The sequence below is a fragment of the Tachypleus tridentatus genome, chromosome 12 (genome assembly GCF_004210375.1).
Source record: "Tachypleus tridentatus isolate NWPU-2018 chromosome 12, ASM421037v1, whole genome shotgun sequence".
Classification (NCBI taxonomy): domain Eukaryota; kingdom Metazoa; phylum Arthropoda; class Merostomata; order Xiphosura; family Limulidae; genus Tachypleus; species Tachypleus tridentatus.
Genome location: NC_134836.1, coordinates 57,189,988 through 57,334,166, shown reverse-complemented (window position 1 = coordinate 57,334,166; position 144,179 = coordinate 57,189,988). Strand labels below are relative to the sequence as shown.

The 144,179-nt window shown below is 34.5% G+C and overlaps 1 protein-coding gene across 1 annotated transcript; it reads right to left on the bottom strand.

Moving 5' to 3' along the window:
* Positions 1-28,883: 28,883 nt before the first annotated feature.
* Positions 28,884-106,207, bottom strand: LOC143235628 (protein turtle-like). The gene is made up of 16 exons (XM_076473861.1): positions 106,081-106,207; positions 99,422-99,709; positions 88,500-88,615; positions 84,802-84,955; positions 73,509-73,796; positions 66,271-66,555; positions 65,273-65,388; positions 64,378-64,531; positions 62,693-62,804; positions 49,318-49,496; positions 48,979-49,056; positions 45,047-45,226; positions 39,534-39,632; positions 38,655-38,795; positions 37,503-37,584; positions 28,884-31,487 (listed from the first exon to the last, which is right to left on the bottom strand). The coding sequence occupies exons 1-16, from the start codon at positions 106,205-106,207 to the stop codon at positions 31,388-31,390; spliced, it is 2,499 nt and encodes an 832-aa protein (XP_076329976.1). The 3' UTR covers positions 28,884-31,387.
* Positions 106,208-144,179: the final 37,972 nt, after the last annotated feature.

The following is a 144,179-nucleotide window of genomic DNA, read 5'->3' as shown; positions in this document are numbered from 1 at the left end:
CTTCAATGAATTAAAATGACATGTTTAAATTGATATACGCCCGGCACTGCTAGGTGGTTGAGGCACTCGACTCGTAAACTGAGGGTCGCGGGTTCGAATCCCTGGCACACTAAACATGCTCGCCCTTTCATCCGTGAAGGCGTTATAATGTGACGGTCAATCCCACTATTCGTTGGTAAAAGGGTAGCCAAGAATTGGCGGTGGATGGTGATGACCAGCTTCCCTCCCTCTAGTCTTACACTGCTAAATTAGGGACGGCTAGCACCGAGAATTTAAAGCCCAGATTTAGATATCCGCGTCATATCAACACAGAGATGCCCAATGTGTTATTTGGGCTGATACAGCCAAGTTATAAATATATATATATTTAATAAATTATTGAACTGAAATACGTTTTTCTTAAATTAAAACGAAGGGAAAAAATGTTAATTTTGAAAATCGAATAATTTGATAAAATAATAAGGTTTTCGTTAAATTATTAGATTATTAGATAAATGTGGGGTAAATTTGACTGTCTCAATGTTACAGAATTAATGGCTGAACGTTAATGAAACAATAGAATCAACTGGAGTATTTTTGTAGCCAACAATGCAAATTTCTTCTCTTTTGTATTTTTTTAGCCAGTTCATTTGAAACTTTCAATTCAAAGTTGTGCAAAAATAGAATTTCAGATCTGTATGCTGTCTAAAACCAGTGATTGAATTTGTATTCAGACTTTTAAAGTCTAATTTAAAGGTCCAATAATTGTTCTATAAAGAAAACATCAACTGTGAACCAACTCGCGGATGCCATGATATCTGAATCATATGAATGTCCATGTTGAAAACCATGACAGTTTTTTAAGTCGATCATTATTTTCTCTCATGTCTTGAGCATTATTGTACATAAACTTGAAGCTTTCATTGTAAGATTGATAAAACTGAGATTCTAAAACGCTGTGTTAACAACTTTGTGAGTTGTATCTAAAAAATACCATATTTTGAAAGATTTCTATGGACATACTACGTGATCGTCCGATCTTTTCTGTTAATGCGAACTTCTGAATAAAAATAGAGTGCATAACAATGTTTCAACAACACAACATCCAGTGTCAAAGATACATTTGCCTACAAACATCTTCTTTCCTGACCGTCTGGGTTACGACAGACAGAGTAGAGGTTGTGAAGCTATTTATATTTCCAGTTCCCTTAGCAACAGTTCGCTTTAGTTAGAAGAGTGTGGTTTTAACTATGTTATTAATGTCACAACATGTCATGACTTGGATAGGAATTTTAAAAAAACTTAATAGTTAAATATTACTTCATTTTAACATATAATATTAATTATTACTTTGTAGAATTATTCTGACCATTATTCAGAAATATTGACTGACCAGAAAGCTAGTCTTCATGATTGCCGAAGGGGGTCAAGTGACCACTGTGTCAAGACTAATTAGTAAAAGTAATTTCTGAAATAAACTAAAAACGAGTATAAAAACAATACATCAGCCACACAATAGTTCTTTCATCCAGTACCAAAAAGGCTAATCCGAGGGTCGGGGGTTCGAATACCGGTCGCATCAAACATGCTCGCCTTTTCAGACGTGAAGGCATTATAATGTGACGGTCAATCCCAGTATTCGTTGGTAACAGAGCAGCCCAAGAGTTGGCGATGAGTGATGATGACTAACTAGCTGCCTTCCCTCTAGTTTTACACTGCTAAATTAGGGACGGCTAGCGCAGATAGTCCTTGAGTAGTTTTGCGTGAAATTCAAAACAAACCAAATCAAACATAATGGCGCATGTTCGTGAATGGAATTCCTGAGTTTTCTGGTGTTGTTGTTATTGTTAAACATTGAATACTCGCCCTCTTTTAAACAATAACTCAAATAAACTGGTTCATATACTGGAGAATAGAATCAATTACCAACAAAAATAATGCACTATACTTATTATTGTCGAATAGGGATAACCATCACATAATAAGACTTTCTCATTTTAAAATGATGTTATAATAAGTACAAGTTGTTTTCTTTTCTAATGGAAATAAGCAATTTTCAGTATGGACAGATTAGTTTTCTATTAGGTGATTTCTATAACGTAATGTTTAGAGACAACAAGGTATCTATTGGTCCATCTAGGCTGTCCCATTCTAAACTAAACTAAAACCATTAAATATATAAAAAATAAAACCTTAGACTCTGCCTTTATCATTCATACACTTATCAATATTTCTCTGAAATTCGCTTAAATGTCTTTCTTCCATAACGTCTGAAGGCATCCAGTTCCAAAGGATAAATACAACTGTCAAGTGACTCCTACCCTGTCGGGATCTCTAATTGTGTCACTAGTTCTACAATTTTCAAGTGTGATGTATCAACCCTATCGATTCCCTTAAACAACTCGATCTCGTCTCCATTAGCTCTTCTTTCTTCAAGAGAAAACAGCTACAGAGACGTTAACCATTCTCGTATGACAATCTCTTCATCAAAGACAGAATTTTAGCAGCTCACCTCTGAACCATTTGAATCGCTTCTAGCCAAAGAATCATTATTGTTCCTTAAACTTCTAATAATTTTCTTAAGCAGCTCAGAATTATCTGTAATTATCTGTTCAATCTTCTTGTAATCTAATAATCTATGACAATGAGAAATGAGGATTAAAATTTCGTAAATAAAAACTGAAGAAAAAGTAGAAACCTTCTGCCCAATAATTACCAGAAACAATCCCTTCCTTTATTATACCTCAAAGATCCTAACATATTGTTAACTTTTAATATATCCAGAGAAATCCTAACCGTTCATTTTTACATTTTTCTATCAAACGTTTTCTGATGGACCCGTTTTGATATCCTAATTTTCTGTTTAAATTTATTAAGTTTGTGGTGTTTTTCCTTATCCTTAATACCCTTTCTGAACCAATATTTTTCCTACTTGCATTTTCTTTCTGTAAGGCAAATGTTTATTTTGAATATTTAAAAGAAGTCTGGACATCTGACCAATGTCTCCAAATAGCTGCCTCCCAATTTACAATAAAATAAAACTTTTCTGACCTTGAACTTGGATTTTCCCTCGTAAACCTTTATAGTTTCATTTTCTTAATAATTTTTTTTATTTGAAATATTAATTATACACATTACCTGTAACCAAGTTTGTATTTCTTGTGTTATTCTATTTGAAAATAAGGAATGTTTTCGTGAATTAATGAAAATCCGTTAATCATTTTGTAATCAAACTGGTATCTTTATTGCAACAGTACTTCTTTAAATACAGAAACTTTAGAATAACAGAAAATAATTCTCACTGCAGACATCGAAATATAAGTACACTTATTTTAGATCCAACATTAGTTAAGCCTTTATTAAGTATGGGTTGTATTCAGTAAAGATAAATTAATACCGTAACTGCGTACATTTTTCGTTATAGATTAGTTACAGGTAAACTTTATCGTAACAGATAAATTTGTTAGGTTATTCCATGACGTAAATTTAGACAATTTTAAAACTTTATTTTTTTAATTTATTATTGTACAAAATATCTACTAAAGTATATTTACATCCGTATTTCGTTACTATCTGTTGGAAAGCGCATGCGCACTTAGATTGTAAGGCGCGCGCACATTTCCAGGAGAAACAAAAATTGAATATTATTACAATAGATCAACTATTTCCTTTCAGAATAGCCATTGTTATTTTATCTATCTTTTCAGCTACATTATCAAAATTTCTAAACATCCGTACTACTTCGTTGTTTTTCCTGTAATTCAGTTGTACTATTTTATTACAGAATTAAAAGCAAAACGCATCAGTTGAATATTTTTATCAACTTTCAGACAATTTTCAAATCGAAACTTGCAAAATGTTTCTCTTTTGAATTTCGCACAAAGCTACTCGAGGGCTATCTGCGTTAGCTGTCCCTAATTTAGCAGTGTAAGACTAGAGGGAAGACAGGTAGTCATCATCACTCACCTCCAACTCTTGGGTTACTCTGTTACCAACGAATAGTGGGATTGACCGTCACATAAAACGCCCCCACCGTGTTTGGTGCGACCGGGATTCGAACTCGCGACTCTCGGATTACGAGTCGAGTGCCTTAGCCTACTGAACATGCAGGGCATTTTTGTCATTCTAAAATAAAGGAATATGGATCAACATGAAGCTGGGACATATCTATAAAGAAAACTGACTTACGTTGTACTATAGGGTATTAATTATTAAAATTTTAAATCATAAGCATATGCTATGATTAAATAGTGCTTTGTTATAACGCATTTAAATATAAACAGATGAAAACAATTAAAGGTAAAATTTAGTTATTTGGAAATCTGGTAGATGAAGATCTACGATCGTCCTGCCATCTCTTAACAAAGTGAAAATATATCTCCCGATGCGCTATAATGTTTTTAAACATTATTTTTTGCCTATTCAAAAGCGATCCTTAAGTACCCAAAAATTTACTTTGTCGCATATTTTGTACGTTTTTAATTACCATAAATGGGAAATAATCATAAAATAGATCTTTTAAAGCATGTTAAATGTGTGTGTGAGTGTCTTTCATAGAAAAGTCACTGTTTACCTTCTCTATCAAGGGGAATCGAACCACCGATTCTTGGCATTGTAAATACAAAGACTTGCAATAGGGGATAGTGTTTTAAACTCCACGACATATCTCACTCACAGCTTTTCCTTTCTTTGGGGATAGAGAGGATATTTTTTACAAGTTAAACATAGCAGTAAAATATATATGTATAGCAATGTAAAACCTTCTAAACGAAATTCACCTTTCAGAGAAAAACTTAAAACGAAGATTTTGTCCCCCTCTATCAATCTACTATTTTGCATAATTCTTAAATTTACAATCCGTTATAGAAATACGGGGATTATGAAGTTTTATTTCTGTATTGAACCGTTAACCGTTAACAGTTAAACGTTTAAATATTCAACAAATATTTCCTTTCACGAATACGCATTTTGTACATTGTTGTTTGTTCGAGGCAATAGATGGCAGTGTATATTGGACCGATCTTCGATATTTTTTTAACTTCAATACTACCGGCCCGGCATGACCAAGTTGGTTTGGGCGTTCGACCCGTAATCTGAGGGTGGCGAGTTCGTATCTCTGTCGCACCAAACGTACTCGCCCGCTCATCAGTTATAATGTTACGGTCAATCCCACTATTCGTTAGTAAAAGAGTAGCCCAAGAGTTGGCGGTGGGTGGTGATGACTAGCTGTCTTCCCTCTAGTCTTACACTGCTAAATTAGGGAAAGCTTGCTCAGATAGCTCTCGTGTAGCTTTTTGCGAAATAAATAAACTTAGGTACTTCTGCATGTATTTTTTTTTATTTTGCTCAAAGAACCATATATTCGAATAAACTTGTGACAAGTAAAATAAATAGAATTTAAATCTGAAAAAAAAATTGTTCAAATGTTTTTCTTGGATATTCTTGTAAACAGAAACATCATAAGTTTTTAACTTTCTAGTTCCCCGCTGGTTCAGCTGTAAGTTTGCAAATTTATATCGCTAAAATTAGGGGCTCATTTACCCTCAGTGGACTCAGCAGATTGACCGATGTTGTTTTGCTATAATGCAACACACACACGTTAACTTTCGTATTAGTAAGAAAAAATTTTATTTACCTTCACCTTTAAACTTGTTCGTGATGACGAGAATCCCGCTTGAAATAAAAAAAACAACAACATGTATCTCAGAACTGCTGGTATGGGTATTAACACTTTTAGTACCACAGCAGAGAGCAACGTTTTAACCTTCTGAGGTCATTAAAGAGATGTGTTATTAGTAAGTGTTAATACCTATACCAGCCGTTTTGAGATACAATTCTTAAACTTAGCCTATCATTTTTTTATAACACCTGTAATATTTGTTCTAATTGTTTTTCTTAACTCAGTAAGTTAATGTTCTGCAACAGACACCTGAGGAGATTTTACAATTCTCATCTCGAGAGTGGTATTTTATGACGTAATACGTAAGAATGTTTTTCAAACCTTTACTAGTATTTTATCAAGCTGTTCAAGTCTTCTTATTACATTTAACAATTTAAAAATATTTGTTTAATAAATGTTCAATTATTTAAACAATTATCTGCTCTTGGTTTGTTTGAAATTTTGCGCAAAACTACTAGAGGGCTATCTGTGCTATACGTCCCTAATTTAGCAGCGACAGACTAGACAAAAAACAGCTAGTCATCACCACCTACCGCTAACTCTTGGGCTACTCTTCTACGAACGAATAGTGATATTGAACGTTAAATTATAAAGCCCTCACAGTAGAAAGGGCGATCATATTTGGTGTAACGGAGTTTCGAACCCGTGATCCTCTTTACGCTGTATGTAATCAATTCTATGCTTTCCAAAAGAGTCAAATAACAAAAAGCTAAATTAAGGTAATTAGTAACATGTTTATTTCTTTCAAATGTTAATTCTATGCTTCTAAAAAAATAATATTGGTATTTGGAAGATGCAAATTATATCAATAATTGAACTAGAGAGTGTAGCTCATATTATGACGGCATTTTAACTATTTATTTATATATCTCGTCATTTGTTTTTGGATTTTAAAAGAAAAGAAAAATTCAATGTACTGAAGAGAAACTCACTTGTACTTGATACAAGTGCTTTGGATTGTTATGAATTGAAAGAATTTGGTTATTAATTTGTTAATAACGGAGTTTCTTTGATAAATGTTTCGATAATTATTTTAATTGTGTATAAAATGCAGATATAGAATTGTTAGTTCACAAACTCCCATGAAGTCTTTCTGGGCACAGTTTAATTATAAAAAGAGTGAGTCTTATGTTAAAATGATTATAGAATCTAAGAAGCTACTAACATGTGCTCTGGTCATCTTCTGTCAAAAGACTGTGCATCTTGACAATAGTCTTGCACATGAGTTTCTCTACAAAATGTTTTGTCATACGTCTGCCATAACACGGATGTGCACAACCGTCCTCCTGTGGTTTTTTTTATCTATCCAGTACGGGAAGAAGACGGTTTTCCAGAACACTCTTCAATAGTTTTATCAGTGACGTAACGAGTATGTCTTGATATGGAATAGCATCAACACTCGTTTCGTTCTCCATCTGATTGAGGTGCACATCGGTTGAACGTCGTGATAAATACCTTACTTGTATTTCTTTTTCCAGCTGCTTGGACACAAGGAGCTGACCTGTCTTTCCATGGCTTGGATACTGCTTTGTGGAGGTCCTTTTCTGATCAGTCGCAGCCAATGTTGATTCATCTTTGTTTTCCAATGGCAGTAAATACAAGTTATGAGGCAGTCCAATGTATCATCATACAAGCTGTGGTTGTCAATTGTTTGATTTTAATATTCAAAATATTTTTCAATAACGTACTTAAACAGTTGTAGTTGGTTCATACCAGTAGAATAAATTATAAATTGCCCTGTACCATTTGTTTCTGTTATTACGAGTTTCGATAAGAAATATTATATTCGTATGAAAAATCATTACGCTAAAGGTTTATTTAATAAATACAACTCTACAAGTCATAAAGAATGATTTGTGATGAAATAAATTCACTTTACTCTGTGATTTTAGATTTATATTAAAAAGAAATTTTCTACCTAAAATATTACTGTCATATTTAGATATGCTGAAGCCAAACCGAAAACTGTGAAATGTCTACAATACAGCTGGTCCCTAAAATATTCCAGAGAATATAATGAACATGGATAGCAACAGAAAGATAAGTAATCACAAAAGTACACAAAAAAAAAAAACTAACACCTAATTCGTCGAATGATATGTTTGCTAAAACTTTAACTATTATTGACTGGCTTCTATATTCTGTGTTAATGTACTCCAATAAATTGTTGGAGTATATAGAAACAACGTTTGTATAAGAGGATTACTATATACGAACTAATGTTGTTTTTATTGGGTCATATTAGTGTACTACTAAGTGATCCCATTGTTCCTTGATTGCTTGTATTAAGGGTCATATTAGTATACTAGTGGGTGATCCCGTTCTTCGTTTATTACTTGTACCAAGGGTCATATTAGTATACTACTGGTGATCCCATGGTTCGTTCATTACTTGTATCAAGTGTCATATTAGTATACTACTGGGTGATCCCATTGTTCGTTCATTACTTGTATCAAGTGTCATATTAGTATACTACTGGGTGATCCCATTGTTCGTTCATTACTTGTATCAAGGGTCATATTAGTATACTACTGGTGATCCAATGGTTCGTTCATTACTTGTATCAAGTGTCATATTAGAATACTACTGGGTGATCCCATTGTTTGTTCATTACTTGTATCAAGTGTCATATTAGTATACTACTGGGTGATCCCATTGTTCGTTCATTACTTGTATCAAGGGTCATATTAGTATACTACTGGTGATCCAATGGTTCGTTCATTACTTGTATCAAGTGTCATATTAGTATACTACTGGGTGATCCCATTGTTCGTTCATTACTTGTATCAAGTGTCATATTAGTATACTACTGGGTGATCCCATTGTTCGTTTATTACTTGTACCAAGGGTCATATTAGTATACTACTGGGTGATCCCATTGTTCCTTGATTACTTGTACCAAGTGTCATATTAGTATACTACTGGGTGATCCCATTGTTCCTTGATTACTTGTACCAAGGGTCATATTAGTATACTACTGGTGATCCCATGGTTCGTTCATTACTTGTACCAAGGGTCATATTAGTATACTACTGGGTGATCCCATTGTTCCTTGATTACTTGTACCAAGTGTCATATTAGTATACTACTAAGTGATCCCATTGTTCCTTGATTACTTGTACCAAGTGTCATATTAGTATACTACTGGGTGATCCCATTGTTCCTTGATTACTTGTACCAAGGGTCATATTAGTATACTACTGGGTGATCCCATTGTTCCTTGATTACTTGTATCAAGGGTCATATTAGTATACTATTGGGTGATCCCATTGTTCGTTTATTACTTATACCAAGGGTCATATTAGTATACTACTGGGTGATCCCATTGTTCCTTGATCACTTGTACCAAGGGTCATATTAGTATACTATTGGGTGATCCCATTGTTCCTTGATTACTTGTATCAACGAATGTTACTTGCACATACTCACATACTCTAAATTGCATAGTAACTTGTGTAAATTGCTTTACCGTCATTTAAATAAGTTTTTCACTGCGGAATCTCTTGATACAAAGACAGAGCCAAGAAAGTACAAGTTTTATAAAACAATCTTTTTGATATGAAACCTTTCTGAGCTAGAGTGTACTTATTACCTTTCGTGTTCATATTATAAGAATGTGCATAACTACATGCAGAATAATGCATAAGTCTTTATTAGTTGTGGAAAGTTTAAATGTATATAATTTTCAATTACCACTATATGAAAGCCGTAATTCGCCGATGAGATGCTATTTTCATGAGGAATAAACCTATCTTTATCATTAATATAGTATTAAATATGTTATAAAAAGTTGTGGTTATTCCTGAATACCCTTATTGTGTAATACCTCCAACCACAGTAAACATAATAATCTTATCCAGGTTCCAAAATACACCAGAACAGCACTATTGAATTCACATCAGGGATTGTGGCAATCGTCAAGGCAAATTATGGACGTTATCTGGCTGAAACCTGCTGAATATGCGTGCAATGCAGCGTGGTTCATCGTTATGCTGGAAAAGAAAGTATTCTTATTTCTCAATATAATTTCACAAGCATGCAATCCAGCAATTTTCAAATATATAATATTATTAGATACCACTCGTGGCATTGTTTTATTATTGGTAGACTAAATGATAACCATTTAAATTCCACACAAAATATTTTTCACAATTTCACGTCGATTTAAATGCTTAAGATACCTTTAGACCTAACACGTTTAGATCTATTGCAAGCAGTTTATGAATTGTTACCTGTCTGTAAAATCCTACAGCATAAATATTTATGTGCACAGGAGATGAACTTGTCTACAATCATGAAATTATCATGTTCATAAGATCATGAGTATGATCAAATATTTTCTGAAGTATGATTTTTATCTTCAGAATACACTTGACCAGCATGAAGGTGAACAAACAATTTTTGTTCTATTGCCCAACTAATATTCGTAGCAATAGTAGCAGAAAACTAAGGAACAGAGAGTTTGTCCATCAAAATGATTCATCACTGCTTGAAACTACCACTGTATGGTTATAATGACAATTTGATATCAATCAATGATAAATAATCTAGTTTTTCCATAAGGACATCTCAAACTTATGAGCTTGACAGAATGTCTTGGAAGGAGCACAAGATGCGTTTAATTGGTTTTATGTTTAGAAATCAAGTTTATTTCAATTCGAGAATAGTGTAGGTGGACATTCTTATAAATATTGTTATTTTTTTGTACTAGGTCTTTTAAAAGCGATAATTAAAATATTTTTTCTCAAAGAGGGAATGCCAGCTTAATTAGTAAATAACAGTGGTATTGTTTTGTTTTTAACACGCGTATTTTTGTGAAGAAGTAACATGGAGAAAATTTACTACTTACCAGTGAAATTAGTTAAAACATATATTATTTCCACATTTCATATTGGTTTTATTTTTGGTCGCTAGATGGAAGTACAAAATAGTCGTTTTAAGAAAATTTTGGGATATTTCTTTGCACAAACACGATATCCGTAAAATCAATCGCAAATAAATAAATAAAGAATTGTTTAATTTAATAATAAACCTATCAAGCGTAAGAAGTGCCTAAGTTATTGTTGTCCAAGTTTAATAACACCAGTTTTTTGTTTGTTAAAACAATACATATATAAAGTGGCCTTCTTTCTTCAAATCTTCAGTTGTTCCTATATGAGTATGTAAGAATTACAGTAAAACAAAAAAAAACAACAACTCAAATATCATTTTATTAAGGCTCAGTTAAGAAAAAAAAAGTGTTGATTATTCCAGGTATGTTGTTCATAATGATGTCGAAGCTTTATTTCAATTATATTCTGAACATGTTCGTCCTTGTTCACAACGTTTGTTTGTTTGTTTTGAATTTCGCGCAAAGCTACTCGAGGGCTATCTGCTCTAGCCGTCCCTAATTTAGCAGTGTAAGACTAGAGGGAAGGCAGCTAGTCATCACCACCCACCACCGCCAACTCTTGGGCTAGTCTTTTACCAATGAATAGTGGGATTGATCGTGCCATTATAACGCTCCCACGGCTGAAAGGGCGAGCGTATTTCGTGCAACCGTATTGCGAGTCGAACACTTTAACACACTTGGCCGTGCCGGGCCTGTTCACTACGTTACATTATTGTGTTTCCTTTCATTTGAGCTATTACAGATAGTATTAGGTGCATTCAATTGTATATAACTGTGTATTTGATCATTTTACTTGTTTTGTATGTAACATATGTGATTATATGGCCTCTTTAAGAAGTTTGTAAAACAACAAGTAAGAATTACAGTCTATTTTTTATTTCTTGTTATTGTTTTAACTTAAATCTCATGTAATATGTTTAGTCGTGTTCCTTGATCCATTATAATTCTGGAGGTGTTTCATTTTCCCTGTACATTTGGGATGGGAGAGATTAGCACTATGCCTGAGGCAAATAAGCTGAAGATTAGGCCACAGTCTGCATGTTTTGTTGTGTCCTCAACTTTGTTACTTAGTGACATTATCGGTTTCCTGAGGACTGAACTTGCTGATGATTCACTCATCTGTCTACAGCACATAAGGGGGGTTAATACGTAGCTATGTTTTCTAGTGTCCTTTCCTCCACCAGCATGAAGTGGATCATTATTCATTTTCCACCTTATGAATGGTTTAATGACACCATTGTGACATCTCCTCTGGCTCATGAAAGAATCCTCTATACTAAAGACGAACATTATGCGGATCACACAGGCATTTTCACTGCTAACCGTTAAGTTTATATGAACATGTCTGCTCCTATTTCTAATTTTCTTCGTGCAGACCCTTATACAGTGATGATCAGTTACTCCAGTACGTTCCACCTGTGTCTTAGAGGATTGTGTTACACTAAACTGCTCTCGTTGTGTAATATACGGTCATGAAGCTCCCGTGTGTTATTTATAGTTATAATCATGGGGCTGTTACTTTTACCTAATAAACAACAACACACACAAATAAAATCAATCCTGTTTCATCTGCTTTGGAATCGGCTACTCTATAGGCATCGTTTTCTGAATCGGTTGTTCCAATTGTTATTAAGCAGAATACTGTAGACAGTCATCCTCTTTTTTTTTTTTTTTTTTTGGCCAAGTCAGTCATATCGCCTTGCAGCCATGTGGACAACCAGATCCCTGTAGAAGTTCCAGCTGCTGTTAGGTTTCCTGTTGATCATCCCCAGCTTCCTCTCCTCTTTCAGTTGTGCCAATTTTTGCTGTGTGAAGATAAACCACTGCCACTTCTCCAACTTTGGTTCCCAATTCTTCACCCACAGTAGTGAGAATGGCTCACTTGAGCGTACATTCGAATCAGACAGGCCCGGCATGGCCAGGTGGTCAAGGTACTCGACTCGTAAGCTGAGGGTCGCGGGTTTAAATCCACATCACGCGAAACATGATCGTCCTTTCAGCCGCGGGGGCGTTATAATGTGACGGTCAATCCACTGTTCTTTGGAAAAAAGAGTAGCCAAGAGTTGGCGATGAGTCGTGATGAGTAGTTGCATTTCCTCTAATCTTACACTGCTAAATTCTGGAAGGCTAGCGCAGATAGCTCTCGTGTAGCTTTGCGCAAAATTTGAAACAAACCAAAAACCAAATCAGACAAATCAGGAACCACATATACTAGTGGCTGTGTTCCTTCTCCGACCATTCTACTGAGCCTTCTTTCTGCAACATCCCTGAAAGAATCATTCATAAATTTTTCCGTCACCTGTTCCCATTTTCAGTTCCTGACTCAGAAGAGGGTCTTATCTATTCATCACATTCTTTAAGTGAAGTAGACCTTAAAAGTTAGAAGTTTTAACGCTTTATTATTTACTGTTACTGTTCACTGTGGATTAATCTGTGTAGCTTTGAAATTGTAGGGTTAACATAATCTTGCGAAACAAAGTTATGTTATGTAATTTTCTTCCAGATTTGAAGCTTATGTGCTCTTTCTTTAGGAAACACATTCTTGTACCCATGATAACTTTCAGTTTGTGTTCCATTCCCAAGTGTCTGCTTATTGGTGTTTTGGGGGCTTTAATACCAGTCAGATTGGCATAGCTTCCACGCATGAAACAGATGTCACAGTGATGCTCAGTGAAAAGTAATTTTATAGATGTTGTTATTCATGGTACATCTGATTAATATCCATGTTTCAGACGAGCATTCAGAATGTTGGGTTCTCTTGGAATCTTGGATCATTATTTATTGACAGCAACTGATATTATATTGAATGGAGTTTTAATTGTTTCCTAAATCCTCAGTAGCACAAGGCAACCCTTTGGTGGAGGTTACGGAACTCCAGCCTTTGTTTGGCTTTTTGTTTAGCTATAACTTCCATGATTCTTGGCATCTCTTTCTTGACCGTCCTTTTTTCTTGACTTGAGTCATCGTGTCTTATGCCGTCTGGAAAGGTTCTTTTTGTCTACAGCACTGCTCTTTTGTCTGTACAGGACTCGTGTTTACTCAATCAGTAATTTATTGCCTCTGATCACCGAACTTCGGTATCTATTTTTATTATTTTCTGTCTTGTTGTTTTAGGGTGATGATATTTGTTAATTCATCCATCTCTTTGTAAGATCACTTCTCCAAAATATTAGCAAAACTGCTGTTATCAGTCTCTTTTTGTTTAGTCTAACGTTTACACTTCTCTGTGAGATGACGTTACACAGTCCATCCACCCTCTTGATGTGGCTTTGTCCTATCAGCTTAATAAACGTTTTATTTTTGATTAGTGTGAGCAAACATTCCATCTCCTCCCAAAAGGCAACTGTCATCCTTCAAACCTAGGATTCCTATAATATTCTCAATATTAATTGCTGTGATTCTGATATGTAGTTATCAAATGTATGCATGTACAGTTATCCGAGGTGAATAAGAAATGTGTGGGCACTGAAATCATCCAATTAACGTTGTTTCGGTGTTCTGAGATACATGTATTTGTACCATCCAGAAGAAATAATTCTATTTTCACTGATCTTCCTTCTTAACTTAAAAATAGAATTATAGTATTTGTTAGAATTCTTAGAAGTATCTGTTGTTTATATAAAAAAAACATTAGATAAATTTGATTTAAAATTCGTAATTTACAGATATATTTATCTGTCCCTAGATGGCGCATATTTCATTCATAAAATTATTTTCTTATAATTAAAATTTAGTAAGTGGATTTATTTTTCCAAAGACATTACTATTATTTGTTAATTACTTTTATTGGAAAGTAACCAGTGTATTGCATTTTAACGGGTAAAACTATAGAGGATTTATAAAACATACATCTATCAAAGAAAAACAGGAACAAGTTTATGACAGCTAGGGATAACAAACTTCCTCACTCAAATTTTATATTTTGTTTTTTGAATCCAATGTTTATTTCCTAATAATTCAATGTAGTTCTAAATCTTATTATAATTTATTCCATCTTTATGTTGTTTAATTTCAATATTATTCTATCTATCATTATTCACATGTTGGAATTTTGGCCGACTGACCAACGTTATATCTTATAATTTTTACGACACATTCACAGCGATCGCGTTAAACAAAGTGTTCGGAACCTGTATTTGTTATTCAATGATAATAACAAAAATTGTATACAAATAAAATTAGCACGAACACTATAACTTCTTATAACGTGAGTATAAGATTTGCATCTTGTATTTCTTGGTTCTATTACTAGTACTTGAAACTCGAGAACTTGTCTAGCGATTTATTAGAACGTATATGACAAGAATTTTTAAAATGAATAAAAATTGTAAACAATTGGTATAAACATTGAGATTAAGTACTCGCTAATACAAATGTTACCAGTTGATGTCTTAGTCATTGTTTGTTTGTTTGTTTGATTGTTTTGAATTTCTCACAAAGCTACTCGAGGGCTATCTGTGCTAGCCGTCCCTAATTTAGCAGTGTAAGACTAGAGGGAAGGCATCTAGTCGTCACTACCCACCGCCAACTCTTGGGCTACTCTTTTACCAACGAATAGTGGGATTGACCGTTACATTATCACGCCCCCACAGCTGAAAGGGCGAGCATGTTTAGTGCGACTGGGATTCAAACCCGCGTCCCTCGGATTACGAGTCGAACGCCTTAACACGCTTGGCCATGCCGGGCCTTAAATCATTGAATGGTAATAGAATCAGAGGCGTTACAGTCAACTACATGGGTTTGAATTAATTTCGCTAGTTCATGTCAACTTTCTTATAATTAAAAGATAATTCGTGCGTCTATTAATTAACATTTTGGAGAACGAATAAATAAAATAGAATGGAAAATTAATAATTAATTTTAATAAGTAGCGAAACAGTAAACTGTAAATAGTAGTAAAAATTTACCTTAATGTGATTCTTTTAACAAAAACGAACTATAATTTAGAAAACAAATGATAAATTTTCAATATCTACAAAGGAAATATTGATATGAAAAATTAAACATTTATTTCATTTTTTACTGTTTTCATTAAAACGATAGGGGTATTACTAGAAGATTAAGATGCGTAATAATAATATAAATATAATATAATATAATAATAATATAGCTTCTGTTTGTTGTTTGTTTTAAACGTTATTTTGTCAGGTAAACCTCAACAACAAATGATAATAACAATCAAATTCAGTATTATTGCTGCTTGAGAGACTGAGATAAGTTACATGTAACTAAATGTTTTCATGAGCATATAAATCTTTCTTTCAAGAAAATGAACTGTGTGACACTAAGCTCACAATCTGAGGTGACTACACTAGGCCCGGCATGGTCAAGCGTGTTAAGGCGTTTGACTCGTAATCCGAGGGTCGAGAGTTCGAATCTCGGTCGCACCAAACATCCTCGCCCTTTCAGCTGTAGGGGCGTTATAATGTGCCAGTCAGTCCCATGTTTCGTTTGTAAAAGAGTAGTCCAAGAGTTGGCGGTGGATGATGATGACTAGCTGCTTTCCCTCTTGTTTTACACTGCTAAATTAGGGACGGCTAGCGCAGATAGCCCTCAAATATCTTTGTGCGAAATTCAAAACAAACAAACTGAGTACAACAAACGGAAAATCATTCTCACTTGGTGGTACAAATACATACAAAAGTTCAGTTGATATTTAGAGAATTATTATTTATAACTTACTCCTTTGTTGTGACGTTTAATAGCATTTATTTGTTTGCATTTTCGAAAGCAAGTACAATGTTTCTTATATCTTCATGTTCATTTATTGTTATTAAACTAAGTACAATGTAAAAACTGGGAATTCTTTAGAGGTTCGATTATATTAAGTAGATAATAATATATTCAAAATATTTTACTAGGCAGGCACAAAAGCAGCTTAAAAGAGCTTGTGAGTAAATGCAACTCGATGATGTAACGTGAGCAGCGTGTTTCACAAATGATTTACAATGGAGCAAATAGAAGTTTTGACATGGTTCCAAAGTGAACTAAAAGGATAAAGATTGACAATAAATAGAAGTACCGTGTTACGAGTTTAAAGCTACTTATAGTAACAAAAAATGTAGTTCAGTGTTATAATTTAAAGTCATGGCAGAAGAAAGGTAATTTAGATACATTACGAGCTTGTTTAGGTGGATACGAAGTCAGTCAAATTGACCAACTTTGTAGAGAGAGAGGTAGGGTGGAGAAAATGATTGATAAAATATAAAGTTTTACTGAAAACAAACAATTTAAATGCATTTAGAAGGTTTCTACACAAATGATATTTGAGATTGGAATGAAGAATGATATTTAATCACAACACGAAATCCGCTTTTAAAGTCGGAATAGTAATGAAACAAATTCGATTTACTCGTAATCGAATTTTTAGTAAAATAACATGTTTAGTGCAAGCGAGATTCGAACCCGCGACTTTCGAATTATGAGTCGAAAGCTTGGCCATGCCGGGCAATTATATTATTTCCCAACTGAAAATAAATTATATTTTTCTTCCGCACAATAAAAACTCAGTAAAAGATAGAATAACGTTACAAAAAAAGCTAGGGTAACTTTCTATATTTAATAATTTTAATTAAAATTCTTTTTAAAGGCCTTGTATTAACTTTGCTTCCTTGAAAGTACTGTAAAATCGAAGATAACGGATGTTTTAACAACAAATCGTGACCTATACATTGGAAGTTTTGATTAAAAAGTCCCGTCATGAAAAGCGTACGTCAAGGACATCTTTCTTGTCCAATAATATGAAAATAAAATTTTCCCGAAGTTTTTGAAAAATACGGAAGTTCGAATTAATGAAAAAAATACTTTTTTTTTTCCGAAAATGAAAAAGTTCACATTTTAAACCAAAGTTCGGTGTGGGATTTCAGATTCTTTTTACTCTTTAGAAAAACACAAGTACAACTTTTTAAGACTTTAATGAAAAACATATTCTAATTCTTCCAAACCAAACAAAGCAAATTTCTCTTATCCTTAACTGGCGTGACAATTAAGGATATGATTTACTTTCAGAAAACAAACTTATGGAGCCAAGCGTTGAGATAAGACTCTTATCTTGTTTGTTTTGGAATTTCGCACAAAGCTACTCGAGGGCTATCTGTGCTAGCCGTCCCTAATTTAGCAGTGTAAGACTAGAGGGAAGGTAGCTAGTCATCACCATTTACCGCCAACTCTTGGGCTACTCTTTTACCAACGAATAGTGGGATTGACCGTCACATTATACGCCCCCACGGCTGGGAGGGCGAGCGTGCTTAGCGCGACGCGGGCACGAACCCGCGACCCTCGGATTACGAGTCGCACGCCTTACGCGCTTGGCCATGTCAGGCCTAACTCTTATCTTCAAGAGTTAGTATACGACTGAACAATACTGAGAGAATATTACGATTACGTATGGCTCGTGCTATTCGTAACGATAGCGCAGATACAAAATTATAAATGTGTTTGCTTTAAAGGGTCAATAGAGCTTAAATAAGTGAACTTCTCTATACGCATATTGTGACTAAAGATAGATGTACATCAAAAGATTAATGCCGCCAGCATTAATTAAGTAAGAGACAGTAGTTAATTACAACCCAATAAAACTTTTACCAGATAGGTCGATAGTACAAATCTACAAGTAACTTAAATCATAAAAATTGGATACTTCAATTTTCGCATAAATAAAATACAGTTATAAGAATGTGTAGTTTTGTACATAAGATATGATGAAAACACATCAACCAATAACATTTACATTTTCGTGCTATCAGCTCCACCAACCTTATGTTAAGCTACATATTATTGAAAATAAATAGATCTCTACAAATGATTGTTGGTAATAGACCGTTTACTGCTGTTAAGTCAGTAGACAGCTGATATGTCACTTGACGCCTTCTGGGTATAATAAATCTTCCAAGTCTATTTTCCTTAACCATTCAACGACATCTGGTGGTTGCAGATTTCTATTCGTTTATGGGTGTTTTTTTATGACAGAAACATGTAAAATGATTTTAAATAAATAATAATATAAGCAGCCATTTTTAAGAAAACTTGAGCTAAGTGGTCAGTTACTAGCATACCATTATTAAAATCGGATAACTGCTTGCATTGACAAGACAATATTAATAAAGCTCAATTAATTAATAGTCTGATAATATTTTAAACTATTTTAACTTGTCAGTAAACTAGGTTTTCCTACGAAACACTTTTTACGTTTCATTATTTAATTTGTTCGTCAGTTTAACTATAAACCATAAATGAGTCAAACTTCGTTAACGTTTAGCCTACATTCACCCAAAAAAATTATATTTACTTTTATATTTTGTTGTATAAAATAAGTAATTTCAATAATTAAGTGCGTTTTTGCTTATGGTTTGAAAATATATTGGTTTGTGAAAAATTCATAACTTCAATGTTTTCTTTTTTGTTATATGAATGTATGTTAGTTTTAAATTTAACAAATTTAATAAATTTTGTACAATAATTCTCACTTGTGTATTTTTGTTGTTAGCATGTTTTTGATAATACAAAAGCATGATTATTGAATTCAAGTTAAAAAGTAAGTGAGAAATACTGACATGTTATTTAAAATAATATGATTTTCTGAGAAAAAATTAATTAGTCAAATTAAGGTAATAATTAATTACATCTTAAAGTTTCGTGCCCCGATAGGACAGAGGTAAGTCTTCAGATTTCCAAAGTTAAAATTCGACATTCAGTTCCTTGTGGTGGATAAAGTTTTAATCTGAAGTCAACAAATATTTTAATGAAGTATTTGTATAATAGTACTGTTCAGCTAACATTAACTCAAAATAAGGCCTCGGCATGGCCAGGTGGGTTAAGGCGTTAGACTCGTAATCTGATGGTCGAGAGCTCGAGTACCCGTGACACGAAACATGCTCACCCTTTCAGTCGTGGAGGAGTTATTATGTAATGATCAATCCCACTATTCCTCAGTAAAAGAGTAGCTCAAGAGTTGGCGGTGGGTGATAATGACTAGTTGCTTTCCTTCTATTCTTGCACTACAAATTAGGGTCGGCTAGTGCAGATAGCCCTCATGTAGTTTTCCGCAAAAATTCAAAACAAAACAAACAAACATAGTTTTAGGTAAGTAAAAGTAAGTCGTAGGAAGTTCCTACTTTTATTAAAGTACTGTATGAACTAATTGTGCTGGATGATGTTAAAGTTCTAGTGACCCATATTTTTAAAGCTGTTTGAGGTCTTTGCTACCTTACGAAAACAATGTCTAAGAAATACAGTGCAAACAACAGTGATTGTTGTATGGAAAAGTAATGGTAAGAGCTTTCGAAGATAAAATCTCATATTTTCCCGTTAAAATAACTGTTGTAAGAACAGTCATGATTTTATTCTCACTTTAATGTGTTTACCAAACAATGATTATTCATTTTTTCATTCGTTGTTTGTCCTCTTGTTCATATTGTATGAATTTCCAGTAAATTAAGTTCCTCTTTGTTTGGACTTAAGCACAATGAGCTATCTGTGCTCTGCCCACCAGAGGTATCGAACCCCGGTTTCTAGCGATGTACCACTAGGGGAAATTCAAGTAAATTAAGAACAGAACAACACGGATGTTGATCTTATTTTCAATTCCTTTAAGGCCCCCGCTGGTACAGTGGTAAGTCAGCAGATTCACAACGCTAAAATCAGCGGATTAACACCCCTCGGTGGACTCAGCAGGTAGCCCGATGTGGCTTTGCTGTAGGAAAACACGCATCTTCTTTAAATTTCCTTATTTGTTTTGTAAGTTCTCCTACTAACGTACACATCTTTAAATATTAATTAATTCTCAACAAAGTTGTGGTTCTTGTCTGGTTGTTACGCAACAACAATAGCTGAAGTTTTTCTTTATCAGTTACCAACACGTTATTGTTGGTAACGCCGTTCATACGATGTATCATGTTTCATTTTAAATTGTTTAATATCTGTACAGTTAAAACTCCTATTAATATATTATTTCAACACTAAAGTTAAGTTTGTGGGATGGTTTGTTTTGAGTTTCGTACAAAGCTACACAAGAGCTATCTGCGCTAGCCGTCCCTAACTTAGCAGACAAGAGAGAAGGCAGCTAGTCATCACCATCCACCCTCAGCTCTTGGGCTACTCTTTCACCGATGAATAGTGGGATTGACCGTCACATTATATCGCCTCCACGGCTGAAAGGGCGAGCGTGTTTAGTGTGACGGGGATTCGAACCCTCGACCCTTGTGGGATGGAGAAGTAACAGTGTTCAAGAGATCAAAGTTAATAAAAGTTGATCGTACAAAACTACTGATATGATGAATAGCAAAAACTTGAAACTGGTCTCTGGGTTTATCTTTTAACCTTAAGTACCGCTAATTTAACAAAACTATCTCATGAACACTAGTTGCTCAAAGAAATTAATACTCCTCCAATGAGCCGGCGATAAATCTTCAAATTTACAATGCTAGAATCAGGGATTCGATTTCTTTCGGCGAACACAGTGGTTAGTTCCAGGTGATTTTGTGATAAGAAAAACGCACTCAAAAATTAATAATGTCTCAAAAGATATTTTTATACAATAAAATCTACTGATGTTTACTCTTTCCCAAAAAATGATTTTGAAACTTTGATTTCGAATTTTATTTATTGCATTCTTAGAATTGTTCATGTAAGTACATCAAAAAGAATGTCTGTTCCTGAAGAAAAGAAGAACTACACGAAACATCTAATTGATGGTAAAACATATCTCCGACAAACTTTGATAAAACTGAGATGTGTGGTTGTATCATTTTACTTTTTATTATATATTCGATCTTCGCTTTTGATCATAATCTAAATTTTTGCAGAAATTTATTGCAAAACGGCCTTTGTATGATTGAAGTATTAAACAGAGATTCCTAAGGAGCAGACATTTCTCTGAGAGAGATCATTTTAAATTTACAGTTGGTGTAAAACGAACAGCCCACGTGCTCTCTTTGACTCTGGGAATTAATGACTAAAGTTATTTCATATTATCTGCTCGTACCAATTTTCCTAATTCAAGATATTCATCTCCTATACAGTTACTAATACCATCGAGTCAAGTGAGCTCTGCCTTCCCACCATTGTTATTTTTACTAATTCAAGATATTTATCTCCTATACAGTTACTAATACCATCGAGTACAGTGAGCTCTGGCTTTCCACCATTCTTATTTTTACTAATTCAAGATATTCATCTTCTATACAGTTACTAATACCATCGAGTCAAGTGAGCTCTGCCTTCCCACCATTGTTATTTTTACTAATTCAAAATATTCATCTCCTATACAGTTACTAATACCATCGAATCAAGTGAGCTCTGGCTTCCCACCATTCTTATTTTTACTAATTCAAGATATTCATCTCCTATACAGTTACTAATACCGTCGAGTCAAGTGAACTCTGCCTTCCCACCATTCTTATTTTTACTAATTCAAGATATTCATCTCCTATACAGTTACTAATACCATCGAGTCAAGTGAGCTCTGCCTTCCCACCATTCTTATTTTTACTAATTCAAGATATTCATCTCCTATACAGTTACTAATACCGTCGAGTCAAGTGAACTCTGCCTTCCCACCGTTCTTATTTTTACTAATTCAAGATATTCATCTCCTATACAGTTACTAATACCGTCGAGTCAAGTGAGCTCTGCCTTGCCACCGTTCTTATTTTTACTAATTCAAGATAATCATCTCCTATACAGTTACTAATACCGTCGAGTCAAGTGAGCTCTGCCTTCCCACCATTTTTATTTTTACTAATTCAAGATATTCATCTCCTATACAGTTACTAATACCGTCGAGTCAAGTGAGCTCTGGCTTCCCACCATTCCTATTTTTACTGATTCAAGATATTCATCTCCTATACAGTTACTAATACCGTCGAGTCAAGTGAGCTCTGCCTTCCTACTGTCCTTATTTTTACTAATTCAAGATATTCATCTCCTATACAGTTACTAATACCATCGAGTCAAGTGAGCTCTGCCTTCCCGCCATTCTTATTTTTACTAATTCAAGATATTCATCTCCTATACAGTTACTAATACCGTCGAGTCAAGTGAGTTCTGGCTTCCCACCATTCTTATTTTTACTAATTCAAGATATTCATCTCCTATACAGTTACTAATACCATCGAGTCAAGTGAGCTCTGCCTTCCTACCATCCTTATTCATTCGATGTTTCCTTTCAGCAACTTTTCTAACTTTTCTCAGATCCAATTACAAGCACAAAGAAACTCCTTTCAAACAAATATTCAGCTGTTGTCTTTGTATTTCCTAACCTTTATTCTTAGCTTTGTTTCTACGCATCTGATCTCCATAATTATTGTGCAACACTAAGTTTCATATAATCCCAGCTGTTGCTTTCTTTCAATAGAGAATGTCTACATTGTCTTCTATCATTTCTTATTACAATTATAGTTTTAAAAATTTATGAAATTGACGAATACCGACATTGCTATTTTTATTATTTGTTTTCATCTCTTAATAATATTCATCTTTAAACTAAGTAAACAATTGTTCTCTCTTTCCTATTCTATCTGACAGATCTTCTGGAAGTTTCTTTAAATCAGGCTTTTGCCACTTTCTTAGTTTTGCCAATATTTCATATCTACTCACAAGTGCTATGCCATCAGCATATCTATTACTGCAGATTCTGGTACAAATAACCTTGGTCTTGCGTGCCAGTAACTAGCCACTCTGCATATACTCAATGATAGTAAACGTTCTTGTCGTACGCCTCTTTTAAACACACATCAACAGGTTAGTTTACTAGTTGTTGAAGCTCCAGCTTTCTGACTCCAGTAAAAATATTTAGTATCAGGATATCTGTTTAGTTTGCCCTAGTTTGGTTTCTGACTTTTACTTCTTCCATGGTATCCTTATACAAGTGACTCACATACCCAGTTTCAAAACGTATCTTATATTTCTTACTTTTGATGACTTCACTGCTGAACGGGTAGTTTTTATTAAATTGTTTATCCTTCTGTTGATTTCACGTGTTTTAGGTATTGTCTAATGTTTATTCATTTCTGAACGAAGTTGGAGGAAAGAAGACGACTTGTAAGTGGAAGAAAGAAACGTTGAAAAGTGGATTTATTGTAAAAATCAAGTGTTTGTGTAGAAAAACACAGAATGAGAGTAAATAAAAACTTAATTAGTTTTGTGTATTTGCGTGACCATTATAACTGACTACGTTTTTATCTGACTTTGATTAAGCTGAATGTTCTGTTAGAAAACAACTGATGTTTAGATTTTAAACCAAAGGTCAAAATAACACTGAATTTTAGGTTCATAACTCGAAACGTTTACATCTGATCCTGCTCAAATTTTGTGTCACCCCTCCCCCGGTGGCACAGCGGTATGTCTACGGACTTGCACTGCTAAAAACTGGGTTTCAATACCCCTGATGAGCTGAGCACAAATAGCCAATTGTGTTGCTCTGTGTTTAATTCTAAATAAACCAAGAGAGAAACCCCCTGGAAACGATAGTTCAAATATTGATGAATGTATTTTAGAAAGATATTTCACTTTTAATACTAACCAATCTAACATATGCACAGAATAATTCCTCACCTTCAAACATGCAGATATATTTTAAAAGGTCATTATTGCTCCAATTTGTACGTAAGTTTTGATCATGTTTCACAATTCAAATTTACTACCTTTATAACTGAAGTGATTTCGGCCTCTGAGCTATATTCACCAATATTTAAACTCTTTGGCTCTGTCCTATTTTAAATCCAATTTTTTCCTGTGTCTGGTCTCTTTGGCAGCTTCTTTAGTTGTAATCTTATTTCACAGATCACTGGATTTTTATCAGAATCATGGTCTACTCAGGGATAAGTTATAAACGTGGTAATAGTTTCTGAAACGCGCTTTAGTAGGACTAGCCGGTTACCCGCGGCGCCAGTACATTAGGTCCGCGCCTGATGTGATCATAACGTCATATCTATACCCTGAGATTGAAAAAAAATTACGTTTTCCATGACGGGAAACGTAGGTAAAACGGGAAAATCGTGACCCTTATTGCAAATCTACATACACACAGGATACTAATTTCGCGAAGTTGGGGTTGCCCATCGCATAATAAAAAAGTTTTTTCAGTATTATATAAGCAAAATCTTCACTATCCTATGATGATGTAGTCTTTCTAATTCGTCGCCGCTCTTTCACTATCCTATGGGTGTTTAGAAGCATGTAAAGGCCAAAGAGGATATGTAACTTAAGTATTGCTTATCACCTAGCCTTTCTCTTTACAGAACTACGCATACCTATCTCTTTGAAAGCTTTTATTCCCTTTTGTTTACTATCAGATGTAAATAAATAAATCTCGAATCTAGCTAAAACAAAATGTTTCGCCCACATTTTGACTAAGAATACTTTCACACAGTTACCCACTTTCTCTTTCACTACCAGAATACATACTGGTAAATACTAAATACACAGGTTCACTAATAAAAACCCTGAATACACCACTTCAGTCTATTCATCTCCTTGTATAAGTTGTCCAAACTTCCAGTTCTATATAGAGTCCTCACGTTCCACATTCTTGTCCTCATATTGACCTTTTCCTGGATAAAAGCTTCAACGTTGTTCCTTTCGTGGATTTCGGAATCGTAACTGAGAGGTCCCACAGGAGTGGGTTTTATTCTAGCTCTTTGTCATTTTTCACACTTCTTTCTGGTAGCATTCTTTGCGACAAGTTGCACAAGGGTCCGAAAACCTATCGAGAATATCTTGACTAAAACAACATTACACTGACTAACTCTAGAATGAAAAAAGTTTTTATTCATTGGTTAACTGACTCTTAAGTTTCCGGCCTTTATCATAGCTTAAAACATATATATGTAATGATACCAGATTAAGAATACATATTTTTTATTATTTGATTAAAGTATTCCTGAATGTAGGAATTAATGGTGTAATTTATTATAGTGATGGAGAAATGAAATTTATTGAAATATTTATATGTGTGTGAAAATTCATAAGTGCTAGTGTTTTATTATAGGCATAATAAATTAAGAATTTGATTAGATTTTTTTCTCAAACAACAATGATGTGTAACTCCCAAAATAAGAGAAAGGCCAGTAGATGTCGTTGTGCTTAACGTTATTCTATAGCTGAGAAAGTCATCCTGAATCTTCAAAAATGATAAAAATTAGTTAATTTTTGTAACAAATGTTTTCGAGTAATTGAGTAGAATATTTATTTCAACATAATATTTAATAAGATTGCACTACACTGATACTCTGTTTATGATGTTGATTATATAACAATAAATAGGTGACATTATGTTCACAAACAGGATCTCAAAACGTTAAGAACTGCAATTTTCAAAGTCAAATTAAACATGAAAAACATGAAATCTAATATGTATAGATACACAACGAGCTAATTATATATGTAATTGAAAACAAAAAGAACTTCTCAATAATCCTTCTGAACTTTTCACTCTATTTCCCGACATTTCTTTGTACATGGGTCAACTGAAGATTCTAAGTTAACGCTGGCGAAACATCACGCTATATGAACTGACCCAGCATAACCAGTCAATTAGGGCGCTCGACTCTTAATCTTAAGGGTCTCGGATTCGAATCCCCGTCACACCAAACATATTCGCTCTTTCAGCCATGAAGGCATTTTAATGTGATGATCACTCCCATTATTCGTTGGTAAAAGAGTAGCCCAAGAGTTGGCGGTGAGTGATGATGACTAGCTGCCTTCCCTCTAGTCTTACACTGCTAAATTAGAGTCGGCTAGCACAGATAGCATAATATCCTCCACGTGCATATCATATTTTTTTCAAATTTCGACCATTTTTGACTGATTCTAGTGCCAAAATAGGTGAGAAAATCTGCCCCCATTTTAACTGATATTTTTTGAAATTTTATAATCTTTCCCATTATCTTGACTCTCCAAAAACTAACCACTTCAAAGTTGCATCATAGCTCACACGTATACCAACTTTCGCCGAAATTCATTAACCCATTTCCGAGACATCTTACACACACAAAAAAAAAAAAAATGGGTGAAAACGTAATGGTCAAGCTTAATAGCCATAACATTCTCTTTTTATATTATTATTGTCATATATATATATATATATTTATTTTTATTTTGTGTATTTATTTAAAATGTTGAGAAAAGTGTATAAGTCGAATGAAACCAAGAAAACATCACAATCTGGTTGCACGCTGTACTGACGATATATAACCTCTGAAATGTTCAGTTTCTAAGAACATTTTAAAAACAACCGGCTTCAATGGTACGAGCAACGTTTTCATGTTTATTCCTATAAAAGAGGTGTTGTGTTTTAAAGAGTTTTGAAGTCTTGTATTAGTCTACTTATTACCGAGAAAAATACACACGATTTTTTACAAATATTGCGTTTTATTGTACGAGACTGAATTATCTTTGTGTATTATTGTACAAAATTAACTGTATGAAACGAACTGTCTCTTTTGTTTTGTTTTTAAAAGAGAATGTATATTTATTTCACAAAATCATTGATACTGTATATGGTCATGGTAGACACGTACATCAACAAACAAACAGAAACAGATTAGGTAATTCAAAATACACAACTATTTTGAAAACACTATTATATATATATATATATTTATTTATTTATGAATAGCAAACCAAATGTTGCACGATATGATCTTTAATATAAATATATAATACGCCCAAATGAAGAGTGACCAGCAAAATCATTTGCAATAGTACACAAAGTGTCAAAATTAGTTGCATAATGTAATTATTTAACGCTTTTAAATACATTGTTGCCAAGTTCAACATACCAATACGATACAAAAATGAATTTTTTTTTCAATAAAATCTTTAATCTATTTCTCCTTTAAGCAAACTATGTTCTCAAATGTCCTTACATCATCAAAAGAATTATTTTTATAGCTTCAAAGTCTTTCTTGTATTATCAACACAGAGGTTGAGTCCCATAGATAGTCTATGTAAATTACTAAGAACAATAGATTTCAGTATGAAAATAATTTTATCTATCTTTCGTACACTTAAACCCATAGACAGAGAAATGTTGACAACATTTTTAATATTACATATCTTAGTTGGATTTACATCAGCCTAATTCCTAGTGTTTTGCTCTTAATGTTCTCATAGTTTTCGTAAATTTAATATAGTTTTAGTACGACTTTAGCCTACTTATCCTAAGTATTATAACTTGTGAAACGTCTAAGGTTAAAAACTACATAAGTTCACATCACTTAACTTTTTCAAAACGTACAGAGAAGCACTCACATTTGAAGATAATTATTTTATATTCCATTTCTTATTATTTTACTTAAAGCTCTGACTAAAATGTGTTTTTTAAATTAATTATTTTGAAAATTTCTAATGTTTTTATAGCCATTTAAAATCAAATGAATCACTGAGAACCTGTGTTTACTAGAAAGTCTTTTGGTGGGACTCCAGTAAGTGTATGGACTCGTAACACTAGAATCTGGGGTTTGATCCTCTATGTGAGAGACGCAGCAGGTGGTTCTCTTAAACAAAAAAAAAACTTACTCCAAAATTGAATTTATATGTCGTTTTAAGAAAATGGTTAATAAACGTAAATGTCACTTATTTTCTAGGTGTTTTTCTTTTGCTGTTGAACTAACAACTGTTAAAATATGCAGTAATAGACTGAGTCGAACTCCATACAAGTATAATAATTATATGGTATCAATCACATTTTGCAAAGAAAAACAACTTCTTGTTACAAGTTTTTTCTTTACAACGGGCATTCAGTGTCAGTGAATTCCACTTATTTGTGCAAAATAAAATGTATCTAATTACAAAATGTAATTATTATTTTTGTCCTGTAGTAGATCTTCCGAGTTTAGAACTACTTTTAATCACGTGTGTTATTAAGTTTGCAATTGAGATTCTAAGAAGACCCAATGGTCTACCACTAATTTCAATCAACGAGTATAATGTACTTATTCCGTAAACCACTTTAATATCTCCCTTATAAGCTTTTGCAATAATCAATCAGAACATGCACGTATCGTTTTCAGAAGTATCCTTTTTTATCCGATGAGACGGATATACTAAAAAATACCACCATATCAAGCACTCACTGAAATCTGAATACGTGGTTATTATTAAGATGTGAACATGTATGTTATAAATATATCGTTTCACGAGAAGTATTCTGGAAAGATAATTTTTCACTTGAATCTCGTATGAACATTTAATTAAAAGTTTCAGAGCATGTCTTACCATTTAAGATATTGAGTGGTTACGTGACTGAAAAAGAATTGAATCATTCATACAAAATGCTGGGTTTCTCACATGACGTATCTTAAACAAACACTCGTTTTCTGAAATATAATTAAACAGAAAAAAATTAAACGTTGAAAGTTTCATGTTATTTTTAATTGCTCAGAGATCACAAATTTCCGTTTCTTCAGTTTTCACTAACACGAGAAACTGTAGGAATATATTAATATAACATCTGCAGTATATTATTCGGATATCATTGTATCTTGTTATTTCTACCACTGTTGGATATTTCAGAATCTAAGTAATGATTTTAAACTTTGATTAGAAACATTGAGAGTTAACAGAATTAATTTGTGTGTAATGTTCAGACACAGGTTAGTTTTACAGGTTTTTCATCTTAAAAGTACATGTTTCGTGTTCGGTGGAAGCTACTTGGAATAAAAAAAAAGTATAATTAAGTTAATGTTATTTCGCATAACTATATCGGTACAAATAATCAAATATAGACATTACATGACGCAAGTGCATTACAGGCCAACAGAAAATAAAAGTTAGCGAGGCGCCAAAATTATTACTTATGTGGAATATAAAACATGCACTTTATACAAACAAAAATCATTTCCAACTAGAACATGTGATGTTGTTACAAAAATACGACACGACAGTCATTACTACTGTTATAAGAATGTCCACGTTCTAATCTTATTTTTCATTACGAGTAATTTTATGGCTAATACTTACATATTTTTTTTGCAAGTAATGAATCAATATCTTATATTTTTAACCACACACATATCTCGTGTCTAGTTAAATGTGTTATATTTGTATCCAAAGAATTAGAGATATTAAATCTGACAATTATATATATATATATATATCTTGGATGTTTGATTATTTCACACGTGAATAACTTAAGTTTTATTTTTCTGTTTTAAATACACTCAGGATCATCAGTCGTTCTTGATTTGTTTTATACTAAAACCACAACTTTCTTCAAAGCAGAAAATGTCTGTGTTATAATAAACTGTATTATTTTTATATTTAAGACATGATTTGAAATAAATCTCCTTAGCATTAAGCCTATATTTCTAGTTTTCTATTGATACAATATAAATGTATGATTGGGTTCACAAAAGGTTTTAACTCGGCTTAGAACCTTTAAAGCAAGTGATAAAACTTCTTTCAACTCGCTATTCTTATGTACTGATGTGTGAAGAGACTTAGAAGTTTTAAGATTACAGAGATCTTTGATATTACAGGATCCTTCTGACGTCATTAATGGTAACATCCCGTCGCTGCAGTAAAGAAGGGTTGAAAATTCTACAGCTGAGATGTTCTGGTTAGCACAACCGTTGATGTTAGCACCACTTCTCCTTGTAGACTGTGCTCATGGAAATGAGAATTTCCACTTGTGATCCTTTTTCGAGGCTGAGAAAATCCTTGATCAATAATTATAACTTCTTTTAGAAGATTATTGTTTAATGTACCTCGAGAATGCTTCAATGGACCTTTTTTTTTCAGATTCGAAAGTAAAGATGATCGAATATTTTAAAGTCTTAATTTAAATTTTGGGAGCACCAAGGTAGAAAGGTTATTCCTATTGTAATATTTCACAGTGTACATGTTTAATAACCCAAAAAGCATGTCTCTGGTACATATGTTATATCACTGTTGTAAGTGTAACCAGATAATCGGAATTCTTTAGAATAATTTTTGTACTTGACTGAATGTCTTTTCTATCTAGGTTTGGATGTTGCTCAATTTATTTTAGCACTTCTGATAAATTTAGACATTATCTTACGGTGAAGTTTATTTTTATTAGTATATTGTACGTTCAGCGAGAGGTCTGAAAGCACTGACTATCCAAATTTTCTCATTTTTACTTTAACTTAAGAACAGAGAATTCCCACTTACCAATATAATCTCCGTTAAGAAACCTGTCAATAGACTAGTCTTGGGTGAAAATATGAGTATATAAACAGTCATGAGCCAATTATAAAAGCATGGCATCCAGTTATACAAGTACCATACTAAAGTTTGTTTCATTGCTGGCCTAATAAGAAATGTCATTTGTTTTGCCTTTTTAACTAACTTTAATGTTTGTGGTACTCCACTAGGAATAATACGGTGGTATTTTGTATTGTATTGTGACGTATTTTGGAACTGATTTAAATTGTGATTGTGTACCTTTACAAATTAATTTTGTAGAGAGCAAAACGTTAGGATATCATTAAATAAAACAAGGATAATTTAAAAGGATTATACGTTGGTAATAGGCTGACTGGTGAGACTAAAGGAAGCTAAGAATTATAGCCTCAAAATCATGATTGTGAAAAATAAGAGTGGATTCTATTTCAACTGTTAGCGTCAATGCAGAGACCTAGACCTTGGTGTTAAGTATCACATAGGGACTTGTTCTCGTTCACAAAGTCAAGTAGAAATATCTTGCCCACCTGTTGTCCAGTTAACGCAGATCAAAGGCCAAGATTATTTAAGTTCCATGTGATTTTGAACTGACTTGGAAATCCAGAAGTTTTGAGGAAGACAGTCCACAATCTTTGGCCATTCTTGAGAGTTACTTTGTGAGTAATGTGATCTAACCAGGTTGTAGTTGGGACTTAGTTAAAAAAATAGTCCTTGTTTATAGACATACAACATATAAATTTAGTCACTAAATCTGATATTCTGCTTTTTGGTCTGAAGCATGATGATCCAGTGCTGTAAAAAAATTAAAAAAACAACAATTAAACTCCTTAAGGAGTACACAAGAATAGTTTTTGCCATTCGTAAAATCAGGACGGTAATCACTCTAGGTAGGTAAATGTAATAATTAATCAAAATATCCATGAAACGAGTGCTATGATTTTCAGTTAACAAAGTTAAAGATTTAATTATGTTTGCTTTCAGCTTTGAAACTTTTCAAACGTTTTATTTTTTAAATACCCTTTTAAACTATTTCAGGTTATGACGACCTCTCCATCGTACACACAAATTTAATGGCATATTATCGTATATGTGAGAAATATCTGCTGATATGCGTTATGAAGCCTAGAAGCTGGTAATGATAACGAATCACCATAAACATTGATCAGCTCTAAGAATCTTGTCAGACATCTTCAACGTTTGATGTTTTTATCCCTTCTTTACAATCTCACTATTTGTCACGTGTTAACCTTTGCATATGATATTACGTTGTATATCAGAGGTTGTAACAAAGCTGAAGTCAAAAGTAAGATATAACCATCACTTATCAGAGCAAACAATGGTAAAATGACACAGTAACAGTATTTAAAACTGCCAAACGGCCAAGTTTTTCACACTGAACAACAGATATAATGGTGAGAACAGAAAACATTCTATCTCTCTGAGAGGAATACAAACGTATGTGGAAATAACCTCCGACTGACAACTTGACATCACCAATCACGTTAATACCATGATAATCAAAGCTACCTAAAACATCAATGCGTTCAAACTTAAAAACAATACATTGCTAAAGAATGACAACTGCTTATGCTCTAACAAAGTATTAACATCTTTCTGAATCACGTGATTTCTACGAGCAGACATAAAGAACAACTGTTTAAGACATATCACAAGATGCACTTCAGTTGCACTAACCCAAACCCTTTAACCTTCCATAAGAAGGTTAAAGAAAAGTTCTGCCCTTTCAAATTGGAGCATTCATCTCCATAACAACCCGTATACACTAAACAAACACAGTAGAGTACTGCCTCAGAAGTACATCAGGAGACATTTATTGTTAAACATTTTCAACCACCAGATCTAAGATTGGGTAATAAAAAATACAAAAGTTACTTGGAATTATGTCAGAAAATTTAAAATTTGAGAAGACTTTGAAGCAGAATAAATTTTTCAGCACCTGCTTAAAGACCATGATAAGCAGTCGCTTGTTATCACGGCCACAGATGTTTCATACATCAAACGTAGCGACAGAGCTGGCTGTGTATTCATCGTTTCATAGAGAAACAACGTTTTGTATAAGGCTTGTGGCAGAGAATTTAAGGTTCCAACAAGCACTAAGAGTAAAGAGCTGGTAACCACATAGTATAGTCTCCTCTGGAGACGAATTAGAAACATACAGTATCACCAGTATCTGTGACTAATTCAAGGGCAGTACTGTATAAAATTTGAAGTGATTGGAGCCAGATTTATAAATGAATGCATCAGGGCATGCTGGGGTAAGTTTAAACAGATAAGGTGACAAATTTTCACTATTAATGTGAAATGAATGAGACCTACGGAAAACAAACTATGTGTAATCAGTTGACCAGTATACAACCAGAAGACCACTAGTAATGTCAGGAAACTGTTTTCTACCTCTAGTAAGGAAATCAATGATCTCACGAAGAACCAACATCTGGAAAGCCTTGCAATTGTCATTTAGTCTTCAAATCAACTTAAAATAAGTAAGATTTTCTTAAATTCAAGGATTCCTTTTGCTTCAATCACGTACAAATAGGCTACCTATGGTGTGCCCTCCATAAGGCTCGAACAACACAATTTAGCGTCACGAACGCTAAATGAAAGTGAGTTCTACCCATTGAATAAAATATATACTCCACATAGATTCGTAACTGCATTTTAAAGATTATAATAAAAAAAAACTTTTGATACAAAATGTAATTATTTCGTGCTAAAATTTTATATATAAGTAATTAATATTTATACGATTTTTAATTTTAGCATTTAATTATAAATTATTGTCTTGGAGATGTTTACTTAATGTTCAGACTAATTAGAATCATAATATAATTTGGAATGTTAAACTTATACACCGTGCATAACACTAGATAATTCTGTGTTGATAAAAGTATTTCTTTATAAAAGTAACTTCTGTTAAATTATTGTTTAACCGAATTTATAACATGTATTTAGTGTCTGCTCTAATAATTACTTACCTATTTTGGTTCTGTCGTCATTTGCTGCATGTTTTATTGAAATATAGAAATTATTGTTAATCATATGAAAAATCAGATGCATTTTCTACATATTTAAAATCACTGTATTCATATAATATTCTTAAACCAGATGAAATAAATATTTTCAAGCCTAAACATTTTCCATGCAAAGGAACATTTAAATGCAGCTTAATGTAAAAACGAGGATATTTAAAGGCTTTTGTTTGTTTGTTATTAATTTCGCGCAAAGCTGCACGAGGGCTATCTGCGTTAGCCATCCCTTGAGTGAAACAAGAGGAAAGGCAGCTAGCCACCACCACCTACCGCCAACTCTTGGGCTACTCTTTTACCAACAAATAGTTGGATTGGTCGTAATATTATAACGTCCCCACGACTGAAAGGGTGAGCATGTTTGGTGAGACGGGGATTCGAACCCGCGACTCTCAAATTGCGAGTCGAGTACCCTAACAATCTGGCCATGCCGGGCCTGTTTAAATGCACCTTACTACAAAATACACTTCATGTGAAATATATAATTCTCTTTTTTCTTTAGTTAAGGATTTGTTTTGCAATAGTTTTATAAAAATTATAGGTTCTGTTTTAGAGCACAATTCTTTATTTTGTTATATTAAAATATATAATAATACATCAATAATATTATGAAGAAATTTAAGTAGAAATAAAAGAAAGTCACCTTTCTTCCTCCTTTTGGGACAGTCAAATGGAAGAGTGAAAAATAAAAGATTTAATAAATAGCCATCACCGATACAACCGAAAACATTGGATGTACAGACTTTTAGTGAAAATATAAGGTTGTATTATGTCAGAACTTTAGGTCTCTGAAAATAACAATAATGTATCAGGTACAACGAAGTGGTAGCATCGAAGCCATATTACATATTTAGACCGGAGACTAGCCATGTTTAAATTAAAAACAGTAACCCTTGCAGCCACAAATATAGAATGGTTTCCTAAACTGACATCTGAAACACTGTAAACGTAAATTGTTTAAAATGTGGTTCGTAATTTTGTGTTAACAGACAAGAGGGAAAGTTGCTGGTCATTAAAACCAACTACTAATTCTTTAGCTATTTTAGTCATATGGATGTTTTATATATAATGCACCCACAATCCCTAAATGCAGAGGAAGGTTGTCAGGCAAGAGGATGTGAACAATGGACCCTCGACTCCATAATCCGTCACGCTAACCCTTAGGTCACGTCTGACTCCTGATCTAACGAAGTACATGGAAATGTGATCTATACTTTGTATACGGATTTATTTTTCTACAAACTTTGAAAATGAAGGTTTGGAAAGAAATGTGTGATTTTCCGTGTAAAACCAAAGTCTAAACAAATAATATCCATTCTGAGAGATGTTAATAATTAACACCTGTTTAATAAAACGCTGATTTTTTAACAGTTTTTCGCGAAACAATCGTGTTCTCAATATTAACGTTTTTTCAAATATCAAAGCTCCTGCTTTAAGTTCGTTTTCACATTTAGATATAAAAGTCAATTAGAAACTCATAAATCTTTCAATAACGTTTTCGGAATATTCCTTAATAAAAAAAAAAGTAGGTTTATTTATTACCAAAATTAGTCCGATATCATGTTATTATTACTATAATATTCACTACAAATAAATGTGTTTTTCTGACATTTGTAGCAAGATTATTCGTATTGGACAACTTGACAGAAGTAAGTTATTTTTTAAAATACATGAAATTGACATCCATGTGCAAAAATGGAAATATTCACATTCCTTACATGAATAACATTATCTAAAACAGAAGGGACACTCCATAGATAAATAACATTATTAAAACAGAAGGGGACATACCTTAGATAAAAAACATTATCTAAAACAGAAAGGGGACACTCCTTATATAAAAAACATTATCTAAAACAGAAGGGGACATACCTTAGATAAATAACATTATCTAAAACAGAAGGGGGACACTCCTTAGATAAAACACATTATCATAAGAGAAGGTGGACAATCCTTAGATAAATAACATTATCCATAAGAGAAGGGGGACAATCTTTAGATAAATAACATTTTCCATAACAGAAGGGGGACACTCCTTAGATAAATAGCATTATCTAAAACAAAAGGGGGATATTCCTTAGAAAAATAGCATAATCCACAATAGAAGGGGGACACTCCTTAGATAAATAGCATTATACATAACAGAAGGGGACACTCCTTAGATAAATAGCATTATCTATCACAGAAGGAGAGACTCCTTAGGTAAATAGCATTATCCATAACAGAAAAGGACATTCCTTAGATAAATAGCATTATTTATAACAGAAGAGAGATACTCTTTAGATAAATAACATTATCTAAAACAGAAGGGGACACTCCTTAGATAAATACCATTATCTAAAACAGAAGGGGGGACACTCCTAAGATAAATAACATTATCCATAACAGAAGGGGGACACTCCTTAGATAAATAGCATTATCTATAACAGAAAGAGACACTCCTTAGATAAATAACATTATCCATAACAGAAGGAAACACTCCTCAGATAAATAGCACTATCCATAACAGAAGAAGACACTCCTTAGATAAATAGCATTATCTATAGCCGAAGGAGGGACAATCCTTAGATAAATACGATTAACCATAACACAAGGGGACACTCCATAGATAAATAACATTATCGATAACAGAAGGGGACACTTCTTAAATAAATAGCATTATACATAACAGAAGGGGACACTCCTTACATAAATAACATTATTTATAACAGAAGGGGAACACTCCTTAGGTAAATAACTTTATCTAAAACAGAAGGGAGAAACTCCTTAGATAAATAACATTATCTATAACCGGACAAAGATAAAGGTTTTGGTATTCTATAGATTCATTATCTGAAGCAAAGTATGTACTTTTGTTTGTTACTCCTTTTGTTTCTAGGTGTTTGAGGCTTTATTAAATTATCACTATCATAGCAATGTAATTGTTACTGATTTTGCTGAACGATGATATGATTTTTTTATTTTGCTTTATATCCCGAAGATGAGGGGAGAGCCATACGAAACGAAACGAATACTTATCCTTGAAGGCAAGTGAAAAATGCAAAGTGGCCTTCTTTCTTCGCGCTCTTAAAACAAGGAAATTTTGTAATTTTAAATAAATATAATTAATGTACTTTCTCAGTTCTTAACACATTTATTTAAACAAGAAAGTGAAACACGTAATTCATCAACGAAAACCAAATCATGAATTGGTTTGTTTTCAATTTCGCGCAAAGCTACTCAAGGGCTATTTGCGCTAGCCGTCCCTAATTTAGCAGTGTAGGACTAGAAGGAAGGCAGCTAGTCTAGTCATCACCCCCCGCCAACTCTTGGGCTACTTATTTACCAACGAAAAGTGAGATTAAAAGAACGAGAATGTTTAGTGTGATGGAGATTCGAACCTGCGACCATCGGATTACGAGTCGAGTGCCTTAACCAACCGGCCATGCCGGGCCCAAAGTTATGAAATAGCAAGCCAAAGAAAATCTTATAATGGAAAATGTTTTAAAATGTGAATCCTCCATAATTACAAAATTAGCAACTAAACTTACTTTGTTTACGTTTCTAAGCTATCCATTTTCTCGTGTTAAACAAGCACTTGTATAAAAATAATTTCATGATTATAGTCCAAATATTTTTCTTTTTAACATGAAAATATTTATTTAATTATTTCAATATCAGAGAGTTAGTTTGATTTTTTAAAATATTTTCGGAAAGTATGAAACCATATTGTTTGTCTCGTGTTGTTGTTTAATGGATTTTTTTAAATTTTTTTACCTACTTTTTAATTGGCGATGGACTACCACCATGCGAGTGTCCTCCATTCCTAGCTTCTGAGAGAGGACAAGTTACCATCACATATGCTATAAAACACCAAAAAAAAACAACAAGAAATTTATCTGAGTAATACGTACCTTGTAAATTGGTTAATTAATACCGAGAAACATAAGAAATTTGCTTCAATAATATACATAATTTTCAACTTGATAAATTAATACTAAAATGGTAGCTAATAAATTATAAAAAGACTGATCACAGACCTGTTGGAAAAAAAAAAAACAGTTTCGATCATATGTATTTCGTCACAATTAATGCCCGGCATGACGAGGTGGGTCCCTGATTCGAATCTCCGTCGCTACAAACATGTTCATTCTTTCAGACGTGGGGGCGTTATAATGTGATGACCAATTCTACTATTCGTTGGTAAAAGAGTAGCCCAAGAGTCGGCGGTGGGTAGTGATGACTAGCTGCTTTCCATCTAGTCTTACGCTGCTAAATTAGGAACTGCTAGGGCAGATAACCCTGGTGTAGCTTTGCGCGAAAAACAAACAAACAAGCATTACGATTAATACATTGTTTTAATTTCTCACTATAATAACTTGACAATGTCAAGTCAAGCACTATATTTATTAGTTGCAACTATGGTGAATTAAGAGTGTTAATCAATTATTAATCAATAAGGGGGAAAAAAATCGCCCTACAGACGTAAATAATTTCTAGCACAATACACTTAAGGATTAAAATAAAATTGAAAAACGTTATCAGTGAAGTTAAAAATTTAAAAAACGTGTTTCGTTTTGAATTTCGCGCAAAGCTACTCGAGGGCTAACTGCGCCATCCATCCATAATTTAGCAGTGTAAGACTACAGAGAAGGCAGCTAGTCATCACCACCCACCGCCAACTCTTGGGCTACTCTTTTACCAACGAATAGTAGGATTGGTCGCCATATTATAACGCCCCCTTTACTGAAAGGGCAAATGTGTTTGGCGTGACGGGGATTCGAACCCGCGACCCTCAGAGTACGAGTCGAGTGCCTTAACCCATCTGGTCATGCCGACTCTAAAAATAAAATGTGATCTGAAATATAGCTTACAGAGATAAATTAAAATATAATTTTACCATAGCTAGAAATAAGATAAAACTTTATATTACCTTTCTCAGCTTTTCTTTGTTTTCTTTTATTACATATCTTTACTGCACATATTGACAACAATATGGCTGCTACGAAGAATAAAACACCTCCAACGATTCCAGCTGTAATTGCACGACTTTCTGTCGACTCATAGTTTTCACCTTGAATAATATTCCCAACCAAAAGTATCACTTTCTTTCTCAGTATTGTCAGACTACTAAAACAATACCACAAGTCTGTTGCTAAATTTTATATGAAGTACGAAAATAATGGCACATTTATAAATATTAATTCAAATAGGAATTATTTTCCAATATTTGAAAATGAATTCGTACATAAGGAGAAAGCTGTAAATTAATTATAATAGAGCGAGGTTATGAATGATCAATAAAATGTATTATTTTTATTTATTATCCGAAATACATTAGGATTTTATTATTCCTTTAGAACCAATGTGCACAAAAATTCTTGGTTTTATATTATGATCAAACCAACTGAAAGACACATTTTAATGAAACTTGCATCAATTTTAAGGGAACCGTGCCTTCGATATACACTTATATAGATAATTAGAGTGTGAATTAGGCTTAACACAGAATTCATTGTGTGTTTGTGTATTTTACTGGTAGTACCATCTAGTGATAAATGGATGATATATTGTATCATACCATAAAACATACATAATTAAAACAATAAAGTAATGAGAATTGTAACATATATTATATTAATTTAATTAATAGAGTCAATTAATTAGAACTTTATTATTACTCATCACGACTCGTGTCAAAACAAAAGCCATATAAAATACTTGCGTGTTAAAGTTGCAAATAAGTGTGGAGGATGTTCAGCCTATCATTAAAATTCAACTAGACCAACTAGAGTATTAATGTGTCTCATACCTGAAATAATGAAAGAAACATCCGGACTTGGTTGTCCTACTGACATAATCGAATAAGCATATACACGAAACTTGTATTGACCAGAGGGTAGGTCTTTGGCTACAAAAAGAATGAGAGGAAAAGATAAAATGAAAGCACATATATAAAGATAGATTTCTGTTGTAAAGTTTCGATAACTTCTTTCAATTCAAACTAAAAGTTTCTGCTCTCGAAATATATACATATATACGTCACAAAAATCTGTATAAACATCATTTTTATTTCTAAATGTCAGTTATCTTTATGGGATTGTTATCATATTAAACTCTCTTGTTTTATATAACTTTTCCCCTCTAGTACAGCGGTATGTCTCCGGATTTACAACGCTAAAATGAGGGGTTCGATTCCCCTCGGTGGGCTGAGCAGATAGCACTTTGTGGCTTTGTTATACGAAAAACACACGCACTTTATACAAATTTAGATGCAAGTGGTGGCGTTTTGTTGTGACGTCTAATGTTTTGTTTGTTTGTTATTAAGCAAAAAGTTAGCGCAGATAAGCCTCGTGTAGCTTTTCGCAAAATTCAAACCAAACAAATAAACTAGTACAAAGTTACACACTAGAATAACTGTGTTGTGCCCGTCTCGAGTATCAGAACCAGAGTTTAACATTATAAGCTCTCAGACACGCCGTTTTGCCACCGAGGATCCTCAATGGTAAATAAAATTTGAACATTGAGCATAATTATTACTTGGATAAACTAATGCTTTGTAATACTAAAATGTTATTGTACCTTATCCTAAGAACATTTCTCTTGTATTACAAGGATTTTTCTTTTATAAAAAATTAACGTAAATAGACCTGATTTAATGTCTATCTTCTAACATATCTGCGAAATTACACTTTGGACTCTCTGTTCTCTGTGAGTAAACGAACCCAAAAAGTTTGTTTGTTTATTTGTGAATTTCGCGCAAAGCTACACGAGGGCTATCTGCTCTAGCCATCCCTAATTTAGCAGTGTAAGACTAGAGTGAAGAAAGCTAGTCATCACCACTCGCCGCCAACTCTTGGGCTACTCTTTCACCAACGAATAGTGGGACTAACCGTCACATTATAACGCCCCCATGGCTGAAAGAGCGAGCAATGTTTGTGTGACGGGGATTCGAACCCGCGTCCAAGAAGTTAAAAGTGAGTAAAACTTTTGACTCACCAGTAGATTCTAGCAAATAGTAACATATTTATGTACAGTGTTGTTTCAATGTCACGTGTGACAACATTAAATTGGCTTGTTTATATTCATATTTTTAGGCCTAACTCTCATGTCAATACTAATAAAATTCTTTCATCCAGCTATGGTACATTAAAGTATAAAAAATCCACAAATTACTTTCTTCACATACGCGTTATACGTATTAAGCCATACGACTGTGGTTAATGCGAATTTCATGATTTATATGGTTTTATTCAAGTATAGCGCGTGTGTTAAATTTATTTACCTCTAGAAGAAATAATTTATCGTAGATTTGTTTAAATAACTGTTTACGAATCATACTTTGTGTATTTAACTCATATGGATTGCGTTTGTTTTATCATTTTGTCGCGTTATTAAAATCTTCTATGTTTTCTCCTTGTTTGGATTGAGTATTACTGTATCACACTATATCATAATGTGTGGAAAGTTCCAAACCTCGATCAGACTATAAATACGCGTACAAAATGCAGTTTCAGGTAGTAAGATAAGTCATTTAGGTCGTAGCTAGATCTAGATTGTAAGCTTAAATCTAAAGAGCGTATAGTGGCGACTTTTAAAGTAAAATTATCACCGATTGTATTGTAATAGAAAAACAGAGAATAATATTTCAAGAATAAAACAAGATACTTGTGTGCTGTTTGTTCATTGTTGAAATTTATCGTTAACATGTCACAGACACTTACTATAAAGAATCCAGCCCATACCTAAAATCAGCCTCCCTCGTTCTTTTGTGATTCCCATCATTTAACTTTCAATTTTTTCCAAGATTAGAATAAACGCTTAAGCCTGAATTGGAGAAGTAGTTCATAATTAAGATATTTTTAAAAATATTTCTTGCTTCGTGATATAAAATATGGCTCTCCGTAGAAGCAAAATTCGAGATTATTTGTGATTATAATGTAGCAAATGTACCCAGCTTATACAATAGAAGTCTTGACCATATCTCCACTGTGAAACTGGCTACTTTGAACAAGAAATGACGCGATTGCTTTGCCATTTTTGCAAAAGATTTTCGACAGCTACCCACTTCTCACTTCTGATCCACTTTCCCTGTCTTACAACAGTTTGCTTGCAGAATGAAGCTGTTGAAATTCCTCACAGAAAGTTTGCTCATGTTTAGCCAACTTGTACCTGTTTTAACTGAAGAAAAGAGAGAAGGATGTAGTCTCTCTAGGTTACAAAATTTTTAAGGTAAGACATTTAAAGTTCTTTACAAAAACTTTAAAAAGATTGTTTGTTTGTTTGTTTTGGAATTTTGCACAAAGCTACTCGAGGGCTAACTGCGCCATCCATCCATAATTTAGCAGTGTAAGACTAGAGGGAAGGCAGCTAGTCATCACCACCTACCGTCAACTCTTGGGCTACTCTTTTACCAACGAATAGTGGGATTGACCGTCACAGTATAATGCCCCCACGGCTGAAAGGGCGAGCATGTATGGCGCGACGGGGGTGCGAACCCGCGACCCTCAGATTACGACTTTAAAAAGAAAGTCCATTATGGACTGAGAATTCATTTTTACTTTCACCAGATCTATCGGGAGTTCGATATGCAATTTGAAGCTCAAAAATTAGTCAAATTACACATTACTTAATTAGATATTTAGAACAGGTCTCACCCCCAAACACAAATGTTCTGGAAAGAAACAAAGAATACTTAGTATTGGCATAATATTATCAATACTTGCAGTTATTCTGGAAAGAACACTTAGTATTGGCATAATATTATTAATACTTGCAGTTATTCTGGAAAGAACACTTAGTATTGGCATAATATTATTAATACTTGCAGTTATCCTGGAAAGAACACTTAGTATTGGCATAATATTATTAATACTTGCAGTTATCCGTATTGTTATTAGGAAAAAGTAAAACTCTTTATTTAACCAACTCTACTCAATGTGAGTATACATCTTATGGTACACTCCTTCACATGGTTAGTAGCAAATACGATAATTCAAGTCTGATTATTAATTAGTTGCAATTCTCTATGATACTGGTCCATCTGCAGTTCTTAATTCCAGTGCAATACAATGGAATAATACGAAAATAATAGAGTAGGAAGTAGAAACAAGAAAAATAAATATAAAAAAAACACTTCTACAACCATTCAACTGATCATGGTCAGTCACCATACCAAAGGAATAAATAAACTATGAAGCATTCGAAGAGTTCGTTTATTCTTCCAGAACTTATGAGTTTCTTTGTTTGTTTGTTTTTAATTTCGAGCAAAGCTACTCAAGGGCTGTCTACACTATCCGTTGGTTAAAGAGTAGCCCAAGAGTTGGCGGTGGGTGGTGATGACTAGCTGCCTTCAGTGTAGTCTTACACTGCTAAATTAGGGACGGCTAGTGCTCGCCCTTTCAGCCGAGCATGTTTGGTGCGACCGGTATTCGAACCCGCGACCCTCGGATTACGAATCGAACTCCTTAACGCGCTTGGCCATGCCGGGCCCGTACTTACGACACCCAAGACGACTCATAACTGAATTCTCTCTGTTAAGAAAACAGTTGTTTTCAGGACTTCTCCGAAAACTACAACACATCGCTAGCCAGAACATTGGATAAAAACAATCAGTAATTATCTTCTAGTAATAAAGAAAAAAAAATGAATAAATAGGAACACTCTTAAAGAGTGCCATTCCGCCCCTCAGTTTTTTTGGATTTTTTTCAGTGACAAACCTCAGTTACTCAAAATATTCTATTTGTTCTCTAGTTCTTACCAGTTTCAAAATCCCATTTCACAAACACTCGCTATAAATTAACCGGTTAGTCCTTAAAAGACATAAAACCCTCGTTCCAAATGTTATCAAAACCAGATTAAATATTTTCGAATTGTATTACTCACGCACACTGACTAAAGAGTGAAACCAACAGTAACTAGTCAGAAGTAGTCGATTGTATAAGGTTACTAGCGAGACAGCAATTGATATCCGATCACCACAACATGAGTAAGATTTATAAAGGTCATCAATAGCCACATCTATCAAGCCACAATCAAGATGTATCGAGGAATGTAAGCACCATATCAGTTTACCCAGGACTACGTTCTGACAAGACAGAACATCGCTCTACGTTGTCGTCAGAAATGTTGACTCAACTGCTAAAGTTTAGTCACTTCTTGTTTGTTTTCACCAAACAATATCACGTGGCTGCCATTAAATCTATTATCCATAACTATTTTTACTATTCAGAGCTGCAAGCCAGCCAATTATCTACAGAAAATATAATCCACGTTCCCGAATTTCAAGAATGGATTGCATCCCAAACAAAACACAAGTCGTCGAATTTCATGATCCCATGAACACCGAAACGTCGGTAAAGATTAGTACCAAGGTATCAAGTGGGTGTAATGACACCTGTTTCTCATTGCTGCGAATGGACATCCTAAAGATTGATGACACCTTAAAAATCCTTTGGTCATGCGACTGGAATCTCTCAATTATGATAAAAAGTGAAGGTTTGTTTTAACCAGTTAATAGGTCCATGACTTCCTTGATATATTATGACACTTTGGTTACCTTTATACATTGCTTACCTTGATGGATTCCAAAATAAAAACTATACATTTCTCCGTCTTATAATTCATTATGTCATAAGGTACACCCTTTTCCTCCTATGTTTGAGACATATAATGCCCAGAGATAAAACGAATTCCATTTTGAACCATTCGGGAACGTTAAAGTCAGGTTGGGCAGACAAAAAATGTAAATTTTAAAATGTCACCATACTTGGGTCTAGTTTGTATAATATAGCTCGGTACGTTTACTTTGTATTACAATGGAAACCACTACGAAATACGACACTCCCTTCACATAAGGTATTCTCTACCAAAAGCTTCTCGTAAAGTATTGTAAACATGATACAGTTATTCTCATACAGAAGTCTCTCGCCCCCTCACATACCTTTCACCTACATACACTCACAGAGAGATAAGGTACTTCAAAACAACGTCTGAAAACAATATGGCGTTTCACAAGAGTTAAATAAAAACAGAATATTTTTCATTTATGCACATGCTGACGATAAATCACAACAAATCTGTACTTAAGTAAAATCAAGTTTTAATGTCCATACCAGCCTTCTTTAGAATACTAATTATCTTTGAGACACGTTTTAAATAATTCCATAAATCTTTCGTCAACGATTTGTTAGAATCATTTGCTACTTCGCTGGATTAATTGGCTTCACACATGTAGACAGTATATAATTGAGTTATAGCAGAATCATTTTACTTGAAGTATCATTCACACATGTGGTACAAATGTGAGCCAAAGAAGGAACTTACCTAAATACGAAGTAGCGTGTTTTACAGGTCCCCAACGTTTCCAAGGCTTAGACAGTCTACGATACTCAACGTAATAGAAGGCCACAGGAATTTTCTGGTTAAGTGGAGAAAGCCAAGATATAAGAACGCCATCATCTGTCTCTTGCACGGAAACATTCCGAGGTGGGGAAGGCTTGGGACCTGCAAGTCATGCGAAGATAATCAATTAGTCTCTGTAGAATTCTCTCGTGCACCTGACACGGCAACTTCTGCTGCTACAGAAGTAAAGCTAAAATAAAATCAATCTACAGGAAACAGGAAATTTGTAGAATCTGTTTTTCATGTTTATTGAACATTATACCATAAAACTATTTCGTAAACTTAGTTTACTCTACAGAAAAGTTTTCCACAAACGTTTTAAATAGAATACCTTATATCGTACCTCCAATTTAGGTCGTAAATACATTGGTACATTGTGAAAATATTTCCTTGGGTATTGTAGTATGAAACCGGTGGTTTACTTACATCAACCCGTGGATTTTCTGAATATTTTAACTTCTTAATTCAATTAGACATAAAAAAGCTTTATGATATTGATATAAATATGAGAAATACTAAACATGGAAGAACCTAGCAAAACAATAGCCTACCTGTATTAATAATACACTTTAGTTTGTCTATTTATGTGTCCGAAACTTGTTTCGCAAATTTCTCGACAACTCGCTAAAAATCTGGTATTATTAGAAAAGTCTTTGCCCGAGAAATATGTATTGCATACTGGCTTTTTCGTTCAGAATCACTTTACCCATTTTTTGCTCAGCCAATCTTATTTTAATATGACAAGTATACTACACAATGACACAATATCGTTGTCATTGCGTGACCATTGGCTTTAGTTTCAACTTTACTTTCGTATTTGTAAAATATTTCAGACAAACTAAATACAATTCGTATAGGTTTTGTAGGCTTATTTAGGTCCAAAAAAAGCATGCGAAGCCCGTTCAAAACCACACTTATGACTTTGTGAACAGACGCATTCAGACGTTTCTGTATAGCATGCTACGTTTTCCTTCGTTACAACTATACACTTACTTTACTTTGAAATAATTTAGCTTTTGTTCGTTTCATTGACTGCTATAAGCACCTTTCAAGAACTCTTTTCTTCAATACGGGTTCTATTCTTCAATACGGGTTCTTTTCTTCAATACGGGTTCTATTCTTCGTTTTGTGAGTTTGTTTCAAATCGTAAAACTGTGTCATACACTGAACACCCTTAACCCTTTAATACTCTGTACACAGTTATAAATACCATTAATACACATCATTTGTTTTACATGTAGTTGTATCAGTTATAGTTAAGTCTGCATGAGTTTCTTTGTCTGACCGGTTTTGTTTTGGGGGGGTTACAAATGCTCCACGATTTATCGATCTAACACGTAATGCATCTAATCAGAAGTTTCTTATATGCCAAGCGTGAAAATGATAGAATAAGGAAAATTCAAGCAAAAGCCATAAAAGCTACTGTAGCTCGCAACTAGGTAATTATTAATAACGTCATCTATGTTGTGCCCGCAACAGGGATATCGTATCCCGTTTTATATTGTTATAATTGGTTTGTTTTGAATTTCGCGCAAACCTTCACGAGAGCGCTCTTCGCTAGCTTTTCCTAATTTAGCAGTGTAAGACTAGAGAGAAGGGAGCCAGTCATCACTACCCACCGCCAACTCTTAGGCTACTCTTTTATCAAAGAATAGTGGGATTGACCGTCATATTGTAACTCCCCCAAGGCTGAAAGAGCAAGCAATGTTGGTGTGACGGGGATTCGAACCCGCGACCCTCAGATTACGGGTCGAACGCCTTAACACGCTTGGTCATGCCGGGCCCCCTGTTTTAATAAAATATGCAATTTTTTACAAATATCTCAACTTATGAGGCAATGAAAGGCTTTTGAACATGTTGAGAACGATTCGAGAATTTTTGTTTGTGTAAGACTTTAATTAGTAATTCATGTATCACCTTTTCTGTATATCTTGTGATTGTAACCGAAAGTGGTAAAAGAACTTCTGGGAGTCATTTGAGTCATTTATGATTTCTGATGCAACTTAACATATATAAAAGTGCTATAGAAAACCTCTGGAAGACATCTGAGTGACTTGTTTTCGATGTTGTATGACTACCTTTGTTAAGTTGGCACCTTAATAACTATACGTTCATCACATCGTGTCCGAATTTATGTTTTGAGTTATATGTTTGTCTTGAAGGAAGGTGTTCACTTTTCATTCTTGAAGAAGGGTGCATTTTATTAGATGGCGGGCAACCATTTTGAGATATTTTGTAATACTCTGATTGCTATACAACTGTGTTCATTCTGATTTAATATAGTGGAGTGACTTCATTTGTCCAGGACACTTTATTTTGTATGTCCATTTTTTTATGTATTGTGAACGGACGTTATGCTCATGTCCAAAGATGGCAACACTTTGAATGGAGTTGTAATGTTACGTCACTTCCCACAATCTTAAACTGTTTCGATTTTGACCACATTTGTATACACAAACTGATACTGAGTGAGGATACAATTATATTTTCGTGATTCACATCAGTGGCTGATGCTGATAAATGGGATCCATCTCCTATAAGTACTACTAACATACTGGAGAAATCAAGTTTTCCATGCTCCAAACTTACACGTGGCCCGGTATGACCAGGTGGGTTAAGGCGTTCGACTCGTAATCCGATGGTCGCGGGTTCGAATCCCCATCACACTAAACATGTTCGCCCTTTCAGCCGTGGTGGCGTTATAGTGTAACGGTCAATCCCACTATTCGTTACTAAACGAGTAGCCCAAGAGTTTGCGGTGGGTGGTGATGACTAACTGCCTTCCTTCTAGTCTTACACTACTAAATTAGGAACGGCTAGCGCAGATAGCCCTTGAGAAGCTTTGTGCGAAATCAAAAAACAAACAATCAAACTTACACGTAGACATTTGCCTTATATTATCTTCTGTACTTAAGGTATAAATACATGAATACTAATCTTCATTTTTTACACTGATCTATATGACTAACATCAGAAAAATCTAAAGAGCAAACAAAGAGGAAAGTGAGTAGAGTCAAAAAAAGTAAGCAAAACTGTACGGTTTAGTCTACTAACTTCAAGTGTGAGACATTTAGTTTTTTCGAAAACTAAATCCAAACAAGACACTTTAAACGGGTCATAAAACGTATATTCAAAGGCTGGCCTATCCAGGAAACCTGCGATAAAGGGAAAGAGATTGTGAGTTGATACCCTCGAAGTACAATGGATTACAACCACAACTGTTGCCAAAGGTTTACTGTTTGCCTAAACTACTTAAAGTGAACTCCATAATTCTCAAATATACCGTGTACGCAGATTCTTAAATGAAAGTGCATTTTGTGAAACACGAAAAGAGAAAATAAAGTTAATGGCGAAGAATCATGGAATTAACCTCAAACTTTGTTTTGACAGAGAGAGAAAAGTCCAGGAGATTGTTGCACTGATAAAAGGTAAACAGGTTTTGACTTCGATACCCGCAAGGATCTCAGTAACTGAAAGAGTGATAATGATAAACAGAAGATGATACAAATGATAAAATAAGAAGAAACGCATAAGTAAGCGTTTTTCGAGTATTTCGTATCATTGATCAGAACATTTTACATGAAGAGCAAATTCTAAAGTTGATTCGTTTTATCTCAACAGTAAGTGTTAAACTTGCAAGATACAAAATTTTCAAATCTTAAATTTCGGGGAGGGGGAGATTTGAAAGTTAACTGATGAACAATAAGGTAAGGTGTACCCTGTACAGTGAGCAGCTGGCCTCTTCACTAAAAGACAACAAATAAAAGTCCCAGTGTGAAAAGATTCAATATTGCGTAATTAGTTCATATTAAAAAAAAAATGTAAACAGAAATTAGAATCGACTGTTAACTTACCGGATGGTTTTAATACTGTGGGAATATACGTCGCCCCAAAAGCATCAGTTGGGTAAACACTTCCAAGATAGTCCCAAGCTAAAGAAAGAACTACATTTCAATATAATATAATTCACCTTTCTTTTGTCCATGATTTCTTTTTTGGGTGGGGACTATGTTAAATAAATCAATATATAGTAACATGTAGTTTGTATCGTGAAATACATTAAGCTAAAAATGTTTTCATTTCGTTATATACTCGTATATTGCTTCTGTATGCACTTGTTTACGAATATTTGACAACTGTCTTCAGTGACATACGAGATGTGGTCGGTATTTGATCATATTAATCGAACTCACGACTAGTTTTAGCTGTAACTGTGGGACTATACATTCCATCTCCAAGGGTGTTCCGGGAAAGAACTCGAAATTCATATTCCGAGTTTGGCTGAAGGTTGTATATGGTAAAAGTGGTGGCTTCTCCAGGGTCGACTCGCATAGTTCGCCACGGGCTGTCTCCTTGCTCCACTATTCGGTACCTACAGATTTGAGTCGTTACATTAGATCTTGCGACAAAAAACATGGGACAACACATAGTATTTTAAACACTTTAAATGTTCATGTTTTCTGTATTCAAACTTGACAAGATACATTATGTTACTGGTAAGAACATGGTAGAATTTCCACAAGGAATAACAGAACTAGTATAATAATTACCATATCTGCACGTGCATCTACAAAAACATAAAAAAAAATCCCTCACATTAAAAATGGTTATTAGATATGTTTTAATAGAGATATTTTCGACTTATTTATATATGGTTATATAACGTAACAAAGACATGTCGGTCATTCCGAATTCTAGTGGTTGTCATATTCATGAGGGTGCATACGCAAATAAGGTTCTATGACTTAAGTGGTGCTTGAACGTACAAATTGTAGCCAATTAATATGTGCGTGTGAATACTTGCACGAGATACTTGGTATTCCTTTTGTTGTTCCTTGTTGGTGTGGGTAATTTTCTTGTTGCGCGGTTTGAAATTTTTAATATTTTGGAAGGAAAAATAATATTCAGGGTGTACATAGCGATTTTCAACCCACAATACTACAGGGTGTTCGGAAAGTCACTGTGCAGTTTTGTCTGTTAATAAATATATAAGTGCACAGTGACTTTCCAAACACCCTGTATTACACGGACACGAACAAGAAATCCTTTAAGATAACGAAGCGTTAAACTCATCTCACTGGGATTGTCTAACATTGATTTAAGCATGACAGTGACTTTCTATTGCTTCTTTAATCAACACAAGCGCAGAACTCAATCCAGTTCAACAATTGTGAGATGAACATTGAGATTCATTGGCTTCTAATCCGAGGGTTTCGCGCCCGCGTCGCGCTAAACATGCTCGCCCTCCCAGCCGTGGGGTGTAATCAACACAATTCGTTGGTAAGTAGCAAGAGTTGGCGGTGGGTGGCCTTCCCTCTAGTCTCAACTCCAGTTGAACAATTGTGAAACAAACATTGAGATTCATTCCACCACTGCAGTATTTTGACAACACAGAGAAAACAACAGCATATCGTCATATCTCTTGATGATGGTGTAACAATGAAACATACCTTGAGGCAACTTTTGAAGTCTGTGCTACGACAAGCCCATAAAACTGGCTCAATTCGACTTCAAGTAAGAGCCCTGATATAGTAGGCTTGTTTGTTTATTTATTTAGAATTTCACGCAAAGCAACACAAGAGCTTTCTTCGCTAGCCATCCATAATTTAGCAGTGAGAGACTAAATGGAAGGCAGCTAGTCACCACCACCTACCGCAAACTCTTGGGCTACTCCTTTATCAAAAAATAATGGGATTTACTGTAACTTATATCGCCCCAGTTGGATAGAACACAATAGGCAATCAGAGTATAATTATTGCATATGGATAGTGGTTAATTATTTTTAACTAAATGGTTATATCACTGATAACAACCTTATTCAAATATTACCGTTAATTAGGTGACGTCATATTGTCCATCTTAATTTCGTACCCCCCTCTAACAAAGAAACGAACTAGGTTGTAAGAAGATTTTTTTTTCACTCAAAAGGTATAATATTAAGTAATATTTATGCAGCATTTTAACTTTTAATATTTAGCGTTTTTACTGGAAGAGTTCGGATTGACTGACACATAGTCAAACAACACTATAAATAAATACCAAGAGAGTCAGCGTTAAGTTAAGAGCTTTAGAACGTCAAAATTGGGAGTTTGATTCGTGGTGCTATGCAGAGAGAAAATAAGCGGTTTTACAGCTTTGCGCCAACATCATGAATATTCCGGATAGAATAAGGTAGCATTACACCTACATATATACACAACAGGGTGTTACGTAAAAAAATACGGGAAACTAGGAATGTTTGGTTAGTTTTAGAATAATTATTGCAACACCAAATATATTATTGTTAATTATAAATCTACTGGAAAACTTAAATATGATGACCCAAAAAGGAAAAATTTCCAATTAATATTAAAGATCACAAGTTATTGTTACACGAGTATACATGTAAGTATTTCGATGGCCTTTGACATATGATCCGCGAATAGATATTGGTTGAAAAAAAATTCTTTATTATGAACGGAAGTGTTAACAGAGGTGAAGTGTCAAGGTTGGATGTAATCACAAGAACCTGAATTTCTTTTCATAAATTTTATAAATATATAAGTGCTGTAGACTCACATTCTCTGAACACTCTGGCTTTGATTCGTCTTCAGCCCGCTCAATAAAACCATATAAAGTGTACTAGCTATTTCACAGTGCACAGAACTCACTGATGCTATTACTGTAAGCGACATATTCAGCCATAACCAATGTACTGAGGAGAACATCGAATTACGTTACTGTTTCAAAAACCGAGACTTCTAACCAGTAGCTCTTATTCAGGTTTAACCAGTTTTTATTTCCTTATAAAATAAATAATATAATTAATTTCACTCCCCTTACTTTTTAAACTTAAAACTTTATCATTAAAAGCAAGCTTTATCAGAAGTAGATCGGATTAACAAGTAAACCTAACCAGATGATACGATAATAAAATTTCTTCAGTATATCTGACATAGATGAAAATTCCAGAAACGATTTTTTTTCCAATTTTTAATATTGTGTTTTTTAATGATTAGAGTATTGTAGACGATTTATATCCACGTTCATGTGAAATGTATTTACAACTAAACTATGAAATCTGTACAACCAAAAATGACCATTGATTAAATAAATATTTGTATCGAGAAACAAAAGAGTGAAATTCAAACTTTTGCAGTCTGCTATGTGCTTAGTGGATTCGGCCTGTCAACGGGAAATGGGTAAAGGTCATAGACTCAGATGATGTATAACCTGTTCTCATGAATATTCATAAAACCAATTATTCTCCGTTGTACAATAGATCTGTCAACACCATTATGTTACTTCGACACCTTCCACATTTTGATTCCAGCAATGTTATAATACACAAAAAATAAGATAGCCTATAAACTTCCTCTGTAATGAATACTAAGATTTTGTCCATACACACATGTAGTTTGTTAATTTTTTATCTTTATTTATATTTTAATCATTAAAATTACAGGTTACAGGAGGTTACTTTATGGAACTTAAAATTTTTTTGGGCACAGAGTATCGAACACTAAATTTTAAACTTCGGTTTGTAACTGAATGTCTTTTAAGATTATATTCTAGGGCAATTTCTATTTCACTCGAACCAGCTAGTTCGTTTCTTTTAATTATAAAAGATATTTTTTGACACTTCAAAAGCTGCACGCAATGAACAACAAATACTTAAAAAGTCACTCGGAGATTGTGACTTCCAGTTAGTTTCAAAAATATACTCAAAATTTTTTCAAAACATAACACCTTCTTTGTATCTCACTTTTTGCGAGTTTTGACCGTTTCTGAAAGTCCAAACTTGCTACCATTATAACGAAGCTACTTGACCTTCAGTGTGGCCTTTACCTTTGAACTACATTCCTTGATGGACAATTAATCCTAATACATTTACCACCAACCTTATAAAGGCTGTGCTCTAATCACGTTATTTACTCAATTTTTTGATAAATACTTAAACAACCACCAGTTACACTAAAACTACAGAACAAAATGCAGGTAATAAGCCAGATCCTAAAATATATTCCTAACACAAACACCTAAAATTGTTGTATGGGTCTTTATAAGTTAAATGTTCGAGAATTTAATCATCAATTGCCAAACATTTTGCTTGTTTATTGCCCATCACAAAGCTACGTAATGGGCTATTTTAGCTGTGCCCATCGTTGGTATCTAACCTCGATATTTAGTGTTATAAGTCGTCAGACTAATCACCGACCAATGGAAAGTAAACATTTTACCACAGCAGTGAAGTTTACCGTCACCAAAAGATGGAACTTTCTTAGAAGAAGGTACAAAAATTAACACTCTTAGGTATTTAAAAAATATAAAATTAGTTTTCTGAAAATTTCTATGCTATTTTCAAGGAACTTCTCTACTACTTTATTTCCTGCCCTGCGTTGAAATTTTTACATAATACTACACAGTTTGGTTATAAGTGCTGATAAGGTAATATATTAGCTGAGTGACGGGAGAATAGTACTTTATAGAAAAAACTAAAATTTCAAGGGCTTAAAATACACTCACGTGTTAGCTACCGGATGTGGACCTGCGGGATTATTGACGCGCCCCATTACCGCATAAAAAAACGTTCAAATTCCACTTTTCAGTTATATAATAGTACCCCGAGAGTTATATCAAAGTTAAAGATAGCTAGAGCAGATAGCCACTAAATAGCTTAGCGTGAAAACCACAGATAAGAAAACATGTTTTCTATACTGATAGTCTTTGTCACAAAAATATAAAAAAATAATTGTATCTCAGAATAGCTGAGGCTCGGCATGGCTAGGTGGGTTAAGGCGTTCGACTCGTAATCCGAGGGTGTGTGTGTATTTTCTTAGAGCAGTTTTTTTTGTGTTTATAATTTCGCACAAAGCTACTCTAGGGCTGTCTGTGCTAGCCGTCCATAATTTAGCAGTGTAAGACTAGAGGTAACGCAGCTAGTCATCACCACCCACCGCCAGCTCTTGGGCTACTATTTTACCAACGAATAGTGGGATTCACCGTAATATTATACCACCTCCACGACTGAAAGGGTAAGCATGTTTCGTGTGACGGAAATTTGAACTCGCGACCCTTAGAGCCGAGTGCGTGAACCATCTGGTCATGCCGGACCTTTTTAAGAGCTATTGAATGATAGATAGTTAAACATCAGTATTTAAATCTATATCAATTTGAGGATTAATATCATTAACATGTTGCAAATTGGCTAAAGCATAATAGGTGATATGACTTGTAACGTGTAATAAAATAATTATTTTAATGGAATTAATTCACATAAACAACTCAAACAAGCACTTTGGAGGTGACAAAATTATCACAGCGTTAAACAAGTTAATTGTTTTATAACTTTACATCGAAATCTGATATTTATTAGGACTTTCCTTGCAAATTCCTTCTGTTAACCTGAAAATGATCTAAGAAGTTCAAGATATTGTTTTGTACTTTATTGTAATTAAAATGTTAATACCCATACCAGCCGTCTTCAGAATACGAATTTAAACGATGTTTTCAAGTTATCTTACTATTGCTTATAGGCATATTATATTTGTTTTGGCCCGGCATGGCCAGGTTTGTTAAAGCGTTCGAGTCGTAATCTTAGGATCGCAGTTTCGAATCCTGGTCGCACCAAACATGCTCGCCCTTTGAGACGTGGGGGCGTTATAATGTGACAATCAATTCCACTATTCGTTGATAAAATAGTAGCCCAAGAGTTGGAGGTGGATGGTGATAACTAGCTGCCTTTCCCTAGTCTTACACTGCTAAATTAGGGACGGCTAGCGCAGACAGCTCTCGTATAACTTTGCGCGAAATTCATAAAAACAAAAACAAAACAAGCACTAACAAAATACGTACTATTAAGTGTTTACTGCCGTTTGGGTTGTTTTTATTGTCAAGCGAAATACAAATTTTCTTGACTATATCAAAGTCGCCTGAGATATCAACATAATAAAACTAATAATCCTTTGTTATGCATTATTAGTTTTTTCTTTTGGAATTCAATTCGAAAACAAAAACGTTTAGTTACTGCAACGATAATAAATTACCCTGTATGGCCAGGTGGTTAAGGCACTCGACTCGTAATCCGAGGGTCGCTGGTTTGAATTCCCCGTCACACCAAACATGTTCGCCCTTTATCCGTGGGGGCGTTATAATGTGTCCGTTAATCCCACTATCCGTGTGTAAAAGAGTAGCCCTAGAGTTGGCGGTGGGTGGTGATGACAAGCTGCCTTCCCTCTAGTCTTACACTAATGAATTAGAGACGGCTAGCACAGATAGCCCTCGTGTAGCTTTGTGCGAAATTCCAAAAAATATATTTCTTTTTTCTACACGTATATAGAAGTTTAGTCAAAGGGAACCTATACGTATATATACTTGATGCATCGGTACAAATTACCGATACTTGTTACTTTTAGTTAACTTAATTTTACACTGATATTGAGATAATATACGGATGTACAGGCAGTGATATTTTTAGAGCGAGGCCTAAGTTCAAAAATTAGTGTTATCTATAGTAGTGTTACTAAAAAGAAATAAATAATATTCACAGGAAATATAAGGCCTAAACGGCTCACCAGTGCTGCTACTGTTTGGAATAACGTTTGTTATCTCATCCTACACTACTTCCATCTGTTGAAGATATGAACATTAATCTGTAACGTCAAATCATAACAATTTCCAATACGCTGGTTACTTTTGGATTATCGATACAAAGTTGGTATTTTCTTTAATTACATAATCTCGCTTTATTGATAAAGCTTATAGTTCGATAGATAACCGAACAATCAATATTGGTTTTCCATGATGCTTTAGTGACCCGGATGTTTGAATTTCGTTGATCTACATTGAAGCAGAAAAACAATTTTCCAAATAAAACGTGAATTATCTACAAAATGTCTGAAAGTCGAATCATCAAATATACATGACGAAATATTGTTTTTTTTTCCAATTTCTCGTAAAGCTACACGAAAGCTATCTGCGTTAGCCGTTCCTAATTTAGCAGTGTAAGACTAGAGGGAAGGCAGCTAATCATTACCACTGACCGCCAACTCTTGAGCTACTCTTTTACCAACGAATAGTGGGATTGGTGGTCACATTATAACGCCTGCACGGTTGAGCATGTTTGGTGTGAAGGGAATTCGAAACCACGACTCTCGTATTACCAGTCGAGTGCCTTAACCACCTGGCCATGCCGCGCCTAGCGCGAAGGAAAGAAAAGTTATGAGAGATTATTGTATCGATTCTGTACAATGACACTCGAAATAATCTTAATGCTAAAAGCTTTGTTCTAAAGTTCTGACAAAACCAGCATTTCAGCGCTAAAGGTTCTGATTACTAAATTATTATCTAAATGTTTATTTATTTTCTGAGTTACAATTAACAATAAGACACACGCGACTGGTTCTCTAAGTGTAAATAGAAAGTACAAATTTAATACAGATGATAACGGACGCGGCCATCTTGAAGTAAAGTATCACGTGAGCACACTAAAGTGATTTAAAAGAAGTTTTAAAAGCTCTAGCGCTTTCGAACAGTTGTCTCTTCTTAACCTCAAGCAAACTAAAGATAATGTATGTTGGTAAAACTGATAAGAATTCCGGAAAAGATGCCAGAAAGCAATGTTGAGAGAAATGGCGTTTATAAGAAAGGGTAACGTTGATTGGTTACGAAACTAGAAAATGAATTATTGCTACCAATCGGGAACACGATAACAAAATCGAAAAATTAATTTTAATAAAATAATACAAAGTAACAAACAAAACTGATTATTGTTACGAACTTGTTCGTGATATAAAAATAAAAGGGAATGTTAATATTATTTATTATTTAAAAAAATTAATAATTTAAAAATTTGAAATTTGAGCACATTTTATTTCAAAATAAAAGTATTTTTGGCATGGACAAACAAAATATTTTGTGCGGAGATTTAATCGCATCTCATAAACACGATTGTCAATATCTACCTAACTGTTCTAGGATCTACTCACCCACCTTTTGTCTGGAACAAGGCCCGGCATGGCCACGTGTGTTAAGGCGTTTATCTCGTAATCCGAGGGTAACACCAAAGATGCTCGCCCTCCCAGCCTTGGGGGCGTTATAACGTTCGGTCAGTCCCACTATTTGTGGCAAAATGGTAGTCCAAGAGTTGGCGATGGGTGGTGATGACTAGCTGCCTTCCCTTTAGTCTTGCACTGCTAAATTAGGGACGACTAGCGCAGATAGCCCTTGTGTAGGTATACGCGAAATAAAAAAACAAAAAACAAATCTTACCGAAGGAGATAGCTGTGTTTCTTTGGTCATTATACCGATAAAACAGTCCTGATTTCAAGGTATAACAACAGCTTGTAAACCTTTTACCTCGTTAACACGAGCAGGAGATATGTCCAGATTTATCGCAGGGTCATTTTTCATAAACTCGTTCTTTACTGTTTTGAAGAGGTAATTTTTGTGCTAAACGTTCTGTCATGCGATTGTTTCATGAAGGACATTGACATTTCTTTTCTCTGAAATCTTACATTCTACATCAAGTAAGAATCCCACTACATTAATGTATTCCATCGGAAGGAGCTTCAAAAAATTCTTCCCGCCAAAAGTATGCACGTGGCGGCATTCCACACAGAATGGAGTGGAGTAAGAATATTCGTCTTAAAAACGCGCGCCTCAAGTCCGCGTTAACACACTACAAAATTAACGCATGTAAGCTGTTTTTATAAAGTTCGATTAACTCTTAACAGAAACAACTAGCTTTGCATATAGATTGTTTGCAATAGTAATAAAAAATGTAATTTTTCGTTGCACTAGAAGACAAAAAAAGTGACTTGTGTAATAAGAAAAGGTGTATCCAAGAGGGTAATCATCTTTCTGTTGCCTCATGGGAAGGGTATACTTCATAGCAATGATTGCAAATCTCAAAATATTATTACGAGTTACTTAGAATGTTCGTTACTGCATCTTGATGAAACAGAATACATTTATGTCCATCTTTCATTAAAAACTTTAATTCTATGTAAGCTTGAAGACAATTTTAAACTGTTCTAATGACGGATTTAGAGAACTTTGCTTTTTTTAGATTTACAATTTTGTAACTTAAAACCAAAACATAAGGTTTAGCTTACTTATTGTGATGGGCACAGATGTCGTAAAAAGCAGAGATTTACATTATGCATTAATGTTAGCGGTTTTGTTAAACTTTGGAGTTTTATTTTCTTAAATTTTCATTTGTAATGTATCAAAAGAATATTAGTTCTACCATATAGAATTATTATACCGTGTTTCTCTGATAATAAGACCTAGTGTGATTTTTGGGGATAGTTTTAATATAAGCCCTACCATTAAAATAAGTCCTAGTTAAGAGTGGGAGGAAGAGGAAAGAAATAAAAATAATAATTTATTAATTAGTTTAATAGTTAGTTAATTAGTTTGTTTAAGTATTAATCAGTTAGTGTAATAGTTTAATAATAGTTTATTCTAAATGGTTAGTTTAATAGTTTCCAACATTAAATAGAATATAATTTTTTTAGTCATTTTCACTCCAGAACAAGATGAATGTAAGAAAAAGTTATTCGATCGAGTATAAAAGAAGCATAGTGGAGGAATCACAGGGCAAGAATCTTACTGCTTTCTGTAAAGAAATGTTTTCCGTAATTTCTATTTATTTAGAGGTCTTATAATATTTACTTTGTAACTTCATTTTTTTAATATATCAAAATAAGACAACCCTCGAAAATAAGCCCTAGTGTCATATTTTGGAGTGAAAATTAATACAAGCCCTGTCTTATTTTCGGAGAAACACGGTATTTTGTCTTTTAGTTTTATCAATAAATATTTATGTTCTACTATAATTTGAAATGTATGCACACGTTTTACGATTTGTGTGTGTATTTGTACGTAAAGTTAATATTATGTTTTATAAATTTGTGTTACTTCAAAAAGTTGATTTCTAATATTAAATCAGGGAGAATTTAAATCTCAAATTCGGTACGTCTCTAACCACGTAAATATATAAAAAAGTTAGTGACATATACATTATATCAATCAAAACATCGCAGCATCAAACCATGAATTCAGCGATACAAAAGAACTAACATAACAAATATGGCTCAAATGAATGTTATAACAAACTGATAAGTTTAAGTAACACATTTATAATCACTTTTGTTTTATTCATTTTCCTTAAGTGAGATACGTTTAAAGAATATGAAATTACCGAACGTCATATAACAGTGATTTGTATAGATTAATATTTCCACTCGTTTTAAATATTACCGAACGTCATATAACAGTGATTTGTATAGATTAATATTTCCACTCGTTTTAAATATTACCGAACGTCATATAACAGTGATTTGTTTAGATTAGTTTTAAATATTACCGAACGTCATATAACAGTGATTTGTTTAGAATAATATTTCCACTCGTTTTAAATATTACCGAACGTCATATAACAGTGATTTGTATAGATTAATATTTCCACTCGTTTTAAATATTTCCTTCTTGCAGAGCTCTTATCAGCTTAATTTTTATCCACTTTAACTAAATGTGTTTGCTCTGCTGTTATTAAAGTGCTTCTTTACAAAACAAGCTTGTGTTTTCTCTTTTTCAAGGATGATTGATTCTTCACTTCCCACGAATAACGTGAACTTTGACTTTTCCATTATTGGTCGATGAAATGCTGGTAAACAAAATACGAATTTAGTTAAACGATATTTTCGTATCAACTTTTTTGTTGCTGGATATTGTAATCTACCAATTAACCTAATGCGTATTTCACGGTCGTCCATGAGTGACGTGTAACATAAGGTTCTGCAATTTAAAATGTATTAATGGTTTGGTTTGTTTAGAATTTCGCGCACAGCTACACGAGGTCTATCTGCGCTAGCCATCCCTAATTTTGCAGTGTAAGACAAGAGAGAAGGCAGCTAGTCATCACCACCCACTGCCAACTCTTGGGCTAATCTTTTATCAACCAATAGTGGGATTGATTGTCACATTATAACGCTCGTACGGCTGAAAGGAAGAGCATGTTTGGTACAAGTGGGATTTGAACCCGCGATCCTCTTTTTACGAGTGGAGTGCCATACCCAACAGGCCATGCCGGGTCAAAATGTATTAATCATCTGTAACAGATTGATTATAGAGAGTACGTTTTATTTTACAGTTGCAGTGCATGACTTTCACATGCTCCCCAGTGGCTCAGCGGTATGTCTGTGGACCTACAACGCTATAAACCCATGGTGGGCAGAGCACAGGTAGTTCATTGCGTAGCTTTGTGCTTAATTCAAAGCAACAACAACAACGACTTCCACACACAATAAAGCGACTTAAAAATAAGAAAGATACACTTCTATAGGCAAACAAAACATGTGCCTGACTTAGGGGGAAAAGTTAAAAAGTAGAAACACAACATATATATATATATATATTTATTAACATCTTATTTAAACCTAAGTTTAAAAGAAAAATAATTGAATGCATTACACATCACAAAATACAGATTTCTGGTGCCTTCGATAATTTTAAGTGTATTAATAATATTAATTTTGGTTTCAAAACGTATGCATATATTTACGAGACAATTAATTTGTTGTTTTTTTTCTTATACAAAAACCACAACGGACTATCTGCTGTGTCCACCGAGAGGAATCGAACCTTCGATATATAAAAACAACAGCGATAAATATCATTTTTCATGGAGACCTACATCTGTGTTTTTAACTAATCGTGTTAAGGCGCTCGATTCCTAATCTGAAGGTTACAGGTTCGAATCCCCGTCGCATCAAGCATGCCGTGGGGGCGTTATAATGTTACGATCAATTCCACTATTCGTTAGAGTAGCCCAAGAGTTAGCGGTGGGTGGTGATGACTAACTGCCTTCCCTCTAGTCTTACACTGCTAAGTTAGGGACGGCTAGCACAGATAGCCCTCGTGTAGCTTTGAGCGAAATTCAAAAACAAACAAACAAATTTCTTACACATGGTTGATTTAAATCTCCAAAATATTGTTGGCGACGCAGTTTGAAAAATATAAAACGCTAGTTATATTTTTATGTATATATATTGATTCTCCTACTCAACCATTGTAAATCATAGCGAATCTTACAAATCGATTTTACCTAACTGCCAGATGGATTTTTCAAACTTACTAATTTTGTTGAAGAAGAGATAAACACATCATAAAATTCAATATCAATAATAGACCTTTTAATATATGTAATATTAATATTTATTACGAAACTCCACTGAAACAAATAATGATTTAGTTACTGAAATAACAGTTTACAGAGTTTGACTGAAATATTTATGTTGCAATTGGAAAAAAAAAGACAATATTATTGTCCCTAAATTACATTTCAAGTCCGCATTTGAGCATATTTCTAGTTTTTTCCTTTGTGTTTGGCTCTCTTATTTCAAAGGAAACAGAGATTGGTCTTAATCCAATTGGAAAGGTACTTTTCAAAATGTTCGTATTTATTTTCCTCAAACTGTTCTATATGTATTGGAGATGAATAAACATAGATGCTTATTAATGAATAATGTATATATGTTATCCACCAATAAATTTTGTTTATTTATTTAACTTCATTTAAATGTATTTATTAAATTTGATTAAAATATAGATATATATAAAGCACCAAGCATCTGTCTGTTTATGCCTTATCTAACTACTCCTAGGTCGCTTTCCCAATTTCTACCAAACTTTGTGGAATGATAGGTTGAAACATGAGACATGTTAATGATCATTTACAATTTCCTCCACCCTCATGTTTATTGCTATTGTGCATTTATTATCTTTGATTTAAGTTAACGTTAATTACATTCATAGATGGCGCCACGTCCTTAGATAAAATATCAAGACTTTATTATTAAATTTTCTGCAAAACAGCACATGCCCAGTGGGGAGGGGGGAGCACACTAACGTTTTATATACATCTGTGCACTACCACTCTCTAGGAAGAAGTGGAAAAAATGGCCGCCCTTATGGCAATACTGTATAAACTCAGCTGGATTTTTAACTTCAACATCCATCATCGGGCTGATATTAATAACAGTTTCTGAGTTGTACCCACTTCCTTTTTTGACTGTTTCAGCTTTGGCTCGTAATACTCTAATACGACCAATGACAGTAAAATAATTAAACACGTGACATACTATGGAAGGACATTGATAGCTGGATATTGAAAGCGGGTAACAAAACATCCCTCACTGCCACTATTTTTTGCTACCTCTTCCTACTAAGTTATCTCACCTGATCGTCTAAGAATATATATGTGTTTTAAATATATAAATAGTGAGTTTTTGAAACTAATACTAAACCATTAATGAAGTAATAAATACTGTAATAATAAGTTATGTGTGCAAGTTTGGATTTTAGTGTCATTTATCTTAGCATCCAGCCACAGATTTTTTTTAAGTTCATAACCAAGAAACAAAACAGCACCTCATCCTCTATACATATCTATTTTACACACTACTGTAGTAACTGATGGATAATGTATTAATGTGTGTGTGTGGCCACTTAAAACAGGAAGACAATAATGAAACTTATGTCTTTTGGTATTTGCTTAAATACTTCTAAAAGAAGAAAACTAACCAGATGACATAAGACTGTGGATAATTCCCATCGTAAGCAGGCAGCCAACTCAAAGTTGCTGAAAAAGCAGTAGTTTTAACTGTAATATTGAAGGGAGCATGTGGTGTTGTACCTGTAAATATAAAATATAGTTTTATGCACGAGGCATGACAACAGATTTAATTTTACCTAATGTTAAGCAATTCTAGACATTGATCTAGGTATTTAATAAATTTAGTTGGAGAACAATAGTTAAACAATAGTTTATTTCTATTCTTTTTAGTGGTTGAACTACAGAGTGAATATAATTATAGCTTTGGAGCTAGATATTTTTAAGATGTTAAAGTACAGAATTATTATTATTACTTTGGAAGTAGATTTTTTAGATGTTAAAGAACATAATTATTATTATTACTTTAGAGGTAGATTTTTTTAGTTGCTGCCGTAATAAGTTATTATTATTACTTTTGAAGTAGATATTTTTTAGCTGTACTAATGAGTTATTATTATTACTTTGGATGTAGATATTTTTAGTTGTTGTAGTAATCAGTTATTATTATAACTTTGGATGTAGATATTTTTAGTTGTTGTAGTAATCAGTTATTGTTATTACTCTGGATGTAGATATTTTTTAGTTGTTGTAGTAATTAGTTATTATTATTACTTTGGATGTAGATATTTTTTAGTTGTTGTAGTAATCAGTTATTATTATTACTTTGGATGTAGATATTTTTAGTTTTTGTAGTAATCAGTTATTATTATTACTTCAGATGTAGATATTTTTAGTTGTTGCAGTTATCAGTTATTATTATTACTTTGGATGTAGATATTTTTAGTTGTTGTAGTAATCAGTTATTATTATTACTTCAGATGTAAATATTTTTTTTAGTTGTTGTAGTAATCAGTTATTATTATTACTTTGGATGTAAATATTTTTTTAGTTGTTGTAGTAATCAGTTATTATTATTACTTTGGATGTAAATATTTTTTTTAGTTGTTGTAGTAATCAGTTATTATTATTACTTTGGATGTAAATATTTTTTTAGTTGCAGTAATCAGTTATTATTATCACTTTGGATGTAAATATATTTTAGTTGTTGTAGTTATCAGTTATTATTATTACTTTGGATGTAGATATTTTTAGTTGTTGTAGTAATCAGTTATTATTATTACTTTGGATGTAAATATTTTTAGTTGTTGTAGTAATCAGTTATTATTATTATTTCAGATGTAAATATTTTTATTTGTTGTAGTAATCAGTTATTATTATTACTTTGGATGTAGATATTTTTAGTTGTTGTAGTTATCAGTTATTGTTATTACTTTGGATGTAGATATTTTTAGTTGTTGCAGTAATCAGTTATTATTATCACTTTGGATGTAAATATTTTTTAGTTGTTGTAGTTATCAGTTATTGTTATTACTTTGGATGTAAATATTTTTAGTTGTTGTAGTAATCAGTTATTATTATTATTTCAGATGTAAATATTTTTATTTGTTGTAGTAATCAGTTATTATTATTACTTTGGATGTAGATATTTTTAGTTGTTGTAGTTATCAGTTATTATTACTACTTTGGATGTAGATATTCAAAGGCTTTTTTTCTTAAACAAAATATACAACAGAAAAAAAAAAACTTCCTGGTGTTCACGTACAAACTACGTTTAACGTTTCAGGAAGCACATAACCTTCAAATGAGGATTTACCTTCAACAACGAGTAAAGTGCTTGTGACGAGTGTGGCAATATCATTGTGAAGAACACACTCGTAACGACCGTGGTCCTCTTTCTTCAGTGTCCTTATCGTCAGATTACCGTTACGCTGAGAGCTTCTGTCACGCGACAGTTTCTTGCTGTCCGCCTGCAGAATAACATGATCTTGAATAAATCTCACGAGACATGAAATGGATAAAGAAGCAGTAGATGTTTTTATAAAAGATTGAATAAGCTTTGAGTGAGGCAACACCGAAAATCCCTCACTTCTCATTATGACTGTTGACTTAAGTGTGTGAGAAACTAAGACGAGTAGAAATAATATTATACAGTTACGATATCAAGTCCTACACTTTTTAACAATAGTTTGTTTGTTTATTTAGAATTTCGCGCAAAGCTACAAGAGGGCTATCTACACTTGCCGTCCCTAACATAGTAGTTTAAAGCTAGAGGGCAGGCAGCTAGTCATCACTACCCACCTCCAATTCTAAGATTATTCTTTTAACCAACGAATATTGGGATTGACCGTAACATTATAACGCCTCCACGGCTGAAAGAGCGAACATGTTTGGTGTGAGGGGGACTCAAACCAGCGATCTTAGGATTACGAGTGGAGCGCCCTAACTACGTGGTATTGCTAGGCCCTTATAAATAATAATAAGTTGTTTTTCTTATACTTTTACAGTTACGTTGGACAGCAGGTGGCGCTTTCAACACTACGTATTATTATATCTATCTTTCGTGTTTTAAAAATTACATCATCAATATAGAGTAAAAACTGATACTTCATATCAACAATATAAACACGGGGTAGTTTAAACTCATTTAAGTACCGACGTTATTTTCTTCTATAGTATACACGTTGCAATACACAAACAAATGTACAAACCCTTCTCCACTTTATTGTTGGCTTTGGTTGTCCTTTTCCGTAACAAGGCATAGTCACTTCGCTGTTGACACGCCGTTGGTACTGTTCTTGAGGTTTTACAGTAAACACCGGCGGATCTGAAGAAAACCAAAACATATTATTGACAATTTGACTTGGTTTCCAACTGTTCATCTGATTGAAACGGTAAAGTCGCTTCAAACAATGGATCAACATTAGCAATATGACGTTGAGTAAGTGAATAGTCGTTTACCGTGTTTCTTTTCAAAGAATCCATTAGTCGTTTACCGTGTTTCTTTTCAAAGAATCCATTAGTCGTTTACCGTGTTTCTTTTCAAAGAAATAAAAATTTTGACGTTAAAGTGATAAAAGCTCTGGAAACTAAAGGTCACTGAAAATTCGTGTATATAAATAAAACTAATTTTTTAAAGAAAACACGTGAAAATGTTGAAACATCCTAAAAAATTCGATTTGTTTTTGAAATTTATAATAAACGTGACTCTAAGTCTCGCTTTATTTCGATAAATAACTCCATCTCATTCCATTTTTATTTTGATAAACAGTAGACTCAATGTCGCTTTTGAATTAGTCAATTAAAGTCGGATTATCTACAATATTTTAAATGTAATCAACTCATTCAAACTTTTAATTTCATTCGTTTGTTTTTTTTTTAATTTCGCAAAGATCCATGAGGACAATCTGTGCTAGCCGTCCCTAATTTAGCAGTGTAAGACTAGAGGGAAGGCAACTCGTCACCACCACCCACCGCCAACTCTTGGACTACCCTTTTACCAACGAATAGTAGGATTGACCGTTATATTATAACGCTCCCACGTCTGAAAGGACGAGCGTGTATGGTGTGACAGGGATTCGAACTCGCGACCCTCGAACTGCTAGTCGAGTGCCTTATCTACCTGGCCATGCCGGGCCTTTTAATTTCATAATGAATAATTTGGACATTTCTTCAACTAAGTGTATTATCTGTACATATATTCACCTACCTCGCACTAATACCTCCATCCTATTTGATTGTCCCGCTGTTCCATATACATTATATGGAGTACAGATATACCAGCCCTGGTGTTCATGGGTTACCCTCTGTATTTGTAGAGAACCGTTGTTTAGACTTATTACTCCATAATGAGCTTTAGGATCAAACGGTCGGTCATCTTTACTCCATTTTATATGTAGAAATGGTGGATTGGCTTGCACATAACAATGAATAATCCCAGACAATTCCAGTGGAAGATACTGGATGGTTGGGGAGTAAGTAACCCTAGCTGGATCTGTAAGATAAGATAGAACTTGGTGTAAACTATCGATTGAAACTGAATATTACAACTGATGGTGTAGCCTTAGCTGGATCTGTAAGATAAGACAGAACTTGGTGTAAACTATCGATTGAAACTGAATATTACAACTGATGGTGTAGCCTCAGCTGGATCTGTAAGATAAGACAGAACTTGGTGTAAACTATCGATTGAAACTGAATATTACAACTGATGGTGTAGCCTTAGCTGGATCTGTAAGATAAGACAGAACTTGGTGTAAACTATCGATTGAAACTGAATATTACAACTGATGGTGTAGCCTTAGCTGGATCTGTAAGATAAGACAGAACTTGGTGTAAACTATCGATTGAAACTGAATATTACAACTGATGGTGTAGCCTTAGCTGGATCTGTAAGATAAGACAGAACTTGGTGTAAACTATCGATTGAAACTGAATATTACAACTGATGGTGTAGCCTTAGCTGGATCTGTAAGATAAGACAGAACTTGGTGTAAACTATCGATTGAAACTGAATATTACAACTGATGGTGTAGCCTTAGCTGGATCTGTAAGATAAGACAGAACTTGGTGTAAACTATCGATTGAAACTGAATATTACAACTGATGGTGTAGCCTTAGCTGGATCTGTAAGATAAGACAGAACTTGGTGTAAACTATCGATTGAAACTGAATATTACAACTGATGGTGTAGCCTTAGCTGGATCTGTAAGATAAGACAGAACTTGGTGTAAACTATCGATTGAAACTGAATATTACAACTGATGGTGTAGCCTTAACTAGACCTGTAAGATAAGACAGAACTTGGTGTAAACTATCGATTGAAACTGTACAACTGATGGTGTAGCCTTAACTAGACCTGTAAAATAAGACAGAACTTTGTGTAAACTATCGATTGAAACTATATATTAGACTTGGTCAATGAACAGGCAATCTGAATGGGCCTTCAGACTATCAGAGCCTCACGTGTAAACCAAAGTAGAGATAACAAAGGAGTTTGGAGGATTATATTAAAACACTTTGTCAGAAGACTTGGGAGTGAGTAGCCTTAACTAAACTTGTATTCAACAAGAAATGGACACTAAAACTGTCACATTTATATCCACACTTGCCAGCTGTTGATATGTTTTACAGAATTTTTACAATAGTCTCCAAGATTATAATACTGATTAGACATGATTTAGCTAGGAGGCATCTGTCTTTAAAAGGTACTTCACGATAAAGATTAATTTTCAATTCTTTTCTTGTTTTAAAACACAAAGCAAAAAATTATGAGCTATATATATTGGGCTAACCACGAGTATCGAAACTTGGATTTAAGCGTTACAAGCCTTCAAACTTACCGTTAATCCCACCGAAGGATAATTATTTTTTCTAGAGCTAAAATTCACAGAAAAATCACAATAATCTGACAAGCACATGTTTGTAAACTGTGTGTAAGTTTATTATAAATAAACAATTAAAACAATCACTTTTATTCCTTAGTCTGCTACGTGTAAATATCTAGTAATGATAAAAGTATTAATTGATTTCTGTTATTGAATACAAATATTAGTAGTATCCTCACTTATCGTTTGTTGGTTTTTTTGTAATTAAGCATAAACTTGCACAACAGGCTATCTGTGCTGTCAATGGCTTACTCGATCGAACATTGAAGACAGGGCGGTTGTCACAAATTTAAGTATCTTTCCAGTAACGACAGTGAATAAGTGAAGTAACAATTTTTAATATTTGATGAACGTAAAAGTCGTAGAATGATTTCTATATTTTAAAACTTTTCCTTAATGGTTTAGTGAGCTGTTTAGAACGTTTTCTCATGATTATTACACGTAACCACACAAAACGACTTCCACATTTTTTTAATTTTGTTAAATGACACCAAAAATACCAGATATTAATCTAAATACCAAAACGTTGCCAACAAACACATATTATAATTCTTTATATCCAATCCACGAGCAGACCAATAGTAAGTAGAGTCGTAGAATATGAAAGTGACGTCAGGATACAATATATTCACGAGCAAGAACCACACACTGTTATTAACAAGTTAGTGACCGTGTGTAAGAATTATCGTCCGTAGCAAAGCCATGTGTAGAAATTTTACAAATGAGAAAAACTGTGGGTAGTTAAGCCTACTTTATATACGTTATATATCTATTTTGTATTTTAAAGCAGCTTTTCCCACGTGCTTCATAATAAGTATTTATAGCTCAGATGCCAAATTTCTCAATCTTCACTCGTCCCTCTATCTGTGGGCTTATTGTACTAACAATTGGGTTTTGATACTGAAGAAGGATATAACGCACACTACCTAGTGTTTAGTAGCTCTGTGCTTAACAAGAAACAAAATTTATAATCTGCACATGTAGAAAACAGAAAAAAATTGGATTTAATTATGTGAATATCTGAAAAGCATTAAGACAGCATTATTAACGTTTCTGTAAATATATTAAAGTGTATTGATCAAGAAATCGATAATTTCTGAATGCAACTTTCCTCATACCTTTAGCAATTTGTGAGAAGTTTCTCTGTTTTTTTATCTCTTCAAACTTTTACGACTTCGTAATGCATGTAATACGTTGTTGGGAAGCGAAAATGTAATTGACGTTTGTTATGTACAAAGATAATGGATCTGAAAAACAATATTCATATATGATAAATTTCGTGTTTCTCGGTGAATTTATAGTTTATATTCCATTTTCTAACCGTCCAAACGTAAACTAAAAAATAAACTAATGTGAAACTACAAAAATACGAATGAATATAAAAATATAAACCAATGTGACAATTTAAATGAAACTGGCGCTTATGTTAAACAGTTGGATTTCATTCCCGTGAGTAATATTTTAAACGAAGAAAAACGTAAGAGCCTGATTTATTACTGTCGGTTGTCATTGCACATTTTTCTTACAGAATGGCTACTGGTTTGTGATTTTTCACATCTGAATCTTAATTCTTAGGAAGAAAATTGTGATAGATTAAGTGTCTACTTTTATATAATTTTCCATAAGAAATAAAGTACTTTTTTGCCGTATCCATTCTTACGTTTTTCGAGGATCTGTCATGTAAGTGAGGAAAGATCGTTCATTTTTCCTAATGTATTACTTCTTTTATCAATCAGAACCACTTTATTTCCTTCACATCCAACTGAAAAATAAGATTTACAACCTGACCAGGAGGAACTAACAAGCATGAGGACTAATGGTTTGCATCCCGTTGCCCAAACAAAATCACAACATGAAGTTTTGTTTCATTGATACACTGAAATAATAACGGTAAAATCTCACTATTTGGTCAGAAAAGGATAATTAAAGTGTTAGCTGATTTTTTTCTTTCTAATCTATCAAAAATTAGGGATGGTTGTGAGTAGATGGCCGTTTTTATAACCTTTCGTGGATCAAGCAAACTCTTGCAATCAAGAAACTTCCACTTCGAAGTTCAAATCCAATTTTCATGTAATTTATAAACTAAACCCAATCATTTAACGTTAGAGACAAGATTCGTATAATTCATAAACTAAACCCAAACATTTAGCGTTACAGCCAAGATTCATATGATATATAAACTAAACCCAATCATTCAAAGTTACAGACAAGATTTACATAATTCATAAATTAAACTAAATCATTCAGTGTTACATACAAGATTCATACAATAATGGAACTTCTGCTTATATGATACTGGAAAGAAACTTTTTAACACCGATGTGCAATCCCCAACTTCGCGAACTTTTTATCCCATGTACATATGGATCTGCAATAGGGATCACGATTTTCTCGTTTCGCCTTCGTTATTCGTCACGAAGAATTTATTTTTTCCATTCTCAAGATGCAGATATCACGTTATGAATACACCACACGCTGATCCGATGCACTGGCTCCACTGGTAATCGGCTAGTTCTTATAATTTATAAATTAAACCCAATCATTCAGCGTTACAGACAAAATTCACGAAAAAGCATCATTAATTTTTGAGAGGCTAGAGGTAAGGCAGCTATGTCAATACTACCCACCGCCAACTCTTGAGCTTCTCTGTTACCAACGAATGGTGGAATTGGCTTTAACTTTATAACACCTCAACAACTGAAAGAGCGAGCATATTCGGTGAGCTTACAACCCACAGACTGCAATTTAAGCGCCCTAAACACCATACCATAACAGACTTTGTAAATACTACAAAACGTAATTTAAAAAATTACGCTTCTAGCATACTTTAAAAGCGAACTCATTGAGAAATGCAAATATATGAAATAGATAAGTATTACTAATGCTGAAGAGACATAAAAACGTTTGATTTGAATTTCACGTAAAGCTACACGAGGGCTACCTGGGTTAGCCGACCCTAATTTAGTAGTGTAAGACTAGAGGGAAGGCAGCTAGTAATCACCACCCACTGCCAACTCTTGGGCTACTCTTTTACCAACGGATAGTGGGATTTATCGTCACAATATAACGACCCCACAGCTGAAAGGGCGAGCATGTTTGAGGGGACGGGGATTCGAACCCGCGACCCTCAGATTACGAGTCGAACACCTTAACCCACTTGGCCATGACGGCCTGAATGCTTATTAACAAGTACAAGTTACCGTAAAAAAAGAAATAAACTCAACTGGAAATTCCTGTCAAATATACTTATTTTGAGTGTCATATTATATGCAAGATTACATATGATTCGCTACTGAAAGTCATGTAATTGGTTTTCTAAACACGAGTGTAGTTTATTAGGATAATACACTGCACAGTGTTGGAATTTGTAATCCACTGTATCATAAATTCTGTAATTATTTCATAATTAGAAGTTTGTTTTTATTAGCGATTCACGGTTTGCGTCCCGTTACATTTCTCACTTTGGTGTCTAAGTGCATGATAAGCATAACAGTCAAGTCCCTCTCTACCAAGAGTAGCCTAATAGTTTTCAGTAGGTAATTTTTTTTGCGAAACAAACAAAACTTCATCAGCGGCTGTCGCTCTTATTAAGAATATTTAGTACATTTTAAAATCTGCTGATTTGGCACCAGAGGTACTAAGTATGGAATACGATTTATCCATCGTGATATGAACCGTGAATTTTTAAAATCACGTTCCAAGCACCCTAGCCACCAGCTCACCTACTTCCCGAACATTAGAAATACATGTTTAATCCATATCATTTTCCAGAGTACTGATATGTTACTTTTAAAACATTTGATTCACAACGTATTTCCGTCGCTGTATAGATACGGATTTCTAGAGGCCTTATTCTTTCGTATAATATCGTTGTTTACTGTCTTTTTTTTCTCTCTCGCGTTCTTCTGCTCGTGCCGCATGCTGGCAACTTGGTTTTGTAATCTGTCAAATTTCTCAGTAATGTAAACTGGATGACAAAAAATTAGTAGAAACGTATGGTTTGAAAGAAAGAAAATACTGTGTTGATTCTTTTTTTTTCACTGATACAAGAGAAATAGAAAGATCCTTGCGGAATAGAAGGTAAATTATAATGGTTTTCGAAATAAGACAAAGATTCACGGATATTAAAAATTAATAGAAAAAACACACAATCAACTTGGTATTTAAGAATACAATTTGTAATTATTCTTTCTCATAACAAATCATTTTAAAAGAATGTTTTAAGTTTTATTTCAACGCTTGGTGGCCAAATATCGACGAACAATTAATAACTAATTGAATATTGTAAATACATTAATTGCTTAACATGTCAACATTGCCACAAGATGATACAAATTCGTTAACATTTTGGACAACAGTTTTTTTAAAGTAAATCCCACTTAACCCAGTTACTATGTTAAAGTAGCAATAATATACGATTCACGTAACTCAATAAAGGTTTAATATTACGTCGAATACTTTTTACCTTCTAGTTTGTTTTAAGCTGAGAAACTACGTAACACTCGAAATCAAAATTTGTTTACACCATCCCAAAGTTCTAAAACCGAATTTTTCATCAAATCTAATGATAATTAGCTCTGAAAGCCCCCACTAGTTCAGCCGTAAATATTGGATTTTCAACGCGAAAATGAGAGGTTTGATCCCCCTCGGTAAGCTCAGCAGATGGCCCGATGTAGCTTTGCTATGAGAAAAACACACGCACAGCTTTGAAAATTGGTTGTTTTTTAGTTTTTGAGCAAACAATTAATGAAACTACATCTTTATGAAATAATCTTATGACACAAGCACGTTAATTATAAAACGTTTTGTTGCTTAAAATAATTTTATTCCTGTTTTAAGTTTTTAATTTCAGCGAGTAGCTCATTTCATAAGTTTGTAAATGTATTTAAAACAATGGAATAAGTTTATATGAAAGAAGAAAATATATTACAACGCCTTTACCATTCGGTTTCGATGTTTGTTTGTTTTTGAATTTCGCGCAAAGCTACACGAGGGCTATCTGCGCTAGCCGTTCCTAATTTAGCAGTGTAAGACTAGAGGGAAGGCAGTTAGTCGTCACCACCCACCGCCAACTCTTGGACTACTCTTTTACCAACGAATAGTGTGATTGGTCGTGACTTATAACGCCCCCACAGCTGAAAGGGCGGGTATGTTTGGTGCGACGGGGATTACGAGTCGCACGCCTTAACCCACCCGGCCATACCGGGCCCGGTTTCGATGTATCTTTCTCGAATTTTGCACTCGGTTTAAGTTATAACTGCAAAAGTTTTAAGATTCACAAGTGTTGAAGTCACTTTACCAAGTATTAACCAGGTTTAGTTATAAAGGTGGTAAATAATAAATGATTGATTTTATCGTTCAGTACATTCTTAGCTTCTTTCGCTTCTTTCCGTTGGCTTATTCATAAGTCTGAGGTCTTATGACGTCTAAAATCAAACTTTGAAATCTGCGATTGGCAGAACACAGATAACCTGTTGTTTAGCTTTGTACTTAAAAATGAAGACACAACTAATATTGTTTACAGATTAACCAAAGTACCAAGGTATTCAATTTAACTTACATTCTACACTTAGATATGAAGATGCCTTTTCCGGTGTACCAATTCCATTAAACACTTCGCATGTGTAAAGTCCTGAGTCCTCTGCAGAAGTAGGATTAATAAGTAGTGTCCCGTCCTTCCGGACAACCGTCCGGGTTACCAACCAGCTGAGTTCGAAGATTTCTTTGTCATTTAATAACCAACGATGAGTAAGGTTTGCTGGCAATGCTTTTGCTTCACAAATGAATTCCGCTTTATCTCCTTCTAGTGTCGTAAGATTACGGGGTGGTACAGTGATAACCGCTGGACCTAAAGAAAAGGACAAAAGAAGAAATAAAAACGTGACAATAACGTGGCAGAAGGACTTTAAAATTAGGAATGAGTCTAGAATATTCGGCTTCGATTGAATAGAATAACACATACCAAAACGAAGATTATAAAAATATATACAGAGGTTGGATATCAAAATTGACAAAGAAATGAGACTAAAATTGTTTTTCTATTGTTTTAAACGTAAAGGTACACATGGGAGTTCCTGTGAGGTGCCAGTCCAGAAATCGAACCCTGAAATTTAGTGTTATAAGCTCTCAAACTGGGTTTACTATCGGAAAGCTGGAGTAAAAGTAATTGAAACGTGTAAGAGCTGGATTTGAAAGCTGAGAATGAAAAGCCATGCCATATACTAAGTAGAGAGACAGATAACGAATAATGAAAAGCCATGCCATATACTAAGTAGAGAGACAGATAACGAATAATGAAAAGCCATGCCATATACTAAGTAGAGAGATAGATAACGAATAATGAAAAGCCATGCCATATACTAAGTAGAGAGATAGATAACGAATAATGAAAAGCCATGCCATATACTAAGTAGAGAGATAGATAACGAATAATGAAAAGCCATGCCATATACTAAGTAGAGAGACAGATAACGAATAATGAAAAGCCATGCCATATACTAAGTAGAGAGACAGATAACGAATAATGAAAAGCCATGCCATATACTAAGTAGAGAGATAGATAACGAATAATGAAAAGCCATGCCATATACTAAGTAGAGAGATAGATAACGAATAATGAAAAGCCATGCCATATACTAAGTAGAGAGATAGATAACGAATAATGAAAAGCCATGCCATATACTAAGTAGAGAGATAGATAACGAATAATGAAAAGCCATGCCATATACTAAGTAGAGAGATAGATAACGAATAATGAAAAGCCATGCCATATACTAAGTAGAGAGATAGATAACGAATAATGAAAAGCCATGCCATATACTAAGTAGAGAGATAGATAACGAATAATGAAAATGAATGCCATATACCAAGTAGAGAGACTAACGAGAATGAAAAGCCATGCCATATACTATAACGATAGATAACGAATAATGAAAAGCCATGCCATATACTAAGTAGAGAGATAGATAACGAATAATGAAAAGCCATGCCATATACTAAGTAGAGAGATAGATAACGAATAATGAAAAGCCATGCCATATACTAAGTAGAGAGAGATAGATAACGAATAATGAAAAGCCATGCCATATACTAAGTAGAGAGACAGATAACGAATAATGAAAAGCCATGCCATATACTAAGTAGAGAGACAGATAACGAATAATGAAAAGCCATGCCATATACTAAGTAGAGAGACAGATAACGAATAATGAAAAGCCATGCCATATACTAAGTAGAGAGACAGATAACGAATAATGAAAAGCCATGCCATATACTAAGTAGAGAGATAGATAACGAATAATGAAAACCATGCCATATACTAAGTAGAGAGACAGATAACGAATAATGAAAAGCCATGCCATATACTAAGTAGAGAGATAGATAACGAATAATGAAAAGCCATGCCATATACTAAGTAGAGAGATAGATAACGAATAATGAAAAGCCATGCCATATACTAAGTAGAGAGATAGATAACGAATAATGAAAAGCCATGCCATATACTAAGTAGAGAGATAGATAACGAATAATGAAAAGCCATGCCATATACTAAGTAGAGAGATAGATAACGAATAATGAAAAGCCATGCCATATACTAAGTAGAGAGATAGATAACGAATAATGAAAAGCCATGCCATATACTAAGTAGAGAGACAGATAACGAATAATGAAAAGCCATGCCATATACTAAGTAGAGAGATAGATAACGAATAATGAAAAGCCATGCCATATACTAAGTAGAGAGACAGATAACGAATAATGAAAAGCCATGCCATATACTAAGTAGAGAGATAGATAACGAATAATGAAAAGCCATGCCATATACTAAGTAGAGAGACAGATAACGAATAATGAAAAGCCATGCCATATACTAAGTAGAGAGACAGATAACGAATAATGAAAAGCCATGCCATATACTAAGTAGAGAGATAGATAACGAATAATGAAAAGCCATGCCATATACTAAGTAGAGAGATAGATAACGAATAATGAAAAGCCATGCCATATACTAAGTAGAGATAGATAACGAATAATGAAAAGCCATGCCATATACTAAGTAGAGAGATAGATAACGAATAATGAAAAGCCATGCCATATACTAAGTAGAGAGATAGATAACGAATAATGAAAAGCCATGCCATATACTAAGTAGAGAGATAGATAACGAATAATGAAAAGCCATGCCATATACTAAGTAGAGAGATAGATAACGAATAATGAAAAGCCATGCCATATACTAAGTAGAGAGACAGATAACGAATAATGAAAAATAATACCATGCCATATACTAAGTAGAGAGATAGATAACGAATAATGAAAAGCCATGCCATATACTAAGTAGAGAGACAGATAACGAATAATGAAAAGCCATGCCATATACTAAGTAGAGAGATAGATAACGAATAATGAAAAGCCATGCCATATACTAAGTAGAGAGATAGATAACGAATAATGAAAAGCCATGCCATATACTAAGTAGAGAGAGATAGATAACGAATAATGAAAAGCCATGCCATATACTAAGTAGAGAGATAGATAACGAATAATGAAAAGCCATGCCATATACTAAGTAGAGAGATAGATAACGAATAATGAAAAGCCATGCCATATACTAAGTAGAGAGATAGATAACGAATAATGAAAAGCCATGCCATATACTAAGTAGAGAGACAGATAACGAATAATGAAAAGCCATGCCATATACTAAGTAGAGAGATAGATAACGAATAATGAAAAGCCATGCCATATACTAAGTAGAGAGATAGATAACGAATAATGAAAAGCCATGCCATATACTAAGTAGAGAGATAGATAACGAATAATGAAAAGCCATGCCATATACTAAGTAGAGAGATAGATAACGAATAATGAAAAGCCATGCCATATACTAAGTAGAGAGATAGATAACGATAATGAAAAGCCATGCCATATACTAAGTAGAGAGATAGATAACGAATAATGAAAAGCCATGCCATATACTAAGTAGAGAGATAGATAACGAATAATGAAAAGCCATGCCATATACTAAGTAGAGAGATAGATAACGAATAATGAAAAGCCATGCCATATACTAAGTAGAGAGATAAGATAACGAATAATGAAAAGCCATGCGAATATAAAAAACCACTAAGTAGAGAGATAGATAACGAATAATGAAAAGCCATGCCATATACTAAGTAGAGAGAGATAACGAATAATGAAAAGCCATGCCATATACTAAGTAGAGATAGATAACGAATAATGAAAAGCCATGCCATATACTAAGTAGAGAGATAGATAACGAATAATGAAAAGCCATGCCATATACTAAGTAGAGAGATAGATAACGAATAATGAAAAGCCATGCCATATACTAAGTAGAGAGATAGATAACGAATAATGAAAAGCCATGCCATATACTAAGTAGAGAGATAGATAACGAATAATGAAAAGCCATGCCATATACTAAGTAGAGAGATAGATAACGAATAATGAAAAGCCATGCCATATACTAAGTAGAGAGATAGATAACGAATAATGAAAAGCCATGCCATATACTAAGTAGAGAGATAGATAACGAATAATGAAAAAATAATGCCATATACTAAGTAGAGAGATAGATAACGAATAATGAAAAGCCATGCCATATACTAAGTAGAGATAGATAACGAATAATGAAAAGCCATGCCATATACTAAGTAGAGAGATAGATAACGAATAATGAAAAGCCATGCCATATACTAAGTAGAGAGATAGATAACGAATAATGAAAAGCCATGCCATATACTAAGTAGAGAGATAGATAACGAATAATGAAAAGCCATGCCATATACTAAGTAGAGAGATAGATAACGAATAATGAAAAGCCATGCCATATACTAAGTAGAGAGATAGATAACGAATAATGAAAAGCCATGCCATATACTAAGTAGAGAGATAGATAACGAATAATGAAAAGCCATGCCATATACTAAGTAGAGAGATAGATAACGAATAATGAAAAGCCATGCCATATACTAAGTAGAGAGATAGATAACGAATAATGAAAAGCCATGCCATATACTAAGTAGAGAGATAGATAACGAATAATGAAAAGCCATGCCATATACTAAGTAGAGAGACAGATAACGAATAATGAAAAGCCATGCCATATACTAAGTAGAGATAGATAACGAATAATGAAAAAAAACCATGCCATATACTAAGTAGAGAGACAGATAACGAATAATGAAAAAAATAACATGCCATATACTAAATAGAGAGATAGATAACGAATAATGAAAAGCCATGCCATATACTAAGTAGAGAGATAGATAACGAATAATGAAAAGCCATGCCATATACTAAGTAGAGAGATAGATAACGAATAATGAAAAGCCATGCCATATACTAAGTAGAGAGATAGATAACGAATAATGAAAAGCCATGCCATATACTAAGTAGAGAGATAGATAACGAATAATGAAAAACCATGCCATATACTAAGTAGAGAGATAGATAACGAATAATGAAAAGCCATGCCATATACTAAGTAGAGAGACAGATAACGAATAATGAAAAGCCATGCCATATACTAAGTAGAGAGACAGATAACGAATAATGAAAAGAAACCATGCCATATACTAAGTAGAGAGATAGATAACGAATAATGAAAAGCCATGCCATATACTAAGTAGAGACAGATAACGAATAATGAAAAGCCATGCCATATACTAAGTAGAGAATAGATAACGAATAATGAAAAAACCATGCCATATACTAAGTAGAGAGACAGATAACGAATAATGAAAAGCCATGCCATATACTAAGTAGAGAGATAGATAACGAATAATGAAAAGCCATGCCATATACTAAGTAGAGAGATAGATAACGAATAATGAAAAGCCATGCCATATACTAAGTAGAGAGACAGATAACGAATAATGAAAAAGCCATGCCATATACTAAGTAGAGAGATAGATAACGAATAATGAAAAGCCATGCCATATACTAAGTAGAGAGACAGATAACGAATAATGAAAAAACCATGCCATATACTAAATAGAGAGATAGATAACGAATAATGAAAAAGCCATGCCATATACTAAGTAGAGAGACAGATAACGAATAATGAAAAGCCATGCCATATACTAAATAGAGAGATAGATAACGAATAATGAAAAGCCATGCCATATACTAAGTAGAGAGATAGATAACGAATAATGAAAAGCCATGCCATATACTAAGTAGAGAGATAGATAACGAATAATGAAAAGCCATGCCATATACTAAGTAGAGAGACAGATAACGAATAATGAAAAGCCATGCCATATACTAAGTAGAGAGATAGATAACGAATAATGAAAAGCCATGCCATATACTAAGTAGAGAGACAGATAACGAATAATGAAAAGCCATGCCATATACTAAGTAGAGAGATAGATAACGAATAATGAAAAGCCATGCCATATACTAAGTAGAGAGATAGATAACGAATAATGAAAAGCCATGCCATATACTAAGTAGAGAGATAGATAACGAATAATGAAAAGCCATGCCATATACTAAGTAGAGAGATAGATAACGAATAATGAAAAGCCATGCCATATACTAAGTAGAGAGATAGATAACGAATAATGAAAAGCCATGCCATATACTAAGTAGAGAGATAGATAACGAATAATGAAAAACCATGCCATATACTAAGTAGAGAGATAGATAACGAATAATGAAAAGCCATGCCATATACTAAGTAGAGAGACAGATAACGAATAATGAAAAGCCATGCCATATACTAAGTAGAGAGATAGATAACGAATAATGAAAAGCCATGCCATATACTAAGTAGAGAGATAGATAACAGATAATGAAAAGCCATGCCATATACTAAGTGAGAGATAGATAACGAATAATGAAAAGCCATGCCATATACTAAGTAGAGATAGATAACGAATAATGAAAAAGCCATGCCATATACTAAGTAGAGAGATAGATAACGAATAATGAAAAGCCATGCCATATACTAAGTAGAGAGAGAGATAACGAATAATGAAAAGCCATGCCATATACTAAGTAGAGAGATAGATAACGAATAATGAAAAGCCATGCCATATACTAAGTAGAGAGATAGATAACGAATAATGAAAAAATACATGCCATATACTAAGTAGAGAGATAGATAACGAATAATGAAAAAACCATGCCATATACTAAGTAGAGAGATAGATAACGAATAATGAAAAGCCATGCCATATACTAAGTAGAGAGATAGATAACGAATAATGAAAAAAAAATATGCCATATACTAAGTAGAGAGATAGATAACGAATAATGAAAAAACCATGCCATATACTAAGTAGAGAGAGATAACGAATAATGAAAAGCCATGCCATATACTAAGTAGAGAGATAGATAACGAATAATGAAAAATAATGCCATATACTAAGTAGAGAGATAAATAACGAATAATGAAAAGCCATGCCATATACTAAGTAGAGAGATAGATAACGAATAATGAAAAGCCATGCCATATACTAAGTAGAGAGATAGATAACGAATAATGAAAAGCCATGCCATATACTAAGTAGAGAGATAGATAACGAATAATGAAAAGCCATGCCATATACTAAGTAGAGAGACAGATAACGAATAATGAAAAGCCATGCCATATACTAAGTAGAGAGATAGATAACGAATAATGAAAAGCCATGCCATATACTAAGTAGAGACAGATAACGAATAATGAAAAGCCATGCCATATACTAAATAGAGAGATAGATAACGAATAATGAAAAACCATGCCATATACTAAGTAGAGAGACAGATAACGAATAATGAAAAGCCATGATATACTAAGAGAGAGATAGATAACGAATAATGAAAAGCCATGCCATATACTAAGTAGAGAGATAGATAACGAATAATGAAAAGCCATGCCATATACTAAGTAGAGAGATAGATAACGAATAATGAAAAGCCATGCCATATACTAAGTAGAGAGATAGATAACGAATAATGAAAAGCCATGCCATATACTAAGTAGAGAGATAGATAACGAATAATGAAAAGCCATATACCATATACTAAGTAGAGAGATAGATAACGAATAATGAAAAGCCATGCCATATACTAAGTAGAGAGATAGATAACGAATAATGAAAAGCCATGCCATATACTAAGTAAGAGATAGATAACGAATAAACGAGACAGAAATTACACCAGATGATTAATAGAAAAACAACTTGAAGATAATGTTGTTAGAAATGTGAATCAGAATAGAATTTGACAGACAAGTCACTGATACTGCTATCAGTTTAGTAGTTTATTAAACAATTGTATAGAGAACCACGCTAAGAATGTTGACATCCTAAGTTTTTACTTGACTCGCTGAATTTTAAAAGAATGTGTATCTTACGTGGCCTTGGCACCCCTTAAATATCTCAGTAAATTATTTAACGTGAGGTGGGTTACCATTCTTGAGTAAATCTCAAAATTGACCACCAGCAAATAAAGAGAAAATAAACACGAGTTATTTACAAACGTCTGATGGGCTTTTGAGGATAAAATTCGTGTTTTGATACCCGTGGTAAGTAGGAAACAATTAATCCACTGTGTAGCTTTATGTTCAACAGCAACCATACCAAACACAAATCTAAACTATCTTATGATACAAAAAGAAAATCACATGTATGATATATGGTCATCACCGAGAATGTAGTTCGAGATGTCAGTTGTAGGTTAATTATGTTATGAGAAGAAGAACAAAGAAAAAACATGTTTAGACAACGTACGCAAGCCACTATTTACTGAGCAGGTCAAGTAGCCCACACTAACAGAGGAAACTGTTCAATATTATTGGAAAACGAATATAAGGAATTACAAGATTTCAAAATGTACTTTCTCACACACCTATGACACATCTTATGATTTTTCAGCCTACGATGTTTTTATTTGTTAAATAATTTAGTTTATAAAGACAATGACAGAACGTGACCCAAGAATCAATTATGTTTATATCATAAATAAAAAAAAAATTCAAACCGTCCTCATATGGAATATAATTCCTTCCACTGAATGTAATTTCAAAGGAGAAGGACAAATAGTAGAAATCATTGTATTTATTTTCTATCGTTGGTAATATTCAATATATAAGAAATGACTTTAAATATGAACTTTCTAATACAACTGTTGCTTATTAGAGTACCATTGTTTTTATCTAGAAGTTGTGGGTGTTCCAATATATAAATTGATATCTTTTGATTCAATGAAATCGACATATTTTGTGCAATAAATTGTGTGTGTTTGAAACTACATGTACTACAGGAGTGAATATTTTATATTAATACACAAAATAAGAGGGAACAAAAATGTTGACCCTCATTGGAACAAGAATTCGATCCCTGCTGTAATATATTGAGAACCGAGTTTCGCCCTAAGCCTTTTAAGTCGCTTATATAATTGAACAACTCTCTCCAAATATTTGGCGTTGATTGGCATTGTGATAGAAATCTGGATTTCGTAGCTGTCGAAATTGGTTCGATCAATTCGATACCGCAATATATTCCACTCACTTTACACAGTGGGTGATTTTTAAAAGTGGGAGCCAACTCCTTATCTTGAATGGTGGGCAATAGGGTGCTGCTAATTCATGAGCACAAAACAAAATTAGTTGAGTCAGTAATGACACAAAACTTGTTGAGAAAAATTTTGGGCTGAGTTTACATAGAAGAGCGAACAACGTTTCGACCTTCTTCGGTCATCGTCAGGTTCCAAGGTTTGTGAGCCGTTGTTCGCTCTTCTATGTAAAGCCCAAACTTTTGAGATGGCCTTAAGCCTTATAAACTTTTCCTTAAGTACAAAATACAGGTGCAAACACTCTTCCAATGTTATAATAATTTCGAAAACAATCACAAGTTCACCAATACAAAGTATGAATTTGACCAACTTCTTTACGGATCAGTTTATTTGGATTTTTCCGAGAAACTGAGGTTGAGGTAAAGGCTAAATTACTATCTAATCCAAATTTCCGAACGGGATTTCCTGACCAGTAAAGATCCAGACTTGATTTGTTTACGTCATAGTTAAATAACAAATAAAAAAGACAGGTGTAAAACGGAACGGAATTTTAACACTTGGATTGAGCTTGTAAGTAATGTAATGAAGCCTTTTCTTCTTGTGTTTTGTCACATAGAGTCAAACAGTAGTGGGTAACATACTACATATATAGTAGTCAGGTTAGGTGAGTGATACACAATGGAGAAAGATGCATTTTTGTGGCTCAAATAAAATATTAAGTATTCATTCACTTTATAACATCAAATAATAATTTCACAATTTTATAAATTTTATGAATATCATATCTTTAAAACAACGTTCTAATTTAAAATCAGATTAAGAAATGTTATGGAAATAGTCTTTAAAATTCACTCACTTTAATGGAAAAACAAAACACGTTGTTTCAACAAGTTCCTTACCAGCTACCATGACTTTCGTCTTTGCTTCAACAAATTCCTTTCCAGCTAATATGACTTTTGTCTTTGCTTTAACATGTTCCTTACCAGTTACTATGACTTTCGTCTTTGCTTTAACAAGTTTTTTACCAGCTACCATGACTTTCGTCTTTGCTTCAACAAATTCCTTTCCAGCTAATATGACTTTTGTCTTTGCTTTAACTAGTTCCTCACCAGCCACTATGACTTTCGTCTTTGCTTTAACATGTTTTTACTAGCTACTATAACTTTCGTCTTTACTTTAACATGTATTTTACCAGCTACTATGACTTTCGTCTTTGCTTTAACATGTTTTTACTAGCTACTATAACTTTCGTCTTTGCTTTAATAAGTTCCTTACCAGGTACTATGACTTTCGTCTTTGCTTCAACAAGTTCCTTACCAACTACTATGACTTTCGTCTTTGCTTTAACAAGTTCCTTACCAGCTACTATGACTTTCGTCTTTGCTTTAACATGTTTTTACTAGCTACTATAACTTTCGTCTTTACTTTAACATGTATTTTACCAGCTACTATGACTTTCGTCTTTGCTTTAACATGTTTTTACTAGCTACTATAACTTTCGTCTTTGCTTTAATAAGTTCCTTACCAGGTACTATGACTTTCGTCTTTGCTTCAACAAGTTCCTTACCAACTACTATGACTTTCGTCTTTGCTTTAATAAGTTCCTTACCAGGTACTATGACTTTCGTCTTTGCTTTAACAAGTTCCTTACCAGCCACTATGACTTTTGTCTTTGCTTTAACTAGTTCCTTACCAGCTACTCTGACTTTTGTCTTTGCTTTAACATGTTCCTTACCAGTTACTATGACTTTCGTCTTTGCTTTAACAAATTCCTTTCCAGCTAATATGACTTTTGTCTTTGATTTAACTAGTTCCTCACCAGCCACTATGACTTTCGTCTTTGCTTTAACATATATTTTACCAGCCACTATGACTTTTGTCTTTGCTTTAACTAGTTCCTTACAAGCTACTATGACTTTCGTCTTTGCTTTAACATGTTTTTACTAGCTACTATAACTTTCGTCTTTACTTTAACAAGTATTTTACCAGCTACTATGACTTTCGTCTTTGCTTTAACAAGTTCCTTACCAGCTACCATGACTTTTGTCTTTGCTTTAACATGTATTTTACCAGCTACTATGACTTTCGTCTTTGCTTTAACATGTTTTTACTAGCTACTATAACTTTCGTCTTTACTTTAACATGTATTTTACCAGCTACTATGACTTTCGTCTTTGCTTTAACATGTTTTTTACTAGCTACTATAACTTTCGTCTTTGCTTTAATAAGTTCCTTACCAGGTACTATGACTTTCGTCTTTGCTTCAACAAGTTCCTTACCAACTACTATGACTTTCGTCTTTGTTTTAACAAGTTCCTTACCAGCTACTATGACTTTCGTCTTTGCTGTTATACTTCCTTCGTTGTTTCTTGCCCTACACACATAGTCTCCAATATGTGTTCGTTCTACTTTCGGTATATTTAAGATTCCTTGGTTCATCCTTACCGTAATACCTTCGTTCACTGGTACGTTATCCTGAAATATTGGTACATGACTTAAAGAAGTTTTTCTAAATCAACTTAGCTGAATTTTTTCAAGAATGCATTTACAGTTTTCTCACTCCCATTCTATGGCTCAGCATGGTTAGATGGCTAAGGCCCTCGACTCCTAATCTGAGGATCGCGGGTTCAAATCCCTGTCACACAAAACGTGCTCGCTCTTTCAATTGCACTAATCATTGGTAAAAGAATAGCCCAAGAGATGGCGGTGGGTAGTAATGACTGGCTGACTTCCCTCTGGTCTTACACCTTTAACTTAAGATCGGCTAGCACATATAGCCCTCGTGTAGCTCTCGCGAAATTCAAAAACAAACTTCTATGTAATATGGATGTATTATCAGTTAAGTAGATTTAGAGGGTTTCTTTTTATATATTTTTTGTGTCTGATTCTTTTATTACTACTTTAATATTGTACTCATGTATTGTATACTTTTTCCACTGGAATAATATATTTATTATTGTGTGCAATTTTAATTTCAACAATATTTTTTTTTTGTTTCTCCAGCGTATTGGAAGTCTACATTTGGACTAAATGTTGTGAATAGTGTTATTGCGTTCCATCAGTTCTCATCTGCAATCGTGTTGTGTTGTAGCTTGTGGAAACAGTTTATATTCTGCGTAATCTCTACGTACCTTTCAGAAAACACAAACATTCAGACAGATATAAGATAAGATGGCGTCCTTCAACGAGACTTGTATTTATATCTCCTGTAAAAACTTGACAAGCTAGCCAAATCCTTCCTATGGTAAACGCAGTAAAGTGTGAGTTATGCGCTTAAATCTGTCAGTGTCATACAATTTACAAACCCTTATAAGGTCGGTTTGCAGGTTTATTATTAGTGCAAAACTGTTCATTGGATAATCTGCGCTCTGTCCACAGAAAAGAATTACGTAATCTCAATCACCACTGAGCAGCAAGAGGATTAAAGCAACAAGAAATGCGAAGAATGAAGAAAACATAACGAAAGTAAATATTGTTATCAAATACAACAAACTACGCAAAAAATGTAGAATATTTGAGATCATGTCAAACTTATTTGTAAAGTTGATTTGTTTTAAATTTTACGCACAGATACACGATGACTATCTGCGCTGGTCGTCGCTAATTAAGCAGTGAAGGACTAGAGGGAAGGCAGCTGGTTATCACCGTCTAACTCTTAACTCTTGGAATACTCTTTTACCAACGAATAGTAGAGTTGACCGTCATATGCTTGGTGGGAAAGTGATTCTAGCCCGCGACCCTATTATTGCGAGTTGAGCTCACTAACCACACAGCCATGCCGTGCCTTCTTTGTAAAATTGAGTATTTCAATCAGAAATGATATTTGACATATTAACATTTTTGCCAAGAAAAATAGACACTTTCTTATTATTAAATTTTCTCAGAATTAAGTGTTAAAACTAAAATTTTACTTAAAATATAATTACGTTTTATACAACAGATAGCGCCACTTTGAAACTGGATTTGGGTAATATGTCATGTAGAAATTGTTATGTTCGTTTTTTGAATTTCGCGCAAAGCTACACGAGGGCTATCTGAGGTAGCTGTCCCTACTTTAACAGGTAAGACTAGAATGGAAGGCAGCTAGTCATCATCACCCACCGCCAACTCTTGGACTACTCTTTTACCAATGAATAATGGGATTAACTGAAACATTATAACGCCCCCATGACTAAAAGGGCAAGCATTTTGGCGTGGCTGGGATTCGAACCCGCGAACCTCAGATTAAGAGACGAATGCCTTAACCAACTGGCTGTGCCGGGCCCATGTAGAAATAATGAATAATATCTGTCATATTTATTATCAAGTTAAATTATTACATTCAACGTCATGTAATTATGAAATCTTTCGTAAACATCTTGACTCAATTACAAAGTGAGGGAATCGCCATTTTATGCTACTTTATCATTACTAAGAAAATATTAATAAATAAAACCATGAATTTCATTTTATAATCTAAACTGTTTAACTTCTGCTGTTAGATATGCTCGATTAACAAAAGAACCAAAAGAAATAAAACGTTTAAACGGAGTATTTCTCAGGACCAAAGTTACTCAATGGATTTTTTAGACTCCTGTACACTGTCTGTTAAAAATGTTAAGCAAATTATATAGTAACTTTCATCATAGTAAAGAGAAACATATCACAATTTCACAATATAGTAGAACCTTCAAAGTATTCCATAATACATTTTACTTGTAACTTCTTTTATAGTATACTTTTAAATAAGTTGCACGGAATTCATTTAGTTTTATCTTGGAAATTGGATTGGTTAGTTACTGACAACAGCTGTTCAGACAAAGTAGTTTTGAAACAACGTTCTATAGAAGTGGATAATAAACACAAAGTTATAACGAAGTAGCATACACATGTATGTAATGAACTTCACATGTTGCAAAGTAAATTTACAGATATTGTAATTTTTTTTTTCATATATAAAGTGTTAATATAAGTATATCGTACTGTAAATTGTAAGTTTCTGGTATTTCAAACCACACTTAAAACCTACAGAGAGTTATTGAAAGCATACTAAAACATAGGTAAATAGTTACTGAACATTTGAGACACACACGCACATACATATATGTAAGATAGTTAATGACATTTCAATGAAGATATACATTATAACCAAACATAAAAATGTCACTTTTCACTTTTTACTGTAAGTAACCTACACTTTCATGAGTATTTTGTTTGTTTCTTTTAGTGTATTCCTTTATAAATAATATCCGACAGAAAATACGCAGTCTAGTTGTTATACGAAATTGCTAAGCGTAATATGAGTTATTTCAAGTTGAGGCTAAGTCAAGATTTCAAAACGCCTCGACGGTGTATATCAGAAACACATCACGTATGTTTCGTATAATGTGCTGTTAAAATGAAACTTTGAAAAACACAAAACACAACAAGGCGTAAAAATGTTCGTTAATCTTTCCACAAACAAGAAGCACTATACGTAATTACGTATAATTATTAATTGAGTAACAAATATAAATATCCACCACAGTAATCTTCACGCCATAAATCCATCTGTTCACACTATAAATAAATTTTGAACTTCAATGTACTTTCACCGAAAGTTAATTAATCGGTCCTGAGGAGACGCGCAAAATTTGTAACAAGTTTAACATAAATTAGATGAACCCTTTTAAACACAGAGAGAAATGTAAAGAGGTATTTATGACGCGGTTAAAAATAAATTATTGATTTATGTCGGACGTAATTTGAATTTTCAACACCAGGGTCACAGTTTCTTCACCCGGACAAGTTGTTGCCCAAATAGTGATAGATTTCTGGCCACGTGATACGTTACCTATCATGAATTATTTTGAAACTGTGCATTGACACTGAATAATACTAGAATATTTATTTTTTGGTTTCATGTATTCTAAATACACATATATATAATTTGAGATGTGAAATAAACTATGCATAAGAACATCAGCATATTTTAACGTTCGGAAAATATCTCTTAAGCTGAACTGTGACGCTAGAGTTAGGGTTTATCGAATTATCATACCTTGTACCAACGAATAACAGGGTCTGGTGTCCCATCGGCGTCACATGGAAGAGATAACTTTTCACCAATCCTCACATAAACAACTTCCTGCGGCCTGATGCGAAAATGTGGTGGTGCTGGAGAAAAACCAGAGAAATTGTTCAATTACAATTACTTAGTTTTAAAAAACAACGCTATGATTAATTGAGTTTATAAACGTAATTTCACAGTAATATTTACATAATGATCACAAATAAATACGTACGTCGATACCTCAAAATTAAAATTATAGATAAAAACAGGACAAATCACTCCGTAAGTCAGGAAAAGTATACAACCTTTCTGTAGCTCTAAGCCTAAATTCTATATAAACAATGCCTCATTAGTTCTAGTTTATTCTACTGAAGCTCTACAGTTCTCCCTGAGTTTCGGTAAACTAGTAAGTCGTGACTAATAACTGTAAAATAACCATTTTTCGTAATAATTGTTTTCGTGTCATAAAACTATCAAAATACTGTATAACTATATGTATACATTAGATCCAAATGAGTGTTTTCAGAATGGAGAATGGATTATGTGAAGTTCATTTTCACTAGCCATTGATCAGACTAGCCCGACTAGAGATAAATACAGAAATAATATTTGTAATGAAACTTATAATTTTAATCTCATTTGGATAATGCATATTAACGTATTAAGCATAGACTCACTGTGTCGATTAACTTTATAAAAAATATGAATTTTATTTGTTTTGAAATACATCACCTGTGGAAATCTCTTCATAACGACAGTTTTACTTATGTAGTCTTGTTAATGTGTGTGTGTGTTTTTCTTAGAGCAAAGCCACATCAAGCTATCTGCTGTACCCCCAAAGGAATCGAACCACTGATTTTGTAAATCCGAAGACTTACCGCTGTCCCAGCGGGGTACTTGTTAATGTGTTAATGAATATAACAGTGAATTTTGAGGACAAACGTGCTTTTGTCATAAAATTAATTTCAGTTTCTCCAAGTTTCGTAAAACTTTGAAAATACTTCACATATTTTAACTTTTTCGTCTGAACTTGGTTCGGCATGGCCAAGTGTGTTAAAGCGTTCCACTCATAATGCGTGTGTTCGAATCCTGGTCGCACCAAGCATGCTCGCTCTTTCAGCGGTGGGGGCGTTATAATGTGACGGTAAATCCCACTATTCGTTGGTAAAAAAGTAGCCTAAGAGTTGGCTGTGGGTGGTGATGGCTAGCTGCCTTCCCTCTACTCTTACACTAATAAATTAGGGACGGCCAGCGCAGATAGCTCTCGTGTAGCTTTGCGCGAAATTTAAAAAAAAAAACTAACAAACAATCATCTTAACTTCTGGTAGCAGCAAAGTTTAAAGTTCAAGTTGAGATATCTTTACGAATTTATTTTGATGTTCGGGCTTGTATATAAATGTACAACATACGTAAAGGTACAAATTAAAGTATGATATAATACCTTTACTGCTGTTTTAATGTTTGTTTTTATTTGACAAAGTGGAAGTCTTTACCACAATATGTAATGCACTGTTATAATCGACCCTCCCAGTGAACCAACGGTATGGTATGTCTGCTGACTTACGTTAGAATCCAAGTTTCGACATCCATGGTGGGCAGAGCACAGATAGCTTATTGTGTAGCCTTGCGCTTAATTTCGAACAAACAACTTATAACAACTTGACAAACAATAATTCACAATCATATACCTCGTGACTGGATGATGGAAGGAAAACAACTGAATCGAAATACAAAGACTTGAAAGCCATAAAACTTTTTAACAGAGAAATGCATGCAGTCATGCTTGATATTGAAGAACCCCTTCTATGCATGAAAAGCTTTAAATGTATTATCTTTTTATCACCAATATTTAGGGTTATTTAGGTAACGGAGATAAAATTGTTATAAAAAGAAGACTGGAAATCCGATTATTTCTTTAGTTATGCTGACAGTGCATCACATTTTACTATGGCAATATTTCAAGGAGGGCAAAGAAATAGACGCACTTAATGTCTTAAGGCTGAATAGTCGAATAACAAAATGTCTCAAAACTGGTTTTGTCCATTAAAATTAATCTGTCTAACTGAAGTAAATTGAAAGAAAGGAAATGTAATTGGTATATTTCAAAATAACAGTTATTTGTCAAATAAGGAAACACTTATGTGCCTTATCCATTAATTCATCTGTCTATCTCCGTATACATCAACAAAAGTTTAGACTTATTTATTAAAGAAAAATGTTAATTTTAGTCCATGCGACTACCTGTTCAAAATTGTAAATATCTATCAAATGAGTTTACGCAGCTAATAACTTGTCCAGCACTGCCCAGTTAAAGGTATACAAATTCGATTCATAAACTTATAATTAAGTATAATTTATGAATTTTATTGTAAATACCAATCAAATATTTGTTAACTCCAAACCACAACTTGAAACCATGAAAATCGTTTTAAAATTATTCAACTAGTTTCTTTGTTTTTGAATTTCGCGCATAGCTACACAAGGGCTATCTGCGCTAGTCGTCCCTAATTTATCAATGTAAAACCAGAGGGAAGGCAAGTAGTCATCAACAACCACTGCCGACTATTGGGCGACTCTTTTATCAACGAATAATGGGATTGACCGTTATATAATAATGCCCCAGAACTGAAAGGGCGAGCATGTCTGGTGAGATGGGGATTCGAACCCACGACTCTCTGATTACGATTCGAGAACCCTAATCACCTGGCCATGCTGGGCCTATCTAACTAGTATCAGTTTACTTGTTTCTGTACTTTGTATTGCAGTTTTATTTTGTATTGGATACTTCTTATAGTAGATTTACAAATAACCAACGATAACTACCATCTGTTTGACTTGTAATCTGAGGGTCGCGGGTTCGAATCCCTGTCGCACCAAACATGCTCGTCCTTTCAACTGTGGGGACATTATAATGTGACGGTCAATCCCACTATTCGTAGGTGAAAGAGTAGCCCAAGAGGTGCCGATGGATGGTGATGACCAGATGCCTTTCCTATAGTCTTACACTGATAAATTAGGGACGGCTAGCACAGATAGCCCTCGTGTAGCTTTGCGCGAAATCCCCAAAAAAAAAAAGACTTTCTGCTAAAAATTCTGATTTTCCCTATTTATTTGTTCAGTTTTTATATGTACATGAAACTAATACAACATCTTTAGACTTTCGATAAGCCTTATCCTTGACAGTTATAACATTTGGAAGAATTTAAACAATAATTATGCCTCCCAGTGGCTCAGCGGAATGTCTGCGGATTTACAACGCTTAAAGCCGGGTTTTGATACCCGTGGTGAGCAGAGCACAAATAACTCATTGTGTAGCTTTGTGCTTAATTCTAAAAACAACAACAAATAGTAATTACAAACTTATACATTGTATTTCTTATTTTGATCTACAAGATAAATGTATAATATTGCGAAAGATGCCCTTGCATGGCCAAACGTGTTAAGGCGTACGACTCGTAATCTGAGGGTCGCGAGTTCGCATCCCGGTTGCGCCCAACATGCTCGCCCTTTCAGCCGTGGGGGCGTTATAATGTTACGGTCAATCCCACTATTCGTTGGTAAAAGAGTTGCCCAAGAGTTGGCGGTGGGTGGTGATGACTAGCTGCCTTCCCTCTAGTCTTACACTGCTAAATTAGGGACGGCTAGTACAGATAACCCTCGAGTAGCTTTGTGCGAAATTCAAAAACAAACAAACAAAATTGCCAAAGAAGAGATTAAATTTTATTAATTTGTGATTGTGATTTTAATTTTTATTTTAGTATTTTTTGTAACAAGATATTATTTTTTTTCGTAACAGGATGCCTACAGGATCCTTACTTCATAATTTTTAGTGCATATTTTTATTTATGTCATGACTGAATAAAATATGGACATCATATTTAGAAACCTGTGTGTCTAGTTACCGAAGTATTTGTAAGTATGTACACGGTATTTTACCATGTATATTATACATGTATTTTTATCGGAATATTAAGCGAGCAAATGAGCTGGAGATATCTTGTGACGACAGCTCGAACCGTGTTTAGGTTAGCCCCCCTCACGTGATCATGTAGGTTGTAGCCGAAAAAGTCGCTGTTTCAGACCATTTTAAATAACAAAACCAATACTTTGGATAACGTTTGTTTTTGGCTTGTGAATTCAATAGGATGGTTTTTCGCCGCATGTATTATTTGGAGTATTTTCTCTATCTCTACTATTAAGTGTGTGTGTGTGTTTTCTCATAGCAAAGCCACTTCGGGCTATCTGTCGAGCCCACCGAGGGGAATCGAACCCCTGATTTTAGCATTGCAAATCTGTAGCCTTACCGCTCTACTAGCGGAGGGCTACTATTAAGCACTACCGTACTTAAAATTTATCACAACAGAAGAAGTTAATGAAGCTGGTGTTATATCGAGCTTTGGTATTAAAAATAATATATTTATTATATGTGTAATTATTTTTATAATATTTTAAAATGAAATAATATTATCATGAATTGAATATTGTTTCTAAATATAAGGTGTCTATAAAATATAATTTGGAAAACTTATGCACATATTTTATCATAATAAATATTACTTTTGTTTGCCTAGTATTTTATTTCAGTATCTGATATCCAATTACGTGAAACTCAACATTCGATTGCCACTTGATCAAGTCAAAACAAATTTTAAAATAAAGTTCATGTTGTATATTGGATTAAGAATATTAAAATTACATTTTATAAAAGGGTTTTACTTACTTTTAATTACAGACTAGTTTATTAATTTATTATTTTGGAGTAATGTGTTGTTTTTCCTAATAGTTCTAAAATGTGAATTAGATGTAATAGCTGTTTCTTAGGGTGTAGTATACCAAAAGATTGTTTGTTTTTTGCCAGCACCTGTTCTCTGAAATCAGTTTTTCATGTAATCTTCCATAATTTGTCATTTCATATATGTTCTAAAAAACATAAATCTATTTAGTTATTCATTGTAAGTGCCTAATTCTGTGAAAAAAAATTCTGATTAGTCGGCCCGGCATGGCAAAGCCCGTTAAGGCGTTCGACTCCTAGTCCCAAGGTCGCGAGTTCGAATCCCCGTCGCGCTAAACATGCTCGCCCTCCCAGCCGTGGGGGCGTATAATGTTACGGTCAATCCCACTATTCGTTGGTAAAAGAGTAGCCCAAGAGTTGGCGGAGGGTGGTGATGACTAGCTGCCTTCCCTCTAGTCTTACAGTGCTAACTTAGGGACAGCTAGCGCAGATAGCCCTTGAGTAGCTTTGCGCGAAATTCAAAACAAACAATTCTGATTAGTCCGTTTATATTTCTATAACTTCTCTGTATATTAATATTCTTAATTTTATTTTCATTATTTAATTTTTTTTACATTAGATTTGTAAAAGTAAAAAATAAAAGTTATCTTTATCTGACTCATTTTTACATATAACTTGGTTCATACCATTCTCGTAGGTTCATTCGCGTAAATTAAAAAAAAGGCACATTTTAAAAATCTACAAAGTGTTTACAGTATTCGTACATCCATAAAATTGTCGCTGTCCAGTACATGGACACAGTACACAAAAAGAAAGTTCAAACTTTAAATTGATAGACAGCATTTACATTTTATGTTTGTTTTATTTATAGCAAAACCACATCGGGCTATCTGCTGAGTCCACTGAGGGGAATATATCCCCTGATTTCAGTGCTGTATATCCGTAGACTTACCGCTGTACCAGCGAGGGACTTCGTAGTATCTTTCCTTTTCAAACAAATTGGTTTGAAATATTTACATTATTATTTAGAAAGAAATGTATATATACATACATACACACACACACCTTTTACAATTTGAAATATTTTTTGATAACGTAAGTAATGAAAATTTTTATTTAAATTCAAATAGGTGTGAACCTCATGTTAATGGTTATTAAAAGTCAGTGTTCATGTGTCATCATAATTTATATTGTCATTTAGAAATGCGAATGTCGGTGTTTACAGTTACATTACCAATAAAGAGAGTTGAATTAAACATAACTATTATTATATTATTAGTTGTTTATTGATTATAACCAATATCTAGTCTCTTCAAATATAACACACATGTATTAAGTTACCTCTGTAACTTTTAATCATTTGACAAGTTCCAAGCACAACCAATCACACGCTCAGTTTTTTGACAGTCCAGTACGAGCCGTAAAGGCCCGACATGGCCAGGTGGTTATGGTACTCGACTTATAATCTGAAGGTTGCATGTTCGAATTCCCTTCGCACCAACATTGCTCGCCCTTTCAACTTTGGGGTCGTTATAATATACGATCAATCCCACTATTCGTTGGTAAAAGAGTAGCCCAAGAGTTGGCGGTGGGTGGTGATGACTAGCTTCCTTCCCTCTAGTCCTACACTGCTAAATTAGGAACGGCTAGCACAGATAGCCCTCGTGTAGTTTTGCGCGAAATTAAAAAAACAACAACATCCTCTTCAGCAATTTCGACCTGCTTTATAAATGTGGTACATCAAAAATAATATAAGATAAAGCTACCTATAATCTGCTTACATTTTTATCTCATTTTTTTCTTACCATCAATTTCTTTTCCATTCAGAAAATACCTACGAGGAGATTTTACCCGTCAAAACCCCATGTGGACATCACTGCTACGGTGAAAGATGCTTCTCTGTGTTTCATAGAGACTCAGTCATTGTTATAGGCCTTTCTGGGGTAATTTGACTGGATTTGATTTTGATGGAAAAGTATATTCGATTTCATCTCAAACCCATAGAATACATTCGGGATCAGATTCAGGAACATATTTTACGTTTATTTCACCCATCGAAAACACCCGACTATCTGGGAAACGACTTAATAATAGAAAGGCGAAACGTAATCTAGAATTTTGTTCAAGGGTTTACACGGAGTATGCAACAACTATGTTGGGTGGTCAGATTTGATAATGTTGCCATAAAGGTGGATCTTACTTTTGAAATCTCTACTTGAATATTTTTTGAACCAAATTATTGTCGAAGACACCTTCAAACATAGATTAGAGTGAGTTTTGATGAGAGTTAATGTTCTAGTTATATGTTTGAGGTACTACTGATTTCCTTTCCAGAGTTTGAGGTAATACTGATTTCCTTTCCAGAGTTTGAAGCACTACTGATTTCCTTTCCACAGTTTGAGGTACTACTAAATTTCCTTTCCACAGTTTGAGGTACTACTAATTTCCTTTCCACATTTTGAGGTACTACTGATTTACTTTCCACAGTTTGAGGTACTACTGATTTCCTTTCCAGAGTTTGAGGTACTACTGATTTCCTTTCCACAGTTTGAGGTACTACTAAATTTCCTTTCCACAGTTTGAGGTACTACTGATTTCCTTTCCACAGTTTGAGGTACTACTGATTTCCTTTCCAGAGTTTGAGGTACTACTGATTTCCTTTCCACAGTTTGAGGTACTACTGATTTCCTTTCCACAGTTTGAGGTACTACTGATTTCCTTTCCACAGTTTGAGGTACTACTGATTTCCTTTCCAGAGTTTGAGGTATTACTGATTTCCTTTCCACAGTTTGAGGTACTACTAAATTTCCTTTCCACAGTTTGAGGTACTACTGATTTCCTTTCCACAGTTTGAGGTACTACTGATTTCCTTTCCAGAGTTTGAGGTACTACTGATTTCCTTTCCACAGTTTGAGGTACTACTGATTTCCTTTCCACAGTTTGAGGTACTACTAAATTTCCTTTCCACAGTTTGAGGTACTACTGATTTCCTTTCCACAGTTTGAGGTACTACTGATTTCCTTTCCACAGTTTGAGGTACTACTGATTTCCTTTCCACAGTTTGAGGTACTACTGATTTCTTTTCCACAAATATTTCGTAAGTTATAATTTAATTATCAGCAGAACATACCTTGAAAACTGTTGATATCTTATGTACTTCATATAATTTGTATAATTTGTGTACCTTAATCATTTTATTGGTTTATAGTTAAGGTTAAATGTTTCAGAAAGAGGGTCCGATCGTTTCAAAAGGAATGGAAAAACATTGTATTAATTTTGCACGTGATAAGGAAAAGTTACAATTTTCACAGACATACTTACAAAACAGAATGCAAGAAAGATTCACAGATGTACTTACAAAACAGAATGCAAGAAAGATTTATCAAGCACAAATGTTTATGTTTTTTTTACTAACTAAAGTAATTGTATAGAATTCCACACACAAAAAATGATATATCACTAAGAAAATTATACATGTAAAAACTGCTGGTATGGGTAGAGAAAACACTATGTAGAGGAGCGAACAACGTTTCGACCTTCTTCGGTCATCGTCAGGTTCACAAAAAATGAAAGGGTTATTGACCAATAGCTGACCACATATCAACATAAAACATTTTATTGGCAAATAATAGAAATCACGTGATTTGATTGTTGAAGTGTAATGAAGAAAAATCATAAAGTACAAAAGTGAAACCGTAACTAGAGGTTGAAACCACTTTAATAAAGAGGGCTGGAGTCTTCACTTTTAACTTTTACACAAACTTTATTCACTCAGTATAATGAATTATCTCTTGGAGTCGGGTTCTTTACTTAACAACTTTCGTACTCTTGGCACCAGTTACTGATAGTTACGGAAACGGATAAACCAGGAGAACCTCCCCAGAGTGGCCGTCAGGGTTAATAACTCGACATACACGAAGATTCATTTGATTTACTGTGAGGTTGAAAAAAGAAGTAACATGCAATGTTTTTTGGAAGTACTCATATTAAATGAATACCAAAGAAATTTTTGTGACATTAGATTTAGGCTTAACATGATCTTCCATGCGACACTCTTATTACATTCTGCAAAGAAGATTATTGTGTCCTCCTATAACACACTCTGAGTACATTCACTACGAGAGTAAATCCGTATTTTCATCTATCATGTCACTGTCTATAGAATAAAATTGGCAAACAAAATGATTCGATAAGCCTTTTCTTTATCAAATCAAAGTTATGATTGTTTGTATGTTATCCAACGGTTGTTTTTACCAATACTACATTCACAGCATCTGTCTTTGACTTGTAACTTATTGTGTTTCATAACTGAATTCCCGTCGCGCCAAACATGTGGGCGTTATAATGTGACGATCAATCCCGCTATTCGTTGGTAAAAGAGTAGCCCAAGAATTGGTGGTGAGTGGTGATGACTAGCTGCCTTCCCTCTAGTCTTACACTTCTAAATAAGGGTCGGCTAGCGCAGATAGCCCTGGAGTAGCTTTGCGCGAAATTCAAAAAACAAACAAAACAAACATAACTAAATAGCTTTGAAACAAAGTAACTCCAGTTTTGAGAGCAGAAAAAGCAAATATCCAGTTTAAGTGAAAGTAGGCTTCAAAACCTGTAGAAAATGCTGTACACATTTAATGACATGTTTTAACTAAACGTTGATAGTGTCTGTTTAGGATTTCAAGAATTACAAAACAACTCCTGCTGTTATTGATGGCCATACATAAGCCGAGGTTGAATGAGTGAGTAGCGTTTCAAGATACGGATCTGAAGGTTCATGGTTTCCACTTCTCTGCTGCAAAACAAGCAGTGCTACGTACTTTATAGCCACGGGTGCGTCGTAAAAGTAATGGTTTAATCCCTCTATTAAATTAAAGTAACCCGAGAATCAGCAGTGTGTCCTGTTGACTACTTTCTTTCCCTTTAGTCCACCACTTCAAAATTAGGGACAATTATCGTAAGTGTCCCTTATGTAGTTTTTCGTAAATATCCTAAACAAAACAAATCGGTTATTTTCACCGTCAAGCAACAATTTCTAAAAAATGTCATGGAAGTATGAAGTTACATTTAACCAATTACTGCAAGCGTAATGAGAAACTAGCTCATTCGTCAACACCAAATGTTAGTCGAATATTAAAGAAACGTCCATTATAAACACAAGTATGTTCATGGTAGTTGTAAAAGTGAGCATGCTACCACGAATTAACAGTACATGACAAACGATTAGGTTAGTTGATCGACAACACGAGAAATTTTCAACTTCACAATCCAAGGGTGTTTTGCTAAGAATGTTAAAGTACATCTATACTTGTAACGATAGACTAACCTATAAAGGAAGCTAAGCACGTGCATTCTGTTTTTTAGTTTTTAGGTGGTTTAACTTCGGCCCGGCATGGCCAGGAGGTTAAGGCACTCGACTCGTAATCTGAGGGTCGCGGGTTCGAATCTCCGTCACACCAAATATGCTCGCCCTTTCACTTGTGGGGGCGTTATAATGTGACGGTCGTTGGCAAGAGTAGTCCAAAAGTTGGCGGAGGGTGGTGATAACTAGCTGCCTTCCAACTAGTCTTACACTACTAATTTAGGAACTGCTAGCGCAGATAGCCCTCGTGTAGCTTTGCGCGAAACTCAACAAGAGAAACAAAACAACTTTTAAGTTTTGGTAATTTCACTTCTTATTTAACGTGGCCCACAGTGACTCAGCGGTATGTTTGTGGACTTACAACACTAAAAACCGGGTTTCGGTACCCGTGGTGGGCAGAGCACAGATAGCCCATTGTGTAGCTTTGTGCTTAATTCAAAACAACAAACAACTTATTTAACGTGCAAAAGATACTGTGCTATTATGCTGGCTAACAAAACGACTGCTTTTTCATGTCAGAATATCACGGGGGTTGTTTTCTCACAACAAGCCGCAGACAATGACAAGTGGTGGAGGCTGAGATGTAGATGAAAACCTTTAACTCCTAACCCTTAATTTTACCTTCCGTAATGGTTACCCCGTTTAATATTTACCTTTGATTCAAAGATGGAATATTTCCAATGCCTTTAGGCTATATTAAGGTAGCATCTTAATTATAAAGGACTGGCAACGGACAATTCCTTTTTAGGCTTAGAATATGATAATACACACTTTGGTGTATAAATAGATACACACAGATACATATAAAGTAATAAATTAACCTACCATGAACATACAGATGAACAAAGCTGACGTTCCTTTTCGGGTTCGGAGATCTGTCAAAAAAATTGACTACGCATGTGTAGATTCCTTGATCGTGATCCTGTAAGCTGGTTAGATTGAGAGATGCCTGATCTGTGAGAGAAACTCGTCCATCATAGCCGTCACCGATATGAGGTGGATAACCTTCGTACCAAATAAAAATAGGTATTTTGATTCCTTGTTTGTGCCACTGAATGATGTATGGAACAGGTCCAGTTTCTGGAAACTCGAAGGAACATGGCAGAACAACATCTTCTCAAGAAGAGCTGTCACCTTTTCAATGAAACCTTTCAGACCATATCCTATTGGAAAATATCAAATAATTAATAATGAAACCTTTCAGGCCATATTCTGTTAAAACAAATATAAAATAATTAACAATGAAACCTTTCAGGCCATATCCTGTTGAAACAACTATCAAATAATTAACAATGAAACCTTTCAGGCCATATCCTGTTAAAACAAATATAAAATAATTAACAATGAAACCTTTTAGGTCATATAATGTTGAAAAAATATCAAATAATTAACAATGAAACCTTTCAGGCCATATCCTGTTGAAACAACTATCAAATAATTAACAATGAAACCTTTCAGGCCATATTCTGTTAAAACAAATATAAAATAATTAACAATGAAACCTTTCAGGCCATATCCTGTTAAAACAAATATGAAATAATTAACAATGAAACAATGAATGTACATTGGATACAAGAAGTTAAAAATAACTATTAAAGCTTAACATTTTATAGCAGTGGGAACCTTGCACAACAACGGAAACAACTATCGTCTTAGTCATAACGAGAACAGACCTTTCTGATGCATATGTATAACAATAAAGAAGACAATGTGAACAATGCTCTACTTATTCCAAGTCATAACGAGAACAGACCTTTCTGATGCATATGTATAACAATAAAGAAGACAATGTGAACAATGCTCTACTTATTCCAAGTCATAACGAGAACAGGCCTCTGTGATGCATACGTACAACAATAAAAAAGACAGTGTAAATAATGCTCTACCTATTCCAAGTCTTAAAGAGCAAGGTAAACGTTTATAAGTTTTCATTCTCCTGAGCAATTTTTTTCAGAGGCTGATTTCTTGACCTTGTCTCAAAGTGTACAAACCTTTTCAGCAACTGAGACTTACATTTAATAAATGGTTTGTGAAAGTACGTAAAAAGTAAAGTTTGTGAACGGAGGACATCTGTTTCACTGTTCTTGTTCCTTCCAGTACAGGATGTATTCATCTTAAGTTTTATTCTCTTTCGATAACCCGCTGTAATAATTTTAAAGGTATAACACGTACTATTCCTTTTTACAATGTACTTGAACTACATTAATTTTTGTGGAAAGTAATATGAGGAGGATATAACATCCAGATCAATTTATATCTGCATTAATACTGATGTGTATCACTTTGCAAGAAATCAAGTGCATTTATTTAAATGAATGTCGTTCCCTGTGAAAAATTCATATTACTTTGTGACTTATTAGCTCCAGCCATAAATAGCAGCTATACAATCTACGAAAATATATCTATGTGAAAATTACGTAGTGAAATTACTCTGTGGCTCAGAAATAAACAGGAATGATTATAATGATAAAGTCTGGAGTTCGATTCCTATGATGGCCATAGTGTGGAGACATTTTTTACTTAATAAAAAAAACAAACTTATGAGAAATATTAACAGCTTGGTAACAACTTATCTACCTTTGCAGTGTGTGAATTCCTCTCAAGTTAGTCTCTGACATGGCCAGGTGGTTAAGGCATTCGACTCGTAATCTAACAGTAACGGGCTCAAATCCCCATCGCATCAAACATGCTCGTCCTTTTAGCCGTGGGAGCGTTATAATGTAACGGTCAGTCCCACTATTCGTTGGTAAAAGAGTAGCACAAGAGATGGCGGTAGGTGGTGATGACTAGCTGCCTTCCCTCTAGTTTTACACTGCTATAATAGGGAAAGGTCTTCGCAAATAGCCCTCGTGTAGCTTTGCCCGAAATCCTATAGCAATTAAAATTTCAAGTTGAACATTTCTAGCTGTTAGGTTTAACCACACATCACTCCACCGAGTGTGGTTTTACGAACATCCACAAATACCTTTTTCTTTCTTATTTTATGGCTAACTGACCTCGCTGTTTTATTTTAATCAGGTACATAAGAATACATTTAATATATTTTTATTTTATATGGCCTGGCATGGCCAAGCGCGTAAGGCGTGCGACTCGTAATCTGGGGGTCGCGGATTCGCGCCCGCGTCGCGCTAAACATGCTCGCCCTCCCAGCCGTGGGGGTGTATAATGTGACGGTCAATCCCACTATTCGTTGGTAAAAGTGTAGCCCAACAGTTGGCGGTGGGTGGTGATGACTAGCTGCCTTCCCTCTATTCTTACACTGCTAAATTAGGGACGGCTAGCACAGATAGCCCTCGAGTAGCTTTGTGCGAAATTCCAAAACAAACGAAACAAAACTATATTTTATACAAACTTAAAGTATCCTTAAAGTGCGTCAAAATCTTGGAATATGCACATGTTTTCATAAAACATTTCTAAATTAAGTAAATTAATGTTTTCCTTAAAGCTTATCAACAAATTTTGTATCTAGCGATTTTATAAAGTTACGCACGAATATCAGGATTTCTTAATTTTTAACAAAACATAAATATTGCTTTGACAGGTACTATTCACCTCGCCCCCCGCTTGTACAGCGGTATGTCTCCAGATTTACAACGCTACAATCAGCGGTTCGATTACCCTCGGTGGGCTGAGGAGATAGCCCTTTGTGGCTTTATTATACGAAAAAACACTATTCACCTTTTCGAGAATAAAGAACACAACGCCCTCTCTGTTAAATTTCGGAACTAAAAGTACTAACGTTTAAGATAAGAAATATTAATATCTCCTCTGCAAATATTCTAATTCCAGTAATATACTAATGTCATTTACAGGAAATCCGTGACAGATCGGACGAGCAACCAATATCTTTATATCGTTGATGACGAGAAACCCACTTGAAAAAAAAAAATTGTCTCAGAACGGCTGGTATAGATAGGTATTAACATTTTTACTAATAAAGTACAAGTTGACAACTTTGACAAGTTGACTTCCCTCTAGTGTATAACTTCAAAATCAGAGACGGTTTGTGCGTTTTGATAAAAGTTTGAAAAACAACAAGAACAAGCCACCCTTACACTTCAGATAACTACAAAAGAATATATCATATTCAGGTATTTGGTTTAAACACAAATATATTCTGTTATATTTATGTGGAGTGTAAATGTTTTTTTTTCTTAACTTTTATTACAATGTGTAAATCCCTCCACTATGTATTACACATTTTACAAGAACAGATAATAGCACATTATTCATTAATATCCAAAACAGTGAAACCAGCTTTTGTAAAAGTAGGTCACCTCTGAACAAGAAAACTCGATAATAGTCCAGAATGATGTTATATGGTACTTTTTTTTCCGTTTAAGGTCTTTTGTGTAGCCTTGCACAAAGCTTTCAAACAAACAAGACAATGTGCTTTCCAAACTCAACTTTTTGGGTTACAAGCTTTGAGGCTTGCCGCTGAACCACTAGAAACAGATCTTTGGCATGAACAATTAATTGGTTATTTTAATTAAAACATAAACATGCCATACTAACGTTACCAAGAAATGTTGGAACAGCGATAATTTAAAGTAATTTCCATGTTCAACAACACAGAAGCTAAATGTATGGTGACTATTTCTGTGTTTATTTTTATAACTGCTGAAGACCGACTGTAGTTGTCATGGTTTGCTAACCTTCTAGTGTTTTAGTATGTGACAGAATACATTTGTTTACATTAATAATGAAACGTGTACCCAAATTGATTGACGGTGGAATTTTCAAACTACACTATCCTTTATGAGTCTAGCTAGATCGATGGATGTACAGATTTTTAATACATCGGCGTTGTATAACACTAAGTTAAAATACACGCATAAGATCATAAGACATGCGCCAAGATTACAAAATAAGAAGTTACACAAAGCAACCAAAGACTGCTATAGTTATTTGTTAATAAATACAAAGTTACACAAAAGACTACCTGTGCTCTGCCCACAACGGATATCGAAACTCAGTTTCCAACAGTATAAGTCCACAGACATATCACTGCGCCACTGAATGGTTTAACCGAAGTAACTCGATTACGAAACTTAAAGATGAAGCCATACAAGGAACATTAGAAGACTTTAACATTTCATGTATAATTAAAATTTTATTGATTTCCTTTTGGGGTAGACTTCACATCACGGATAGTTTAATGACTATGTTCTCTTCGATTAAAACATTATCGATTTGTTCGCATATCGGACAAGTCATTCGGCTAAACCTTGTTGCAACCTTACCAAAGATTTATAAAAGTACTATTATATAACTTTTGATTAAAAAAGTCTACCTATATGGAGGAGAACTAATGTTTGGGGCCCGGCATGGTCAAGCGTGTTAATGCGTTCGACTCGTAATCTGAGGGTCGCGGGTTCGAATCCCTGTCGCGCTAAACATGCTCGCCCTTTCAGCCGTGGGGGGTGGGGTTATAATGTGACGGTCAATCCCACTATTCGTTGGTAAAAGAGTAGCCCAAGAGTTGGCGGTGGGTGGTGATGACTAGCTGCCTTCCATCTAGTCTTACACTGCTAAATTAGAGATGGCTAGCACAGATAGCCCTCGAGAAGCTTTGCGCGAAATTCCAAATAAACATAAACATAAAAAACTTTCCTCAAAGGCAAAGAAAACGGGCATCACATTTATAGTATTATACATATCTTCATCTTAGAGAGGGTCTAAAAACACACACATATATATATATATATACATGGTATACGAACTTGTGAATTATAAATAAAATACATTAAGAATATCCGTCAACTAGAATTATTAAAATAATAAAAGACGCTGTAGACGCACAGTCAATACTTTATATTTGTACGAAACTTTTCAGACCCTTGAAGGAAGTACACAAAATACGTTTGTAATTTAATAATAATAATACAGTTTGTGCTAAAACATTACACCAAAAAGAAAGAAGTGCCGTATTTGGGGACATTGAAAATCTTCTGTAGCACAAATTCCCAAAAAACTTTGGTTGTATGAAAAGCAACAACGTGTTGTGCTGTTACGTGTCACGAGGTACTTTATCTTCTAAATAGGACCATTCAACAAATCGATTTTGAAATAGAAATTAATAATAAGGAAATTGCAGGATATAAGAACATTTTAGAAGATAAGAATGTATTTATTGTTGTCACTTTAATGATGTCATTATGTTGACATAATTCAAACTAAATGATGTTTGTCATGTTATTGAAAACTTAACGAATCATTACTGTATTAATGGTTATCTTAAAATCTCTTATATCTGTTCCCAAAATTTTAAAATAAAGGTTTATTTTTTTGTAAATTGTTCATTTTAGTTTTATTTACTGATTAATTTAAAATCGGTATTATATTATTTAGTTAAGTGAAGTGTAAGTTTTGGATGAAAAAGTTATTACTTCTAAACAAACACTTTTGGAAGTCACATCGAAGTAAAATGATAATTTTAAAACTTAATGATGAAACATATGAAAATGTACAAGACGCACTTATGTATGTGTTTTTACTGTGCTTCGAATGCGAGAATCTAGCCTTAGGCTGTCTCCATTTCAACATTTTCCTACACACTTAGGTAAACATTATTAGCGCCAAAATCTCGGCAATAAATACGTCATTGAATTTTCCTAATGGTTCGAGTTCATCTGCACCTACCTATTTATCTATCTATTGATCCATCGATCAATATGTGTTTCACAACGCCTACTTGATCACGTAGTGTCAAGGGACAGCTAGGCCTCAATTTATTTACGAAAACCGAGACAAATGGATAACATTCCCTGTTCTCGCTCGATACGAGCCGAGAATATAATTACACGTTTGTTAGTTAGTGTACATTACTTCACTATATCGAAGTTTCTTTACTTAACGTTAGAACACTGAAAACAAAAGCACAAAAAATCGTAGCATATGATATACGAGTTAAAGAAAGAGTATTTTGATATTCAACGAGAAAACGGGATCGTATTTTACAGGTAAATAGTGAACATTTGGTAATGTTCTACAGATGTAGTTAAAATGTCAAATTGTTACTCTGAGCTGTGTGAGAAAATTCAGTCATAAAGGAGCTAATGTTCAGAAATAGCACATTCAGTCTATCTGTACGTCATGTTAATTTCAAGTATATTTAACTTGCGTGCTAATGCACCCGATATTCAGGTAAATAAGTAATCGCACCAGAAACAATCTATGTGATTCTATTGTACTAATTAATTGCCGGAATACAAATCATCTAACCTCGAACTTGTGTCATCGCTGAAGAGGGTTTACAGTAGAACAGCACTTGATGCAATTATACAGCTGGAGTCTTTTAAAATTTCTACATTAATACGAGATCGTTCTAGATATTCAGAATATCTCATGTCTTCGTGGTTTATTTGTTTGGACTTAAGTACACAGCTACACAAAGAGCTATCTGTACCTTGACAAATGGAGGTATCGAAACCCAATATTTAGCGCTATATGCCCACATACTTACCGTGACACGTTTCACATACAGCTGTACTCGGAAAAAACTACACAATTATCTTCTTCGTAACTCATAATTCTTCCAGTGAAAACCTTCTTTTTGTTGCCTTCTTTGTTCCTAGGTGGCCTTCTGAAGGTAGTAAGTCGTTTACTCATGTTAAATTTCAGGATTCAGTTTCTTTTCCTTCAAAATGCAATCCACACTTTGAGACGCGAGTGTATTGTGAGAGTTACGGTCAAACCCCACTATTTGATCACACAGAGTAGTCCGAGTGTCACCGACGGGTACTACTGATTAGGTGCCATCTGTTTGATCCATTATTTCAAAGATAAAGATAGCTACGTATTTTTGTAGATTTGCTGGAAAATTCTGAAGTAACCAAATAAATTTTCCTGTCATAGCCAGTCCATATGTCGTTAACTCTGCTTGTTTGTATAGAAGTGTTAACTTCTGTCCATCAAGACCTTGCATTTAAAATGAAAATTTAAATCCAATAAGAATATGATGTCACTTCAAATCATCCATTTTCTTACAGAAGTATTTTCATATTCTAATTTTTACCACAGATGATTTACCTTATGATTTACCTCTGCTCCTGTGAATCTGTCTTTTTGTGGGTCATTCTTAGCTCGCTATATACACCTACATACTGAAACTACTTTGTTTCTAACGAGCATTTATTATTTACTTTTCTCTGCCAAATTGGGTCTATACCTTGACATGAGGCCCCGGCATGGCCAGGTGGTTAAGGTGATCTGAGGGTTGCGAGTTTGAATCTCCATCACACCAAACGTGCTCGCTCTTTCAGCTGTAGGGGCGTTATAAAGTGACGGTCAATACCACTATTCGTTGATAAAGGAGTAGCCCAAGAGTTCGCGGTGGGTGGTGATGACTAACTGCCTTCCCTCTAGTCTTACACTGCTAAGTTAGGGACGGCTAGCGTAGATAAACTTCGTGTAGCTTTGCGTGAAATTCAAAACAAACAAAGAAAACCTTTAGATGATTTAGTAATGCCTTTTTTTGCCTTATTCTTGGAATAACATTATAGATTATAATACCATATTATAATACTATAATATCAGTCAATTATCGCGGTCATTTTTCTTCAAAACCTCTCGGTAATATCACGTGTTGTTTTTTTTTAACTCCTTACAACCTTCCTCGTACATTACCATCTTATACATGTTTGTGCATACAAACATTCTCTATTCAGACACAACACCAAGCGATTACAGAATAACTTACTATTTACCAACCAAGTTGCTCCCCAGTGGCTCAGCGGTATGTCTGCGGACTTACAACGCTAAAAACCTAGTTTCGATACCCGTAGAAGGCAGATCACAGATAGCCCATTGTATAGCTTTGTGCTTAATACAAAACAACAATCAACCAAGTTTGATCCTTCTCAATTTTAAATGCTCTTACATTTCCCAGAAACATAAAAATGGACAGAAAACGTTTATCCATCTACATATACAATGAAATCGATTTCCTTCTCCAGGTTTACATAATTTCTTTCTTTACTTGAAGACTTGTTTTAAATCATGATTTCCAGTTTACTTTTCTTCTATAAATAGCATATTAATTAATCGCCAGTTATTTCTTCATGAATAATTTTGCAATAACACACACATGTACTTCGTCCTTCATGATATACGTGTGATTAGGAACACATTCAACCAATAGCGTAGTTGGTCTGAAGAGAACTAATTTACATGTTGGAGCACGTGTCAATAACTTAGGCTACCAAGATGATATACTTCATCAGGGTCATTCATATATCTCGTAGAATCGTTGTTATCAGTATTAAAATTCAATGAAGGCACTGTTTGTATTCGACAACGCAAACATAAGTGATAAACATCGAAGTCAGTTAAAGAACGATAACCAATGTTTAGCTTTAGAATCTCAAAGACAACAACTGTGGGATGATGTATTTTGTATATTTCATGTGTGATAACTGTTTCAGTTTGTATATAAATATTTTATTGTAATGAATGCAATCTGACCGAAAACGTATTTTTGATCTGAGCATACACAACACAGATGGCTGTTTAGTTGGCAAGTGTGATAGGATGTAAATATTAGTGTATTAAAAACGAAACACACTGACACAAAGAAGTCAATCGGTGCTGATTAGAATTTCAAATGGTAAAGTTAGTACTTAAGTATGATTGCTGAACGATGAGAGAAGGAAGCAGGCATAGTTCTTAATTTGGGTCCGAAGTATTTAAAATTTTTTTACCCAGTAAATAGTTCTGTAATAGTAAACAGTATTCCTGATTTTATATAATTATATAGTATTATATAATTTACCACAAATACACCATCTCATAAAAGGGTGTTACCTCCAAAAATAAGTTGTTTACTTTATATGCACTAATAACATAAACTAGCTTTTATGGGATATACGATATTGTAAATAAACCTCTAAACGATGGATAGAAAGTCTGTTTTGAATTTCGCACAAAACTACACGAGGGCTATCTGCGCTAGTCGTCCCCAATTTTACAGTGTAAGACTAGATGAAAGGCAGCTAGCCATCACCACTCACCGCCTACTCTTGGGCTACTTTTTAACCAACGTATAGTGGGATTGACCGTCACATTATAACACTCACACGGCTGAAAGGGCGAGCATTTTGGTACAACGGGAATTCGAACCCGCAACCCGCAGAATACAAATCGAGTGCCTTATCCACCTGGCTATGCCGGGTCTTCGATACCAACAGATAAGTTGAAATTATTGTGAGGTTGGTGTGAAAAAGTACAGTAATATATTAATGAATTACACTGTGATTGGGTATCACCCAACCAATCAGACATACCGTGTCAGCGTAACATCTATAAATGTACAGACAGTCATACTATTCTCAACAGTAGTGTGGCAAACGTACTTATGGCTCCTAGAACAGATAACGCACGTGACTAATAGGTATAAATTAATATTTTCGCCGGTAAAAGACATTCCAGGTGATAAAATAAGAAACATTGTCGCATATCAAAGATAGCTCTAAGAACACGTTGAAAAAGTTGCTTGAAATTCGTTCCATGAATAATAGAAGTAATCGAAAGTTCAGTCTCACGAAATTGAAATGCTAAATAACTCAGAGCATGATCTTTACATAATACATGACAACCCAGTATAGTTTTTTGCCAATGGCTTAGCTGTAAGGAAGGTGTAAACGCCATCTTCAAAACAATAAGGCAAACAATAGCACTAATTCAATCCAAAACAATATGAACATGAGGCTTCTAAGTGTAGGACATAAATACTAAGTGTGAGCACTTGTTTAATGAGTCCAATTCTAATTGTTTGGCATCAGTCAAAAGTGGTTTGTTGTTGACAGAGATAGAAGAACAGTATTGCAGCCCACGTGCTTTGCCTGTAGTGTAGGATATTGAGATACAAATATAAGTATGGACTGTTTGTCAAATAATAGTATTGAAGGCCGAATCAACAACGATGTCGCCTTACTGTTGATAGGAACAACAAATTTTTGTTCTTTACGTAATCTCTCATGGATAAGATTCATCTTCCAGAAAGTTAGTGAAGTATCTAGAAGTTTGGGAATGTAGACTATGGTTTGGCCTGCACGAAGTCCCTGAAGATGTATCATATTGACCTATATGGAAACTGAGAACTTTAAATGGAAGCCAAAAAACTAGGCCGAGTTCTGGGGAATAATACAAAATGTTTGGAACAGTGTTTCAAAAACATATACATTAATATTTGTACGAGAGCGTAAAAGAACGTATATACAGGGTGTTCGGAAAGTCACTGTGCACTTATATATTTATTAACAGCCATGTTTTAATATAGAATACAGGAGATAAGAATGAATGACAATTATAAACAATGTTGAAAGTGACCCCCTGTTGGCATCAATACAGGCCTGGATCCTTCTTACTTTGTTTCTATCAGTTGCTGGTTTGAAATAGACTGAATAGACATATGATTACAAAACTGCACAGTGACTTTCCGAATACCCTGTATTTATTTGTTTAAAATGTTAATACACTGTATCATTTTTGTTTCATATTAATAAATGTATATCACTGGTTATTGAACACAAAATTGAACTACAGACTATATGTGCTACTCCAATCATGGGTATTGAAACCCGGTCTCTTTATTTACATAATTAAGCAAGCACATAGCTATAGAATGGGTTATTCGTGCTCTGTCCACCGCGGATATCGAAACACGATTTCTAGGGGTGTAAGTCAGCAGAAATACCGTTGTGCCATTGGGGGGTACTCGGTTTTTAGAATTATAAGTTTACAGACTTATCGCTTAGCCACTGCAGGGAGCGGTGATATATTTTCTATGATGATGCACTAGTAATAAACTGGAATAGCTACAATTACTCATTCACTGTGATTCACGCGAGTACATCACCTGTACTTCAATGCTACTTGGCTATATTGTATGTACATATATGTGCGTGTGTTTGTATATATTCTTATTTAAAGCTTACGTTGTTTAAAATATTTTATACTATTTACTGTACAAGATGATAAAATTAAAAGGTTAATTACACTTTATAAGATCGACATTCCAGGTTCAACACTGCTTTAAAATTGGATTATTTATCGTTAACTGTGTAATCTTACACTAACGTAAAGCCATAATTTTCAATTAAACAAACACTGCAAACACGAAACTGTGATCTCGCATCATTTATCTTTTTTTCAACTTTCCCAAGAGTCTCCACTGAAAGCTGAAGTCCATAACAGGAAAAACAAAAGGTCAATTGAGGACTGGACAAGAAATATAGTAATTGCTACGACTACAGCTTCTGATGCTGTTATCAACAAAACAGTCCTGGATTTCGATGTGTGGTTGCGAGTTTCCCATCGATTGCCTTCTTTAAAAACCTATTTATTATATTGTTAAATGTACCAGGAGATATGTCCAGTTTTACCGTTACGGTTTCTCTTATGAGAGGCGAATTTTTCTTAATTACAACTCTCAATTTTTTTCTTCAATAATTAGAGATGCAATTTGAAACCAGTTATTGTCCTAGCTTCCCTGCTGGACCATTTGTTCCTCTTTCTGGGAGACATTGAAAAGTTCCTTCTTTCAAATGGTGTGTGGTTTAGATCTACATTGTTTACAATATCTAACCCTGTATAAATATATCGGCGCTTCACACACAGTTCTTGGCGCCAAGGTTCTCATCTGCCACAATGACAAACATGCAAATCGTTCCTATAAATTACGATTAGCCCTTCATAAAAAAATATGAGAAGCAATGAAACTGCACTTATGCAAATAAATATATGTATTTGCATAAAACATGCAAAATAAGCGATAGCATGATGTGTTTTTCGTGTTGAATGTTCCCGTTTTTCAAATACTATCAATGCTTTTCGTGTTAACATGACAATGTACCAAGTGTTATTAATTAAAAAACAAAATTATTTTCTAAGATAATCTATTAATTCATTCTTCTCTTAAATTTTTGTAATATAAAACCTGTTTGTTTTTTTCTGGTCGAATTTTCTGTCAAATTGGTTCACATTTGTGAAAAGGGATTCTTATTTAAATGAAATACCCTTTACTTGTGATAGGGTAAAAAAGTAAATGTTATTTAACTACAAGTTTAACGTGTAAAAAAAGCCCAAAAAATGCATTCATGTCCACTTTATCCACCTTAAAATCCTTTCTGTTTTATATCAGTTTTTTACACAACAAACGAATATTCCAACATGGACACAACTTTTGACATATCAAAGTAACACCAATACGCTCAGAGCTGTTCTACAATTATTAGTACACTAGCTTCAGTCTGGAAAGCGGATAAGATTAAGTTTACAAATTGGACGTTATTTAACTTTATCATTCAGTTATTAACAGATAATTAATGCAAATAATAAACCTTATTCACAGCATGCGAAATACGGATTATACATGTGAGGCTAGTGCTTTACTACGCCTGCGGGAATCCTGAAACAGCTAGTTGTTTGTGACACACCCAATATAAAGAGTTATTTCGTAATTGTTTGTTTGTTTTCGAATTTCGCACAAAGCTACACGAGGGCTATCTGCGCTAGCCGTCCCTAATTTTGCAGTATAAGACTAGAGAGAAGGCAGCTAGTCATCACCACCCACCGCCAACTCTTGGGCTACTCTTTTACCAACGAATAGTGGAAATGACCGTAACATTATGATGCTCCCACGGCTGAAGGAGCGAGCATGTTTGGTGTGACAGGGATTCGAACCCGGAACTCTCGAATTACGAGTCGAGTGCTGTAACCACCTGACCATGCAGAGATCTTTCCTAATTCATATTCTTAACCCTAACAAAATGCATCTCTTTTTCTCTATCGACATATATTCTTTGCACATATGTATAGTGTAGCAATGCAATTCTAAATGTTGTACATAATCATTTTGGGTCATTTTAACCTTTTCAATGGAAAACAACAATTAAGGCACTAACAAATCTTTCTGGAGTTTCAATTAGAAGTTGTGTAATTAAAGCGAAATTTTGTTATTTTTAACACTTTACCTGATTTTCTGTTATTTAAGAAAAAAAAAACAAACGTACTGTTACGACTTCGAAAATTCTAAACTCATAAGACAGTACAGATTGCTTCTGGGCAAAACATTCGTCCCAAAATCTTCGTTAGGATTTGCTAACAGTTGTTTGACTGAGCCGTTAATAATCTAAGCATAATTATTTTTCACTTCAAGCGATCATCTCTATTTGTGGCGTCGCTCTGGTATTCTGGTTGTCATACAACCGACTAAGTAATTTGTTTACCATTTATGTAAGATTCCACGTGTTATATTTTAAAGTTTTATTACGCGGCTTTTGTGGTGAAGTAAAACAAAAATCGCCCTTATCCGAAACCAACTATTTTTTGCAGCTCATATTTATAATCCATTCCGTTAATTATAATTAATTATAATTAATTCGTGAAGTTTCATTATCATTTCGGATAAAATGGTTTTTAAATGAAACCCAAAATTGGAGCGTCTCCGAATAGTTTGCAGGTCTTCATAGGGAAGTATAGTGAAATCATCGAAAGTGAGCGAGTTTTGAGTTTCATTTGAAAATGATTACAACTTTTATATTTGATCCTGTGTGTTAACTTGTTAATCGGATTTTAGACAAAATATATCATATAGAACTAAGTTGGCAAGATAGGAAACTACATGTGAAATTATGCTACAAGAAATCATCTGAAAAATTATTGTGTTATTCAATTTTGTTTCTTGTTTTTTTGTCGTCAAAGAGGCCTGGCATGGCCTAGCGCGTTAAGGCGTGCGCTTCGTAATCTGAGGGTCGCGGGTTCGCGCCTGAGTCGTGCCAAACATGCTCGCCCTCCCAGCCATGGGGACGTTATAATGTTACGGTCAATCCCACTATTCGTTGGTAATGGGCGTTATAATGTGACGGTCAATCCCACTATTCGTTGGTAAGGGGCGTTATAATGTTACGGTCAATCCCACTATTCGTTGGTAAAAAAGTAGCCCAAGAGTTGGCGGTGGGTGGTGATGACTAGCTGCCTTCCGTCTAGTCTTACACTGCTAAATTAGGAACGGCTAGCACAGAGAGCCCTCGAGTATCTTTGTGCGAAATTCCAAAAAAACAAACAAACTCTCGTCAAAAAAATAACCCTTTCTTTCAGTCCATCAAACCGCGCGTTTAAGTAGCTCTTTATAAATTACACAAAATTCGTAGCAATATTTAATTCTATCGTAATTTGATTTCAAAATTCAGTGAAAACTAATCAACAACGATTACTCAGTTAGGAATGTAAAAAAAAAAAAATCAAACACCAAGTTTCAAAATATCAGCTTCAAATATAACCATTACTGAGTAGTTGATAATTAGGGAAAATAGCAACTCTGGTTACAAACAAGAAAATATTGAAGAACAAGAACACTATATATTGAAGAACAAGAACACTATATATTAGGAATACGTTATCTTCCGGGTAGCAAAAACAAGAACACTATATATTAGGAATACGTTATCTTCCGGGTAGCAAAAACAAGAACACTATATATTGAAGAACAAGAACACTATATATTAGGAATACGTTATCTTCCGGGTAGCAAGAAAAAACAATCTCATGTCCGAAAGACAGTATTTGGTTGTTGTTACGACGTTTGACTTATTTTAGTACTCTTAATAAAGTTCGACAGTCGTTACATTTCAAAATAACTTATAAAAACTAGAAGTATGTTATTTTCAAAGCAAATTTGTGTAAATAAACAAATGTTTCAGTATGAATTAATATAAAGTGTACTGAAAACGACCAATAAAAGATAATACGCGTATGACGAAATCCGCTTGACATGAGCTAACGCCGCTATAGATCACAGAAATACAAAGCGAAACGTTTACAAACGTTACGTTTAGTTTTGTAATATAGTTTTGATATTTCAGCTACTAGATTTTCTGTGTTACAACTGCTAACTTCAGACTTTTTATATTAAAGATATATGAATCACGTATTTTATGGTATAATACCCTTCGTTTCTTATTATATCAATATCAATTTTAAAAAATCTAACTCGAAAATCAAATTGTTAGATGTACGAAGTGGTTGTCCGATTTCTTCATGTTTTTGACAGATGTTTGTTTGTTTTTGATGTTTTAGCGTAATTACACACAATGGACAAACCTCCGTTCTTGTCCATCGTGAGGAGTCGATCTCCACATTTCATATTTGTAAGTTCATAAACCTGCCGCTAACCCAGCAGTTGACCTAAATAAATTTATTCATTTTTCGTTGCGTGTGTAACAACCCTTTGATCTTTTATATGTATTCTAAATCTGGTCCATTTTACTTTCAGTGCCAATAAAATAGATCACGAACATTCTAAAACCGAAAAACAGAGTTACACTTTAATATCAGTGTAGAACGTAGAACTTTTGGGCTACATTGTTATGTATACAGAAGCTAGGTTATTGTTTTCATAACTGCTATGCTTGTGAATTCTTTTAAGACCCTAAATTATGACAGATAATATGGAAACTGTTTCTCTCTCTGTATTCAGCAGACCAAAAAATATTGCAGGAGATGTATCCAGACAAAACCTATAATGGACAGAAAACACTCCTCTAACACGGATTCTTGGTAAATATAATATTTATATTGGTACACACCTAAATCCTGAGATTGTAAGGTACTCTTCTCTATCATATTAAATGGTTATTAGATGTTAAGCAGAGCACAACTGCTTTAACGTTTTTTGCTTCTAATTATCAAGGCAGTAACAACTTAAAGCCTCAGGAAAGGGTGGTATCAGCTGATAATTAATAATTAATTGGATTGCAGTGTCTCGTTTTCTGGGGTATGTTCGGTCACGCAAACATCATCAAAGAGAAATTAATGTAAAAGGTATTCGTAGAGTTTGAATTGCTTAGAAGTATTAAAATATTGTATTCGAAACAAAAATGCAAAATTCAAGCCAAATAAATTAGATAAACTTTACAGTACCGTAAATAAAGTTAATTTTAATATCAAATAAACTGCTGTTGTAGTTGTATTTTAAAGTAATCTGTTCATAAAAAAACAAGAAATATGACAGGAAAATCTTGCATATTCAATACTAATTATTTTGTTAGTTGGTTGGTTTTAGAGCAAAATCACGTTAGATTATTTACTCTGTCAAACGCGGAGAATCGAACTTCGGATGCTTACGTTGTAAATCGATAGACTTACCGCTGTCACAGCGGAGAACGTAATTATTTTGTTCAAAATCTAAGGCTACACTGTGACATTTTCGTCATAACTTAATAGTACGTCACTATTTTTACCCCACGTAAACTATAATATACTGCAGTATAAATATACCATTCAAGTTTTAACAGCAAGATCCAATTCATATGCACTAATGTTATGTTTAACATAATAACATGAAAACTTACTATTTCATATTTAGCATTAATATCAAATCAATTCTATGTAACGCTCCTCTTTATCTCGTCATAAAATAACGTTATGGAATAAACTCAAAAACTTAATTCGTAACACTAGCTTTAGTAACAGAGAAAATAACATGTATTGCAAATTTCAATTACCTCCAATAATAAAAGAATACAAAATTACTGGTGGTCACAGAAACTCTATTATATTTAAAGATTTTGTTTGTTTGCAACTTATAATCCAGCACAAAGCTACACAAAGGGCTATCTGTGTTCTGCTCATCACTGGTATCAAAACCATGATTTTAGCGTTGTAAGTCTGCAGACATACCGCTGTACCACTGAGGTGTGATATTTAAGGGAATACATACAATTATACAATTAAACCATAACAGCGCTTTCAAGTGCATCCTGACTGTATAAAAACGTTTCCTAGTTTTGTGTTAAGCCTAATAATGAGTTAAACTAAAATCGAAACTCTCTGGGCCTGGCCTGGCCAGGAGGTTAAGGTACTCGACTCGTAATCTGAAGGTCACGGGTTCGAATCCCCGTCACACCAAACATGCTCGCTCTTTCAGCCGTGGGGACATTATACTGTGACGGTCAGTCCTACTACTCGTTGGTAAAATAGTAGCGCAAGAGTTGGCGGTGGGTGGTGATGACTATCTGTCTTCTCTCTAATCTTACATTGCTAAATTAGGGACGGCTAGCGCAGATACCTCTCGTGTAGCTTTGCGTGAAATTCAAAAACAAACAAAGAAAATCTAAACTCCCGGAAATATGACGGCTAAGAAGAAAAGTAAACCATTTCTTGTCTGTAGCCCAACATTGGCAGTGAGAGTCTTGAAAACAAATATATATATGTAACTATTACTAACACAAGAAAGAATCCTGCGATTTCTAGTGAGTACACGTAGTTAATCACAGTTTATGCGAGCATTGTTTTAAGTTCCATTGGTTCACCAAACATCTTCAACCTTTCAGCTATTGATGATTTATAACGTGACGGTCAATCACACCATTCGTTGGTAAGAGTAGCTCAAGAGTTGGCGGTAGGTAGTGTTGACTAGCTGTCTTTCTTTTAGCCTATTATTGTTGTATTAGGAGTGACTAGCGCAGATAGCCGATTCAAATAGCTTTGCGCAAAATTCAATAAGTAAACAAACAAAAAAACTTCCAATATCATAGCTGAGCAACCAACGCCACAAAATCCCATTGCTATTTACTGGTGTGTTTCTGCCATTTCAATCTCTTAGTTTTCACATGAAAGATGACCGATCATGATATGGAGCTGAGACTGAAAGATTGTAAACTTTTTTTAAAATCTGAGCGTTTGTTACCCACAAGTCCTTGTTTGTTCGTTTGTTACCCACAAGTCTTTGTTTGTCTGTTTGTTACCCACAAGTCCTTGTTTGTTCATTTGTTACCCACAAGTTCTTGTTTGTTCGTTTGTTACCCACAAGTCCTTGTTTGTTCATTTGTTACCCACAAGTCCTTGTTTGTTCGTTTGTTACCCACAAGTCCTTGTTTGTTCATTTGTTACCCACAAGTCCTTGTTTGTTCGTTTTTGACAGTAACATCAGGAATAAGTCTAATTTCATCATAATGCCTTCTTGGGTCAGAAGGTTCTCTTTCATAATAATAGTCTTCACTTTGCAGAGAAAAACTGGTCATTTCTTTTGCCGAAACTAACTTAGCGCATTCACTAAATTAGTTTGGGTGAAAGTAGTTTGGTTTCGGATGTCTGTTTGTTCTTTCAATTCTTTTATGTGTGTTTTCCTGCTTCGATCGAGATTGTTGAAGATGTACTCCGACGAAACGCTGTGCTGTTTGATCCTTAATCTTTGGAAAATCTTGATTTAAGACTACTTAATGGCTAGAACTGAACCTTGAAAAAGACGTTAGGCTTTTATTCCTGAGGCTACACGAGATAACTTTTCACCATTGAATAGTCAATAACGAACCTTTAAAGCAACATAAAGCATCCAGGTTTAACTGGGATGGCATGTCACTGTTGAATGGCTAGAACTGAACCTTGAAGCTTTGAAGGAGACACTGGATTTTCATTCTTGAGTCTACTCAAGATACTTTTTCACCATTAAATAGTCAATAACGAACCTTAAAAGCAACATAAATCATCCAGGTTTAAGTCTACCTGTGATGGCATGTCACTATTGAATGGTGAGGAATGAACCTTAAAGGCAACATAGAGCATCTAATCTAGAGACATTGAGGCTCCAATTTTAAGTCTACTCAGGGTAATATTTTACTATTGAATGACTGGGAATAAACCTTGAAGAAAATATAGAGGTACTAAAAAAATGTCATCCGTGGAGTCGTACAACACATCAATGGTAATACGCCATTGTTTCAGCATAATTAATCCTTCTTTATTTAACCATTGGTATATGCAATGTTAGAGATATGTTAATAACGTACAGGAGATATTGTTCTGAATTTATTACGTCATACTGTCCAAACGTTTAGTAATAACATGCAAGCTTTATGAAATCCATCAAGTGTTACAGAAAACGAAAAATCTCTAACCTTTCTCTCAACTCAATAAAACTCCAATCGTTTATCATCTTGTTTGCCTATTTACGGATAATCTAATAAAACTTTTTTATTGCTTTCGACATCTCAGTGGTTAAAGGTAATATTAATCTATTGATGAAAAAAGGAGTTTCTTTTTTATCTCACAAATTTTCTTCAGAAACAGTAATATTTAAGATTATTCATTTTCAAACATTTAGTGTTGTGTAGTGGTATTTAGAGTAACCTCAAACTTTAGAGGCACTCGACTCGTAATCCGAGGGTCGCGGGTTTGAATCCCCGTCACACTAAACATGCTCGCCATTACAGCCGTGGAAGCGTTATAATGTGACGATCAATCCCACTATTCGTTGATAAAAGAGTAGCCCAAGAACTGTAGGAGGTAGGTGGTGGTGACTAGCTGCCCCTCCTCTAGTCTTACACTGCTAAATTAGGAATGGCTAGCGCAGATATCACTTGTGTAGCTTTGCTTGAATTTCAAAAAAACAAACAAACAAACTTAAACACTCTTGATGACGAGAAACTCACTTGAAATAAAAATGTATCACAGAGTATGGGTACTCACCCTTTTATTGATAATGAGAGAACGTTTCGACCTTCCTTAACCTGAAAATGACCTAGGAAAGTCGAAACGTTGTTCTCTCCTTATCAATAAAAGGGTGAGTTCCCATACCAGCCGTTCTGAGATAGAACCTTAAAAGCTATTGTATTTGGACTCAACTTATAATGTAAGTTTCTGAAAATGTTTTAGGTATAACTCATTAAAAGTTGAGTTCTTTCGTGTTTATTACATGTTTCTACATAGAATTAACGAGTGTTACTTATTCATTCATTGACTACAGTAAACTCAACTATTTATTTTATGTTTCATTACTTTTCTAGGTGTAGCTTACATTGAAACATACTTGATGGAAGTTTAAATCACCATTTTGGTTACAAATTGATACATGACCAGATCAAGTCAATATCTTATTTTTACGCAAAGTAGTGTTGCTCATTCTGCATATGGGTGACGTAGATGTCCCAACAGCAATTTAAAAAAAACAACACACACAACTGAACCATATGCTGCTATCATTGACGACCAGATATTTTCTACGAATCTGAGAGAAGACACTTAGTAGAGCACGAGCGTCCAAACATGTCTTTGTGACATTCCGGACATCACCAACAAATACTTCTCAACGATGCTGCGCTTTGGTCACTCAAAGAAAATGACAACGAGGTTGTCACGTGGATCCAGGAGGGAAAAGGGCTGAACCGTATTTCCTCCACCTCGGATAAGCTACACTGGTCTCTAGTATTGTGAGAAGAATCTTCCGCTATACTGTTTTCTAAACCGAGATAAAAGTGACATTCTTTCGAATATCGCTGCAAGATAATTCTTATACGTGACGTCACGCGTATCGTGTGAACTGAGTTACTGTCATCTACAATATTTTTCACGCTTTAGCGGCACCAAGAAGTCTTTGCCTGGTTATTTAAACTGCAACAGAGAAATCTTTTAAGTAGAATTATACACAAAGCGTTAAACCTTCTGAAGCGGACTCGGTGTTTATATATGAATCGATCCATTCTGTTCTTTCTCATGAAAACGAGTTTTATGTTTCTGACAGGTTTCCTGCGTAGTTCTCTACTATTCTATTATCAGTAATTAAAATTCAGAATTAAACACATACCCCTCACACACCTATGTGCATGCAAATACACGCCATAAGGAGCTATACAAATAGTTTTTATTAATGTTCAATTGTTTAGGAACATCTTTGTTGTTTTTGTTTTTTTTCAACCATCATGGATGATTCTTAGGAAAGAAAATTGAATCCAGTTTTTAAGAGATGTGTGTGTGTTTTTCTTATATCAAAGCCACATCACGCCATCTGCTAAACCCACCAATAGGAATCGAACACCTTGATTTCAGCGTTGTAAATCCGAAGACTTTCCACTGTACCAGCGAGGTACTGTTAAGACATAAGGAACGAAACGTGGAGATACTTTCCACTGTACCAGCGAGGTACTGTTAAGACATAAGGAACGAAACGTGGAGATACTTTCCACTGTACCAGCGAGGTACTGTTAAGACATAAGGAACGAAACGTGGAGATACTTTCCACTGTACCAGCGAGGTACTGTTAAGACATAAGGAACGAAACTTGGAGATACTTTCCACTTCCCACACTTTTTTATCTAGAAGCTTTATTCGCGTATGACACGTTGATACACCCTTAGTAACTGAAGGTTGGATTTCATACATTTTATGAATTGTTGGCTTGAATTTGTATGAGTTTCATCTTTCGTAAATCACACTCAGAAGAGTTTGTTTCGTTGTTTGTTTTGAATTTCGCACAAAGCTACTCAAGGGCTATCTGCGCTAGCTTTCCCTAATTTAGCAGTGTAAGACTAGAGGGAAGGCAGCTAGTCATCACCACCCACTGCCAACTCTCAGGCCACTCTTTCACCAACGAATAGTGGGATTGACCGTCACATTATAAAGCTTCCACGCGTGAAAAGGCGAGCATCTTTGGTGTGATAGGGATCCGAACTCGCGGCCCTCGGATTACGAGTCGAGTGCCTTAACCACCTGGCCATGCCAGGCCCACTTAAAAAAGAAAACGAAGAGTCCAGATAACACGATTAGTTAAAAACACAGATGTAGATCTCCATGAAAAATGATATTTATCGCTGTTTTTTTTGTATATCAAAGATCTGAATAAAAGTCATTCTCTCGCATAGTACATGAAGAATTTTACGGTCTGTAACAAAACGGCCCGGCATGGCCAAGCGTGTTTAGGCGTGCGACTCCTAATATGAGGGTCACGGGTTCGCATCCCCGTCGCGCCAAACATGCTCACCCTTTCAGCCGTGGGGGCGTTGTGATGTTACGGTCAATCGAACTATTCGTTGGTAAAAGAGTAGCCCAAGAGTTGGCGGTGGGTGGTGATGACTAGCTGCATTCCCTCTAGTCTTGCACTGCTAAATTAGGGACGGCAAGCACAAATAGAACTCGAGTAGCTTTATGCGAAATTAAAAAAAAACAAACAGAACAAACTGTTACAAAACGTTTGACCCTGCATGGCCAGATGTGTTAAAGCGTTCCACTCGTAATCTGAGGATCACAGGTTCGAATCCCCGTCACACCAAATATGCTCACCCTTTCACCTGTGGGAGCTTTATAGCCCTAGTGTAGCTTTGCGCGAAATTCAAAACAAGCGAACAATACAAGACGTTTATAATATATTAAATAATTGTTACTACCATGATCATACAATACACACCATGTTTCTTACTACCATGATCATACAATACACTCCATGTTTCTTACTACCATGATCATACAATACACTCCATGTTTCTTACTACCATGATCATACAATACACACCACGTTTCTTACTACCATGATCATACAATACACACCACTTTTATTACTACCATGATCATACAATACACACCACGTTTCTTACTACCATGATCATACAATACACACCATGTTTCTTACTACCATGATCATATAAGACACACCATGTTTCTTACTAACATGATCATACTATACACACCATGTTTCTTACTACCATGATCATACAATACACACCATGTTTCTTACTACCATGATCATACAATACACACCATGTTTCTTACTACCATGATCATACAATACACACCATGTTTCTTACTACCATGATCATACAATACACACCATGTTTCTTACTACCATGATCATACAATACACACCATGTTTCTTACTACCATGATCATACAATACACACCATGTTTCTACTACCATGATCATACAATACACACCATGTTTCTTACTACCATGATCATACAATACACACCATGTTTCTTACTACCATGATCATACAATACACACCATGTTTCTTACTAACATGATCATACTATACACACCATGTTTCTTACTACCATGATCATACAATACACACCATGTTTCTTACTACCATGATCATACAATACACACCATGTTTCTTACTACCATGATCATACAATACACACCACGTTTCATACTACCATGATCATACAATACACACCATGTTTCTTACTACCATGATCATACAATACACACCATGTTTCTTACTACCATGCTCATACAATACACACCATGTTTCTTACTGACATGATCATACAATACACACAACGTTTCTTACTACCATGATCATACAATACACACCATGTTTCTTACTAACATGATCATACAATACACACCATGTTTCTTACTACCATGATCATACAATACACACCATGTTTCTTACTACCATGATAATACAATACACACCATGTTTCTTTCTAACATGATCATACAATACACACCACGTTTCTTACTACCATGATCATACAATACACACCATGTTTCTTACTACCATGATCATACAATACACACCATGTTTCTTACTACCATGATCATACAATACACACCACGTTTCATACTACCATGATCACACAATACACACCACGTTTCATACTACCATGATCACACAATACACACCACGTTTCATACTACCATGATCATACAATACACACCACGTTTCTTACTACCTTGATCATACAATACACACTATGTTTCTTACTACCATGATCATACAATACACACCAAGTTTCTTACTACCATGATAATACAATACACACCATGTTTCTTACTACCATGATCATACAATACACACCAGGTTTCATACTACCATGATCATACAATACACACCACGTTTCATACTACCATGATCATACAATACACACCATGTTTCTTACTACCATGATCATACAATACACACCATGTTTCTTACTGACATGATCATACAATACACACCACGTTTCTTACTACCATGATCATACAATACACACCATGTTTCTTACTAACATGATCATACAATACACACAATGTTTCTTACTAACATGATCATACAATACACACCACGTTTCTTACTAACATGATCATACAATACACACCATGTTTCTTACTACCATGATCATACAATACACACCATGTTTCTTACTACCATGATCATACAATACACACCATGTTTCTTTCTAACATGATCATACAATACACACCACGTTTCTTACTACCATGATCATACAATACACACCATGTTTCTTACTACCATGATCATACAATACACACCATGTTTCTTACTACCATGATCATACAATACACACCACGTTTCATATTACCATGATCATACAATACACACCATGTTTCTTACTACCATGATCATACAATACACACCATGTTTCTTACTACCATGATCATACAATACACACCATGTTTCTTACTACCATGATCATACAATACACACCATGTTTCTTACTACCATGATCATACAATACACACCACGTTTCATACTACCATGATCATACAATACACACCATGTTTCTTACTACCATGATCATACAATACACACCACGTTTCTTACTACCATGATCATATAAGACACACCAAGTTTCTTACTACCATGATCATACAATACACACTACGTTTCTTACTACCATGATCATACAATACACACCACGTTTCTTAGTACCATGATCATACAATACACACCATGTTTCTTACTACCATGATCATACAATACACACCATGTTTCTTACTACCATGATCATACAATACACACTATGTTTCTTACTACCATGATCATACAATACACACCATGTTTCTTACTAACATGATCATACTATACACACCATGTTTCTTACTACCATGATCATACAATACACACCATGTTTCTTACTACCATGAACATACAATACACACCATGTATCTTACTACCATGATCATACAATACACACCATGTTTCTTACTACCATGATCATACAATACACACCATTTTTCTTACTACCATGATCATACAATACACAACATGTTTCTTACTACCATGATCATACAATACACACCATGTTTCTTACTACCATGATCATACAATACACACCACGTTTCATACTACCATGATCATACAATACACACCATGTTTCTTACTACCATGATCATACAATACACACCATGTTTCTTACTACCATGATCATACAATACACACCATGTTTCTTACTACCATGCTCATACAATACACACCAAGTTTCATACTGACATGATCATACAATACACACCACGTTTCTTACTACCATGATCATACAATACACACCATGTTTCTTACTAACATGATCATACAATACACACCATGTTTCTTACTAACATGATCATACAATACACACCATGTTTCTTACTACCATGATCATACAATACACACCATGTTTCTTACTACCATGATCATACAATACACACCATGTTTCTTTCTAACATGATCATACAATACACACCACGTTTCTTACTACCATGATCATACAATACACACCACGTTTCTTACTACCATGATCATAGATATACACACCATGTTTCTTACTACGATGATCATACAATACACACCACGTTTCATACTATGATGATCATACAATACACACCATGTTTCTTACTAACATGATCATACAATACACACCATGTTTCTTACTACCATGATCATACAATACACACCACGTTTCATACTACCATGATCATACAATACACACCATGTTTCTTACTACCTTGATCATACAATACACACTATGTTTCTTACTACCATGATCATACAATACACACCACATTTCTTACTACCATGATCATATAAGACACACCACGTTTCTTACTACCATGATCATACAATACACACCATGTTTCTTACTACCATGATCATACAATACACACCATGTTTCTTACTACCATGATCATACAATACACACCATGTTTCTTACGACCATGATCATACAATACACACCATGTTTCTTACTACCATGATCATATTATACACACCATGTTTCTTACTACCATGATCATACAATACACACCATGTTTCTTACTACCATGATCATACAATACACACCATGTTTCTTACTAACATGATCATACAATACACACCATGTTTCTTACTACCATGAACATACAATACACACCATGTTTCTTACTACCATGATCATACAATACACACCATGTTTCTTACTACCATGATCATACAATACACAACATGTTTCTTACTACCATGATCATACAATACACACCACGTTTCATACTACCATGATCATACAATACACACCACGTTTCTTACTACCTTGATCATACAATACACACTATGTTTCTTACTACCATGATCATACAATACACAGCATGTTTCTTACTACCATGATAATACAATACACACCATGTTTCTTACTACCATGATCATACAATACACACCAGGTTTCATACTACCATGATCAGACAATACACACCATGTTTCTTACTACCATGATCATACAATACACACCATGTTTCTTACTACCATGATCATACAATACACACCATGTTTCTTACTACCATGATCATACAATACACACCATGTTTTTCTTACTACCATGATCATACAATACACACCATGTTTCTTACTACCATGATCATACAATACACACCATGTTTCTTACTACCATGATCATACAATACACACCATGTTTCTTACTACCATGATCATACAATACACACCACGTTTCATACTACAATGATCATACAATACACACCATGTTTCTTACTACCATGATCATACAATACACACCACGTTTCTTACTACCATGATCATATAAGACACACCAAGTTTCTTACTACCATGATCATACAATACACACCACGTTTCTTACTACCATGATCATACAATACACACCACGTTTCTTACTACCATGATCATACAATACACACCATGTTTCTTACTACCATGATCATACAATACACACCATGTTTCTACTAACATGATCATACAATACACACCATGTTTCTTACTACCATGAACATACAATACACACCATGTTTCTTACTACCATGATCATACAATACACACCACGTTTCTTACTACCATGATCATACAATACACACCACGTTTCTTACTACCATGATCATACAATACACACCATGTTTCTTACTACCATGATCATACAATACACACCATGTTTCTTACTAACATGATCATACAATACACACCATGTTTCTTACTACCATGAACATACAATACACACCATGTTTCTTACTACCATGATCATACAATACACAACATGTTTCTTACTACCATGATCATACAATACACACCACGTTTCATACTACCATGATCATACAATACACACTATGTTTCTTACTACCATGATCATACAATACACACCATGTTTCTTACTACCATGATAATACAATACACACCATGTTTCTTACTACCATGATCATACAATACGCACCAGGTTTCATACTACCATGATCATACAATACACACCATGTTTCTTACTACCATGATCATACAATACACACCATGTTTCTACTACCATGATCATACAATACACACCATGTTTCTTACTACTACATGATCATACAATACACACCATGTTTCTACTACCATGATCATACAATACACACCATGTTTCTTACTACCATGATCATACAATACACACCATGTTTCTTACTACCATGATCATACAATACACACCACGTTTCATACTACAATGATCATACAATACACACCATGTTTCTTACTACCATGATCATACAATACACACCACGTTTCTTACTACCATGATCATATAAGACACACCAAGTTTCTTACTCTCATGATCATACAATACACACCACGTTTCTTACTACCATGATCATACAATACACACCACGTTTCTTACTACCATGATCATACAATACACACCTATGTTTCTACTACCATGATCATACAATACACACCATGTTTCTTACTAACATGATCATACTGTACACACACCATGTTTCTTATTACCATGATCATACAATACACACCATGTTTCTACTACCATGATCATACAATACACACCATGTTTCTTACTACCATGATCATACAATACACACCACGTTTCTTACTACCATGATCATACAATACACACCATGTTTCTTACTACCATGATCATATAAGACACACCATGTTTCTTACTACCATGATCATACAATACACACCAGGTTTCATACTACCATGATCATACAATACACACCACGTTTCATACTACCATGATCATACAATACACACCATGTTTCTTACTACCATGATCATACAATACACACCATGTTTCTTACTACCATGATCATACAATACACACCACGTTTCTTACTACCATGATCATATAAGACACACCAAGTTTCTTACTACCATGGTCATACAATACACACCATGTTTCTTACTACCATGATCATACAATACACACCATGTTTCTTACTATTATGATCATAAATACACACCATGTTTCTTTCTAACATGATCATACAATACACACCACGTTTCTTACTACCATGATCATACAATACACACCATGTTTCTTACTACCATGATCATACAATACACACCATGTTTCTTACTACCATGATCATACAATACACACCATGTTTCTTACTACCATGATCATACAATACACACCATGTTTCTTACTACCATGATCATACAATACACACCACGTTTCATATTACCATGATCATACAATACACACCATGTTTCTTACTACCTTGATCATACAATACACACTATGTTTCTTACTACCATAATCATACAATACACACCAAGTTTCTTACTACCATGATAATACAATACACACCATGTTTCTACTACCATGATCATACAATACACACCATGTTTCTTACTACCATGATCATACAATACACACCATGTTTCTTACTACCATGATCATACAATACACACCACGTTTCATACTACCATGATCATACAATACACACCATGTTTCTACTACCTTGATCATACAATACACACTATGTTTCTACTACCATGATCATACAATACACACCAAGTTTCTTACTACCATGATAATACAATACACACCATGTTTCTTACTACCATGATCATACAATACACACCAGGTTTCATATTACCATGATCATACAATACACACCACGTTTCATACTACCATGATCATACAATACACACCATGTTTCTTACTACCATGATCATACAATACACACCATGTTTTTTACTACCATGATCATACAATACGCACCATGTTTCTTACTACCATGATCATACAATACACACCATGTTTCTTACTACCATGATCATACAATACACACCATGTTTCTTACTACCATGATCATACAATACACACCATGTTTCTTACTACCATGATCATACAATACACACCATGTTTCTTACTACCATGATCATACAATACACACCACGTTTCTTACTACCATGATCATACAATACACAACCATGTTTCTTACTACCATGATCATACAATACACACCACGTTTCTTACTACCATGATCATATAAGACACACCAAGTTTCTTACTACCATGATCATAGAATACACACCACGTTTCTTACTACCATGATCATACAATACACACCACGTTTCTTACTACCATGATCATACAATACACACCACGTTTCTTACTACCATGATCATACAATACACACCATGTTTCTTACTACCATGATCATACAATACATACCATGTTTCTTACTACCATGATCATACAATACACACCATGTTTCTTAATACCATGATCATACAATACATACCATGTTTCTTTCTAACATGATCATACAATACACACCACGTTTCTTACTACCATGATCATACAATACACACCATGTTTCTTACTACCATGATCATACAATACACACCATGTTTCTTACTACGATGATCATACAATACACACCACGTTTCATACTACGATGATCATACAATACACACCATGTTTCTTACTAACATGATCATACAATACACACCATGTTTCTTACTACCATGATCATACAATACACACCACGTTTCATACTACCATGATCATACAATACACACCATGTTTCTTACTACCTTGATCATACAATACACACTATGTTTCTTACTACCATGATCATACAATACACACCACGTTTCTTACTACCATGATCATATAAGACACACCACGTTTCTTACTACCATGATAATACAATACACACCATGTTTCTTACTACCATGATCATACAATACACACCATGTTTCTTACTACCATGATCATACAATACACACCATGTTTCTTACGACCATGATCATACAATACACACCATGTTTCTTACTACCATGATCATATTATACACACCATGTTTCTTACTACCATGATCATACAATACACACCATGTTTCTTACTACCATGATCATACAATACACACGATGTTTCTTACTAACATGATCATACAATACACACCATGTTTCTTACTACCATGAACATACAATACACACCATGTTTCTTACTACCATGATCATACAATACACACCATGTTTCTTACTACCATGATCATACAATACACAACATGTTTCTTACTACCATGATCATACAATACACACCACGTTTCATACTACCATGATCATACAATACACACCACGTTTCTTACTACCTTGATCATACAATACACACTATGTTTCTTACTACCATGATCATACAATACACACCATATGTTTCTTACTACCATGATAATACAATACACACCATGTTTCTTACTACCATGATCATACAATACACAATTCAGGTTTCATATACTACCATGATCATACAATACACACCATGTTTCTTACTACCATGATCATACAATACACACCATGTTTTCTTACTACCATGATCATACAATACACACCATGTTTCTTACTACCATGATCATACAATACACACCATGTTTCTTACTACCATGATCATACAATACACACCATGTTTCTTACTACCATGATCATACAATACACACCATGTTTCTTACTACCATGATCATACAATACACACCATGTTTCTTACTACCATGATCATACAATACACACCACGTTTCATACTACAATGATCATACAATACACACCATGTTTCTTACTACCATGATCATACAATACACACCACGTTTCTTACTACCATGATCATATAAGACACACCAAGTTTCTTACTACCATGATCATACAATACACACCACGTTTCTTACTACCATGATCATACAATACACCACCACGTTTCTACTACCATGATCATACAATACACACCATGTTTCTTACTACCATGATCATACAATACACACCATGTTTCTTACTAACATGATCATACAATACACACCATGTTTCTTACTACCATGAACATACAATACACACCATGTTTCTTACTACCATGATCATACAATACACAACATGTTTCTTACTACCATGATCATACAATACACAACATGTTTCTTACTACCATGATCATACAATACACACCACGTTTCATACTACCATGATCATACAATACACACTATGTTTCTTACTACCATGATCATACAATACACACCATGTTTCTTACTACCATGATAATACAATACACACCATGTTTCTTACTACCATGATCATACAATACACACCAGGGTTTCATACTACCATGATCATACAATACACACCATGTTTCTTACTACCATGATCATACAATACACACCATGTTTCTTACTACCATGATCATACAATACACACCATGTTTCTTACTACCATGATCATACAATACACACCATGTTTCTTACTACCATGATCATACAATACACACCATGTTTCTTACTACCATGATCATACAATACACACCATGTTTCTTACTACCATGATCATACAATACACACCATGTTTCTTACTACCATGATCATACAATACACACCACGTTTCATACTACAATGATCATACAATACACACCATGTTTCTTACTACCATGATCATACAATACACACCACGTTTCTTACTACCATGATCATATAAGACACACCAAGTTTCTTACTACCATGATCATACAATACACACCACGTTTCTTACTACCATGATCATACAATACACACCACGTTTCTTACTACCATGATCATACAATACACACCATGTTTCTTACTACCATGATCATACAATACACACCATGTTTCTTACTGACATGATCATACTGTACACACCATGTTTCTTACTACCATGATCATACAATACACACCACGTTTCTTACTACCATGATCATACAATACACACCATGTTTCTTACTACCATGATCATACAATACACACCATGTTTCTTACTACCATGATCATATAAGACACACCATGTTTCTTACTACCATGATCATACAATACACACCAGGTTTCATACTACCATGATCATACAATACACACCACGTTTCATACTACCATGATCATACAATACACACCATGTTTCTGACTACCATGATCATACAATACACACCATGTTTCTTACTACCATGATCATACAATACACACCACGTTTCTTACTACCATGATCATATAAGACACACCAAGTTTCTTACTACCATGGTCATACAATACACACCATGTTTCTTACTACCATGATCATACAATACACACCATGTTTCTTACTACCATGATCATACAATACACACCATGTTTCTTTCTAACATGATCATACAATACACACCACGTTTCTTACTACCATGATCATACAATACACACCATGTTTCTTACTATTATGATCATACAATACACACCATGTTTCTTACTACCATGATCATACAATACACACCACGTTTCATATTACCATGATCATACAATACACACCATGTTTCTTACTACCTTGATCATACAATACACACTATGTTTCTTACTACCATAATCATACAATACACACCAAGTTTCTTACTACCATGATAATACAATACACACCATGTTTCTTACTACCATGATCATACAATACACACCATGTTTCTTACTACCATGATCATACAATACACACCATGTTTCTTACTACCATGATCATACAATACACACCACGTTTCATACTACCATGATCATACAATACACACCATGTTTCTTACTACCTTGATCATACAATACACACTATGTTTCTTACTACCATGATCATACAATACACACCAAGTTTCTTACTACCATGATAATACAATACACACCATGTTTCTTACTACCATGATCATACAATACACACCAGGTTTCATATTACCATGATCATACAATACACACCACGTTTCATACTACCATGATCATACAATACACACCATGTTTCTTACTACCATGATCATACAATACACACCATGTTTCTTACTACCATGATCATACAATACGCACCATGTTTCTTACTACCATGATCATACAATACACACCATGTTTCTTACTACCATGATCATACAATACACACCACGTTTCTTACTACCATGATCATACAATACACACCATGTTTCTTACTACCATGATCATACAATACACACCATGTTTCTTACTACCATGATCATACAATACACACCACGTTTCTTACTACCATGATCATACAATACGCACCATGTTTCTTACTACCATGATCATACAATACATACCATGTTTCTTACTACCATGATCATACAATACACACCATGTTTCTTAATACCATGATCATACAATACATACCATGTTTCTTAGTACCATGATCATACAATACACACCATGTTTCTTACTTTTTATAACGTTATGCCTAACGTAGAAAAATATATATATATACCTGGCATGGCCAAGCGCGTAAGGCGTGCGACTCGTAATCGGAGGGTCGCGGGTTCGCACCCGCGTCGCGCTAAACATGCTCGCCCTCCCAGCCGTGGGGGCGTATAATGTGACGTTCAATCCCACTATTCGTTGGTAAAAGAGTAGCCCAAGAGTTGGCGGTGGGTGGTGATCTGCCTTTCCTCTAGTCTTACACTGCTAAATTAGGGACGGCTAGCACAGATAGCCCTCGAGTAGCTTTGTGCGAAATTCCAAAACAAACAAACAAAAAAAAATATAAAATATATATGTATATTGTTTAACAGTTTAACTTTAAACAAAAAAGGAGGACCCGTATATTTGGTATTTAAAGGTCCACTACTAATATAATCGATTCACTCATAGGACGAAGCCAATAAACAATGTTTAAATGCTCTAAACTGATAAATGCGTGTGGGTTTAAACAAGAAAAATCCATTTGTTTGCAACCTTATAATCGTGTTCGCAGAATAATCCATTAAGAAATAATGATCCATTACAAAATGGGTAATTACTCAAAGTAACGCAATGTCGATTTGATTAAAAACAGAACTTAGAAAAACGGTTATAACAAGAAAAAAATAGATGTATTTATTTTTGTTGCTGAAAGACTTATTCATTTACACGTCTTATTGGTGTGTTAGCGTTCATTACCTGGCAGGTAATAACTACATATATGATATTCAGCAAATATTAACTTGAGGAACAGTTAACAACTTTTAAAAGTTTTTATTTTTGTATTTAGGTTCCTTCACGAAACATATAGATAATATGTGATTATTTTAAAAGTCTGACTGTCCCTCCCATAAATCCCTCTGCTTCACGCGCTTCTGGATAGCACACTGCTGGTGGATCAGTAATAAGGTTATGTACTTACAATGTTAAAGTCCGGGGTTTGATTTCTACTGTGGACAAGGCTTAGGTAGCTCATTATGTGTTGCTGCTTTAAAGAAATATTTAGAAAAACGATTGATTTAGTAATATTTTTTATTTGTGGTGACCTTTAGGATGTTTATTATGCACTTTATTATACTTACGTAATGTTAGAAAAACACGCCGATTCAAGAACTCTTGAGAGAAATGAACCCTATAACCCGAGCGCTTGCGAAAGCTGGATCTTTTTATTCAGGATCAAATTCCCAATATTTCCATGGAGAAGAAAGGTTCACCCTTCAAAAGCGCTCGCGTTATTGTACTTATGTTTTATCCTCTACGTGTCACAAAGCTAACTAATGAATATACAGAAAGAAACAGGACTAGTAAAAAAACGACACATTCTAATTTCTAAGAATATTTACGGATACATACCTTAATACCAGAGTGTTTTGAAGAGGGAACACTTTTGTTATGGGAGAGAAGCATAATAAGGGCTGAAATTTGCATAATTATAATATCTTAAGTCGCTTGTGATATAGTGTGTCATAGTCATGCCATAATTCCTAGGCAACGATCAGTAAGTGAAGCTTACATATCAACCTTGGCATATATTTCGCGTTAATTACCTTTGATGGAATTACAATAAGAAAAGCATACTTTTTTTTAAAAATTACGATAACATATGCTAGTTCGTAAGGTGATATTAGGACAACTATAGTTTCTCGCATGATAACTCTTTTGTTTTGTTTTTCTTATTAACCCCTGGGATTCATCTGACATTTACCATGCTCCCCAACACCCACAGGCTATTTTTAATGATTACAGCAAATAAAAGTCACTCCTCAGAGATGTAGTAGGGCAGATAGCCCTAGTGTAGCTTTCCGCAAAATTCGAAACAAGCCAAACTAGATATGTAACATCAAGGGTATCACCCCAGGGAAACAGTTCACCAGAGGGTTTGTTTTATTCAACCAGAGATACGAGTTACCTTCCAAAGGCGAACCACGTAACGAAACGACTACTTTCTTGACAGGCAGGGTCGATAAATCTTTCTGTATAAAAATGCTACTGGGAAACATTACCAAACCCTGTAGCTAATGCCAGAGACCTCTTGAATGTGAATATATTTAATGTGATGTATTTCACACGCATACTTTCCACCCGACCAGTTTAGGGAGACCAAGTCCTCCAAGTGGAATAGACTGCAGGTTTGAAGAACAGCAATGTTTCCATGCACGCGACAGCAATTATGATTCCTGTTCTTTATGATGGACTTTTTCAAATTCAGATGATATAGTTATTCATACACATTTAAGAATTATAGAACACTTTTTTGGGATCATCTTACATGAATTTTTATGACACATAGCGTTTTAAGAATACATAATATATATATGAAACTATATTATCATTCTAGTTTATTTAGTTCGACATTAAACTTCTTAGCTCCAAACGAAACTCGTCCCTTAATGGTCATTATAGGACCACCTGCAAATATATTTTTAAAAATTCTTTTTCGTGAATAGCATATTTTTCTATAAATTAAAGAAGGAAAAACGCCAACACTTTACAAGTTTGTATGAGTTCTATTTCCAGTCCTCCACGTTTACTTGTCGAAACGACAAAAATTCGGTAAACGAAACAAAAGAAAAAAAAATTACTTTATACAAAAACGACGAAAGGTATGATTAAAACTTTCGAGGTTAGTTTAACTGTATGAAAAATATACATGAAAATATGAAACTGTCTTCGTCAGCTGTACTTTAAAATATAACTGTAGAATCGTACAACTGTGTTCTTACACTTATGTTAGCAGTACCTATTCGGGTTGAGAAAAACTCGCAAAATATGCTTTGTTCGAACAGTTTTCATTTTCAACACATTATTGTGGTGTAACTCTGTATACGCCAAAGTCAATTTTTTGTCTCATTTGTTACCTGTTAAGCACAAAGCTACACAATTTTTTTTTCTCACTGCAAGTGTCAAAACCTCGATTTTTAGCGACATACGCCCTCAGAAAATGAGGGATTTTTTTGTCATAATTGACTAATGTGCTAGATTGTTCGAGATACTTCGAAATAGGAAAGCTCAGATATTTTGCCCTTTTCTTATTACACCCAATATGAAGAAATGTTTTAAATTATAACACCCTCCTACGAAATAAAATACCAATCATTCTCTCAGATTGAGCCAAGAGGCACACTTAACACCACTACAAAACATTGAGAGAATAGGTTTCGCTGATTAATAATATACATAATATTTTATGAAATGTATATCAAGGTGTTTAATAGTTTCGCCTTCATTACCAAATATGTAAAGGTTCTGCATTAATTCCAGCCCCCCAGCGGCATGTATGCGGACTTACATACTAAAAACCGGGTTTCGATACCCGTGGTGGACAGAACACAGATAGCCCATTGTGTAGCTTTGTGCTTAATTCAAAACAAACAAACAAACATTAATTTCAGTAAAACGTAATTTAGGGCTGTCTTTCTCTCTAAGTGTTTGTGTTTATATATTTGTATACCCATGAGGGTTAGGCACACAAGACCTCTTCCTCCTTGGGGCTGTCCTAGATGTGAAAGGTTTGGATTGAATGTCGCGCAAAGCTACACGAGGGCTGTCTGTGCTAACCATCCCTAATTTAGCAGTGTAAGAGTAGAGGGAAGGCAGCTAATCATCACCACCCACCGCCAACTCTTAGGCTATCTTTTACCAACGAATACTGGGATTGATCGTAATATTATAACGTTCCCACGATTGGAAGGGCGAGCATGTTTGGTGTGACGAAGTTTCGAATCTTTGACCTTCAGATTACGGGTCGTACGCCTTAACCCACCTGGCCATGACGGGGCCTAAAACATTTGTATCCTACGTAATTGTTAAAACGTAGTATATTTCAGTTTATCAAAAATAAAGCTCCAGTTAGTTGGATACGATACAATGTGTTTGCTGCAGGAAATAACATTGTGTCTACTCCAACCAATCCCAGGATTCATTCTCTTAAGTAATATCCTGCAGCACAAAGGATTTTGGAGTTTTGACTGTCACCAAGAGATGCTACCTACGCAACCAAGCACATAAGCCAATTCTAGCTATAATTCAAAAACAAGAGGAGAACAAGTAATATTTTTGTGTTTATCCGTCAGACGTTTCAACATCAATTGTATCTGAACAAATTACTTGAACTATTCATTTCTACAAATTCTATTTCCCCTGTTACCATAGAAACAGGACAATGTCTGCTGGTTCGTACCTAAAACCATGTTCGTGGGTGACATTTCTCGTCAACGGAAAATAACGGAAAACTGAAATAGTCGTTGAAAATAATATCAGAACATGTGAATTGTCAGTAACATTCAGCTCGCAGTTATACAGCGGGCACATAGAAAGCGCTTTCTATATTACCCAAAGAATCAAAGTTATACAGCGGGCATATAGCGCTTTATATATTACCCAAAGAATCAAAAACTTAACCTATAATTTTGCTTTACCAAGATGTTCTGTTCTGTGAAAAAAAAAACAAACAGGATTATATACACCATTATTGTTTTGCTTTATTACTTCGATAACTCTGGTAATACCGTTGGTATTACATGTTTTGTACATCTTGGGCTGGACAACAAAAATTACCATTTTCAAGCATTATTGAAACTAATTACTACAAGTAAGAACAAGCAAGATGAAAAAAAAACTCGTTTTTTAAGATATAAAATATTCTTATAAAGCGTGTATGTTAATACGGATGAAACTGTCAAAGGTTTATTTGCTCTTTGATATCTGATGTGTCCTATTTTATTCAGTGGTTATATATATATAACACGTATGAATCTACAAGTGTAATGACGTTTTTGTAAATCAGTAAATAACATTAGTAATCGTGTGCTGTTGTGCTTATTTTGTAATTAAACACAAAGCTACATAATGAGCCATCTGTCGCTCGCTTACCCCCAGGTTTAGAAACCCGGTTTTTCGCGTTGTAAGTCCACAGAAATTCCCGCTGTGCCACTGGGGGTGAGGTGACTCATCGTGCACATGAACAAACTCTGTTACACTCCGGAAACACCAAATTTAAAGGTATTTTTTACAAGAAAACTCTTCCACAGCTCAGAACTTAATGTAGATAAAACTAGAAACGAACCTGATATTAAGATACTTAGGTTTCCTAATTAATTCATCACAGTCCACCGCCAGAAGGCGTTTAAAGGATTGGTGTTATAAAGCGTATAGGGTCAAATAAACGGAAGGATACGAGCGGAACACTCACCCTTACGTAAAATGTGTACTAAAAAACTAAATTTTGAAACGCTCAGATTATTTACGTTTTTATTCAACAAACAGGTAATTTACGAATGGTAAGTTGAGTGAAGTATAATCCAATCTCATCTGTTGATTTTAATTAAGCTTCCAATACGGTGCGACAAATCGTGTCTCTTATCCTAACATTTCGAAACACGTGAAGCAATAACATATATTTCTCTTCGTTTGCGAAGCATTTTCGTGTAACTTCAACCACTCGAGGAAGCACGTGGTTCCCACAGCTACTTGGACCTCGTACCGACGCGTTCATTTCCCGCCTGTTTATATTTATGACCTAACAATGAATAATGAGACAGCATCTGATTTATTGAAACGAACGAGCTCTGAGAAACAGGCATAGACAACAAGTACACTTATCCATTTATGGAAATAGATCACTGCGGCGGTATTGGAAACGGCTGTTTGATGACTGGCACACACCTCAGTGATAAAAACATGAAATTTCCATGTGTTTCGAAACTTCTGCAGAATGCCATGCTAAGAAAAGATGGAGGGGAAGTTCGAAAGTTTTAAATTATGCCTTTTAATAGATTTATTACAAGGAATGCATAAGATGTAAATATACAAATAAGACTCAGGAGTTCCTCTAACTGTCAACCTTCATATCACTTTTATTACACCGTTTGTTTGTTTTTCAAACAGCGAAGTGTTTAATATTCCTGTAGAAATTTCGCGGCAAATCCCGTGAGAAAACGAACAAAAAACTGAGAGAATTCTAAATCAGTTCAATAAAAAAAATCTCGTGTTTGAATGATGAAAATAAGTTCATTGGAACTTTAACCAGACATAGAAATTTTGACAGTGAACGCCTTGGTTTCACTACAAAGGCACTGAACAGAAAGTGTTCTCTGGGTAAACGGTTTAATTCACATAATCTAGAGTGCAGTAGGTTTACACTTACGTATATGCTGCTTGATTTAATGACTCAAGGTAATCTGGTTGTTGAGTGAAAGCAGCGAATTTACACACTTCTTGGGTTATATGATATTAAAAAAAAAATTTTGTAGGCGTAACCAATGTACTCATAATATACGATTTTACCCTGTATGAAAATGAGGGATTTATTCTTATGCATAGAAAGCTATGTTTTATGAATTATTTATTAAAGCATAAGCTCCTGAACAGTGTGTATACATATATATATATCACGTGAACTAGGGGGCGCTATCCCGCCTGATCCTATTAAAAGCCTGCACATTTGTGGCCAGTGTTAGTTTAATCTGTGTTTCCCGCTTGTATGTACAAAACGACGTGTAAATAGACGTATATTTGTAGTATTCCGCTAGAGTTTGTACTACACTTGAATATAATGATTCGCACAGACAAATAACGTCAGCGCGCGAATAAGGCGATTTAGTTGGACAAACAAGAAAAGCAATAATGAAAGGCTAGGTGACATTCGATTTTTAGTTAATCATTTAGTGTTCAATGCTAGTACTTATAGTTACATTTGAAGAGTTTATAATAAGGCATTTCACATACAGGCCAATTTATTGAAATACTTGTTAGATTTATTCGGAAATTACTATCACAATGAAGCAAAATATTCATGAAATCAAAATTAATTATACAACTGGTCAAATAGAAAAAAAACACCAACATGTTCTGAATAAATGATACGGGACGTTTAATGTTTTTTTTTTTTTTTTCTCTAAGTGATAAAATGCGTATTCAAGCAAATCGTTCGCTCTTGCTACAGGTTGGATTTCTGTTTATATCTAAAGATCTTTTGTCTTCAGCGTGTGATTTTTTTTCCCACATACGTTAGAGAAAACTGGAGGAACTTGAGATAACACTAAAACATTACAGAGTTTCGAGGGATGGGTCAGTGCTTTTAAGGGGAACTAAACGTATTTCTCCTTCCAGATGGACCTGGCATGACCTAGCGCGTTAAGGCGTGCGCTTCGTAATCCGAGGGTCGCGGGTTCGCGCCCGAGTCGCGCCAAACATGCTCGCCCTCCCAGCCGTGGGGGCGTTATAAGTGACGGTCAATCCCACTTTTCGTTGGTAAAAGAGTAGCCCAAGAGTTGGCGGTAGGTGCTGATGACTAGCTGCCTTCCCTCTAGTCTTACACTGCTAAATTAGGGACGGCTAGCACAGATAGCCCTTGAGTAGCTTTGTTCGAAATTCCAAAACAAACAAACAAACCTTCCAGATGTGGGGGGCGTTACAATGTGACAGTGAACAGTAGTCCCAGAGTTGGCGATGAGTACTGCCGGCTGGTTGCCTTCTCCTTCTAGTCAATAGTTCAAACTTAACAACGATCGTGGATGTCATTAGTAGCTTCGTCATAAACAAACATATAAACCATTCTAACCAGGATCTTGCTTTTAGTTTTAATATTTGCAGCTTATTAAACGAAGTAACTGAGTAGGTCATACATTACAATAAATTGGTTTGGTTTGTTTTGAATTTCGCGCAAAGCTATACGAGGGCTATCTGCGCTAACCGTCCCTAATTTAGCAGCGTAAGACTAGAGAGAAGGCAACTGGCCATCACCACTTGTCGCCAATTCTTGGGCTACTCTTTTACCAACGAAAAGTAGGATTAAATTTCACATTATAACACCTCCACGCCTGAAAGGGCGAGCATGTTTGATGCAACAGGGATTTGAACCCGCGACCCTCGAATTACAAGTCGAGTGCCTTAACCACCTGACTATGTCGGGCATTACAATAAGTAATACATGAATAAGATTCATAAACAAACATCCAAGAAAAACACGGAACAAAAGAATGAAAAACACGGGAACAATTTGTTTGTTTGAATTTAAGCACAAAACTACCCCATAGGTTATCTGTGCTCTACCCAACACGGATATTAAAACTCGGCTTCCAGCGGTGTAAAGACGGAGACACATCACTGTGTTACTGGGAGGCTACTTGAATAATATTGATAAGAAACATCTAAGATAAGCATAACATGGATTAATATTATGTAGCTCTTTAAACGTAATAACTTGATGCGAGGGAATTTTTTTTCCTTATCATGTCAGTAATCTCCGGTAGCTTTAGGGGTTATGGTACTAACACTTGGGCTTCAATATGTGCGATGGTCTCAGTCTGGTTGTATAGCCTTGTGCCCGGCAGCACTCAAACAAACAACCTTATTGTATTAAATATAAATATAAATTGATAGCCCAGAATACGATGTTTTTTAGCTCATAGTTTAATTATCCTTTGGCAACAGTGTATCACATTAAACGTTTGTATATTAAACATATGGAAATAGATTGGTAAAAACAAATAACAAGCAAAGTCATTTAATTATGTGGTAACACTTGATGTGTAGCTTGGCACATTCACGCGATAATTCAGTTTATTGTGATATATTTAATATTCTAACTCCTACGTATTGGTGTATAGTTACGATGATATTCTGTCAAACTTCTTTATATCTGCGTTATTGTGGTGCTAATTTAAACTGCACTGTGTATTTGGGAGCTGAGTCCAGCTGGATTGATTCGGTTGCTCTTCGAACACCTGCTACAAACTATACAACTTTTATTAACATCGTCGGTTTCAGAATTTAATGTAGCCAACTCAACAGGAAGTTTAAGAAAAAAATTAAACGGTTGATTTGAAAATACATGGATATACGAGATAACCAGTGCACAAAAGTATATCGTTCAAATTACCGAGTTATAAAATGTTTTTCCAAGTGTTATTACCAGTTACTAAAACAAAACAAGCATACCAATTGATGATGACGAGAAACCCACTTAAAGTAAAAATGTATTCCAAAGACGGCTGGTATGGGTAGTAAAACTGTAATTAAAATAAAGTACAGAACGACGTTCAATTACCTTGTGTAATTTTCAGGTTAGTAAAGAGAGTTAGCAACTGACCGTTGCTAGGCACAAGTATTGAGGGCAAGAATATGAACGACTAGGATAATGTAGAGGGCGTTGCGTGTTATTAATTAAAATAGGTATAAAGATGTTCCTTTATATTGATTTAATTTTAGTTTGAGGTGTTGTATAAGTAATGCTTCTTTAATTTTGCGTTTGTTTATATTTGTTTCCTTACTTAGTATCTGAGTGTTTTCTGCGGTTATGTTGTGTTTACTTGATTTGTAGTGCTGAAAACGTGTGAAGGTGTTTTTTTTGTGTGCGTGTGTGTTCTTTGAATATGGTTTCCATTTTTCCTCATGTTTCTCCGATATATAAGTCGTGGCAGTTGTTGCATTTTATAAATAATGTTTGTGTTAAGTTTGCCAGAATAGTTTTTACATAGGATGGACTTTAGTTTTGTAACTGGTTTTGAATGAATTTAGGGTTCACTGGAATGTTGTGTTTTAGAAATGTTGTTTATTTTATCGCTAATAACACAATGTAACACAAGTTTTGTTCCTGGATAGTATGTGTTATTTCTTAATTGCTTGTATTGTAAAAATACAGAAAATGGCCATTATTCCCTTCAAACTTTGCTTTGTGACCTGGATAATGAAATTTAGAAATTAACCTATTTTATATGTAAAAACGGGCAAATTTACACATTTTCATTTGCATAAGGTCTGAATAAAACAACATATGAATCAGGATTTACATGTATTTATACTAATGTTATACAGAAATGTTTAGAAGTGAGTAGTTTTTCGAGATTTGCGACTGTAATGTAAATCACTTTCACGTGTCAGCACCCAAATATAGTCTCCCATCATGTTTTCGTTATACGCTCCTTGGTAGCGGCGTTCAAAGTCCAGTATATCTTGGTGGAAGCGCTTGCCTTGCTCCTCTGTGTATGTTCCCATTATCTCCTTGAATTTATCAAGATGAGCGTCAAGGATATGGACTTTCATGGACATCCTGCAGCCTATTTTGCCGTAGTTCTTCACCAGAGCCTCAACCAGTTCCATATAATTTTCGGTCTTGTGATTGCCTAAGAAACCCCGAATAACTGCGACAAAGTTGCCCCAAGCCTTTTTTTTTTCCTTCCTACTGAGCTTCTTGGAGAATTCTGTGAAGTCCAAGATCTTTTTTTATTTGTGGTCCAACGAAGACACCAGCTTTGACCTTTGCCCCAGACAGCTTAGGGAAGAAGTCTCGAAGATACTTGAAGGCTGCAGACTCCTTATCGAGATCTGTGACAAACTGTTTCATAAGACCCAATTTTGTGTGCAATGGTGGGAAGAACACCTTCTAGAGATCCACTAGTGGCTCACACTTGACATTGTGCCTCCCCACAGAGAACTCGGTCCGTTGTTGCCAATGCTTCATGTTGTAGTGCGCTGCGGTGTCCCTGCTGTCCCAAAGGCAAAGTTAACAGGGAAAATTGGTAAAGCCTCCTCAGATACCCATCAGTAATGCCACCATTGGAAGTCTCTGATAACCTCCCAGCCATAGTTATCATACTTCAAGGCTTCTAGCAAGGTCTTGACGCTGTTGTATTCCTCTTTGAGGTGCACCGAATGAGCCATGGAAAGAGACAGATACTTAATCTAGTTATGGAGAAGCACAGCTTTAAGGCTTCTGGATGAGCTATCAATGAAGAGGCGCCACTAGTTCCGGTTACAGGCAATTCCAATTGCCTCGCACAGACGGGATACATTGTGGCAGAAGTAGAGCCCATCTTGACGAGTGAAGAAGCTTGAAAAATGTCGGTGACGCTTCCTCTGACTTATGACTTGCACACTTTCATTCTTGAAAATTCTTGTAAGTTCTACAACATTCTAGAAAGTTCTTGAAAATTCTCTATCAGCTACTCAGCACTGAATTTACCTGGAATGTCCTGGAAAATGGATAAATTTGAAAATTTCATTACCCAGGTCACAAAAACAAAGTTTGAAGAGAAAAATAGGACTTTTCCATTTACTTTAGGCATAAGCAATTGGGAAATAACACTTTCTGCCTAGGAACAAGAAAAAGTAAAAACTTTGTTACATAGTGTGATACATGGTACACAACATGCTCTACGTTACAAGTACTAC

Excerpts from the sequence above, each read along its gene's own strand:
- LOC143235628 (XM_076473861.1), bottom strand. The coding sequence starts at position 106,207 with ATGAGTAAACGACTTACTACCTTCAGAAGGCCACCTAGGAACAAAGAA. Across the intron at positions 99,710-106,080 it reads AGTTTTTTCCGAGTACAGCT|ATGTTGTTCTGCCATGTTCC; the intron begins GTATGTGAAACG and ends CTTCTTGAGAAG. Across the intron at positions 62,805-64,377 it reads CACTTTACTCGTTGTTGAAG|GTACAACACCACATGCTCCC; the intron begins GTAAATCCTCAT and ends TTATATTTACAG.